The sequence below is a fragment of the Macrobrachium nipponense genome, chromosome 16 (assembly GCF_015104395.2).
Source record: "Macrobrachium nipponense isolate FS-2020 chromosome 16, ASM1510439v2, whole genome shotgun sequence".
Lineage (NCBI taxonomy): Eukaryota > Metazoa > Arthropoda > Malacostraca > Decapoda > Palaemonidae > Macrobrachium > Macrobrachium nipponense.
This window is the reverse complement of record NC_087209.1, coordinates 37,490,743-37,613,242: the sequence shown is the minus strand read 5'-3', so window position 1 is coordinate 37,613,242 and position 122,500 is coordinate 37,490,743. Positions and strand designations below refer to the sequence as shown.

Here is a 122,500-nt window from a genome sequence, read left to right as displayed (position 1 = left end):
TATAATATCGGTTTCATAATAATTTTTGGATGCTATTTTCAATGAAAGCGTTTTCAAAGGGATTTAAACCCATATTCATTAGCTAGACTAAATCATAATTAGCCGTCAGAGGTCCCAGACATTCTGTTAAACATATTCACTTTTAATAAAATCATCTTAGAATTTAGGAAAAGGTAGAAGTGACAGTAATGCGCATAAAAACATTATCCTAGTTCAACCAGCATTTAACTTGCTCACAGAATTTAAATACAGTCTTGGCTCGACTTTGCAAAGTACATTCCGTTAGATCCCAATGTGCCTGCTGACCTAAGCAGTGAATTGAGAACCTATCACTTAGGCTGCCGCACGCGGGAAACTTTTATTGGAAGGTGGCTAGCCACTAAATAGTCAGCCACTTAATGGCCAGCTAATAGTACTGTGTTGCGGCCAAGGAATAGACCATGGTAGCCACTCCGTATCCAGTCTTTTAGCGTCGCCAACATTTAGTGGCAAGTCTGCAGTCTTCCATAAAAGCACGTGTGTTCCATTTGTTATTTTAGAGGCCGGGTACTACCAATGCAACCCACTAAAAGTGTCCCGTATGCTGGCAACCTTAGGCGACAGTCGCGAGTTGCTACCAAGGTGGAGAAGGTTAGGGTGCTAGCAATACTATCCCAAAACACTGTGAATACAGGATGGGTATCACTGAACCGGGTTATTTTTCTTAAAAGGAATCCAAATAAAAACTGATTAAGGATGAGAACTTATGTGCGATTGTTGGGGCAACCCATCAACTTATCTTGCACGAATTCGAACCCTACCTCCATCACGAGGGTTTCTTCATTAGATTTTCCATCTGGGTTCAAGGCTGTGGGTGATAGGCATATCAAAAAAGTTAAGAAGTAATTTTGTATATACACGCATATGTATATACATATATTCATAATATATATACATATACATGTGTGCGAGCATACTCAATTCATATATAATATACGATTTTATTCATACACTTTACTTCAAGCTGCTTATCATAGCTATGTTCGCAATAAACGTTGTCTTGCGTCCGGTCATTTCGTTACTCCTAATGTTTACAAGTTTTTCGTTCTATAAATTAGCCTTTTTGTCCATACTAAAAACGTCTCCATGTTACTAGGTTCTTACTTTCTGCTCGTATTCCGCGTTACTCTCTCTCTCTCTCTCTCTCTCTCTCTCTCTCTCTCTCTCTCTCTCTCTCTCTCTCTCTCTCTCGTACTGTATTCTACTCCAGAGTTCTTCCTCCTTTTACTTTATTGCTACGAATATGTCGTCTTTCTATATTACTCCATTCTGACTCCGTGATGCCTTCCTTTATTCCGTTTACTCTTCTATGCTATTTCATTCCCGCTGTGCCTTGAACCATATGGGTAACAGCTTTAGCCATATATTTCAATTAAGATGTCATGATGCTGTTTATTCTTATATTAGTCTTTCCGGTCAATTTTTTTTGCATGTCATACAAATTCTGAAAACAAGATGAGAGTTTCTTCTTCACGTACAACAACAGTAGTAGTAATAATATCGTAAAATATACATTGTGATGAAGTTATTTGATTTTTTTCCTTGGTATTGTAACTACGTTTCGGAGCTTGTGATCTATGAGAGATGCATTAACGTATGTATAAATTAATTCTTCTATTTACATATATACATACGTACATGCATACAAAAGTTTTCTGTATGTTCATATATGATAATGCTATTATATTCGTACGCACACGCATACAAAGGTTTTCTGTGTTCATATATGATAATGGTATATTGTTTAGCAACTTGAAAATCCTCTTTAGAATGTTCCATTTGAGTGAGAAGAGTTTTGCATAATAAAGACTATGATTAAACGAAAATATAAATCTCTCCAAATTTACGTAACTACTTCACTCGCGGATTGGCTAAAAAGAAAGTTGTTGCTAGATTCTATGATGAAATGCAAATTAGATCCCATGGAGAGAGAGAGAGAGAGAGACAGAGACAGAGACGACGCCCTTCCAATCAGATTTCTTAGGATAGATAAGCCATTTTGCGTTATAAGACTACTCCCATCCCCCTGATTAATATATTGGACAGCCTTGGATTATTACTAATTGTAGCCCGGAACCTCTCATTTAAAAAAGAGAAATTTATTGCATATCAATTTCTGTCACTTAATATTTTCTGTTTTTCTTCTTTACTCTTTGCCATCGAAAGCAGGTCATTGAGAAAAGCGAGTTAGGAGGTTTTTGATAAATTTCGAATATTGTTGTATGTTTCATAGTTTGAAAATTTAGCTCCTTAATAAGGGAAAATCATGTTTATTATAAGCTCTCTCTCTCTCTCTCTCTCTCTCTCTCTCTCTCTCTCTCTCTCTCTCTCTCTCTCTCTCTCTCTCTCTCTCTCGAGCAACATCCCTCTATCTCTTATAATGATGCCTCTTGACAAGAAATGAACTTGCTTTAAAATCCCATAAACAACAATTAGGATAACCAGGTAATTACCAATTGGTGTCTCACCAGAGCCGAGGCGATTGAGACCTTGAGCTCTTGTTCGTTGTTTGTTTACATTGAATACAAACAATGCTCGCTGCTACTTCATGCCGAACATCACTTTACCGACCCCCCCAATCCACAACCCCACCTGCCGTGGGTCCCGACTCCCAGATCCTTGAGAAGTGTATTTCCGGCTTTAATGTGGACAGATGAATGTATATTCTTAGCTTCCTTTCCAATCTTCCCTTCAACCGGGATCAATTCTCATCCGCCTCTCATCCTCCTCCTCTCCCTCTCCCTCCTTTAGTTCCTCTACCCTGCCTCATCCTCCTTTTCCTCCTACCCCACTTCTTCTTCATCCTCCTAATCCTCCAACGCACTTTCTCTTCCTCCCTTCTTTCCTATTCCTCCAACGCTTCTCCATCCTCTCTCCCTCCTATTCCTTCGACATTTCATCCTCTTACTCCTGCAACACCTCCTCTTCTTTCTTCTTTCCATCGTCTACCCTTCTAACACCCTCTATATCTTTCCCTCCAACATCTCTCCTTCTTCCTCCAACGCCTCCTCCCCAATCTCTTCCTGTTCCTAACACCTCCTCCCCTTTTCCCTACAACTCATCTTTCCCCAACCTCCCACTATTCCCACGCCATTTCCTCCTCCAGCTTTCAGGGTCACGAAGAACCTCCATCCTGCGCATCTGGTATTTCATCTGTCAACTATTGTCATCTTCCTGTCTCTCCCACACAAAGGGTTCGGTGTTGTAGCGTGAATTATGGCACCTCCAGTGTTCGAGTACGTATTTACAAGAAACGCAACACTCGCTCACTTCGCTAGTTATTGGGGTTGCTAGCGGGTCCTTGGGGGTGGGGGGGGGGGTCGTCAACTGGGTACGTGGACCCCCATGGAAAATAATGACTAAATAATAATATTCAATATTTAAATAACAACATAAATGAGAAATATAAAGATGGGGAAAAGATATCTATTATAGAACTGATAATAAAAATTTTAGGAAAAAATAATAATCGTTATGATATATATATATATATATATATATATATATATATATATATATATATATATATATATATATATATGCATGTGTATGTATGTATGTATGATTTAATATGAAAATTGGTGGCGCCCCCGCCCCCAAGAAATGTTTCTGGATTCGCTAGTGCTTGGGGTCAAACTGAACACTACCACCGCGCCCCTCTGATTCGTAACTACCAGTTTGCTTGCAAAGAGGACGCCATATCTACTACCAGTCTCATGGGGATGAATGTAAAAATATCAACAAAATACGATAAATATCCTAAACATAAACAAAAGACATAAACATAAAATAAAAGGCAGTAAATATTCCGGTAGGTGACTGGCGGGACCCAGGCCGCCCTAGTAGTCTCCAGTTTGACCGTCCTTGGATTCCCTTAGAGAGCCTTAAAGGCTGTCTAAGGGCTGTCATTGAGTGCCTCGCAGCCTGCAGCAGTCTCCGGAGGCCGGTTGACCCTCCAAGTTGTTGACCAACCCCTCCCCCCCATCCCAACAACCATTTTTTTATCCAGTCTTTGGGCCGGTTTAAAGCGATGTGGAGAGGTTCCCTAGGAAGAGGCCTCTCCTGTTTACAAACATTTTCATAACAAAGAATAAGGTTTGTAGTTGTTACCCACCCCTTTGGTCCTTTTTTTTCTCCCTAAAGAAGTCTCAGGATGATTGCGACATTTCATGAATAAATAACTGATTACCATAATATTTTATGAAGAGATTATATTTCAACTCATCATACGTATATTTCATGGACGAGCGGATCCAAGTGGCCCCCATGAAAAATAATGACAAAGTAGTAATATTGAAGATTTACATAATAATAACATAAATGAGAAATATAAAAATGAAAAAAATCTATTTTAGAAATAATAAAATTTTGAGAAAAAATAATAATTATAATAACAATAATAATAGCAATAATCGTAATGATAATAATAAAGAATTCGGCATTTCAAGATAGAGCAGGTGATTGCTGTTCATTTCATTTACGACGGAAATACTTCATATAAAGCTAGCATTTTCTAGCAGCTTTTACAAAAGTCATCTAACCTCTATCTCCTTTATTGTCCATATATATATATATATATATATGTATGTATGTATAATATATATTATATATATATATATATATATATATATATATAGTATATATATATTTATATATATGAATAATTATCACATCACCGTGATTCATATAAATTATTCGAGCAACAAATGTCCTTTAATATTTAATTCGCTCTACCTCGGAACTGATATAAATCCTATATGTAAACCGAAGGGGAATTTTTTGTTGATTAATTATCAGCAACTAAAAAATTCCCCTTCGCTTTACGTATATGAAAATATTGAATGAGTTCCGATGTAGAGGCGAATTAAGATATTAAAGGACATTTGTACCTCGAATAATATAATATATATATATATATATATATATATATATATATGTATATATATATATATATATACATATATATATATATATATAATATATATATAATATATATATAGTATATATATATATATAATGTGTGATAAAGTGAACACTTGTGAACCAGCCTGGGAATTTTTGCGGATCAGCTATTATAGCGTTCATGAAGGACGAGCTTATGAAGTATGACGACTATTAGGGCGGATTCGGATAGGGTTGTGCGGTCCTAGGCTGGTGACCTTAGGGGGCCCTCTCATTTATGGGCAAGCAAAGAAGGCCCTTACAGAGGTGGGGTGGGGGTGTTGGTTTCCGGGATTTGTTTTCTAATGAAGCATCTATATTACTATATTATTATTATTATTATTATTATTTTTTTTTTTTTTTTTTTTTTTTTTTTTTTTTTTTTTTTACCCTATCACAGTCCTCTAATTCGACTGGGTGGTATTTTATAGTGTGGGGTTCCGGGTTGCATCCTGCCTCCTTAGGAGTCCATCACTTTTCTTACTATGTGTGCCGTTTCTAGGATCACACTCTTCTGCATGAGTCCTGGAGCTACTTCAGCCTCTAGTTTTTTCTAGATTCCTTTTCAGGGATCTTGGATCGTGCCTAGTGCTCCTATGATTATGGGTACGATTTCCACTGGCATATCCCATATCCTTCTTATTTCTATTTTCAGATCTTGATACTTATCCATTTTTTCCCTCTCTTTCTCTTCAACTCTGGTGTCCCATGGTATTGCGACATCAATGAGTGATACTTTCTTCTTGACTTTGTCAATCAACGTCACGTCTGGTCTGTTTGCACGTATCACCCTATCCGTTCTGATACCATAGTCCCAGAGGATCTTTGCCTGATCGTTTTCTATCACTCCTTCAGGTTGGTGCTCGTACCACTTTATACTTGCAAGGTAGCTGATGTTTCTTGCACAGGCTCCAGTGGAGGGCTTTTGCCACTGAATCATGCCTCTTTTTGTACTGGTTCTGTGCAAGTGCCGGGCATTCACTTGCTATGTGGTTTATGGTTTCATTTTTCGTATTGCACTTCCTACATATGGAGAGATGTTATTTCCGTCTATCGTTCTTTGAATATATCTGGTTCTTAGGGCCTGATCTTGTGCCGCTGTTATCATTCCTTCAGTTTCCTTCTTTAGCTCTCCCCTCTGTAGCCATTGCCAATTGTCATCGCTGCTAGTTCTTTAGTCTGTCTCATGTATTGTCCGTGCATTGGTTTGTTGTGCCAGTCCTCTGTTCTGTCTGTCTTTCTCCTGTCTCTGTATATTTCTGGGTCTTCGTCTACTTTTATTAGTCCTTCTTCCCATGCACTCTTTAGCCACTCGTCTTCACTGGTTTTCAGATATTGCCCCAGTGCTCTGTTTTCGATGTTAACGCAGTCCTCTATACTTAGTAGTCCTCTCCCTCCTTCCTTTCGTGTTATGTATAGTCTGTCCGTATTTGCTCTTGGGTGTAGTGCTTTGTGTATTGTCATATGTTTCCTAGTTTTCTGATCTATGCTGCGGAGTTCTGCCTTCGTCCATTCCACTATTCCTGCGCTGTATCTGATTACTGGCACTGCCCATGTGTTTATGGCTTTTATCATATTTCCTGCATTGAGTTTTGACTTGAGTATCGCCTTGAGTCTCTGCATATATTCTTTCCTGATCGTGTCCTTCATCTCTTGGTGTTTTATATCCCCTCCTTCCATTATTCCCAGGTATTTGTATCCTGTCTCATCTATGTGTTTGATGTTGCTCCCATCTGGTAGCTTTATCCCTTCAGTTCTCGTTACTTTGCCATTTGTATGTTGACTAAGGCGCATTTTTCTATTCCAAACTCCATCCTGATGTCCCCAGATACAATCCTTACAGTCTGGATTAGGGTATCTATTTCCTTGATGCTCTTACCATACAGCTTGATGTCGTCCATGAACATCAGATGGTTGATTCTGTTGCCTCTTTTCTTGAGTTGGTACCCGGCATCCATCTTCTGTAGTATTATTATTATTATTATTATTATTATTATTATTATTATTATTATTATTATTATTATTATTATTATTATTATTATTATTATCATTATTATTATTATTATTATTATTATTATTATTATTATTATTATTATTTAATCAATGTTATATATTTTTATTATTACTATTATTATTATTTTTTTTTTTAAATTTTGAGAGATGCGTGCCGTCACAGGCGCGGGGCACAAGGCCGTGGCCTGTTCGTGCTCGACCCATCCCTAGTCTAGATTCGCCACTGACTGACGACTATATTTTACTAACGAACATGTCAACTGTTATTACAAGGACATCTCAATTAGCAAAATGCGAATGATCACTTCTTTGTTGCATAGATAAAAAATATGATATTGTGAATTCGCATTTAATCAAGAACAAATTATGTGCCATTACGACAGCCGGTTTTTTTTTATTCGAAAACTTAATTTGAAAGTATTGCAGGTAATATTAAGAATAGCTATAACTATACTTCACTTCTGATCGTTGTATGAATTGTGACAATGTATTGTTTCCATAAAGATGGTAATTCCCATAGGGGCTAGTGCCGTCGGTGTACCTCATGCGGAGCACTGTAGAAATGTTGACGTACGTTTTTTTTTTTTTGCAGTGTCCATTCGACTGCTAGCTGTAACCCTTTTAATTTCTTTTACTATATCTTTATTTCATCTTACTTTCTACTCTCTCCTAACAATTGATTCCTTGGACAACTGCCAGATTTTCCTCCTATTACACCTTTCACACCTTTTTTACTGAATAGCCTCATATGCCCCAGCGCTTGGCGTTTGGCTTAAATTCTATATTATTTCCTACATTCTATTAAATTTTTGTAATGTCACGACAACTGTAGCTATGAGATGTATAGTGTTTATGTATGATTACAGCTGCATTTTGTGGATCAGAATTACTGTAGCAATATCGTTTGTGAATCATCTCACAAGCGAAGATTGCAGTCGGAATTATTATGGCTACATTCCATAAAGAAGCTCCTAATTTGAAATGGGACCACATTACGCAATCATGCGTACAGCAATTGGCATAAGTATTGACTTTTTAATATGAAAAACTTTACATAAGAACCAAGGCAAACAAGTTAACAAATAAAGTAAAAGACAATGTTTATTCATACAAGGAAGTCCAGTTTCATATTTGCCGAAACAAACGTGACTGAATAACATGATTCCGAGTGCTGAAGTGGAGCGAAGGCAGTGAGCAGCCACACAAGAGGAACAGTTTCCAAAAGCTACTTTCTTAGATTGATTGGAAACTGACCTGTTTCTTAAGAGTCTGAACGGATAAATTTCCTGCCTTGAAACCGTCTGAACACGAACGGAAAAATGAAGAAACCACTCTCGAGGATATATTGAGCGAAAAGGCGCTTCTGAGAGCAGAAGCAAACAAGCTACACCAAGAGGTTCCAGCCCAGAAGGAGATCTTAACACAAACAGCAAACAAAAAGAGCCCTTTTGGCGGGGGTAGTACCACCAGTGCGCCCAGCGCGATGCCCTTTAGGCATTACCTAAGAAGGTTCTTTGTAGCGTCCCTTCGACCCTTTGCTGCAACTCCTTTCATTCCTTTTACTGTACCTCCCTGTATATTCTCATTCATCTTACTTCCAACCCTATTCTGACAATTGTTTCATAGTACAACTGCAACGCCTCGGTGGCGTGGTCGGTATGGTGTTGGCGTTCCACCTCGGTGGCCGCGAGTTCGATTTTCGGGTATTCCATTGAGGAGTGAGAGATGTGTATTTCTGGTGATAGAAATTCACTCTCGACGTGGTTCGGAAGTCACGCCAAGCCGTTGGTCCCGTTGCTGAATAACCACTGGTTCCATGCAATGTAAAAACACCATACAAACAAACATAGTGCAACTGCTAGGTTTTCCTCCAATTACACCTTTCAGACCTTTAATTGTCATTTCCATTTCAGCGCTGAATGACCTCATAGGTCCCAGTGCTTGGCCTTTTGGCCTAAATTCTATACTCCAAATATTCCAAGCGAATATAGCAAATATGAACAAGGAAAGTATTGCCAGTGAGCATTGAACCGACAGAACTCACAGTACAGACTCTCCGCTCTGGATGACGCTCTGAAACAAACAAAGCAAACCCGAGGCACATCTTGCATTAAGTTCTGCGCAAACATGGTAGCAAAAAGTGCCCTATATTTTTTAATGACAAAATCTGATAAGGGTAACCCAAGATAATACCATTTATTTATTTTTTTAATCTGCAGCAGTCAAGGAAACAGTTCATTATAATGCTTGTTTCGTAATTGGACCCTCTCTCTCTCTCTCTCTCTCTCTCTCTCTCTCTCTCTCTCTCTCTCTCTCTCTCAAGAGAAAAAAACGTGATTAATTGTTTTCATCCCCGAACAAGTGGCGGCTACATGTGTAGCGCAGGTAGTGTTTAGAGAGAGAGAGAGAGAGAGAAAGAGAGAGAGAGAGAATGTTACGACCTTTAATGGCTACCAAAAAAAAGAGGCATTTAATTAACACTGATAAAAAGTTAAATGAATGTTAAAAATGACTTTAATGACCAACAAAACAATGAAATCTGGTACATTTCAGAAAGTATCTTTGATAGACAATAAGAAAGGCATATCATGGAAACCAAAGCCAAAGACTTTAGCTGCTACAGAGCAAAAAATAATCAACGACCGTCACAAAAGCATGGGGGCTTACTCTGTTCACTTCTCCGCTACTGTATGGTATTTTGTCTCCTCTCACTATTCCGAGGGCAAGTATAGCTTTAATCTACCCCTCTTGTTTATAGTCTTTGCAGCATCCCTTTAGCCCCTATCTGCAACCTCCTTCATTCCTTTTACTATACCCCCTTTCATATTCTCCTTCTTCCATCTGACTTTCGTTCGACACTCTGTAATAGTTCTTCCTAGGTGATACTGCGAGGTTTTCCTCCTGTTACATCATTCAAACATTCTTACTGCCAATTTCCCTTTCAGCGCTGAATGTCCTTATAGGTCCCAGCACTTGTCCTCTGGCCTAAATTCTGTCCTATTCTTATGTTGATGGAAAAGTCGTCTCTAAAGCCATCGAGCTCTTCCTGAAGAGGCTCCGTTGCGAAACCGATTAGCAATGAATTAAAAAGAATGAATAAACACTTGGGACTTGTTGACATGTTGACTTCTCAGTTCCTACTGCGACCATTGACTTGTACACGTGACTCCTAAAGCCTACTGCAACATTGTAAGCGTTGATTTTCGGAGTGACGTGGCGAGCCCGTGTTGGGCCAAAGAAATAAAAGCGAAGTGGGAGCTTTCCAATAAGTGACCCCCAAGATTTTAAGCCGGTATGTATCCATCTTTGCGACGTTTTCAGTAAAAGCCCGTTGAGGATGATCGTAATAACATAAACATAACACTGTAAATATCATAAAGATAATGAATGACCTCCAAGAAATATTAGTCCCAGATAATGACCACCGTACTTTGCTGGGGCCCGCTATGTAGGAAAGATCTGTGAAGTGAAATAAAAACAGAAATTTGTTTACCGAATTTCTCTGCAAGAAGAGATGGCAAACCAATGAAGTAAATGAATGAAGATGATAAAGAACGGTCAAACAGATAATCAAACAAACAGCTAAGAAGAAAAAGGATCGCTACCCAAAGCGTGATATGATCCCTTCTCCGGGAACATAATCAAATGTATCAAGTGCAAACTGATTGCCAAGAATTGGGCCTTGGGCAACCTCAGGTACCCGCATAGAAGAGTCCTGATAACAGTACTGAGGCAGAGAAAGAAAAGAGTACGTGTGCTTATTACGTTTTATGGGTGAGCTAGGACAAAGCCCACGAAGCTGCAGTCATATTTAGGACTAGCCTCATTCATCTTTTGTTAGTGCTTTATTTTAAACAAGTGTAAGGTGAAATTGAAATGTTAAACCGTTTTCGAATGTTAGATTGTTTGTTGTGTTTTTTTTTAATCACCTTCAATGTTTTAATGAATCTAAATATAAACTAATGTAGCACACACCTAACCTTGACTTTACGTAACTGACAAACTGAAGAGCCTAATAATAACCCATCCTTGTCATTGTTCTGGAGACTGAAAACAAAAGGCATGAATTGGTCACAGAATACCAGGGAGATATATCAGGAGTTACAAGGATTGGGATGCCTCAAAGACTTATAGTCCATCCGAGGAGACATCGTGTGCTCACTTATCTCTAGGAGCAGGTTTTACTGTTCATTCACAGTGTCCTTATGATTTTGTCTAACTTTCTTTTAAAATCTTCTACTCTGTTTACAACTTCTGGTGGCACTTTATTCCATGTGTCACATATCTTGTATGTAAAGAAGTTCCCACAATGGGATGTGTTGTATCTCTTCAGTTCTAGTTTCCATCCATTATTTCTTGTCAGGTATGGCCCACTCTTGGAAGCCTCTGTTGCCATTAAATATCATCCCATTCATTCGTCGTAAGAACTGTCCTCATAAGAGAACTAAATGTCTTTCTTTCGGAGAATTTCCTGTCAAGTTTCAAGGCGGCATCATACAAGCATCTGAGAGCGCAAAGAGGCGAATACTGTAGTCAGACATGTTTGTGGTCGAGTGACATCGACTCAACGAACAGTCATGACTTCAATTTCGACATCAATGCCGACCCCTTTGTGCAACCCTTAGTGGCAAGATGGAAGAGAAAGTGTTTGCGTTTCACCGTCCTAAATGGTTTTTTGTGGCGATACCAAAGTTACACGGAAACATTTTTTTTTCTTATTTGGTACAATGTTTCAATACTTTCAAAATTTGTAAGAATATCAGTGACAGATGGGAATATCTTATTGACCATGAGTCGTACATGATAAAAAAAAGTTCTTGTACTCTATTACAGCAAAGTTTCACATTACATTGCAGTTGCTTACTTGTCTACTTTACGAATGAAAAAGTAAACTAACATAAAAACAAACACTTGTTTTAAGAACTGTAGAACCATAGAAGTGTAAAAATATACTCTGGTCATGTGGAACTGCCAGTCAGTATCAGTAGCCAATGGCATGGAAGCTTCTATTTTTCTTCTAACTGGCCGATATCTTTCAGCAACAGAATAAAATACATCTCTATAAGTATCAAATGTTGTATTATCATGATGAACATCAAAATGTCGTCCTGGCATCACATCACTATCTTACATAATATTGCCACTTAACGAGATAAAATCAACGATTGCAAATGCCAAGAATGGCAACATGTGAATGAACAACATGTCTCCATCACACCCATCACGATTAGCTTCAATGATGAATATTGCGCGTTCTTACAGTCCAGGGGAGTAAGGCCGACCCCCCCCCCCCCTACTCAGATGCTAGGCACCCCCACTGGCTCCACCTGTTGAAATTCCCTTTGTAGCTAAACTTTAACCCTTTGGTGGTCAGAAGCGGATATTCTCGCCCCAGCGATCCTGTCCTACGACGGTCGAAAGCGACTTTTAGCCGCAACGTTTTAAAAGCGCCACACTTCACTGGTATTGTAGAATGATTAGTTATTGAAAATTGAGCTCTATAATTTTAAATACAGTTTTAATAAATTTTGTACCATACCTTCGTCATAGCAATGCCCCTTATCACTATTTCGACAAACCTCAGTTTGAGATCGGATGAACCAGTGATTAGAGTTCAGTATTCGTGTTGAAAGATTACTTTGCTATTACTAGTCTTGTTCTAATTTAGGAACAAATCTAATATTGAAAAGTACAATTCACCGTCATTGAAGTGCATATCCTGTCCCTCTTTCTCGTCTATTTCATCATTTTAATTTTTCTATTTGGTTTACCTACGTTTTGAAATTTCTGATTGTGTAAGAACTAATACAAGTGGAACGTATGCAGATCATTAGTCGATATTTTAAGTTCTACAATGATATATCTGATCGTAGCAGTAGTAAAACGTTATAAAACTATACAAAAGCTTTCGAACCCTTCCCTGAAGATGAACCCAGGGAAGGGTTAGATAGCTTTTGTATAGTTTTATAAAGTTTTATTACTGCTACATCAGATATATTATTATGGACCTTGAAGAACATTAGTCAATTTGTTAACGCTCCTCGCGTAACATTCTGCTTTTGGTAAAAATAAATGGACTCAAAGCTACCTTTTCCCCCTCATTCCTAATCCAGTACGCTCAAGTCGCTCATTCCCAGCTGGCTGTTATAATATTCAGCTTCTGATTCAAGACCAAATCAAAGGAGTTCTTTTAACTTAATTGACAAATTTCTTATTTCTTCCCAACAGATCTTTTTCTGAGTCACTGGCAGTTTAGAGAGACCGCAAATCGGCAGGAACAGCAAAGCCCCTACGCGTCGTCATGTAGCTGGAAGTGAGAGCCTACATACTCAGAGTGGGTTGGTAAGGGTATTAGGCTTCTCCTGGGGTTTACATCCGTAGAGTTTCTCAATCCTCCTCAAACATGGCTATTGCTGCAGGGTTGGACGGCGTCCTGACCTACCTAGGAACACCCCATCCACGGGTCACCATTCATCTCCTCCTGACAATAGGTATGTTGGGGCGGGAGTGAAGCTCCTACTGGTATGTGAGTCTGAACTTCATCTAGTTGTGTTGATAGCCAAGGGAGGCAACGTTCTTCAACTGGCTATTTTTATTGGTATGTGAAAGTATGAAACTGAATGAAGCTCTTGCTGTCATTCTGAAATTGTTGAAGTTCCTGATCTTATATAGGTAAGAGTCTGAAACTCGAAATTCATGTTGGTGGAGATAATATCTGTCACTGTGAGCAGTTCTCGTTAGTAGGTGAATCTTAAACTGAGTGAGGCTCTTATTTTATATGAGTCTAGAACTGGATGAAGTTCTTATTGGTATGTGAGTCTGAAAAATTATAAAATTCTTATTGGTAAGAGCCATAAACTGAATCAATTTCTTATTGATAGGTGACAATCTGAAATTAGATGAAGTGTCTACTGAGTGGTATGTGAGAGTCCAGAATTGGCTCAAATTTTCATTGGTATGTAACAATCTGAAACTGAATGAAGTTCTTGTTGGTGTGTGAATCTTATACCAGATGGAGTTCTTTCATTTTGTTTGCCAAATGTTTTTGCCTCAAAGTTTCATTTCATTCCTGAAATTCCTGTTAATCGGAACTGACGTATCCACAGAAAAATCATGATTTGTACATTCTAGGTATGGCAGTGTTAGGACTGGGGTCCATTGAAGTGTCAACACTCCTGCCGCTCCCACTATACAGCTGTTGGGGAGGTTTGATGCCAAAAGACTTGAACAAAAGGTAAGTTAGACAAATTTTGTAAAGAAAAATATCAGGAAAGTGTAGAAAGTACTTATGCTGTATGTTATCCAGAAATAAAACAATGAAGTTTGCTCTCTTGAACCTGTCAATTCACGTTTTTTCGTTTTTATGTTCCAGAGTATGTAGTGGAGTATCTCTTCTGCCAGAAGTACGACATGATGACCATCGTCTGGTTAGTATGATCAGTATTGGATGAATTCGTTTTAGAATCTTAGAAATATGTAATAAAGAAGAAAAACTCACATGGCAGGTTAGAGAGAATTTTCTGAGAGAAAACGCGGACAATCGTTTGAAGAATGATCATTTACATCACCCACGATCTTACAGGTTTTTGTTTGTGGTGACAAAGCGTGGCAGCCCAACACCTTCCCAGGAGCCATACTCATAGGGGTACGAGTGTTTGTGGCAATGCTAGCTGGCATCTGCATGGATATGTTTGGCCGCAGAAGGTCTGTTGTTGCGTGGATGGGCCTGTACTTCGTCGTGGCATTTGCTCGAGCATTCTCACCAAACGCTGAGGCTGTAGTGTTCTGTGTCACGATTGAAGGGGCGGCTGCTCAGGCGTCCACACTCGCACTTCTTTTGCTTGGTAAGTCTTGATGCTTTCGTGTAAATGTTTTTCCTCGGTGGAGTTAGAACTGCGTCGTTTGGTTAATCTATCCTGAGAACAATTAGGTCATTCCTACAGAAATGCAGATTCCCCAGAAATAAACTTTCACATAAACACCCTATCAATTGTGATTACAATACCTATAACCCATCTCGTGCACCTTTTCTATTCCTTTTCTTCAAGTCCTTTTCCCCCTTTAGCTTTTGTCCTTGATTTACTTGTCTCTGTCTCTTCACGAAGTTTTAAAACTGGGATCATGGAAGACAGGAAAATTTTGATTACTTAATGTTCCCAGAGTTTTTTTTTTGAGGTACTTCAGTTTTACATAATTATTTTTTATGAAACCGATCTTTTTTTATTTCTTTGAGAGGGAGCAGTTTCTCAGGCTTATGGGAGTTCTCTTATATTCTTTGCCAAGTTGGCAGGATTGTCATAGGCCATATCTTTCTCATCTGTATTTGAAGAATTTGAGGTACACAAGATACTTTTTTTTTTAGTGTATTGATAATGCCGTCCCCGAGACTGGGACCTCCTGAAGAAGAGTTAGTAAACTTATTTATATGCAATGTACTGATAAAATCTTTCAGATGTTATTCAAAGCTATTTTGTCTACCTATTCAATCAACAGATGTGATACAGAATTATGATGGTTAATGCCTAATGCAGCCACAGTTATTTGTTACTAACAGGTCTGCATTATGTATTTGATCTGCCATTGCATCTTAAAGCAGAAGAAAAGTCATTTTTCCTTTTTCCGTGACCCCTTTTGGTGAGAATGCCCGAGCACATCTCTGGATTCCTCTGTTAGGTAAAAGTGCTTGCCTAAAAATAGTGATTTCTGTATTAAATTCATTCTTAAAAAGTGATTTCTGTATTAAATTCATTCTTAAAAAATACGACAAACGTCACAGAATGATGACGTTGTGTGCGTTAAGGTGTCTAACAAAAATATGACTGGTGATGAAGTCGCGTAGGCTGAAGTATCTGTTATTTCCTATGGTATGAGATCACTCCAGCTCCATCACAACATCCATCTCTTCTTTACAGCTACGGAAGGGAGCACCCAAAAAGAATGTGTCCGATCTGCCTGTTTGGTGCTTCTGGGCCACGCAGTAGGGGTGGCAGCTGGAGCACCGCTCATCACCACCTATGTTCCAAGATCAGTTTATAAGCAGATGGCTCGAAGCTTACCTGCTCTTGTGTTCGTCTTATTTTTGATGTAAGTTAGAGTATGCTGCCTTGTCTTTGGTGGATGTCGGAGTTTGTTGTTCCACTTTTTATGATTATTAGAATATATGCTGCCTTTTCTTTTATGGAAGAGTATTTGGCCTTTTTTATAACATAGAATTAAAATATGCTACCTTTTTTATTTGGGAAATTATAGAATGCTGAATTTCCCGCGATGAAAGATAGAGTATCCTGTTGTTTTCAAAGGCAAGTTGGATTATGTTCCTTATTCTTTTGTGTGAGTTTGTGTGCTGCCTTTCTCTTATGGCCATATTGACTTAGCTTTTAGTAAGTTTAAGGAATATGTCTTACTCTATTTACTTTCACTGAAGCTGTATTATTCCTAAAAAAGTTAAAGCACTTTGTAACTTTGATGAGGTTACAGTTAATTGTATAGATTTTATGCTTTCTCATTTTTATGAAAACTTGTGTTTTCTTATTTGTTACTGAAATGAGAAAACGTTGTCATTTACTTTTTTAAAGTTAGAGTATATTATCTTATTTCTTATGAAAGTTAGAATGTGCCGTCTTATTACTGATGGAAGTGAGAGCATCATGTTTCATTTTTATTTAAACAATTTTGTGTGCATTCTGTCCTAAGTTTTTGCTCCAAATGTAGGAGTGGTCTCTTCGTCTTGATGAACGTTTCAGTATATCATAACTTGATGGAAGTTAGTATATTACCTCATTTTTATGAAACAGTGTTTTTACCAGTTCAGCATTCAGATTTTAGTAGTAAAAAGCTACTATATGACACATACTTCTAAGATGTTTTAAATCTACATATACTAGCTACCATGCATAAAATCAAATAAACTTCAGGAAATGACAAAAAGAGAGTCTGAAGTCAAATCATATGTTATCTTTTCTGAAAGTTTCAGTATGCTGGCGTTTTTAATGAAATATTTTTGTAATACTGTGCATATTCTTAAGTTGGTGTTTTCCGTTCTGGTTGTTCAGTAAAAATAAAATGAAACTCGTAGCACATTGTAAGACAGTGTTTTCTTGATACTCATTTTCAAGATAGTGTGAATTCATAATTATTATCGAATAGTTTCAAGACAACGTGAATTCATACTTATTATTATCGAATAGTTTCAAAATAGTATGAATTCATAATTATTATCGAATAGTCAGAAGATAGTGTGAATTCATACATATTATCGAATAGTTTTAAGTTAGTATGAATTCATGCTTATCGAATAGTTGCAAGATAGTATGACTTCATAATTATTATCGAATAGTTTCAAAATAGTATTAATTCATAATTATTAGCGAATAATTTCAAGATAGTGAGAATTCATAATTATTAACGAATAGCTTCAAGATGGTTGAATTCATACGTATTATAGAATACGAAATCAGGAATGAACGAAAGTTGTCGCATAAGAAGTTTGTTTAGGAATGAGGGGATTAAGGAGGATTGTAATTTAGACGCGAAGGTCACCGCTGTCCCCAATCAACCCCACAGAGCTCTGCCTGAAAGCGCGCGTTGGGCCGTGTGTCGGGGAAGGATCCACGAAGCTATCAAAATACTCAAGAGATCTCACCACATGGCCTTTGACCCCACAGTTCAGGCGAAGCTGTCGTCCCTGTACCAGGAGGTATTTGTTTTGCATACTCAGTTCATTATCATTTTCTTATATTTATATATTATAGTTTTTCTCTTTTTCCGTCATTTATTTTATGGGCAGTTGAGGCGAATTTTTACTTTTCGCTTTCATGTGAGTAACTGAATTTGCTATCACCTTCTACTTGTCTTGTGCTGCCATTTTGATTTTTAAAAATTTCTTTCGCTGCCTGATGTTTTTGATAAATTACAGACGCTCCTCTGCTGGTTTGTGTCGTTAAATTTGGGCTTAGAATGGAGTTTTTCATGTGTGTAACCACACACTCGGTCACCTTCTGTCTGTATAATTGCTGAAAGCCATGTTAGATGGTGTGCTGTTGCTTTATACTCATATTTTTTTATTTGATCATTTAGAGTCATGTCTCTTTTCACGTTAATCTTTTGTAGAAGTAATGCTGTGCGTATTGGTACCTTTATAAATATTCATATATTTTTTATTTCCAGCACAAAATGTCAGTGGGGCAGTACAAATGTTCTGGACAAGCTTTGCGGGAGTCTCTGCAGCCCATTTTTAGGACGCGCAGGATTTTTGTGGTTTTCCTGCTGTTCGCCCTCTGTGGCCTGGCTGCTGGATGTGCTGTCAGCGCTGTCTTCTTATATGACCCAGCAACATTCAACAGGTGTGCAATAGTGGTTGATGCTTCGCTATTCCAATGAAACTCTAGTTATGTATCTGTGTTCAGTGTGGAGGGTAATGAATGGGACAGTCTACTGAATGCCCAAATCTAGACCAGGGCTGATGAAAACAAGGAGAATGGCAAACCTAGCGTCTTCACTGAGCCAGTGCCTCTTGGAAATCGGTAGTAGGAGTTAGATTAGGCAACCTAATGTCCGTTTTCACCCAAAGGGCTGGCGGTTACAAAGAGATTGTATGTTGTAAGCATTCAAAATACACACATCACATTTTTTTTTTACTCAAAATGAGAGATAAACCGCTTAGGATCAGTAGATGGCAGCCTTTTGGTATTTAACTTTTATGTCAACCAACACTAATCGCTCTTTCACCGTGAACTTCGTCTTACATGACCTCAAATGTGCTGAAGTTCCTGAACATGAACAGGAATAGCGTAGCACAATAGTTGCAATCAGTCACAGTATAAATGTTAAGCAGATAATGTTGAATTACCAGAAAAAAATAAAACGATAAACATTTCACCCTAATTTCTAACAGTTTAGCCCACACATTGCAGTGTAGGTACTCGCAGACATTGTTCATCTTCACATGTATATCTGAGACGCCCTTTTTGTTTTTTGGCAGCTTTGAGGACCGGCAAGTTGCTCTTGGAGTCATAGAATTCTTTGCCCTGTTGATGATGGGTCTGACTGTGTCGCGCCTCTCAGTCAAGTTCGTCCTTGTGGCCTTAATGTGCTGTGTCTCTGTCGCCCTGCTGCTTGTCCCACTGTTGGAGGAAGGTGATGAGTTGTCCCCAGTATTGCCATCAATTCTCAGATTATGTGTTTTCTGATGAGTTTGTTATGGTGTGTTGTGTATCTTGCAGGCCGCTGCGGGTCTGATCATGAAATGTCCTCTCAAGGGCAGCAAATCAATCATAATTAGTATTTTATTTAAACTACATGAATATTCATTTTATACTTTTTAAAAGGAATAGAAATGATACATGATAACACTAAACGCCGTTATTTTAGCCGCATTTCAAATCAAAATCATTCATCAAACTAAGATATTTCAAGCCACATAATTCCTCTGTATTTGTTCTCTCAACTAGTTTTGGAATCTGTGGTGGCCAGTTCTTACATAATTCATCTATATTTTTCTACTTAAACATATATGGGAAATTATTGTGGCTGCTCTTAATGAATCTGTAGATGTTATTTATCTGTCATTAAGCAAGTGTTGCAAGATGTAGTGACCAGTTCTACTTCATTCATTTATAATTGTTCTTTAGCCATTGTTAAAAGTTGTAGCGGCTAGCTTGGACTTAATTCATGTATATTTCTTCTTTAGTAAGTGTAGCGGCCAACTTTACGTAATTTATCTAGAGTTGTTCTTCTTTATGTGTAAGAAAGTTGTAGTTGTCACCTCAGAATTTAATTTCCTTGTGCATTTGGTCTTCAGCAAGTGTTGGCAGCTGCGGAGGCCAGCTATTCTTCACCTGCCTCGGCCACATGTGTGTGGTCATGACTACAGTATGGCTGGGCGTGGGTGCCATCAGAATGACTCCCACCCACTCTAGGGGCGCAGTGCTGGGATTCACCTTCGCTATGGCCACGCTTGGACATGCGCTTGCTTATCTAAATGTCGCTGATGGTTTGGTAAGTACGACCTCGTCGTGAGGTTCTTTCCTCCCCCAGTCAGACATCGTGTGATGGGCACTCGGGCATGGTGTGACCCTGGTTATTGTAGATTTAGTGTGGCATTACATTTATTTATACATAGCACCACGTTTCGTGATAAAGATATTCACGCACACACACACATATATACATATATATATATATTATATATATATATTATATATATATATATATATATATATATATATATATATTAATTTTAAATCACGAAGAAATAAAAAAACGTGAGGATTCGAAAATTGAAAGACTGGAGATGCTAAGTACTTTTTCTTATTACCAAGACATGTTCCCAGCAACTAAAGATACCCAGAATCAAGGGCCTATATAAAAGGTGGGTACAAGTCATAAGGGAATACAAAAAGATTGGGAGGTCACGGAACGGTCGACAGATTTTTGGCTTTGCGTCCAATGTATTCTGTGGGACTTTTCACTTAAATGTGAAAATATAGCATTCTTTGTCTGACCTGTTCTTACTGAATATTTGTGTTGTTTTTACCTGGTGTTCAATTCCTTACTGGTCTGACGTTAGTAAAATAAATCACAATCCATACATGGAATTGTGTATACAATATTGCTGTCTTTTCGGGGGCTATTTTTTATAAACATGTTTTTTACATTATTATATGTGAAAGATACATTTGTATAAACAATTTTATAAAAGGATTTTACAGACTCAAATCCAATAGAATGCGGCAAACAAATACATTGGACGCAAAGCCAAATATTGTCACGTTGTAACGAAACTATTTCAAGGAACTTGTCAGAATCTCTTTTGTTAACCTGGATGAATCATTTTAATGTAAGTCAAGGATTATTTTCTTTTGACCCGGTCATAAAACATGTTCCAGAAGGAACTGAAGGATAGAATAAAGATGATTACTAATAAATAGATTTAGATTTCAATCTGTTGACGTTCTGTGACCTCCCGACCTTTTTATATTCTCTCATAACTTGTTCCCACCTTTTATATAGGACCTTGTTTCTGTATATCTTTAGTTGCTGTGACCATGTCTTGGTAATAAGACGAAAGTACTTAGCATCTCAAGTGTTTCAGGTTTCCTTTTTTCCTTCATGGCTCTAACTATGTTTATATATATATATATATATATATATATATGTATATATATATATATATATATATATATATATATATATATATCTTTCTACCTTGAATTTAAGGTTAACCTCAAGTACATGTTCTTTCGTGTTACATTGGATATATATATGTATATATATAATATATATATATATATATATATATATATATATATATATATATATATATATATATATATATGTGTGTGTGTGTGCGTGAGTGTGTTGGTGTGTGCGTGTGTGTGTGTGTGTGTATGTGCGTGTGTATATACTTACTGAATCTGTTCTAGGTTTTAGATAGTTTGGAATGCAAGTAGCGCTGTTGAACTAGACGACACCAAAAGAACCTACTGGATTGAAAGAGCCTTATGCTATATTACTTCATATTTGTAGCATTCAGTCCCCAGGTCCAAAACTCTCACCTAAGCTCACACTTTCCACCTTCACGATTAATTCAATCCTCGTGCTGTCTGCAACAATAAAGATATTTAAACCGTGTTTTCTGACCTTGTAGACAAGTTTCTTTAGTGAAAGGAAATAATTTTAGTCTCATTTTATTGCACTGCTAATCTGGCTCCTCAGATCATTTGACTGTCTGGTATGATGAATTACATTACTGTGAGGCTTACTCTTTTTTACATTTGCAATTTGACTTTTTTCTATATTGTTTAGACTAATTTCCACGTGATTTCACTATTGGATTTTACAACAGTTACGTTTCTCTTTTCCCAGTCATTCATAACTCACTGGGGCATCTATGGTGAAGTTGTGGTATGGGCACTGGTGAGCTTCATTGGAGGGCTGTTGACGTTTATGCTTCCCAAAATGCCCAAATGCCTCCCGGACACAATTACTCACATGATTTTCTACAAAGTAGAGTAAGTACTTTGCAAATTCATTGTAAACTGCAGTGTTATGTAACGCAACAAGTACAATTTATGGAAATAAGGAAGTGTAGGAGTACCTCAATAGTTTATTGTACACAACCCTTTCCGGGGATGGTCTAGAATGGAAAGAGTTGCCCTGCTCAAGGTACTGAAGACTAGAATTCATTTCAGGAAGAAGAGGAAGGAATATGTGGTACAGCCGTGTACCGTAACCCTGTGAATGATTAGTCTGATCTTTCCTAGATAGTGACTCCCACGGGTTTTAACCTGGTATGTATTCACCTTTAAGCCGTGTTTAGCACAGGCCCGTTGGGGATTGCCGTAAAAACATCAAAGAAACACTGTAAATATCATGAAGAGAATGACCCCCAAGAAATATTAGTTCTAGATAACGAATCCCGAAAACCCTTGGGTGTCACTATCTAGGAAGATCCGATTACAGTGCGTTTACTTTTCTAAGATCGCTGTGGTGTGGCTTGTACAGATATCATACGTTGCCAATTTTCACGTTATGGTAATCATATTATTATCATGGAGTCTACTGAAATAGTTTTCATCTCTTGAAATGTGGTTCTTTGTTTCCATCAGATATTTTGGATATATCTTATTTCGTATATTCTTCGTTAAAACCTCAGTTTCATTAACGAAAATGAAGATATTTTTTCCCCGGCGATGCCAGATCTGAGGTTAGGGGACCTATGATTTTTAAGAGGATTTAAAAGGTCATGGTCAATATCATTAAAGGATACTCGCTCTCGATCACCCACACTGTGATAAGTATGAATGGACAGCCCAAGTGACTCGCAAACGCCTTCACCCACCACCTGAGACCTAGGAAATATTCTATAATTTCCTGAAATACTTCATTTTATAAAAAATCATGAATGTCCTGTAACTTATGTTTCGAAGGCTATCCAGAGAACATCTGAAGCAACAAAAGCGTCAGAATTGACTATTCGTAGACTTAACAAGGAAGCAAGAGAGACGGGAAATATAGTGGAATCTCCAGTATTTCAAAAAAGAAAAGAGAAAGTGAGTCCTGTGACCGACTTGGATGATTTTGATAAAAATGTTATGCAAAGCAGGAATGAGTGGTTGTCCTTTCTAAGGGCATAATAGATCTATTGACTTATGAAATTATGTCTCAAGTCTAAACATCGGAGCCAACAGGCCATTCAGCGCATCTATAATTATAGAAGGAGAAAGAGGAATAGCTAAATAGAATTTGGAATGAAAATAAAAAAAAATAAAAAAGTTAACAGGGAAGAAGCAAACCCTTTCCCACGACTCCCAAGGTCAAAAGCGAATCCTCCTAGGAAGGATTATATCTGCGGGAAGCATTTAATGGGACTGACATACTCGTAGGTATGACAACTCTGCCTTTTCTACCTGGCCCCACCAGAGCGATCTTAGAAAAGTAAACGCACCATAGTCTTGCCCACAAAATTTTCGGTTTTTCACATGTAGTATATAATAATATTTTACAGAGAGATTGCATTTCCCAGTGTTACGTCGTCTTGGTTGGCTTAACCGAGTCTACAGATCCACTACAGTCCTCTCATTCCCTTCAAAGTGTTCCTTAGTTTAACCAGACCACTGAGGAGATTAACAGCTCTTTTAGGGCTGGCCCGAAGGACTAGATTTTTTTACGAGGCTAGTTACTCAGCAACGGGACCTACAGCTTATTGTGGGAACCGAACCACATTATATTAAGAAATTAATTTCTAATCACTAGAAATAAATTCCTCTGGTTCGGCATTAGCAGCAGTGGGGAACGAACTTGGGCTACCAATTCCCTTCAATACTGACCTCATTTACAGGCTGCCTTTGGGTAGAGGCCCGTGCTGGCATAAGGAGAACTAAATGTAATTATCCTGTGATGGACAAACATTGCTTAAATATGCATTAATCCTAAATTTGTTATGTGCAAGCAGCAATTGGTTCCAAAGAGTATGATAAGATTAAACAAACAAACTTACCTTACAAACCAACCTTACCCAGAGACGTAACCAGTCTTCCCAGTTTAACTAAGGGTTAATCGCTTTCTCTCTTAATTGTTAATTCAAAGTAAAGTCTCCTAGAAAATCTTCGAGTATTGATTTATTAAGAGATAAATTATTTTTATTCATAGTAAAACCAAATAATATCTAACACAACCTTTCTGAGCTACAGACGGGGAGGGACTCTAGGTAGTGTTATGTCTTCAGTAAGACAAGCTATAGATGAGTTATAGCTTTCTGTTTTTGCCTTAGCAACAATACTTAAGAGGCGAAGACCCTAATTACATGCGTTCCAATAAATCCACTTAAATTTGTAATCTTTTATTGGTTAAAATACTATTTAATGTCTATATGCATGGCTTCTTCACTGACACCATTCATTCCTTTCTTTCTCCAGGGAGGAGAAGCCGGAGGAGTATGAAGAGAGCCAAAACACACAGCTATAGAAGCTTGCACGCTATTGCACAATTACATAATCACCGGATGAGATGTAATTTTAGTTCGCCAATTCAAGCATGTACAAAGTTGAGACATAATTATATCGTTTAATGATAATAAACTAACTTCTTGTAATTTTGTTTTCAATGATCCCTGCTGTTGAGGAAGGAAAAGTTGAAGACGTGGACGAGGCGACTACAGTTTTTTTCAGGATCGTTAAGAGAAAATGCAGAAGAGGAGAAACTGATGCAAATGCATTGTGGGACAAGGATATCAGTATCAGCATGCGAACTTAAAAACAGCATATATACGTATAAAGATAGTACTGGATATGAAATTAATAAAAGCATTAAAAAAAGAATACAAGAGGTGATCAAAAGAACAATAATTATCAGTGAAAGCTCTCATCAGGGTAGTCATCATCCGCACATACGAGCAGAATCGCACCGATTTTAGTCAGGAAGTATGTTCCTTTTCGATACTGACGTCATGCGTTTCATGTGCAAAGGGAAAAGTAGATTTTGGTTACTCGCGTGAATAAATGTGAACGGGAAGGACATACAGGAATAAGAAATAAGAAAATTGGTCATATCTGTTATGACACAAACGTAAGAAAGAAACTGCTGGTAGCTTCCTGTGAAAACCGTCGGAGAAGTGTGGAAGTCACAGAACGGAAAGCTGTAGTACGTTTCTGAAATATTAAAAGAATAACTGGAACTAATATTATCATTCTATGTCAAAGAACGTGGATATTTTAAATACACGAACATAGCGAAAATACGAAGATACCAAGAGCCAAAATACTACCAGCGCCTTTAAGGCCGGCCACTCCCGTCAGATGGGATTTGTCATGCCCGATCGAAATGGGCGGGGTTTAAGCAAGTTCGTATGTGAGTGGGGTGTTTTTTTAGTCAAATCGTATCTGATCAATCCCGGCAGTCAAGCCGGATCGACAAACCTGACAGTTGAGGTTTATGAGCAACTGACGGTCCGACACGACAGTCAAATAGGGGTTTTTCACATTAAGTCGTTCAGAACTGATAAGTCGTAGCAATGTCTGTGGAATATGAAAAGTAAAGAATATTCTGACAAACACAAAAGAAATGCAGCTTATCAATCGATATTTGAGAAACTAAAGAAAAAGTGTCCTGATGCAACGACAGAAATGGTGAAGAAGATAAATAATAAATATAAGACCTTCATATCGGAAAAAATTAAGGAGAGTGAGACATCAAAGAAATCAGGAAGTGGTGCATATATATATATATATATATATATCTATATATATATATATATATATATATATATATATATATATATATATATATATATATATATATATATATATATATATATATATATCTATCTTATACATACTGAATTTTGTAAAATTTTATATAATTGCAAGTTACCTTATGAGTGTAAACAAAATTAAATTACGTAAAACTTTCATTCATCACAGTGATGTTGGTTGGATATTGAAGGCCGTAGCGTTTCTAGATCCTGGAGTAACGATAAGGTTTCTTAGTACCAAATTACGTAATATATAGATATATATATATATATATATATATCCTATATATATAATATATATATATATATACTATATGTATTATATATGTAATATATATATACATAATAATATATATATATTATATATATATATATATCTATATATTATATATATTATGATATATATATATACATACTATAAAATCACAAAAGTAAGCACGTGATTTTGTTTAACAGCAAAAGCCACAGGGAAAATTTTTAAAAATGAAAAGACAGAGTGCCAAGTACTTTCGTGTATTTACCACATCTTCGGGGCACAAAGTAATACAAAACGTAAAAACTATTGAGCAAGAAAGCTCTCACAAAAGCAAAGTGGAAAAAGAATTATATATGTATGTACAATAAGGCCATTACAAACAGAAACAGCATTCGTCCAGATTACCCAACCGCTTAACACCCCAACAAGTCAAAAGAAAAAAATGTAATTGCCCAATGACCCAATTACTTACAGAAGAGAAAAACTGGTTGGCATAGTCAGTGTTTTTCTCTTCTGTAAGTAATTGGGTCCCATTGGGCAATTACATTTTTTTCTTTTGACTTGTTGGGGTGTTAAGCGGTTGGGTAATCTGGACGAATGCTGTTTCTGTTTGTAATGGCCTTATTGTACATACATATATAATTCTTTTTCCACTTTGCTTTTGTGAGAGCTTTCTTGCTCAATAGTTATTACGTTTTGTATTACTTTGTGCCCCGAAGATGTGGTAAATACACGAAAGTACTTGGCACTCTGTCTTTTCATTTTAAAAATTTTCCTGTGGCTTTTGCTGATATATATACATATATAATATATAGATATATTATTTATAATATATTAATTATTATATATATATATCATATAAATGATATATATATATATTATATATATGTGTGTGTGTGTGTGTGTGTGTGTGTGTGTGTGTGTGTGTGTTTAATAGTAATGTACATTATACAATACGTAAATTAATCTCTCAAAACAAAACAAAAAATTGGTGCCTTGCTCAGGACGTTTAATCAGTTATATTCCAAAGTAAAAGAAAAATAAACTAAATAAGAATATATGCTAAAAAGCTACTAAATGATATATGATTTAAAGGAGAACTGGAGACAATGTAATAGTAAAATCATAATGGGAGGTAATGAAACCTCCCTCACACCCTTATAATTTTCCTGTAGGTACTTGGTGTTGATTGCGAAATAGTGTAGTGTAATGACTGGTTACACAAAGATTTATTACCTTTTCACTTTTGTAATTTCCTACACTAATTTTATACACTACAAACGGTTTGGTATATTTGTAGAAGAGTTAATTATTTTGAGTTTCTAAAAGCTAGTTTATCTTTTATCAAAGATGCAAATATGTATACACATGAGTTTAATTATCTTTATTATGTAGTCTTTGCAGAGTGTTGTCCAAATAGCTTAACATGTCTCCAGCATGACTCTTCCAAGATTTTGGGCGATATGGCCACACTCAATTTTATATCTTGATAAGAACAGTCAGTCGCTAAGTAGCGTAGTGTGGCACTTGGCCTTTCATAGGGCATTGTGGATTTCGTCATGCATGTGTCCTTTTGCACGACCGTTATTATCTTCCTACAAAATTGAATGTTTCTCGTCCACCCTTACGTTTATCATAGCAATCCCTGGGAGCTACCTGTATTTCCTTTAAAAGTAATAAATGTGAGATTTTTTCTTTCTTCAACAACTAATCATTGGCTGCCAACTTAAGACTGACTACTTTGTTCATTCAGACCGGGCAGTAATGTGAGTTTGCAGTCATTTTTTTGGAGTCTCCTCCCCCCAAGTTCTCATCGTACAACCAGATCGACTGTGAGTGGTCCGCCTAACTATGTCGTTTGCTGTTTTGGATGAGCGACCTCTTCTGGTTTTTCTTCCGTGGAGGTGCGCTGTGAGAAGGAGGATGGTTTTCCCCAGTTACATTTTGATCTTGAAAGGAAGGTGCGTGAATTTAGAGTCGTGTATGTGTGTGTGATTACATAGTTTGTAGTTAGTTGCGATAGTTTAATGAGCAGCAGTCCAACCATAATGACTCTTCCACAGTTAGGCCTAGCTGGAAAATTCCCTTGCACAGCCATCGCCTGTAAATAGACATTTTTAATAACTTGTTGTAGCTCTCGGTGTTTGATTTTAACGCAGACAAGTGGAACGAGCTCCCTAATGTCCCTGTACAGCCCAGGTTCATTGATATCTGTGGAAAAGAAGTGGATGGGAAATGAATCTGAGCTAAACCTTAATGAAAAGGTCAGACCCACTCCTTCAACAAACGTAGTGCAATTTGGTGGAAAATGTTGGACTTTTTTATCCTTGATTATAAAAATTAGCATATCTGTATACACTACAACATATGTAATCAGTCCATAGTGCTAATATTTGGCAAATTTTATGATCATGTGTACACAAAAGAATTTTAATAACATTTAAGTACTACAATTATGTGGGACTAGGTACTTGACAAGTTTTAACTGGTAACCGGAAGGAGACATCTCATAAATCGGGTAAGTGAATCTGACCATGAAGATAAATTCGTGCTTACTAAGGTATTTCCGTGTTTCTCATAACCGATATTGCAACCAAAATTTGAACCTAGTGGTAATTACTAGGGAAAGAGAAGTGAATGATTTTTAGTCTCTTAAATGTTTAGTATTTTATTTCCAGGCCGACCTTTTTTTTTAACTATTAGGGAAGAAATTAATAGGTTAGATTAAAGTATACTTAGGTAATCAATTAAATGTTTGTTTTGAGCACTGAATTTGGTGTTCCGCCGTAGTTTATGAATACTGACTTTATCGGTGGAACATAATGGTTTTGGTCAAACATAGCATAGTTTCAAACATTTATTTCACTGGTGCAGGGCTGTAGCTACATAAAACCAAACAAATGAAACCACATCAGTTTTCATGTATGATTATATGGTTAGTGATTGGACATAATTGCGTAGCAACATTTTCTAGTATTTTTAAAATCCGAGCTTAGACTCACTGATCAGATGTTCTGCAAATGTCAGTCGTAAGTAATCAAATAGGCGGATTTTTATTTTTTTTTAAATCTTGACCTCATATGAGTGCCGTCTTTAGTACTAACCCCATATGAATGCCAAATTGTAAACAAAAGACAGTGAATGTCTTGGTAACAGTAATTTATGACAGATTTTAGTATGATATTCGTACAAAGTATATTAAGGAGTCTCCAATATCGAGTATTGGAATTAAAGTTAAATATCACGAAAGTAAATTCAAATATTGGTTATTGGTTGAAAGGACTGATAGTATCAAATTTAATCTTTGAACGTAGGTGTATCAAGTATTGAATTTAAAAGTCCAAAGTAACTATGTAATTTATAGGCCAAACGTAACAAAACTTCAACTTACACTGTATTCTAGAGCTTGCTTGTTTTCAAGATGGCCGAACGAACAACACAGATTGCAATAACTTTACTGCTACCTATGGTAGGAACGACTGTAATTTAGATCGATGTCACTTTCACTTGATCGACGAAAATTTTCTGCTCTTAACGGCTGTGGACGAACTGACAGTAAGCGTGAATCTTTGTGGATTCTTGCCAGGATTCTTTTCTTCACTTCGGGGCCCGTCTGGACGATTGGTGACCCAGCTCATTGGCTGCATTATCCCCCTGATTTATTTTCGTGGGGGGCGGACGGTAGGGGGGCGACTTTTATCGGACCACATTCTGTCCCACAGACAGACCCCCCCTTTCTTTGTCTATTTATAGATGACAATTGTTTGCATTCAAGGGAGGCGTGTTTGATAATGGTTTCCGATACACTCGAGACCGATACATTTGTATAAAATTTCCGTAACTGCTACTTAATAACGATAAGAAAAAGAAAATAGTGTTCCGTGCGAATAGCGAATGTCTACTTGTATACATTTAAGTTCGCGCTGTATCTATTCGTGTAGTTTCAAACGTTCACGATATCTAGAACACTGGAAACCCAAATGATACATCATCGCTTGCAAGATAAAAAGGAAATACTCAGAATTACTACTTAAATAAATAAAAAAAAATTATCTCATGATACTGTGGTCAGCATAATTCGAAACCCGAGGGAACAAGAGATAAGTTAGGGCACTAACATATTAAGTGACGAGTGATAAGGAGACAGAACAATCGAATAGCTCGGGCTGAATGCCTCTTGTTTAACAAAACCCTTGATAAGATTTGAACCGAAAAGACTCGTCATCAAACTGCTGTGTTGGCAGACTTTGCACTTCAGCTTGGTAGATGTTTTGGCTTCTTGTTGTCATTGAAGTTAATGAAGGTTGTCCGGTTGAGTGATAGGATGAACCAGGAGATGAAAGGGTGAAAGTTATAATGAAGTAAATGGGTAAAATATACAATAATTGAATAATTGAATAAATTGTGCAATTCTGAATATGCTTGTCAAATGGGGAAATGGAATATGAAATTTTAGCCTAGGTCACCTGTGAAGTCATTCATGCTGAAATGAAAATTTAAAGAAAAAAGGTTTGAAAGGTGCAACAGGAGGAAAACATTGCAGTTGCACCCTGAAACAATTGTTAAGAGAGGGTGGAAAGTGAGATGGAAGAAAGAGAATATAAAAGGAAGATAGAAAAGGGAATGAAAGCGGTAGCAGCAGGGGGACGAAGGGACTCCTCAAAGCACTTAAATAATGCCTACAGTGCACCGAGTGAGATACACTGGCGGCACTAACACCTACGGGGTAAAATAGGGAAATGGCAGAAAGAAAATGTTATTGAAGACTAATAGTAAAACTGACAGTTACTAAGAAAATGAGAAAATGATCGAAATTCAATTAAAAACTGCGACATCGGAAAGGTTCGCGTATCCGGTAGAATCATGGTCTAAGATACACTTACACCATCGTTAGAATTACACTTTGGGAATTTCCTGCCTCTCCCGTGTTCCCTGTAACAATTTTTCTTCGTTTGAAGAAAAGTCTCTCTTCTCAAATAAGCCAGTCACATCACGTTACGAGAACATTTTCTATGTTATAAAAACATTATCTATATATCATATGTATAACCAGTGCTGTCAACTAATACAGAATTTCATTTAGTAAATTTTGTTATCGTATGTGTACATACGAAAACGTTAATGGTATTTAAGAATGATAATGATATTCAAAATATCCCACAAACCAATGTTAACGCCAGGTACGCACGAAGAAATAACGATAGCAATCACACACAAAAAAAGCTCCCTCACCGTAACTGTCTCCGTTATTGCCAAACACAATATATACATTAATGAAACCAATTCCAGTCAAGGATGCAGAGATTCACATTGTTTTTAAATTTACAGTTAGGTGATGCCTTTAAACAATATGGCAGGGATAAATGCATAACAAATTTGTTAATATTTCAAAATTATTGAAAATTATCCTTCACCATAAATGTAAATATTTGTAAACAACCAATGTAAATTTGATTTATTTGTTCATTTTTTGGAAATTAAAATAACAAAAAGTTCAAATCAAAGGAAAAAAATTCTATCTTCTAGAGTCTAGCGTCCGCAATTTCCAGGGGAGGCGTGAGCCCTAGAGAAAAATGTAACATTCTCTAATTATATTCGTTATTCTCTTAGTAAGAATGAGGAACTAATAACTTTAGTTTCCTATAGCCTACTACTTTGGTTAGACTCGTTGGACTTACCATGTTTCGTGCTTATTTACCTTCCTCCCTATCCCTCGAATCTCTCTCTCTCTCTCTCTCTCTCTCTCTCTCTCTCTCTCTCTTTAAATCTGGGGTGTGGTGGGAATGACCAACTCGTATAGCGGGGCGCGGTAATACAAGGGTTGAGAACCATTGCTCTAAACCAACCACAAGATTACACTTTTACCCTGTACAGTAGACACAGGCCAAAAGGAAGACTCCATCAACAATATGAAGATCTTTATACGCCAAACGTTTTGATTGCGACCTTCTTTACTTCAACCAGAACTTTATTCCAAGGCTCAGTTAATCAATAATAAAACTGTAAAATGTAAAATTCACTGTAATGTTTATTACATTAGAAAGCGTATGGAACATATTTTCGTAAAAAAAAATACTCTCATACCTTGTTTTTATTAAACATTTTCCATAGTTCCACTTCCCTTTAATATAGACAGTTGTCTTATTCTGATTTAAATATTTGTATCTAGCCATCTGGATCACGTGCGAGCGCGCACACATACACATATACATATATATCCTGTAACTATATAACAACTGCATTTCTGTCCTCCTTAGACTTAAACTGGATTTCAAATAGTAGGATATTCAGAACTCTATCCTTATTTACGTCTGCAATATTAAATAGCATAGTTTCTATATAGTAATTAGCTGCCATTTGTACTTGGCGATAGAAAGAGAAGACATCAGGTATCGTTCTTGTTATTTGACCATATGAACACAACCATTCTACTCCAGTCTGAGAAATCTAACTCTTCATTGTTGACTTTGTTGCATACATCTGAATATCAGGTTATGTTCGTTATGGTTACTAATTTTCCCAAATTATTTTTCAATTTAGCAGTGGAAAGGAATTTTCAACTTTTGGTCAACAATCTGGAAGTAGAGTTTTAGACAGCAGTTTATTTGTTGGTCTTATTACATAATTATGGTTTCCAGTTGTTTAGAAAGAAGGAAATATCTCGTCCTCATGAGGCTCCAACAGGAGCGAAGTCCAAATCCCTTCAGCAAATCTTCAGTACCGGAGTAAGCCAAATTTGCCAAAGCCTTGTAGTAGACATTCATTATACCTAACTATCCTCTTGCTAATTGCTAATTTACGAAAAATGACCTGACACGCCATCTCGTAGGATGGATAACATAAAAATTCCAAAGGAATCAATCCTCTTGATAGTTCCCTTCATTGTGGAACTGAAACTAAGCAGAGCAGGAGGTGAACACCCCCGGGCTCTGTGAGAGCTCAGCTCGAAGTCCAAATGGAAAATAAGCAGGGGAAATTTTTGTGATTGTAGAAATAAAATTGAAAACAGCCACAGCCACAAGGAAATTAGGACGAGCTGAGAATTTCTGCAAACTCTAAAAATACCTCGACAGTATCCTTGCGTCAACTACTACTGGGCCGAATCTTACTCTACGTCCGAAGGGCTTCTCTTTAGACCACTGTTTCGGCGTGATGAAAAGATGATGAACCTTCCTTTTCAGTGAAAGAGAGCGCCTCGCTCGCCCAAGCGAAACTTCGCACACTCAGTAAAGAAATTATTTAACCCTCTCTTGATTTCATTGCACACTTGTCTGATGTGCAATTAATTCATGATGCAAAGAAAGGTAAAAATGGTAGTTTGAAAGACAAGTATATAATATTTCCCACAGAGGTTAGTTAAAATTGTCAGTTACTAAATTGCCTACATCGGTATATCTTGACAATTCCTGTAACAGTGGCATCGTGCAATTAGCTGATTGGAGAGAGTAACGAGTTACTGTATATTACCAAGTTTTGACCAAGCTATTTTACATGGAATACTTTAAACATTGGCCAACTTCGTCTGAAGTTGTAGTTTTGCCTTTTGATACAGCTGATGGTGTGGTTTGCGTTAGGCCAACACGGCTTCTTTCTTAATTGTGCGTCAATTGACCATTCTCACTGCAAATAGGAAATGGAAGTTCTTAGCTATACTTTCTTAACATTTTGATAACCAAGAAGAGTCGCACTTGACCAAAGGCAGACAATATAGGGCTCGGGTCAGTGTCATAATTACAAGGAACAATAAAGGGACGTAATTTTAGTCTTCATTTTATTTGAACAAAGGTACTCAACATGGCTTCCCCCCTATTGCGTTTTACTTGACGGTTTTACTGCTATAATTTATAACTACCATATTATGTACGTGACTGGTCACTCATGTTTCGTAACAACCAACCAACATTCTCTGATCTTGGATACTGAATGCCACATTCTCTGCACTTCGCCTGTTCTTATTTGGATTTTTTTCTCTTTAAATTGATTTAAAAATAACTAAAATGCAATATTTACATTATCCAATATTTACATTATTTCAACAATTAAAAAGTTGAACACAAGCATTTGTTCGTAACAATTTTCTTAAAATTTTCTCCCTACAAAATTAACACAAATCATCTCACATAATTTAATCTCCGCCTAAGAAAACAAAGTTTCATTTTCAGTCAGCTTCTGCATACGGCTTATCCATATGCAATACACAAATTATAAATAAGGAGAACTGCAGTGTTCCTGTCTTTTTTTAGATTTAGCTTTAATGTCTAACATTAATAATTTGATCCTTTCCTTACCTTCTACAGAACATAAAACCTCAAATTTACCCCTGAACTATTTAGGTTAAATTTCCTGTGGGAGGACTGAAAGATTTCACCTGTATCCATTTATCTAGTTATATCTAAGTCTCCATATATCATTTTTATGCACTTCTGTTTTCGTATGCCCACGTATATGCATTTCAATCAGTGGGAACTATGATATTGTACGCACATTGTATATGATAAAAATAATCAACAAATCTAATCGAGAGCCGCCACGTTTGGACCCAAGAACAATAGGGCGACATTTCCCGTATCTCTGTAATTGCAGAAAAGATATTTACTGTCTGCTGTTTATCCTTATTGGGAAAGTAAACAGTCAGTCAATGGGCCCCACCTCCAGTATTATAAATACCGTGGTGACTGACATTCATGTCACTTGTCATCTGACATTTCTCAGAAGCTGAACAAAGGGACTGGAGTTGGAACGCGTTTGGAAGAGGTCTGTTGGTTTCAGTGTTTTTATGGGTGGTTGTGTAAAATTAGCGAAAGCGATTTTATTTTGTCATATAAAGAAAGAGTTCTGCAGGCTGGCGTTAGCGTTAGCGAAAGGTTCTCTTTTAACTACTGTAGCCTGCAACTTGCAGGAATTAATGGTCCAGCTGATTATTGCAGGAGTGCAAATAGTGGTTTTGCCTCATGTATGATACCCGGATACTGTCTCAGCGCTTATTGTCAGCTGAGCTATAGAAGTTTTCATCACCATCATCCTCGATTATTTTTGGTGGTTACTCGTTTCGACCCTCATTTTTTTTTATTTAAAATTCCCAATGTGCAACGTACATTATTTTGTAATTACAATATTGCATTTAGGAAATATCACATGACAATACTTTTCAAATTGTTTTCATATACATCACTTCATAATCGCCTCAAGAGGTTTTTCAATTGTACAAATGTGCAGCGTGCAATAATGTCATTATTACCCACCATACATGATAACAGACTAACCGACCCTAAGTGGTAGAGGGAATCTACAAGACAAATTTTTTCTTGAAACCTTATAAAGCTTCCTTTTACATGTAAAGTACTTCGCAAAACCCATGTATCATAATTGAGTTTCCTCTATAGGTATGTACTACATCATCAAATCAAACAACGACAACTTTTTCATTTAACCCACCTACATTACATACAAGTAACCTGTCAATAAAACTAGTGCACTATTTTAATCTAGTTAAGAATTACAATATAAAGTAAACTTTAAAATCTTCATAGAATTATCGGGATTCACGCAACAAATGTCATGCAATACGATTCGAAAATACAATGAAATACACCCAATTTAATTACAGAAATAAGATGTGCAATTTAAATAGCTCCACTGCAGTTATAACAAAAATCAGAACCTTCAGTTTGTGACTTGACGCCAAAATCCTAGGCATATATTTGTATATAAATTCCCCCTCCAAAGGTCTTATAGAAGGAACATTGATGCATTTTCAAATCAGTGCCCATTCTCGTGGAGGGTCATCACTCTCAGTGCTTGGTTTTGAAGACAGTTTGCGGTAGTAATAAGTTTCCTTCCATGTAACATAAGGAAATTCTTTTGCCTGTACATTTTCCTTAATACTTCAGTAACAATCGGATAAAAACCGGTGCCACATAAAGGTGCGTCCACACGGTCGAACAATGTCCGGCGGACAAACATTGTTACCAATTCCGCCGGTCATTGCAGTGGTATACAACCTCTTCTGGTACCTCATTTTGTTGTCAGATCTACTTCCATCGTTTCAGCACTTATGACATCATCCTGCTTCGCCTACGATATGGTAACTATGTTTGTCTGTCGGACATTGTTCGACAGTGTGGACGCACCTTAAGACGCATCGTCTATAGCCCGTAACAGTAACAGACAATTAAATCTAAGTTTAAAATAATAATTACACACTCAAACCGATTCCATTCAAAACATCCTTTACAACAATGCAGCTAAAGGAGGCTAGAATTTTAAAGCACACATCAAATATACACAATCCTCATTCACGTTTACGTAAACACAAAGTAGCCCTTTTTATTGGATTGTGCTGCTCGGGACAGTTCCACCGGATCCAGTTTTCCGAGTAAGAAGGGTTTGTAGCAGGATTTGTGTTGGTAGCCCTAACGAGAAGGTTAGATAGGGCCTTGATCATGCTTCTGAAATAAAGAACCTTATATATTAACAATATAAGGTCAGCAAGTTAATTCCTTGAACCTTGACCGGTCACGATAATAAAAGCAAAGAATTAAAATTTACCTCAGTCAATAAATTAAGAGCAAGTACATTTCCACTTAATTATGAGGATTATAAACATACCCGAACCTTTCGAAGATTTATCTATAAGGCGATTTAGAGACAAATTTTCCCAATATCTTCCTATAAGATGTCGACTGTTAGATTTTATGTACAGCCATCTATAGGGATGATTCCATCTCTGGCGGGCCCTTGTGCGTTTTCTAAATAAATTACTTCTTACATTTTTATACAATTGTCTTTTAGTGTTTTCTCGTCAGTACTGTAGCTCCTGCAGAACAGGAGAGTCTTTAGTTCTTTTTTGACATTTACATTCTTCTTGTATGATCTTCAATTCAGGGGGTATTTTGTTGTATAGTCTTGGTGGCCAATGTATGTTGGTTCAGCGTATTTTAGTGCTTTAAACACTGTAAGAAGTATTTTGCATTCTACTCTTGCTTTTACTGGACCGCGTATAGTGACACACAAGGGGAATCAAGGACACTTCATTTCAAGTAACAGACACAACTGCTCGTAGGGATGACTGCATGATCGCTTGGCAGACTTTTAATTGCATTGTAGAAACAGACACTGTGCATAGAGAAAATATGTATTTTGTTTAAATACATCATTTTATCACATCGATTAAAGAATCCTTTTATTCAGGACCGTCTTAGCATGTCAATGCAACATTAATAAGTAAGTTGATGTTATGAGAGGATAAGCAAGAATGAAGAAATTCCCGGACCTAAACTTCACAAAGTACAGAAGAAAGAGAAGCATATAAAATAATTAGTTGTAAAACAGGCGTCGTCCGTATAGGACGACGATCTTCATTTCAGAAAGAAGACCAAGGCCCCGCCGGTTGACCATTCTCGTCAGGGCTACCAACACAAATCCTGCCACAAACCCTTCTTGCTCGGGAAGATTGACTCTGTAAAACCGTCCTGAACTGTATACATAACCCCTACAATGTCCCGAAGATACATCTATCAATCTTACAAATTTATTGTTGGGGATAACGTATGTGCAATGTATCATACTTTTGCTAAAATTAAAAAAAAATCCACTTCACTCTTTTTGGAAAATTGACAATCTCCTCATCCTCAGCGCACTTATGGTAGTTCCTGGCACACCAAATCAAAGCTGTTACAAAAGCTAATGCCAAAAAAAGTAATTATACTATGAAAACCCAACATCCATTCCAAAGGCCAGTCCTGAATATTAATCCAGGTACCATACCTATAATTGTAGCTTTGTCTTTGAGTCTCGCACCTGTTGCTGAGTTACTTTGGAACAAACTGGCTGTTACCGAACTGATTGTTGACACAATTGCATAAGAACCGTCTATAAATCATTGTACGTTCATGTCTGTGTGATTGGGAAAACTAATGCCTATTATATTGTTACTTTCTTCAATTGCCCCTTTAAAAAGTTTCTTGAAAAATACAGAAGAGCAACAAAGACTTATGATAGCCTTGCCCTCACCAACCTTATGACTGGAAAAGGACTGCTTAGACAGCCATTAATAATTACACAATGAACACATTGCCAATATAATGATTTATTAAGTTCAATTCTGCCGGAATACCAAGGTTAGTTAATACCTCATAGTAGACAAAACCAATATGCTCCATATCAACTGCTTTCGACCAATCGAGACTCAAAATGGCAACATATACTTTATTTTCATCAAAATAAAACATGGCATCTCGTATAGTATACTTTTACATTGAATAATCGAGCTCCCTTTAGCTGCACAATATTGCTCAGGGAAAATTATATCGTCTGATATACTCGCAAACGCGATTCTTAAAACTTTTGCAAAAATGTTGTGATCCATATTTAACAACGTTATCGGTCCCCATTTTTCTTTTTTTTTATATTCATGACACAATATGCAATAGTTTGCAATTACAATATAACTTGAGAATTCTCTTCGAGCGGCGTTTCCCAAATTTTCACATACATTACTTGAAGCCCGTCTTAAATGTTTTTCTTTTATTTCACTAATGTTCTCCAGGCAACATTTGCATTATACTAATTGGCATGTTGTCTGTAATTTGGAATGACACGCAATACTTAATCATCAACATTTAGAATGCTTTTGTAATATACACCTTAGGAGAGAGATTCATTTTTAACTCTTATTTCTCAATTAGCAGCTTTTTCCGAAGAGTCCATTTATGTTTTAGGATCTTGAATAAAAGGTGGCTACTTATTCTGCCGTCTCCCATTCCATACTGTTAATAGAAAATCAACAATAAGAATTACAGCACAATTATAATCGTTATTTGTATTACAAATAAAATGAAAAAAAAGAATGACATGAAGAAAACTATTACTTCTCAAGTTACATAATGTAATCAAGGCTGTTTTTAAAAAGTTAAACACTCGATAAATCTGATCATGAGACCAGAAAATAAACTCATTACCTCTCTACATCCACGAAGTGCACATGCGTCTGTCTCTTTGATATTTAGGGCTTTTGATTTAGAGTTAGAAGGTAGAACGTCATGTAAATAACGTTTATCCTTGGAGACAAACGAGTGACTTACGAATTTACAGACAGATTCTTTCCCAGTTATGTCATGGGGAAGCCTCCTCGACTGGAGGCTTCATATTAGGAGCTAATTCGTTATATAGTAATTTAGTAGATATCACTGGAAGATGTAACTGCTTATGTACAAGCCTTAAAAATTCTATGAACGTTAGAGTAAAAACACGGTGTGGTTATTGCAGTGTTATTTACAACACCACAATTAATAAAGAAGGATAACCTTTTACAGCAAAAATATCGAGTTAACCACTCTAGTCAGCGCTATACTGCATATTGAAAGCAGTTTTACAAAATATTGAATATGCTTTAATATAAACTCATTTAGACCAATACCACCATTTCATTTACGCAGGCAAATTGTATATTTTTTCAGATATTTACCATCCCACATAAACTAGTAGATGGCATTAATGTGACCAAAATATGCCTTAGGAGGAAGAATGCGAACTATAAACTACACCTTGATAAAACTAAACTTTCTGAAATGTTACAAATCTAGGCTTTGGGATATTAACTGCCTTTTGCACTTGTTCATTTATATATATCCAATTTTCTTCAAATACTTTTCCAAAGTTATGCTGATGGAATATCCTAAGATCCTTACTTGTTTCATTGACAGTATCCATGAAATTGGCCAGCCACTTCGGTCAGACCATAAACCACGAACAGATTTCGTTTTGCTTAGCAATGCTTCGTTGAATTTTCGAATTTACAATTTCCAGACACTTTGTTAAAGCGTTTTCTGATGTAATGAATATAACGTCGTTTGCAAAAACTGTTATTTTAATTTTCGCCTTATTGGTAAGATCAAGAGCTTGCGCCTCACTTTCTTAATGAATGGCTCTGTTATAAAAATTCAGAACAGAACCCATGGCCAAAGGGCTTCCTGTCGTTATGACAGATCTTTGAACTTCAGGTTTCGGGGTAAAATATTTAAAACTAACAACTGCTCTGTAATGTTTAAAGAGTCTCTCCGTTATTTTGACACGACCCTCGATAAAGAAACCCCCTTAGGGGGTTATTGCCGTAGGTGCATCACGCGGTGTACTGTATAGGCATTACTTAAAGTTCTTCGCAGCGTCCCTTCGGCCCTTAGCTGTAACCCCAGTTGTTCCTTTTACGGTACCTCCTTCCATATTCTCTTTCTCCCATGTGACTTTCCACCCTCTCCTTATACTAGATGCATAGTGTAACTGTGAGGTTTTCCTCCTGTTCCACCTTTCAAAACTTTTACTGTCAATTTCCGTTTCAGCGCTGAATGACCTCATAGGTCCCAGTGCTTGGCTTATGGTCTAATTTCTATATTCAGTTCAATAGTAAATCCGTATTTACTTTTATCAAAGGCCTAAGACTAGTCTAGACTGAGCAAGGCTGCCTTTGATTTCTAATGATTGACATAATGAATCAAATCCCTAATAAAGTTATTACAATAAACAACTGGCTTATGATAACCAAGAAAGAATTGAAGTTTGGAGATCACCCTCTCAATCATCAAGTAAAGCCTGTTCTCTAAGTAATGTCCTCGTGAAGATTTTGTGATCAGTATTTAATAAAGTAATAGGTCACCATTGGTTCCTCTAATTTTGACAGGTCTTCTGTCTTGGGAATTAATCTGATCGCGCAAATTCTGGGGTATTGATAGCTCATAATGTGTTTTTTTTTTCAATACTTCTGTATAGTCTTTATGGTATCCCAGAAGATAAGATGAAATTCAATGGAAAGACCATCTCCACCCGGAGTTTTGTTTTCGTTCAATGATGAGATGGCTTCCTTCACTTCATCACGATTCACTTCTTGGGCGAGAATTTTCATATCCTGCCATTTAATACATTGTGAATCTTCCCCAGAAAGTAATTCATGTCCCTCTGTCTACATTCCGGCTTCTTAAAGAGACTGCTTGAGTAATTAACAATAGAGGAACACAAATCATTTTGAGTCTCAAGTGTCTTTCCGTTCTCTAATGTTAGTTTGTTCAAAGATGAGATTGGTTTTATTTTCCCTTCCTGATAAATAAGACGACACTTTCTCTCCTTTATTCTTTATTCATTTGATACCCCTTATCTCGAATTTTTACTCCTTCCATTATCTCATTCCTTATACTTTCAATTTTACCTTTTTAAGGATTGAATGCTTAGGTATTCGTCCCTATATAGTGGATACAATCATGTTTTAGATAAAGTCCTCTCCAAGGAGGTTAGGTTTTCTCAGCCGCACCAGTAATAGATTTATAAGACCGTTTTCTACATTTCTGAGCCTTTTGGATAATGCTATCAACCACTTTTGACATCCCAAGTTAACAAATTTCAAACTGACTTGTATTGCATTTCAAATATTGTCAAAAAGTACTGAAAAGACCCTTGATTCCATCATATTTAATACAACTGTGATTTAGTTTCCAATAACCAGAACCCTTGTGATATTTATGCCCCACAGTTATTTTCCATAACTACTATAAAGTGGTCTGAAAATGAGAGAGGTGTCCAAAAGAGTTCGTAAGTAGATCCTGTCAATGCGAGATCCAATGTTTTCCCTTACAAAAGTGTATTTAGGTAATCCTTTTCGAAAGTAATAAGTATCCTTCAAACGTAAATGTCTGATTAAAGATAATATCGTTTTTGCTAGTATACGATAACTGTGATGACTACTACAGTCTGTTTGTAACAACGCAGTTGGAGCCTCCGCCAGAAGTAACGATGTCTATCCCATGCACCTTCATACAAAAGGGTAAAGTCTGCGAAAAGAAATCCTCCCCAACCTTAACATTATTCCCACCAGAGTGAGAGTCAATATTCACAATGATGAATTCAGAGTTGTTGTAACGTAGCTGTATACCAATACGTCCTTCCACATCTGTTTTATGGTTAATCTCACTATTTTTCCGTGTAGTTTATAGTATTAATAATATAATATACCACCTTTTGATAACTGTGGGATTGAATATTACTTCAAACCTATTAAGAATATTCAGCAAGGAAATACACAATTTCAAATTGTGTTCCTGCAAAAGAAGTTCGTCGGTTTTTTGGTAGCTTAACATTGCTCGTAATTTCGCTACAGTTAAGGACATTATGGCTCTTATATGAGATTATCACGCAGTTTCTTCCCCAGTGGTTGCTGATTTCCTCCCTTAACCAGCTTCAATTTACCGTCTTCTTCAGGTTTCAAATTCCATTTCCCTTAATCTGAATTTTATTCAATTCTATCAGTATCTTTGTGCTAATCAACATATTCCTTAATATTTCACTATTCATGTAAACAGTGTTAGGGTCATGGGCCGAAGCGCAAGTTGCTATTATATTTTTCTTAGTAACTTTTGATTGCAGTAGAGAGATCGGATTCCTACAACAGTGTCTTTGAATATAATCTCTCAGAAAGTAGTGTGTATGAGAGAGAGAGAGAGAGAGAGAGAGAGAGAGAGAGAGAGAGAGAGAGAGAGAGAGAGAGAGAGAGAGAGAGATTTAGTTTTAAAAAGTTCATCATCTCCCACAGGAAAACGCACCAAGCATTTCACGAGCGTTCAGGGTCCCGATTCAACCGACCAAGCCGCCATGTCTGACCCAGGCGTGCAGGCCAGCATCCACAAGAACCTGAAGACGACTCTCCCGCGACTCTACAACTACTTCCAGGCCTCTCGTTTCCAGGAGGTCAACCTCATCGGGCGTCTCTATTCGGACACCGCTCCAGTCAGTGAGTAGTGGCATGAAGACTTTGAAAACACGTGTTTTGAGGGTTTGCTGTCCTCCTCTTCCTGCGAGTAGTGCTTGTAGTATCACTAAGGGGATAGTGCCGTCAGTGCACTCCACACGGTGCATTGTAGGCATTACTTTAGGTTAGTGATTATCAATCAGGGTGGGCGCGAGCCATAGTGAAAATTTTTTAATTCTCTTGTTATTTTCTTTATTCTCTTTATAAGTGAGGAACTGACATTCAGAAGTTTATGAAAAAATGCAAAAAATATCGTCTTGTAACGTTAGTTTCCAATACTTTACGTACTGCTCTAGTTGGACTCGTTCGGATACTAAGTATGTTCAGATCCATGTAGTATCTTTGGGAGGCTGCATTTTCCACGTTCGTTGCTCTCAAGACCAAATACAGAAACAGGTTGAATGTTGAAGGGGACTTACGCTGTGCATTCTCTCTCTGGCATTCAACCGTGCATTCAAGATCTAGTGGCCAAGAAGCAGTGTCAAGTCTCTCTCTCTCTCTCTCTCTCTCTCTCTCTCTCTTATCTTTTGTTCTCTAACTCTGGGAGGGAATTTTACTTACAGATACAAGGCGGGGGGAGAGGGGGCGTGGAGGGAAGGACCACCGCTTCGAGGGGGCGTGATAATGAAAAGGTTGAGAACCACTGCTTTAGTTCTTAGCAGGGTCCCTTCATTACTTTTGCTTTACCTCCTTTCATATTCTCTTTCTTCCATCTTACTTTCCCGGCCTCTCCTAACACTGGATTCACAGTGCAACTGCGAAATTTTGATCCTGTTAACCTTTCAAACCTTTCCACTGTCAATGACCGTTTCAGCGCTGAATGTATATTTGATTCTATTCTCACATCACCACTGCTATCAGTCATGCTGCCCCTACCCCCCTACTTGCAACTCCTCCTCTTCGTACCACAAATACGTTATTTTATTACTAATTCTACAAATATACAATTATCATTATTTTAATCAGAATAGAGAGAGATTTGTCCACTATTATTATTATTATTATTATTATTATTATTATTATTATTATTATTATTATTATTATTATTATTATTATTATTATTATTATTATTATTATATGTGGCTACAATTTTCAGCCATAACCTTGTAAGGTCTTTGATATAATTAGGTCAATAAAAAGAGTTCTCAAAACGTTCTAACTCAAGAAAGATTTCAATGGAAGAGTGTTCCATATCATAAACATATGTAATCTATTATTATTATTATAAATAAATAAGTAGTAGACCCTTTTCTGTATATGTGGTGTTGAAGGTGATAGCTGCTGCATCAGTGGCATTCAGTTTGTATAAAGTTTTCTCTATTTTTCTAATAATTAAAATTTCGATGTTACTGCATTATGCCAGTAACACGCCGATATTTATCATACCTGGAGTGGAAAGCAGGTTGCAAAATTGGAAAGTTTATTTCCTATGAACACAGTATAGTAATAACCGGATAGTGAAATCGGGAGTTCACTCCCCATTGAGTTGTCCTTCAGGAGACAGTCGTCTCCAGACCACGTTCCACTCGGGCTCCGCTGAAGCTAAACATGGTCACGCCATGAGACTGGCATTTGTTAATTAAGTTATTGGGGATAGGAAAGATTGATCTTATATTTTTTGCGGGGACAGGGGAGGAAGATGGGGTTAGAGGGAACAGGTTAGAGATAAAGGGGTGAAATTGAAGGAAATTAGAAGTAAAATAGAGGGGCAGACCCCTTGCTATGTCATTTAATGTAAAGGATGTAAGAGTGCGAGGACGCACGGTCATGATATATATGGCTATGAGTGATTTTTATTTTATATTTTGTTTACTTTCATTTGTTTTTCTTTTTATTACTTTATTTATTTTATTTTTATTTTATTTTTTTTATGATCGTGGGAGGTGATTGTGAGGTGATCCCAGTGGTTATGATTGCCTATTTCATCGGTTGGTGTCGTACATCGATTATCGCTGTTAGCTTAAGCTGAAGAACGTTATTGAACACTTAGTTCTCTGTAGTCTAACTCCTGTAGATTGGTTCTGGGTGAACTCCTTTTATCTTAGGAGCCATTCTTGGCCAATTCCTGAGGTCCCAACTTTCCTCATTAGTGAGTTCCCTGCTCCTGTCCATGGTATTGCCATCTATTGCTGCCAGTCTTGTCACACGCCCTATTTGCCAGCCTGCAGATTCTACAATTGAAGCTCTCTATGCTTGCCCTTTCATGCAGTTCCTTCATCGTGTTGTTGTATGGGGCTTCCTTGTATGCTCCTCTGATATTCTTATTTTGCAGGGCTTGCATCTTAAGCATGGTCCTGCATGCTGGGGCTTGGATGGGATACTCAAGCTGTGGCCTAGTCAACCTATTGTACAGCATCATATAGTTTTTGTAGAGACAGCACTGAACCTTTTGATCCTTTTGGATGTGTTCTCTGCTCTTCTTAAGCAGTTCATTATGTGCTGTTTCAGGCCAGTCCTGCTGAATGTGACTCCCAGTATCTTGTTGCTGTTTCTGAATGGGATCACTCTGTCGTCCATTGCTACATCTGCTGGTTCGACTGCCGATTTCTCGCTGGTAGATCTTCTGACACTCGTTGACCTTTATATCTCAGGCTGTTCTCAAGGCCAGCATATTTTTACTCCTTTTGTTAGGATATGTTATTGTTTGAGCATGGTCATCTACGAAAATAATCTGGTGGCAGCAGCTGAGGGGCCAGGGACATCTATTGTGTAGAAATTGTACAGAATTGGGGCCAGCACACTTCCTTGTGGTACTCCACTGAGGAGTGGAAACTCTGGCCCGGTCAATTCCATTCTAATTTGCAGCTTTCCTGTTATCCAGGAAGCTGCACAGGAGTCTCAGTATAATGTTGGCTAAGGTTGTTCCCACTAATTTGTTTAAGATCCTTGTGCCAGACCTAGTCAAAGGTTTTTGCAATGTCTCTAGAGACCATGTTGCATCCATGGCCTCAGTTTGTGACGCAGCTTTGCTCTCGTATAGCACTGATGGAGCCAGTTTGGTTTCCCTTCCCCTGGTGAACCCATATTGGTTGTTCTTGGTGAGGCCATTGTCCTGAAGGAATCATACAAGCCATTTTTAATCACTGCTTCTACAATTTTCCCAGGAAGTTCCAGGAGGGTTATTGGTCTGTAGTTTCTCACCTGCCTGGAGTCCTTCCCTGGTTTGCTTATGAGTCTTATCACACCTGCCTTGTACAGGTCAGGATAGTATATCCCATGCTTAACGTCTCATTCGTTATTTCCATGAGAATATCCAGCATGACATCTGGGAGGTGATGCATTATTTCTTTACTAGTATTTGACTTTTCTTTTTCGGGGCTTTCCTTTTCTTCCATTTCGGAGGATGGTTTTGATTTAACTTAGTTCCACCGTAAATGTCATGGGATTGTTAGGGTCTACCCTGCTTGTCTACTCTGGGATAGGGTATGATGTCCTTTCTTCTCTGCTGTAGTGCCTCTTCTGCTACACTCTCCTGCTCTCTGTCATAGTTCCTTTTTTCTTCTTCCGTTATTCGCAAAGTGTTACTTCAGTGTTCCCTGAAGGCTACTTTTTTTCGCTTCGTCTCCATAGTTTTCTGTTGTTTTCTAATAAGTACGGAGCACGCACTCCTCCCTTCCCTAGTAAGCAATTGATGCTGTGCCAGAATTTAGCTGGCTTACCAGAAAGCTCGTTGGCTGTTTTGACAATCTCTTCCCAGCGTCTGTCACGCGGGTGTTTTATTTTTCATTTGTTATTTATTTATTTATGTTGGAAATTCCAAGCCTTAGTGGAAGGAGCTAAAATTAAAGACTGAAAGAAAAATGGATACACAATTTCTGCCTCCCGCGAAAAATCCTACAGTTACGTCCCGTGTGTATTTGAGGGGGGGGGGGGTGGTATTATTGTCGGCGCACGTCACGCAGTGCACAGTAGGAATTACGAAAGGTTCTTTGCAGTGCCCCCTAGCTACAACCTCTTTTATTCCTTTTATTGTACCTCCATTCATATCTTTCTTCTAACATTTATTTCAAAGTGCAACTGCCTTTTTCCCCTGTTACACCTTTCAAACCTACCCACTCTCGATTTCCTTTCCAGCGGTCAGTGACCTCACAGGTCGCAGTGTTTGGCCTTTGGCCTAAACTCTATATTTTAATTTCATTCCTACAACTACATTAACTTTAATCAAGCACAGGAATAAGGAGATTAACGTAAGCGTTGATGTATTCATAACCGTAGATTGTGTGCGTTGTATATGTTCTCGGAATTAAGACAAAAACATATTTAGTTTTTATATTCAGAAATGAGCTTCCATTTCGCACCAAATGAAACGGACTCTTCTGTCCCGTGACATCATTTTCCTTCAATTCTGAAAGCATTCAGTTACGAACGAATCCATTTGCGAAAAGGAGATAAAGGATGTGACAGCGTTAGTAGAAGGAAATGCCACCGAGAAAAATTTTGCTCAAAGTAATTACATTACCAAGTTCATTTTTATTTTCTTCATATTGAATGATTATTGACTTACTAAAAACAAATATTTCGGATCGCATACCTCCTGTGGGGGGTAGAAAATCCACCACAACCGAAAGTTCTGTTCTCACCAAGGTCTACTTTCTTATCTCTCCCAAAATCCAACACTGGCTTCCAGTCACGAGACCCACTTTTTACGGAATCATTATAAAAAAAGTCATGCCAAAAAATAACAAAAAAAAAAAAAACAAGTAACGATCCTAGGAGGTAACTGCTTGGCATTTCTCCTCAAACAACACAGATTTCCGTTTCATGAATTAGATATCTAATGCAGTTTTCGCGTTCTACAGTTAAATTTTCCATTGGTGTTTATAGAAAAGCAACTGTTCCCAAAGCAGGGTAAATAAAGGCGATCAGCTTATCGCTCTTTCAGACAAGTGCAATATTATCCTAGGTCCAAAAACTTAAATAATTTTTTTTTTCAATGACTGTTGGTTCACAGAACTAATTTATTGCACACAAAAAAACTGACAAGTGTAAGATGCCTGCCTGATGAACCGAAAAGAATAATCGTATAATTTATAATTCAATGCTGCTTCTCTTTCAAAACCCTAGCCCTCTCCCACTGGGCACTTCCTGGCGGTGTGGGGGCGTGGCAGGAGTGGACCTTTGACGAGATTATAAAACAGGAATTCACACCGACATCTATTGGAGAGCAGTTTGGGCCTACATGGACCACTCACTGGTTCAAGGTAATAAAGATCATATTTGTTTTATTTCACTATGAAAAAGTAAGATTGCACATACAGATACTGCACCTTACAAATACTTTTTTCAAAGCAAACTTCTTGAAATTTCAACATCAGTAGTTTTAGATGTGGGGCATGTTTGATCTTATATTAAATATATAAGGTTTTTAGTTCAACTGATCCTTATAAATATAGCCATAAGAACAATTTAGTGAGTAAAACGAATGAGACTATGGGTTTCGTAAGAAAGGATAAAAAAGCTTCACTGTCGTGACAATTCAGATTGACCTTCCACGCAAACTTCCCTAACCAGAGCCTCCTGTTATTCAGGTCGAATACGAGATTCCCGATTCCTGGGCTGGCCAGGAGGTGAGGTTCAGATGGGCATCTGGAAGCGAAGCGTCTGTCTGGACTCCAGATGGAAAATTACTTCAGGTAGGGTAATGTTTTTTAATGTCGTAGAGACATTGTCATGGTCGCTCTAACGAGTTCGTTCCTGTAGGAAAATTCATGACGGACTACTTTTACCAAATAGGCACTTTAAGAAATTCCAAAGCATCCTGGAAGGTAAAATTGATCAAACCCTATACAGTTTTTAAAGTATTGATGCTATTGCATAAATCTATTTATTTACACAAATAGCTCTTGACTGGCATTTTGTTCCACTAGCAAAAATTCAGTGTTTAAATATTTATCACAAGCTTAAGGGTTTTTTCTTGACGGATGGCAGAACCTTGGGATTTATATCTCGATTTTTATTCTGTAACACTACTCCGGGAAATTTTACTGCTTTACATTTTTCCTTGACTTGGCTGACTATAGATTGAGGTATTTGGTCTTACACTTGGAACTTTTTATTAACTAAGATAATGTATTTGATGAATGACAGTTCTGACCATTTGCTTTATTTCCATTCCTCTATTTCGATTCCTCTAGGGATTATCGACAGGCACAGGCCACCAGATGCGTCCTGACTACACCCTAACCAAGAGCTACGAAGGAGGGGCAGGCCCCGCTGTCCTTTACATAGAGATGGCAGCAAACAGACTCTTCGGTGCCGGAGAGGAAGACGACATCGGTAGGTGTCGCGAGTGTGATGTTGCGTTTGTTCATGAACCCAGTCAGTCAGTCGATCAAACAATAAAGCTGTACGAAAAACCCTTTGCTGCTGCTGCTGTTTTGACTGAGCTTGTTTTGCACAGGCAATTCATTGTTTACTTTCTTGGTGACAATTTTTCATCTGCATTCGTGTCTCACAGTATTAAACATTTTATGATTTTTTTGAAGTGAGTGTAACGATGCCCATATACCAAAGTTATAGAAATTTAGAGCTTAACAGACGAACGTAGATTTAATGTTGTCGACAATTCGCACAGTAACAAAATTGAGTTATATATTTAAAAAACAGAAATAACAGCATAGATAGTTATATTTTCATTGGGTCTGATAAACCTAAAGAGAAATTTACAATAATGCTAAAACACTGTTCATACATTTTTCATCATCGTGAAATCAAAGACAAGGTCGCCAGCTACAAAAAACATTGAACACTATTCTTTATCTTTGTAACAGCACCTCCAAATCCAAACAAATACTACACATTAACGAGGGCCGAGATTGCTTCTGTTGACACGCAGGTAAGAAAAGCGTAGTTCCTGTACCAGAAATACCAGAAAAAAATAAACAAAATATGGACGCTAGTTTATTAGCTAATTTTGTACAGAAATATCAAAACAGTTTGATAGAATACTGTGACGCAAACGTAGTAAACCGGCAATGTCTTCTAGTATATAAATGAAAAGGTTGACATTTTTGATGTGCACAAAATTGCGAGAACGCACGCACACGTAAATACATTTATCAATATATATTCTGAATATGTCGATAGGTCTACAAACTAACCAGGGACTTGGAAGTGTTGCATCAAATTGCCGAAACACTCATTGACCTCAATGACCAGCGAGGTTACCAGGCTATGTACACCGCCAATCAGATGGTCAACAACATCATAGCTGGCAAAGACAGGTGAGAACTTAGGCTAGATAAAGACCTTTGATCCATGAGGTTGCAGTCCATTTCTTGTGACGGGATTGTTTACATGAATTCTTCTTCCTCCTCTTCCATTATGAGTAGAATGTAAAGGGAAAGGAAGCAGCAGCAAAAGAAGAAGAAGAAGAAGGGCTAGGAAAAGGAAAACTTTAAGAAAATATAATGGTGAATAATAGGTATCGAAATTCACTTCATAATGGTAGTCTTATGGTTCATGAAATTCTTGTCCATGTTTATTTATGACCGACATTCCTCTTTAATTACTAATCTAGCTTTGAAGGAGAATTCTTAAAAGGTGGTATATCTTTCACTTGATACACTAACATATATGTTACTGATATTCTGCTGTTACCAAAGAATACTGTGAAACTAAACTAAACACATTTTGAATCTAGTCTCTGATTATATTGAAATGAGAATATTGTTAAACTTTAGTCTTAATACATTATGATAAATTCATTCGGCAATAAAAGAATTGCATACATACAAAGAAGTCGTGGAACTTGTAAAGGGAGCCGATTCCCTTTAATGAAACCCATTGATAGTTTTTCATAACTGAGACTTGGTAGTCTATCCAAAATACTATAAAAATTTATCAAATCCTAGGTAATTACCGTTCTTGTCTTTGCTTGCTAGGATCAATTATTTTATCGAGTGAAATCCGCCTTCACAGAAAAAAAGTTCTTGGGATTCTATTTCCAAGCTTTTGTTACATGTTTTATTCTTCAGAACACTTTTATTTTTCAACTAAACACATATCAGAATCAAAGTTTAAGTATTGTATAATCTTCCTTCTTCGTTATCTTCCTCTGTTAACGGCAAAATTTTCTTCTCAGCGATGCAAGTGCCCTGGCCGATGCCTATTTCAAGAAGGTCAATGGGGAAAGGGTTCATAAATTAGCAGCCATCGGCAACTGTCACATTGACTCAGCCTGGCTGTGGCCATATTCGGAGACCAAGAGGAAAGTCGGAAGGAGCTTTTCATCCCAGATCAAGCTCATGGAGGATTACCCTGATTATATTTTCGTGCCTCACAGGTATGGGTCGGACGGCCGATTGCTGGTACACAGCCTGATTCTGCTGTCATTGGTTTTCAGTGTCATAAAGTTAATGAGACGATAAACAAGATGCACAATGTGGTGTTACTTACTTGTTGAATATATAGTTCACTATAGAGTAATTAAAACTTGAAAGTATATAGCGTTAGTTATTTCTGTATAAATACACTAAGATTGCATTTATAATCACTGTCATTAGTTTCAAGGAGCTGGAAAAAACCTGAAGTAACCCATTTTGTATATATATATATATATATATATATATATATATATATATAATATATATATATAATAATAAACTATAATGGTGTATCTTTACAGATATTAATTCGCTCACTGCAGATTTTTCGTTTCACAGCTCTTTAAGGTTTGACATAGTGTTGCTGGAATCACCCATTTCTCCTTGACAATCATTTCTAGGCCCAGCAGTGGCAGTGGTGTAAGGAATACTACCCAGAGCTGTATGAACGCATCAAGGCGAAGGTTGTTGAGGGGAAGTTCCTCCCAGTAGGGTCGGCATGGGTCGAGATGGATGGAAATATCCCCAGTGGAGAGTCCTTCATCAGACAGTTCCTACATGGGCAAAGGTTCTACCAAAAGGAGCTTGGTTTTACGTGCAAGGAGTTCTGGTTGCCAGATACTTTTGGATACTCTGCTCAGATTCCAGCTTTGATGAAGGTCAGTTAATTCATCTAACTCTGTAATCACGCCGTATATGAAAACTTACGAATAGGGAATTAGGTGATAATATTAAACACATGCAGGCCAATAAAAGTGGTCAAGGTATTATTTTATAGAAAATTAAGCACTTATTATTGTATTTTTTGCTGGGATTCTTGCTTGAAATTTTGACTTCATGTAATAAACACCTGAACCTCTTGAGTTTCAGAAAAGCAGCATGAATGAAAATAATAACGGATACTTTTCTCCCTCCCCTGACACACCACATGAAACAGCACATGGACCTCTCAAGATTCCTCACTCAGAAAATGAGTTGGAATCTCGTCAACAAATTCCCTCACCATAACTTCACTTGGGAAGGAATTGATGGAAGTACAGTCCTGGCCCACTTCCCTCCTGGTGACTCTTACACAATGAACCTCAAGTAAGCTTTCTCGTACACACTCTCTCTCCCGTCTTCCACTTTGTTTCACTCAAAAGTCATTTTCAAGAGTATGCCTCATTAACACCAAAGTGCAATAGAGTCGTTTTCCCTTTTGCCATTTTGGAGGTAGTAACTACCCAAAATAGCCCAAAATTACTGCAAATAATATTACACGTAACCTTCCACTCTTCAAGTGTCGACGAAGTGGTCAAGACCGAGACAAACCTTCAAGACAAAGGAAGAGTTGGAACTTCAGCCTTCTTGTTTGGCTACGGGGATGGAGGAGGAGGTCCCACTCAGGACATGCTGGAACGTGCTGCCAGGATCAAGGATTCGGATGGATGTCCAAAGTAACGTCATGTGATTTTTTAAAATTATTTATTCTCCAACGCACTGGCTGGAGACGCGATTTCCTGTAAGAGATCACTGGCATTTATAAGTAACTTAACTTTCTCACAGAAGTGCATTGAAAGTTAATAATATTAACTTGATCGTTCATATGAAATTAAAATAATTATTGTTTGGGGCCGGAAATTTTTATTCCTTCAACTAGGACGATAGGAATAAACAAGATATTCAGAATAATTTAATCTGGCTTATAAAATTTTTTCTGAATCACTTCTGTCTGAATTAGCTCTTTCCTTCATTTATCTCTTACCTTTTAGCCATCACGTTTGGATCAGCTGATGATATTAAGGTGTCCATTCTATTGGCATACGTAAAATAATCATAAATTCCTCGTTTGCAATTGGCTGGTAAATGAATATACGCATTTTACTTTTAAGAAATAGCAGCTGTTCATTCATACAGATAAAATCGAAAGGATAATCCATTAGATAACACAGCATGAGCCGGTCTTTTTGAGACAGCTGGTCATGCTGTTTTAATTAAGCATTATAGCTACTTTTACTAGCAAGTCACCTACACTAATGCCTACTTGAATAGTAGTAATAGTAAGAATGTATCTTTGCAGCGGCTCGTAAAACAGGCGAAGGCCTTGCTGACAATTTGCTTCCGTTCTCCAGGTTTGACATAACAACCCCCGACGTCCTCTTCACAGAGCTGGAGAAAGATCAACACAACATGTGCCGTTGGGTGGGAGAGCTCTTCCTGGAGTTGCATAATGGAACTTACACCTCACAGGTGAAAACTAAATCATTCTTTGTTATTCTGAATGGTATGTGTGTGTGTGTGGAGAGATGAGAGAGGAGAGAGAGAGAGACGAGAGAGAGAGAGAGAGGAGGTAGGTGGAGAGGGGTTAGTTTCTATTTTAAACTTTTTTACACAAGGTTCTTAGTAGTTTGTGGCAATCTTTCATTTTTAGAACGAAGATTCAATATCAGAATGTGGACTCGGCTGTCGCTCAATAAAATCTATCAAAGGTGCGCCTGACATTTCTTCTTTTTCTTCAGATTATTAATTGATAGAACATAAGACCAGCTGTTGTATATCAGACATTTAATTTAGCTTATTATTATTATTATTATTATTATTATTATTATTATTATTATTATTATTATTATTATTATTATTATTATTATTCACGGTGTGTTTCATCTTGTTAAAGGCAGCGATGAAGAGGTTATGCCGAAAAGCTGAATTCCAGTTCAGAGATGCAGAATTTCTGCTTTCGGCTGCCATTGGGACCAAGGGCCCAGAGGCGGCTTCCTTGCTCAAGGAGTAAGTCCTGTTATTAGTCTGTTGAAATAAATATTTTTAGTGGAAGGAAAACTTAGTCACTTGCACACTAATAAGAGGACGTCATTTAAATAGGGTAGTATCTAATGGAGATTTTCATTATTTAAAAGATTACAGGCTTTCAGGGACTGTCTGCTTTCATCATCTGGTAGCTACCAGGCCATGACGACAGACAGTCCTTGAAAGCTGAAAGCTTACAACTTTTTAAAATAAAAATCTCCGTTAGATATCCTCTTGTTTAAATGACATCCTGTTATTGATGTAATACACACACACACACATATATATCTATATCTATATCTATATCTATATCTAGATATAGATATAGATATAGATATTACTTATATTATATTTATATAATATAAACTATTTATAAATGTTAAAATATAGATTAAAACTCATAGCATTCCTTACTTGCAGTTCCCTTGCACTGCTGGATCCATCCTGGAAGAAAGTATTATTGAACCAATTCCATGACGTGCTTCCGGGTTCGGGCATTGGTCTTATATACCCAGAGGCTGAGAGATACTACAACGAAGCCATTTCTGCAGCAGACACGGTTTGGGAGGCCTCAGCCCAAACGCTTTTTGGTAGGGTCTATCTATTTTATTTCGTTCTCTCAGAATCTCCCATCGCAGCTACGGTCATTTCTGCAGTTTTCTTGGTCCTTATTTCTTGTTAATTGGGTACAATCTACACTTCAAAATTTAGTAGCTGAAAGGGTTATTAATGCCAATGTTGCCTGTTATAATCTCTAATAAATTCACAGAATTTTTAAACGCACCAGTTCATAATTTTTCCCATACATAATGTATTTCCAAGCCATATTAAATTTACGGGTACCTACTTCTTTAATGCGATCAGCATTGGTCACAAATTGAAAACTTAAGCACTTTTTCTGTTAACTTAAAGAATGAACAACAGATCGAGCGGACTTTTTTTTTTAACTATTTACACAACGGGAATAAAAAACATGAAAAAATATAATGCGGTATGGATCATAACCAATTGTCCACACCAAGAGCCTTTCTCTTTTATAGTGATGTATTTTCAGTCAATTGCCGCAGAGAAACTGAAATTTCAGTTGTATTTATAATATAAATATTGAACATTTTGCGTTTTCCTGGTTTCTGTATACGCAGTTACAAATTTCAGTGATGGTACAGTATTACAAATTGGTAATGGTTCTGTGACTCTAACTTCAGGAAGCGAGGAAATCACCACACCAGTGGCATTCAACACCCTTCAGTGGCCACGACAGGAAGTAGTCACCGTGGAGGTCCTGAAGGACAAGCCCAATGCTCCCCAGCACATGCTCGTTGAAGTACCACCTCTCGGATATTCCCTCTTGCAAGACACTCCTCCGGCACAGCCCGTGACTGTCAGTAAGTAGCTTCTCCAGGCATAAATAGTTCTTGTTCTACAGATATTAGTCTCAATCCTGAAAAATAATGAATGATGGTGCGTAAGTTAACACTAGAAATGAATATCGTGGAGCATCAAATGTTGTCTGGAGCCCTTGGATATCTGAATCTGATGATATACTTTGTATGTATGTATAAGAGCCATTTCCAAAATCTTTCTGCGCATAAAAATTATTTTCAATCAACCCTCTTCTCCCTGCAGCTCAAGAGGGTGGCCTTTATGTCTTGGAAAACAGTTTTCTGAAGGCTAAAGTTGATTCTAAGGGACAAGTCGTGAGCTTGTTAGCAGCCGGAGATGATCGGGACTTCTTTGTGGAGTCTGTAACTGCTTCTTCCGACCAAGGAACACGACACGGTAATCAGCTGGTGATTATGGACGATGAACCGGTCTACTGGGATGCTTGGGACGTTATGGATTACCATCTTGAGACGCCCAAAGTTATGAATGGTTTAGATGTAAGAACGCACTACTGCATTTATTGTACATTAGTTGTAAGATCGCGTTATTTTTGAGTTATATTAGTTTTAGGCATGCGGTTCATAAGAGTTCTATTAGTTGTAGTATTATGCACTTATCAGTTGTAAGAATACGTCGCCGGTTGCGTTTGTTGGTGATGGATATACGTCGCGAATTTTAGTCAATGTAACAATATGTCGCTTATTGTTTATCGGGTGTAAGAAAACTCTCCCAGTGCATTTAATCGGATTTCATATTAGTACAACTCCGTGAGGGGTTACGGCCGTCGTCAATGTACCTAACGCGGTGCATTATAGGCATTACTTATGGTTCTTTGCAGCATGCCTTTGGGCCCTAGCTGCAACCACTTTCGTTCCCTTTACTGTACCTCCTTTCATATTCTCTTTCTTCATTTTACTTTCCACCTTCTCCTAACACTTAATTCATAGCGCAAATGCGAGGTTTTCCTCTTGTTACACCTGTCAAACCTTTTATACTGTCAATTTCCATTACAACGCTGAATGACCTCATAGGTCCCAGTGCCTAAATTTTATATTCAACTCGATCATTAAGCCTACTAATAAAATAATTTAGCTTTCGTGAACTCGTTTAGAGCTTAGAAATTATCGGTCATTCCAGCTGGGAATTAACTGACTAGTTCGTTTGATGGTTATTTAAAAAAATCCGGTCAATTGTTGTTTCCTATCCATTTGACGATATTAAATGATGGTGCCTCACGAGGTCCTTCAGCAACACGATAGATGCCTGGTTGCTTTATGCAATTAATCTCGTGTGACCGCAAGATTCAGCTTGTGGTCAAGACGAGAAAACTATTCACAGAAGGGGAATTACTCAATCTTTTTCCCCATAATATCTACAACACCCTCAAGTCGGTCAACACAATCTGTGTTTAGGTTTGGAGCATTCATATCGGCTTCAATTGCTTTGCTGGGAGGGTCCAATTCAATTGCAAATTTTAATTTACAATCACTTTGACTAACTACTACTCTGGTGCCATAATCATTTTGAGGATTTTCTTCGATTTCTCCTTTAATATAAAAATCGTTGTCACTTAACTTTCGCACGGTGTTGAAAAGTCTACCATTCAATGATTATTAATTATATAGAAGCATTGTCCCATTTAAAAGTTTTAATAAGTGGTAAATTGTTTCTCAAAAGTTAAAGGAAATAAAATTTAATCCTACACCATGTGTTCTTTAATCCAGCATAGCATCTTAGGCACGTCTGTTCTTATTTCAGTCAGCATTCGAGGTCACAGATGTAGAAGTAATCGAATCTGGCCCTCTGGTGGCCAGGTTGAGATTCAGTTTGAAAATCAGCGAAAAATCGAAGCTTTCTCAAGACATTGTGCTGACGGCTGCTTCTCCTTACCTGACATTTGAGACGTCCGTCGACTGGTACGAGAATAGGAAGTTCCTGAAGGTATGTCCGATTTAGGAGGGCTTCCAAAATTCAAAGGATAATGTTCCTGGCTTGATATTGGTCTTAATTTAAATTGACGATTTGCCACGATTTTATGGTTTTGGTTTAAGGTTTATATATATACCCAATGTTTATTTTATTAATTTTTGTGATATGTAAGAATTCATATGTTCATGTTTCCTGGTTTAAATTGCATTAACTACATAATTACTAGTGTAGTGCAGATGATATGTAGCTAATAAAACTTTAAAGTAAGTGTTGTCTGTTCGCTTTGGTAACTCGGACAGATTCGCCTTTAGGTCCCCTGGCTTCATTGCATTTATTTTCTGGACCTCTCTTAACTTGCTGCTCAACCTCGCTCTCTCACCTCTCTCTCTCTTTCTCTTCTCTCTCTCTCTCTATCTCGCTCTCTCTCATCCTCTCGCTCTCTCTCTCTCTCTCTTCCTCTCTCTCTCTCTCTCTCTCTCCTTCTCTCTCTCTCCTCTATTATATATATATATATATAATATATATATATATAATATATATAGATATACTCTATATATATTATTTCCTTTAATAATATAATATAGATATATATACACTGTAAGTTTTACTGCTTATGGCCAAAAGTGTCCCACTGCTTGTCTTTATAGCCCAATTTCATTAATCTATCAATCCATGAACGCGCTTCTGTTCATCTTGCGCTGAAAAGCCTTCTAGTTTCTGGCCAACATTGTTCGACCAGAATTCTCATTTCCTTTGCTGCTTCTAAAATATTTTTTTTCCATTTATCATTATTTCCTTTAATAATATAGGTGTTGTTTGACCACAACGTCTTCACAAGAAACGCATCCTTCGACATTCAGTTTGGTCACTTGGAGAGGGCAACGCACATGAACACTTCCTGGGATTCTGCAAGATACGAAGTCTGCGGACACAAGTGAGCATCGTTTTTATCTTTGATTTTACTTGTTTATATCTCCGCATTTTTTTTTACACACACTTGAACTTGTGAATCTGATGCAGAAGAGGTCAGACTTGGAAATATTGCGCGCACACGTACGCACACAGACATAGTGACACTGCCCTTGCTTACAAGTCTTGGAGAGTGATTGGTCATGAGCACATCTCTTGATCCACATACCTCTTTCTGGGGTATCTGAAAGAGTGGGGACTACTACCTCCACATATCTATGGCCTTTAGCTCCTTCCTCATAATTTGGAGCACAAAATGGGCAATAACATGGAAGTGAGCAGCATTATGTCCAAAGCTCCCAGCATCTGTTTAGCTTCTGGAAAATGAACAATCATGTACCTTATTAATTGGGAAATCAGAAATCAACCGTTATCATGGGCATCGTCAGTCCTAAAGGAAATGACTGCGCCATTTTATGCGCTTTAATTACCCTTAATAGAAAATTCTTTCTCCTAAATACAACGATAATTACTACAAATTTCGACCGATTAAACGAAGAGTAGTCGTGCACAGTTTGCAAACCAAAATATGGAAGAAGGAAGGAAAAGAAGGTTGTGATTTCATTTGCGAAAATGTGTTGTGAAATAAAGAATTTTACCTTAAGTTACTTACTGTAATACAACTGAATTATTGTTAGATTGAACAGCCTGCAGAATAAAAGATCACCCTTTTTCTCTCGTGAAAAGGTGGTGTGACGTCAGCGAACCAGACTGGGGAATGGCAGTCCTGAATGACAGCAAATACGGCTGGATGGCCAGAGGGCGCCTTCTCACCCTCTCTCTCCTGAAGTCACCAAAAGCTCCCGACGACAACTGCGATATGAAAACCCACATCTTCAAGTATGGACTCATGCCCCATTTAGGTGAGTTAAAAGGCGAATTTTGACTCAAAAGTCTCAAATATAAATAAATTATTATAGGGCACTAGTGTTTACTGGATGCTAAATGAATAGTAAATACCTGTCAATGTAAAGATGATTGCCATCGACGTATGATAAGTAAATTTTTGATGAGCTGACTAAAACGAAATAGTTTTCAGATAAATCCAATTTTTCAGAACAACGTGTCAGCTTCGAAGCTGAGAGTAAAGATACACTAACCACATCCCAAGCGTTACAATAATCTCCATTTTTCGTTTGACCTTAAACAACTAAAGGAATGTCATCTGGGCGTTCATTGCGTAAATTCTGTTGGTCTAAATCCGTGTCTGCCAAATTTGAATTTTTCTGACCTGCAGTTCAGATACCTGATAATAGCTTTTAGTCGGTAATGAATTCCGAACTTTCTCGAATGTTTGTTTTCATTCAGAGAACTATTTTTTAACAGGAAAACATCTTCTCTGATCACAATATTTCAGATTATGATAAAGTTTGTCACCTTGAAAAGTGAACTCTGGTCTGGAAGGGTTAATCAATTATAAAAATTTTCGTTCAGTGGCTCAGTCTGCCCATGTTGAAAGTTTCCTCCAGAATTGTATTTTTCAAAATTAATTGATTATTTTCATGCGAATCTAAATGTATTTTTTTAGGTCGATTTGGTTCGCCCGTCCGTTTTTTCTATTTATTAAGATTTTATAGATCATCATTTACTTTTTTAGCCAAATAAATGTTCCTAATCAGCGAAAACAATTTTAATTGACAGAAGAAAACGTTGCCACGAAAGAAGAAAATTTTCCCTAGGAACTCTTTCCCTACCGGGAATCAGGCTTTCCATCTTTACCTTGTCATTTCTTCCCTTAGGTATCCTCCCACAGAAATGTCTAATTTTGCCTTGATACGATAAATTCTCTGGATAGTCTAACGACTCATTGGTCTAGCTAAAACTGCGTAATATATATATATATATATATATTATATATATATATATATATATATATATATATAGATATATATATATATATCTATATATATATATATATATATATATATATATTATGTATATATATATATATCACAATGGGAACTCCAACAAATTAATAGCACGTTTTTTCCAATTGCAGGCACCCTTGTCGAAGCAAACGTCGTGCAGCGAGCTTACGAGTTCAACAACAGCCTTCGGAATCTTAATCTCCCAAAGACCACAACAGATACTATGTAAGATAAGCTGTTATCTTATGTTTAATGTTACTTTCGTATTTTATTTGTTATTACGGTAACATGCAAAACTCATTCTAAGAAGAAAAATCAACGTTACAGGAGGGGCAATGCATACGTAAAATCTCATTGAGAAAAGAAAGTTTCAAAATAATAGTGTAAAGCAGCAACAGTTCATTTGATCCACTGATTAATATTTAGCTACATATGCTGGCTTCCATTTTTTATAACTGCTGTGCTATATTTTGATGGTAGCCCTTTCTCTAACGTAAGTTCTGTGATGTGTTAATGAATACTGCAGTATGTATTATGTACTGAAGGGTCTTTGCAGCGTCCCTTCAGCAAGTTGCACCCACTTATTAGCCTTGTACCTTGCCTCTATTCCCTCCTCTTTAACAGCATTAGCTATATAACCTTAATTCCATGATTCATTGATTCCTACTCCCATCATCCAGGCCTCAATGGTCCCTGGGAAGTTTCGACGGGGAGGGCATTGTTCTCCATACTATCAAGCCAGCCGAAGACGGATCTGGCGACGTCATCCTAAGGTTCTTTGAGTGCCGAGGAGCGAGAAGCAAGGCCACGTATGTAAAATTCAAACTAGAAATTAACTCCTTAAGCCCTTATACTTGGTCAAATTTCTCCTAAACCAGATTTTGGAGGGGTCATGTTAAGAAAAAAAAATGTATTATGCATTCCTTTTTACTTCGACTGTGAAGTGGATTATTAATTTCCTAGTGAGAAATAACTGCAAACATTTATGATTTATCATAATAAGCTTCCATCATAGCTAATAATCTATGCCACCAAATTGCCTCGGAAAGTAATGCACCATTATGACATTCATACTCCAAATAAACCACATATTTCAGTTACAGGTACTGTATTATAGTAATTCAATAGTGTATGGTATTAGACTAGCAGTGTATATTTGAATGAAAAATGCAATACTTTAGTTTAAATTACAATGACATACTAAGAAAAAAAGGCTCAAATTCAGAATTTGGTTATTTAATATCATAGTACTATAATTACAGCTGCCATAACTATGATCTGAATTCAATTTCTTTTGTCTGCTGTTACCATCAGTATAATCATAATTATTTTTTTCCTTTACAAAACAATTTTTCGTTCCAGGTTAAACCTTAATCTACCCATCACAGACGTCCTGGACTGTGGAGGAATGGAGGAGGCCTCGGGAAAGGCTCCTTTCACCCAAGACGGTGGGGTGACTTCCATCCCAATAAACCTTACGCCCTTTGCAATAAAGGCTTTCCGGCTGAAATTCTAAAGTGTATTTTTATCTGCACATATACTAATTTGATGTACAGTATTTATCTTGTAACAAAGGACAATTAATTTTGCACCAATAGAGGACCTTCTATTATAATTTGTAATTTTTGTATGTAGAACTCTGATTACTTTAGAAAAAACTTAGGAACAAAGGAGCAACAAAAAATTCTTTTGTGGTATGAACAGACAGGTCTGCCCAGTTCTAGTCTTTTAACTGTCCCTGTTGTTTCTAATGTCCTCATACTCAGGAAGGGAGACTGGCTATTGGTTTGCCTTGCTCCATCTACCACTGTAAATTCTATTACATTCTTCACTTAAAAGCATAGACGATGCATACGTACAATAAGTCCTATCTCCTTTGAAATCATGTTTACAACAAACACTTTGGCTGCATCATAATCATAACAGGGTAACCTAGATACCAGTCACTTGAGTATCTAACTTGAAAGTTTCCTGGTATGAGATGCATCAAAGTTTAATCCTGTTCCATATTACTTACTCCCTCCATATTACAGAAAATGGAAATGAAACAAGAAGTAAAAAGAAATACAGTACCTAATGAAAAATGCTTACTCATGTTTTTTACATAAAAAAATACATTTTAGTGGGCAAAGGTAATTGTGAATATTCAATATGCTATTATGTACGCTTTCAAGTCGTTTGATTTCTTAATGCCTACTTATCATTACAACAAAATACTCTACTTTTTTGTCATGAGATTGAGCAGGCAGGAATTATTGCGAGTTTAACTAGGTCACTAAGCAAAATCAACCTGGTCAAGTGTTTTCTTTAATAGCTTTGTATTAACTTTTAATCATTTATCTAGCCTAAATACTGACAAAAATTTCTTTGGAATCATCAAAATCTCATCATTTCACTGATGATTGAAATAAGTCACTCATACAAGGTTTTTTTATGGTTACAGTGAATTCTCTACAGACAAATAAGTAGGTTCTTAATGGCATGTGATCAACTGTTTTAAACTAGTGTACCTTAATATTCAGAAGGAATTAGACATTATTTTTTACACTACAATAACCATAGTGGGTTATGTGCTGTTCCACCATCATTACAGTACTGTAATTCTTACTGAAGTGATGCCAATCAATTATGGAATTTTGACATTTTTTCTTGTAGACTGAGGTGATGTCAATCAATTATATGTTATTTCAACAATGTGGGAATGGCTCTTAATTTCTTGAATCCTTTCATGATCAGGGACACTTTAGTTCAACATTTATGAGTTTCACATGCATAAAGCATTCGAGTACTCAAATGGACTATGGTATATTATGTACAATGATTATGTCCTTTTGTGGCACACAAAATGATTGTTTTAAATTACAATTTTAAAGTTATTTGGTATAAAAAAAACTGCATTTAAAATATGTAATAGATGATGAAGCAGTGGAAACAATGTTACTTTGCCATTTGTCATTAGGGGTCATTACTTCTATGGTGCCTGGCGAGTCTTCTGTGAACCTAAGTAAATAACATGTAATTTATCAAAACTCGCAAGGCTACAGAAATTACATGGAATTGTATGAATCTTTAATGAAAAAGGAAAATTCTTACAATACATCACACAGCATGTTGATTTGGAAATGTTATTTCCATGTATCTATTACCAAAAAGGGTGCAATTTTCTACATTTTAGAAGAAAAAATACAATTTAGTCAGAACGTCAGGTTTAACTGAAATAATTTATACACTCTCGATCATGGTCTAAATGCATAATTTAAGACAGAATGGAAATCCAGTCCCTGAGCTGATGAATGAAAAAGTTTCAATTCTGACATTTAACATTTATCTACAACCAACACCATACAAAGAACCTTACGGTACTCCCTCTTAAAACTAACCCCGTAGCCCAAGGTGGATGCCTTGCTTACAACCTTAAATGCTGAAGAGATTGACAGGGACAACTATTTAAACCACAAAATCTATGGTTACGAATTAAAGAGATGCACTGCTTTACTTAGGATGCGTCTCCACAAAACCTAAAACCTACTATCACAATGTGTAAGTTTTCATCAATAGAATTTTTTTTTTTTTTTTTTTACCAAAGTTCAACATTGCAGTACAGTCAAATAAAATCATTTTGATATGAACTATTTCAAAATATTCCTGCCACACACGAAGACTGGCAAAGTTAAACACCGTAATTAAGAAAAAAAAATTTTTTTTAGCTTGCAATGTACCTCTGACAGTCCTTTGTGTTAAAAGCAACTTACCCTGCCTGTCCTTGACTCACCAACCAAGCTCTACAGTGCTACAAAATCCAAGGTAAAACTATTACTTTATCTATGAAAAATAAACCTAATGTCAAATTTACATACTATGCATAATAAACTGAACCTAAGAACAAAATGAACAATTTAAAAGTACAATGACAAACTGCAAAAGGAGTCTGCAGAAACTCAAGATTCCTACTTAACAGAACAGAGGCCAAAATGTTATAAAGCACATCGGAATGTTACCAAATAAGCTTAAAATATAAATATAAAATATAAATATAAAAAAATTAGAAGTAGTTACTTAATAAAATTTATTTTTTGCAGGCTTACAGAACAAAACTAGTTAAGTGAAATTCCAATTCACTTACGAAACAAACCAGCTCCATCAAAATTTCTTAACTTGCTTATATTGCAAAGCTTTTGCATCCTGACTGGAATAAGATTCATTCCAGAGATGGATTTTATCCTGTCTGCCAACCATCATACCCTTGATAAGTGATGCCACTCTTTTTAAATAAGACTGTAACCAATGACGACTTTGTCTGTGTCAGAATGAAATAGAGAAGAATTTCTGGAGGTTGATAATGCACCAGTTACTTAAATGCCAACAAGGTCTAATTTCAGGAATTTATTTTACTGTATCAAACTTAATTGTTGATACTCCACGGAAAATCAATCAAGACATTTCAGAACATCTAGATTTCACATCCACGCTGAGGTAGTCTCAAAAACTGTCAAAACATGATGCCTATTTGAAAATTTCTCCACCCCAAAATCTACCGTACCCTGATTCGTGTTCAGCATTATTGATACACTAAACATTACAAAAAAATTTAAAATTAGCATACTTTAAGAAAAATTGAATGAAGTATAGCACTTTAAGTGTGTATTCAATAAGTTAGGAAAAGCTGTTCACAATGTAGGTTAGCAAATGACCCAGGGAATAAATTCTTAACTGTACACTGGAACTTTCTTCAAATGAACTTTGCCTGGCCATATGGCCATATGGCCTATATAAAAACTTTCATCTTCAGTTCAAAAACTTCTACAAACATCTTGGACAGGGAAAATTATGAAAAACCCAATTTTCCTTTCATTATGCACAGATGCACTGACACATGAACAGATACATTTACTACTTTAGTACTACCAGGTCACTAATAGTTGAGTAAAAAGATCAGAATTATAACAAAAATTGTTTATTTTGCTTATTAACCTTTTGACCCATATACTTGATCATTATTTAAGACATACCAATTGCTACACATGCATAAATTATGACAAACCCAGTCTATGCAACACTTTTCCCCTAAAATCAAATCATCAATGCTAATGTTTTTTTTGAATCGACAGGATTCTTAAATAAAAATTCACAATTCAGAAGCCTGAAAAAGTCTTGTCATACTATTACTTGTGAATGTATGCACTTATTCATTCATAAAAACTGTACTTTTGTGCTTTTAACACACACACACATACACACACAGTAGATATTCATGCACTCACACAAACCAAAAGAAACACACTTGACCACACTTACAATGCACGCATGGACTAAAATTAGTAAAATTTAGCCTAGAGTGAACTGTTCGGTAACTTGACCACCTGGGCCGTAGGTGCAGACTATTTCCGACTGGTTGACATGATCCGATGTGAAACTCGTCATATTGTTTGTAAAATCTACTTGATAAGTTCCATCTAATGAACCATCCATAGGCTTATCACCTTTGGTTGACTGAAAAGAGAAGAGAAGACATAACTGACTAAGTATTTAGAACTTATTTGTACGGTCACCCACAAACTAATTCTTATTCCATCTACAAAAATATATAATTTTCATGCTTTACTACCACATCAGCAGTATAACAAATAAATACTAAAGAGCATTTAAATAGTATCCACTTTTAATTCCTGAAATACGTATGCAAAGGACGACCTATCCCCTCAACTGGTAACTTTCCCATGAACTTCTTATGGATACACACTGAATTATAAATTATGGATACAGATTGAATTACGAATTCATAAACCACATCAAAGCTTCACTTTATTATATTTCCGGGGAATCAAGATATACTCCTGCATATTTGGAATCCTATCAAAAAAGTTCTAGTGACATCTGGCATTTACCAAACTACTAATTAATTCGGCATGCTGCATTCAACCTCTGAAAATAACTCATGGGAAAAAAATAAAACTTTATATACCGGCAATATGGCTGGGATAATTCCTTTTGTAAAAATCCAGGCAAGGATTACTCTTCATATGTAGTCACAACATGCAGCAAGTTGGTAACAAAGCTACTACCAATCCATATATCTGTGTTTTACCATTACAAACAGCCCTGTATGGTTAGATGCCAGTAAGGAACATAGTCCCAAGGGTATAAGAGACCCTGACAACATAATAAAACTATGACATTTGAGCCATCAATCTCAAAATAGCGAAATTGAAACTGTGCAGTACCAACAATTGGATAATGGATCATGTTCAGCTATCATCTCCTGGACAAAGATGAACAAGTACAGGCGGCCCACGGTTAATGGCACAATCACTTAACGGCAAATCAGTTTTACGGCTGTCCTAAAAAATATTCATTAGAAAAATGGGGTATTTTAAGGTATTGTTACGGCACAATTTTCGGTTAACAGCCCCGCTAGCGCCATTATGTCTAACGAGCACATACATTTGTAGAAATACTGTTCAGACCATAAAGGTTATGCAAATGATATTAAAAATTTTTATTGAGAGATATTACATAAGTATTAGGGTAAAATATATGCCTCTGACGCTGTTCTATGGCGAAAATATAGTTGAATAAGTGCGAATTTAGGTATGGAAGTGTTGATTTATAAATGTTCATGATTTTATGATTAAAATGAGTTTGAAAATGTATTACGTATAGGGTATTTTTATTTCGGCACAGAAACATGATACAAAGGCAGCTTTTGAAATTGCCCTTCATTATCAAAGAGGATGCTTCTTCATGTTCGTTCTTGTGAGCCGCTGCCTGCCGCTCTTCCGAAAATATAGTTGAAAAAAAGTGCAAATTCAGTGATCGATGTGTCGATTTAATAAATGTTCAAGCGTTTGTTTAAAATGTGTATGAAATTGTATTACGTATAGGGTATTTTTAATTCTGCACAGAAATATGATACAAAGGCAGCTTTTGAAACTGCCCTTTACATTATCAAATGGGAAGTTTTTTCTCATGTTCGTTCTTGTGAGCCGCCGCCTGCCGCTCTTCGGAAAATATAGCTAAAAAAAGTGCAAATTTAGTGATCAATGTGGTGATTTTATAAATGTTTATGATTTTATGTTTAAAACGTGTATGAAAATATATTACGTATAGGGTATTTTTATTTTTGTGCATAAATATGATACAAATTAAGGCAGCTTTCGTTATTGCCCTCCACATTATCCGGATGTTATATCATGTCTGTTCTTGTCTGCCACTGTTCCGAAAAATGCATTTACAAAGACTTACATATTTATATTTTATTAATTTGGGAGCTAATTATAACTCATTTTGTTAATGAAACTTCAGCTTTTTGTTATAAGTTTTCATGCATTTATGTTTAAAATGTGTATGAAAAATGTATTACAGGATATTTTTTTTTTTTGCACATAAATATGATACCGTGGCAGTTAGCATGTCCATTTGAAGTCTTTGTAACAGCCTTTCACATGATGTAGACAATAGGTTGTTCAGTCGCGCCCAAATAATAAAATTTTAATTTATATAATTGAATCTCGTTTTTATAACAGATTAGATTAACAATTGATGCATAAATTGATTTTAAGATAAAACTCGCATATACATTTGATTTTGCAACATTGCAATTTGTTTCTTTTTCCATGGGATAGAAGTACAAAATATAACTGCAACTCGGTCGATTTTTTGCTTTGTTACTCGAGCAAAAAATTAAGGTACGACCGTACGAGCTCGAGATGCCACTGCTACGTAGATGGCATGTGACAAAAATTAAGATAAGCACAGAAGAAAAAGTAAATATGCATCTTTTCCATAAATCTTTTAAAAAGTTATACATTACTTCAATGTATCTAATAATACTGTATGGATTCTCATATTATTGTTTTATAAAATGCTACGGTAAATCTAGGCCAGTATTCTGCGGAGCAGCCAATGTTTTGGTTTGGAAATCAGCTGATGGCAAATACGAGTTTGGTTCGCAATATTTAACCCAATTCTGAGCAAATTTTCTTGCTTCTAGTTAGCATAAACGAATATCTAGATACTTGACTTATGTGAGGAAAGGTAATTTATCCTTTTACGACATGTTTTTAGGTGGAAATATGACATGAATATGTCTCGTTGTGATTGTGAACTAATTTATTTTTATTAACAGATTACGGTGGTGGCATGTTAATTGAGTAAACAATTACGTGATTCCGTTCGCAATTTTCCTTTATATCATCATAATACCAACTTTACGTTATTTATCTTATATCGGCGTGAAAGCAACAGTAAAATGTGTTCTTTCAAGCACAGTAGTTTTAAAATGATTTATCTACGGTTGTGTTTGATGCCATACGTATGCTATAGTGCGTTTACTTTTCTAGTCCCATTAACCCTTTAACGCCGAAGGGGTATAATAAAAATCGTCTCCCGTATGCCGACAGGGTTTGGGAGTGAGCGCCGAAGCGGAAAAAATGTTTTTTTCAAAAAATCACAGAACGCTTAGTTTTCAAGATTAAGAGTTCATTTTTGGCTCCTTTTTTTGTCATTGCCTGTTTAGTATGCAACCATCAGAAATGAAAAAAATATTATCATATATAAATAATGAGATATATGATAAGAGCGAAAAAAAAATTTCATATATAATTGTATTCAAATCGCGCTGTGAGCTAAACTGTTAAAGCTAACAAGTTAATTTTTTTCTGTTGTATTGTACACTGAATTGTGATCATTTTGGTATATAACACACTGTAAAACAATCAAAGCAACACAGAAAATATTATCACAAAATGATGTATGAATTTGTAACGCGCGGCACCCAACAGACAATTTATATAGACGTTTAATACGTCCAATCGGCGTTAAAGGGTTAAATGCTTCCCGCAGATATAATCCTTCTAAGGAGGATTCGCTTTAGACCTTGGGAGTCAAGGGAAAGGGTTTGTTTCTTCCCTGTTAACTTTTTTAAAATTTTATTTTTATTCCCAATTCTATTTAGCCATTCCTACTTTCTTTCTATAACTATAGATGCGGTGAATGGCCTGATGGCTCCGGTGTTTGGGCTTGAGACATAATTTCATAAATCAATAGATCTATTATGCCTTTAGAAAAGGCAACCACTTTTTCCTTCTTTGCATAACATTTTTATCAAAATCATCCAAGTCAGTCACATGACTCACTTTCTCTTTTCTTTTTTGAAATACAGTGGTACCTCGAGATACGAAATTAATCCGTTCCGAGGCAGCCTTCGTATCATGAGTTTTTCGTATCTTGAACTGCATTTTACATGTAATATGCCTAATCCATTCCAAGCCCTACAAAAACACCCCAGTAAATTATATTTCCAGGCCTAAAACACATGTTCTAGGGTTACGACGCCGATCCGACGGAAGAAATATGACTCCAAAAAGGCAAAATACTGTACATACATAAGTAATATTCAACTGCATGTAATGTTCAGCCCCATTTTTACTGCATATATTAGGACTTTAGCATATGTCCCTTAGCAATAAGCCTAGCCTATGTTAGCGGTTACTACTGTAGCCTAGTCTGATTCTGACATCTAAACCTAAGAAGCTAAAAGCTAAGAATATGCCAGTAAAATGTATAAATAATCAGCATGTACTCATTTCAAATAATTATTAATTAATCATTAACTATAATACAAAAAAAAAAAAAAAAAAAACCTTCCAATCGTTTGTTTACATTCAGCTCTTACAACGAGTACCAAACGAACATCAAGCAATCACTTTTCTCAGGACACAGTAAGCCATAAATTTTCATTAGTATCTCCCTTCAACTAATGAAACTACCAAACAGTATAATAACCATTAATTTCTATTCTTTATTCTATCTTTACCTAATGGAGATACCGAGTTACTGACAGCTATAATGAAACATATACGTAACGTAATATTAAAACAGAAGAATTCTAAAAAATACGTATCTGTTGGCTTTGATGATAGCAGTCTGATTTATTTTATATTTTATGATATCTAATTCACAATTTTTTTTATTAAATGTATTGCATGTACTCATTTCAAATAATTATTAAGTAACCATTAACTATAATAATAATAATAAAAAAAAAAAAACTTCCAAATTTCTGTTTACATCCAGCACTTACGAGTATCGAATGATCGCCAAGCAATCACTTTTCCTAGTACACAGTAAGCCATAAATTTTCAATATCTCTCTTCAACTACTGAAACTACCAAACAGTATAATAACCATTCATTTCTATTCTTTATTCTATCTTTACCTAATGTTTTTTTTTTATCAAATGTATTGCATGAATAAGTTTTTCAATTTACAGCATCCTTTTACCAATAGAATACTTAAAGCACAAGGGGTAGATGCTGACCAATAGGAGAGCAGGATCTTATGGGGTGACTAGCATCAGGAACCAATGGGAGAGTGGGAGGATGGTGGCGAGATTACTCAGTTGGCGGTGCGGGAGTTTTAAAATTGTTCTTGGTGGTCCGGGCGAATCTTGGGACTTTACAGCAACAACCTTTCGTAACTTGAGCAATTTTCGTATGTAGAGCTGTAAAATTTTTCGTATTTGCTTTCGTATCTCGAGTTTTTCGTAAGTTGAGCCTTTCGTATGTCGAGGTACCACTGTACTGGAGATTCCACTGTATTTCCCATCTCTCTTGCTTCTTGTTAAGTCTACGAATAGTCAATTCTGACACTTTTGTTGCTTCAGATGTTCTCTGGATAGCCTTCGAAACGTCAGTTACAGGACCTTCATGATGTTCTTATAAAATGAAGTATTTCAGGAAATTAGAGTATTTCCTAGGTCTCAGGTGGTGGGTGAAGGCATTTGTGAGAGTCACTTGGGCTGTCCATTCATACTTATCACAGTGGGTGATCAAGAGCGAGTATCCTTTAATGATATTGACCATGACCTTTTAAATCCTCTTAAAAATCATAAGTCCCCTAAACTCATATCAGGCATCGCCGGGGAAAAAATATGCCATATCTTCATTTTCATTAATGAAACTGAGGTTTTAACGAAGAATATACGAAATACGATACATTCAAACTATCTGATGCAAACAAAGAACCACATTTCAAGAAATGAAAACTATTTCAATAGACTCCATGATAAAACGATTACCATAACGTTGAAAATTGGCAACGTATGATATCTGTACAAGTCACACCACAGCGATCTTAGAAAAGTAAAAGCACTGTAGTTTTATCCTTGTTGCCGATGCACGATAATGGTCATTAGCAGCTTGAACAATTTTCTCAGTTTAAGCTATAACTAGGTTTAAATTTAACAGTATATTTCACGATTAATCTTTGATCTTTAGGGAATAGTTATTACATTAAGATATCTCAGTCCTATTCTACATAACGTCATTTATAACAACTACGGTAATAGTGTACTATAGTACGATGATTGAAATACAAGCCAAACGGATGTTGTTGTCCAATTCGGTTGTACTTACAAAAAAAAAAGTTGTTTCTCGTTTGCTTGCTCATGGCTGTACACGTTTACGCTACGAGTATAACGTTAAAACCATACTTTCATCATTCTCTTTTGCTGTTTTTGAACTTATGTAACTAGAAGATACGATAAAGTTAGGCTATTGCAATTTGGTCTCTCATAAAATCAGATTATTGTAAGACGAATTATCGTAATTTGAACACTACAGCTCCCTATACACTGTATAAAACCTTATTATATAAATCTTTACATACTCTAGACACCCAAACGATTAAAGCTAGGTTTTTTTTCACTTTACAGCATTTATAATACTATAATGTACTGTACAGTACTACGGTACAGTAAATTCTATAGTACTATACTGCATAAATATAATTTTACTTATTGCGCCAATGTAGGATTATGGCGCCATTTGACTCATCAAGGGCGCTGTTAACTGCTCTAGTATTCTGAAAGAAGGTGTGAGGCGGTGTAGTCTTTAAAATCGCTTAGTGTCGGCGGCCAGGAATGGAACCCCGCCCACTAACCGAGGGCCGTCTGTACAGAAAAGTTTTAAACAGTCACTGGCTTTCATAAACTGAATAAGCTGACATTCTGGAAAACAGGCCTTTCCAATTAAAAAGATTCTGGGCTAAATGGCTGGGTGACACAGGTGCATCTACATAAAATCTGATACATCATTCAAGTAAGATCCTTCCATAATGACAAGACCACAACTAACTGCAACCTAGCTATTTATGCTGAATGCCTATATCACAGAGTCACGCATAAAACCTACCAACTGAGATCACTTTTAAAATTATACGTACATGTACATGTACTACATGTATACACACACACATATATATATATATATATTTATATATATATATATATATATATATATATATAATATATAGATATATATATATAGTATATTACATATATATATATAGAATATAAGATATATAGATATAAAGATATATATATAGATATATATATATATTATATATATATATATATATATTATATAGATATATATACTTATATAATATAATATATATATTATAATATTAATAAATATTATATATATATATATATATATATATAATATATATATCTATATATATATATATATAATATATACTATAATATATATATATATATATATATATATATATATATATATATAGATATTATATATATATATATATATCTATATATATATATATAAAGATACTATATATATATATATATATATATATATATATATATATATCGAATAATATATAATATATACTAAAATATATATAATATATATATAATATATATATTATATATATATATAATAAATATATATATAAATATAAATATATTATATATATACTATAAATATATATATATATTAATAATAATAATAATATATATATTATTTATATATATTATATATTATTAAATAATTATATATATTATATATATATATAAATATACAATATAATATTTAATATTAATTAATATTATTAATAATAATATATATATATATATATATATATATATCCTATAATAATTTATATTATTAATATTATACATATATATATATATATATATATATATATACTATATATATATAAATATTAATTTATATTAAAATATTATTATTATTATATATATTAATATATATATAATATATATATATATATATATATATATATATATATATATATATTTTATATATATATTATATATATAATATATAATATACATAATTTAAATTTTAATAATATAATATATATATATATATATATATATATATATATATATATAATATATAATATATATATATACACAGGCAGTCCCCGAGTTTACGACGTGTGCGACTTACGACGTTCCAAGGTTACGACGCTTGTCAATAAACGTTATTTCCAGGGTTACGAAGCATGTTCCCGGGTTACGACGACTACAACGCTCATCTGGGAGATGAAATATGACACCAAAAATGCAAAATAATCAATATTTGAAGGTTTTTTTGATGAAAAATGCCATAAGAATGCAGTTTACATAGTTTTCAATGCACCCAAAGCATTAAAAGTAAGGTTTTCTTAGGATTTTTGACGATGTTCCGGCTTACGACGCGTCTCAAGAACGGAACCCCCGTCGTAACCCGGGGACCGCCTGTATATATATATATATATTATATATATGTATATATATATATATATATATATATATATATATATATATATATCTATATATATATATATATAGTATATATCTATATCTATATATATATATATATATATATAGATATTATATATATATAGATATATATATATTATATATTATATATATATTTATTATATATTTTATTATATATTTGTTATATATATTTTATATATATATATCTATATATATATATATATATATATTTATATATATATATATATATATAATATATATATATATAGTATATATATATATATATCAATTACTTCAAATACACACTCTTACCTCACGGAACTTCTGCAGGTATATCTTCAGTGGTTCAACATAATTCTCAAATCCTAATGCATTCATTGCCCAAAGGATATCTTCTCCATTTATGGTCTTTCTCTTTTCCTGCAATACAAATTTATTTGTTTAGATGTTCCCAGCTGAAATAAGACTCAATTGCACTATCATCAGTATTCAAAATGTGCGAACATGCAACTACATCAAGCTCAAATGGTGATTAAGCTGTAATACAATTTCTATGTACAGTATGTGATAGGAGAAAACTATATATTTCAAGTACTTGAATATGCATATCATCCACTTAAAACATTTTCACAATGACAGACTTCCTAAGACACATGTAGCCAAATATTAATTGTGAATGAATACTGCAAGAAATACATTAGAGTACAGTGATAATGGACCATCTTATATCATACTTATGCTTATATTAGTGCAAAATGGAAATATCGATTTGAAAGTTTTCGCCTCCAGATTGAGTGCCAAAATGTTTTTTTTAAAGTAGGTGCTCTTAGTGGGTACACCACTCACTTATCAGCATCCCCTGCATTATTGTTACTATTTCTTCATTAATTTACATTGCTTTCACCTCTAAAAACTATGCTAAAGCCTTTACTATTTCTTACAATTGACAACCACTTGTTAAAGCAAGCAAAACACTGGAATAAACATCAGCAAGTACTGACAAGAAAAACAGAATCGACAAACCACTGTAAAATTTTGGGCTAAGTGACTTTGATGTCAAGAACTAACAAAATCACATATACTTGCTCATTTTCAATGTAATTCCATAAATAAAAATAAAAATTTTTGTTATCAGTTTGTCACGCAATGGAGAGGATATTAGAAAGATGCCACTAACTTCAAGCAGCAGGTATTATAGATGTGGCAAAAGAAACTAATAATGAACAGACTCCAAAACGATTTGGAGGCAAAAACAAAGCCTGAAACTGACAAATTCACACAAGAATTACCGTGTTTTTAAATAAAGTTCAATGCTCCCCCCCACCTTAAACATGGGGATAGGTTCCAATGGTGGCTTCAATAAGTCAAAATGGTATAAATGTTTATTCATCTTTCATAAATTAAGGGGGCCGGCCGGCTAATGCCCTTTTTTAAGGACAGGACTTTGATATTCATACCACTTAATAAGGTGACTTGGGACATCTCCAAACCGCATATGATTTTCGCCTCTGACCTTCGGTTTTGTGACGCCAGGGCGATTTATCCCGAAAATAACCATTTTTCAAATTCTATCTCCTCCCTTGATATTCAATATTAAGACCTGGGATTACTACCATATATAGACCTGATGTAGACCTCCAATCGAATGGAGAGTTTTATTTCTAAGTCATTTTTTTGCTAGATATGAATTTTTCAATATGGTAAAAAAATAAACCCTATAAATCAGGAGAAAAAAATTTATAAAAAAAAAAGAAGAAACAAAAATTGGAAAAAAGGGCTCTATTTGATTGTTCTATAATGTCTTTCTGAGTTATATACCAAATTCCAATGTTATAGCTTTAAAACTAAGTGAGAAGATAGATTTTGAAAGTCAATAAGTATAGTTTTGAGATACGGGCGTTCAAAGTTTTCCTTCGTATTTCTATAAAGACAATATTAATAAATAATGATTATTATGAATGTATATTTGTTTTTTGTGTATTAATAAACCAAAACTATTTTATTTATCATAATTTAATCATAAATGATGATCCCCTTGCTCATATATCGCAGCCTGGGGCACTGCTTGAGGCAAGATGGGGCACTCCTTCCTACGCAATTCTCTCTCTCCCCTTCACTAACTCGGCTTACTACAGCGAATTTTCTTCTTATGTATGTTAGCGAGATGCTTTCCTTGTATTTTCCTCTTTGGCATGATGAAATTCTTGCCCGAAACAAAGATAAACAAACGTAATTGCAAGAGAATGTCAAGAGGTGAAACTCGAAGGCGTACACTTTTTTTACAAAGACAATTTAATAAATCATGATTATTATGAATTTCCTATTCCATTTTGAGTTTTAAAAAAACCAAAACTTTGTTATTTATCATAAATGAAGATCTCTTTGCTCAAAGAGTGTGTGACGTGTGCTGTCAAGCAAGACGGGGGCATTACTAAGCAACCCTCCCCTCTCTCTCTTCACTAACTACGCATATATTATGATATTCTGTAATAATACTTGAGCGATTTTTCTTGCCGAAACATACATAAACATATGTGAAAGCAGGCGAATGTCAGACGTGAAATGGAACGTGTAGACTACTTGACGTCTCTGATCGCACTAAATCAGGACTGGACTTGGTAGCTTGAGCCTGAAGTCTCCTTCTCGACTCGGGGAATGTCTACAGATGCCATTTCTTCCAATTTCTTTGACAATAATTATCAAAATTTACGATAATAGAAGAAATATTGCATTTTCTTGTAAGGATCAATGTTTTAGGCTTATTGAGTTACGTTAACTAATTACCCTGTAACTACGAAAGTAAGAGGAATTTTGACGAAATATTCTAAATACGTATTCTCAATTGCCATATGAAGCTCCATGAATTTTTTCATGACTGCATTTTTCGCCCTATACCTCCATATATAGAGGTTCCGACCGGCCCCTTTAAAGCTGCAGGTTATAAAACAAATACAGTGCAGGCTGTAAAATTTTGGGATAAGTGACTTTGATGTCAAGAACTAACTAAATCACATTTACTGCTTTTACAATAAAATAATATGCATGTTTCACACCAATTTTGTTAATTTACAAGAAAAAGTATTTCCGAATTATGTGTCATCTAGCAACTGATGGCAATGAAGCTGTCAATAGTACCAAGATTTTGAGAATGTAAACATTATCAAAGGGCAATGTTTACATTCTGTAATTCAGTAACAATATGATATGAGCAAAATACTATAATTGGATGCAGCAAGCAAAAAACACATTTATTTATATCTTCATTATCATACACACAGTTGTATTGTTTAACCCTTGCAAATTATGGATAAGAGATTGTAAACCTGTCTAGATATTTTGCTGTTTACATGAACTTAATATCTTAAAATTACTATGAGATTCAGAGCGTTTGTCCCAGTGTTTTTCCGGAATAACTTTTTTCTGTGCATCTGACAAAGATATTACTTAGCCATAGTATACAGTGGTACATTGTTTGTCGAACATTTCTTATGCTGAACTTTCCATTATTTGAACGAAATTTTTGAGAAAATTTTGTAGTTTGTCAAACAAATGCTCATACTACTACTTTGAACTGACTGATTATTATACTTGTATTCAACAGCCTACTGGGTCTTACAAGTTAAACTGTATTAAGTTTTTTTTCATTTACAATACATATATAGTTTAATGATAACCATATTTGACAATGTTAATGAAAGCATAATGCATTTAATATTAAATTTAGCTTTCAATGTAAAATTTAGCATAAAATATATAAAATCGTACGTAACCGTGGTGACCTCACACCCAGCTGACTTGAGACTGAATGAGGGAGCATTGATGTGTTGAGGAGAGAAGGAGAAGAGTTAAAATATTACTGTAATGTATGTAAAAGCAATAACAATTCGCATAAAAAAAAGGGAATTTCCCAATAAATTTAATGTAATGATAGAATATGAAAACAATCAAATGCAATACAGAAAAAAAAACTTAATTGAGCCGATCTAGTTGAACAATATTAAAATAGTAAATAAAAGAACAAAGCTTTACACAATAAAATTTAGCATAAATGATTAACAAAATCATTCATCATTGCAGTGATACACAGCTAACTTGAGGTAGAGGGAGGGGGCATTTATGGGTTTTAGGAATAATGAATGAATGATTGTAAGTTATCATCCGTCGTGGTATTGTTGGAATGGAATATGAGATTTTGGCAAAAAGCCAAGCTCTGGGAAGCGCTATAGTCACAATGAATAAAAATGGAAATATAAATAATGAGTTCAATGAAATTAAATAAATAATGAGTTTAAAATAGATACCCTGATGATCAATGTTTAAAACAGCAAAATCAAGAGATTTGATTTCTAATGGAATTAAAAGTTACCATTTATAAAACAATATAAAATAAATAAAATAAAATAAAATAATTATATCTACATAAAATTACTAGACATTTTTATAAAATCCACAAGCCTTTAAAAAACTCATAACAGGGCCAACATTGATGTTGTCTCCTAAAATTTCAGATATAGTTTTACCATCTAGATGGTACATCCGCCTCTCATTTACACAACTGGTGCAGTGAACCAGAATGTGCTCAATTGTAAAGGCCTATCACAGTGAACACACACTGGAGCACTACCACCATCAAGAAGAAAACTGTGTGCCATTCGGCGGTGACCAATCCTCAACCTTGTTAAGATAACTTCTGTCATCCTGTCGCTTTGATAGGACGATTGCCAAATTCCTACATGAGTCCTACTAGTTTTTAATTTATTATTAGCTAGAAAGGGAGATAACCATTACTCCTGCCACTTTCTTAGTATATAATTACGAGTAGAGATTTTCATATCAAAGTGGGGGACTCTATTTGTATCAATTTCTCCTTGGGAACAAGCATTCTTTGCTTCTCTGTCTGCTTCTTCATTACCTGGGATCCCAATATGACCTGGAATCCAACAAAAACATACTGTTTTACGCCTACACGAAATGCGAAACAGCCACGCCGGAGCCTTTTGTACTAAGGGATAGGAAGAATTTAAACTGTTCAGGCTTTCCAGAGCACTTTTACAGTCTGAGTATATGACACAAGACTCCTTACTTGAATGATATGCTATATCTAGGGCTTTTACAATAGCAGATAGTTTAGCTCTATATACTGAAGCAGCAGTAGGCAGCTTTGCAACATTACAAAAATTATCAGTGACCACAGCTATACCTACTCCCTCACTTGACTGAGTCATCTGTATAAATTTTATAGTCGTAATTAAGAACTTCATCATGTTCTAAAAACAGTGACTTTATTACTTCATTAGGGGTATTCTTTTTTACTAAGTTTTTCTACCACAGTTCAGCTTTTGGTATGAACTAAGGTGGAATTTTGGAAGGGGCCAATTCATGAACATTCTGAGTCAGTATAGAATTTTCATTTACAGATGCATTTAGCTGGATCTGGAATGGAACAGATGATCTTCGCTTGATTTTGCTAGCATAAAGTTGATGAACAACCTTATTTGATGGATTGCTAGCATTACTTTTAATCCTCATCAAGTATTGGAGGCCTAATTCTTCATCGTAAATCAAGTGGAAGTTGGTTATAAATCAAGTGGAAGTTGGTGTGTATCCACATAAAGACTCGACGGGGGATGTTGGAAAAGCCCTGGAGCAAATATGTACACCCATATTTTGGACTACATCAAGTTCGTGGAGTTTACTTTTGCATGCTGATGAATAAATCTGGCATCCGTAATCCAACTTTGATCTACATAGTGCATCATATAGTTGTAGCAAAGATTTCTTATCTACGCCCCAGTTCAAGCCAAAGACCACTTTCAGAAGATTGAAAGATTTCTTTACTTTGCACTTTAATTTTTCAATATGCTTAGAACTTGCATCCTCCACATATGGTAGAACAGACCCATCAAGTTTCAAATTTGGAAGCGCTTCTTGACGTCTACTCCTAGTAAAGCGAACAGCTACTCTTACTTGTAGAGAACCTAAAACCATTTTGTTTTGGCCATCGAGAGATTAGATTGATTTTTGTAAATACCTACAAACCGATTCAGCATCATGCAGTGCAATAAATAGCTAGATCATCATCAAAAAGTGAGGCCCTAAGGATTTGAAATTTCATTGATGACACTATCAATGGCAAGTACGTAAAAGCAGCACCAATTCACATAAAAAATAAAATGTTATTTCACAACAGATTTAACATATTGATAAAACATGAAAACAATTATATGCAATACAGAAAAATGAAAAATGATATTGTTAAGATACAATAAAGTTTTATACATACTTACCTGGCAGACATATACTTAGCTATGGACGACGGAGTCTATAGCTAAGTATATATCTGCCAGGTAAGTTGCATGTATAAAAAAAAGCTTGCTACAGAATCAGTGTTCAGTGTGGTGAGTGAGACAATAGAGAGAGGAGAGGAGAGGGAAGAAGGGCTCTGCTCCCCACTTACTTACCAGCTGGGCTGGGATGATTATTTGCCCATTTCTTTCACTTACACTATCTGCCCAGACCACTTTTATTTTTGTTACAGTAAAATACCTATCTAGTGACTATTGCTTTCTACGATTTTTTACTACCGTAAAAGTAACTCAGCTCTGTAATAAACATACTGGCGACACTTTCAGCTTCTGCATGCCTTCGGTTGTTTGTTTAAACGGCTGGCTTGTGAAAAGTTATACTCTCTCTCTTTCCTTTTCTTGCATTCTTGACTTATTACTTATTTGTTTGCAAAATCCTCATGTTTATTTTAAAGTCTACCGTTTGCCAACAGTAAGTTGATATATTGTGACATACCTAATTAATCTCTTTCGTGCACTTTAGATTTAAGTGTAAACACTCTCTCTCTCTCTCTCTCTCTCTCTCTCTCTCTCTCTCTCTCTCTCTCTCTCGTCTCTCTCTATCTCTCTCTCTCCTCTCCTCTCCTCTCCTCTCTCTCTCTCTCTCTCTCTCTCTCTCTCTCTCTGACACACAATTGGACACACACACTATCTATTCCTTTGATTATCCTTGTACCTAATACGTGAATAAAATTGATTTTGTTATCAACCTTTGCTTAATGCAACCATTCAATTTCCTCAAAGGGTTCCTATCTCCCCTCCCTCCATCCCCCAGCCAGCTGGGTACCATTATCATCAAACAGTTCATAAATCGTACACACAAAAAATAATATTTTGAAAATTTTACTTCATATAATATACAGTTTCATTAATTTACACACTTTTAACTTTTGAACACATTAATAATATAAAAAATGTGAAAATGGGGACTTGGCTAAAGCAAATTATGCCGATTCTCTTTATTTCTAATGGGGATATTTGTTTCATATTTTGAACAAAACATACTTCAAACAGCCTTCTGGAACAGATTAAGTTCAAAGTACGGGACACTACTGTACTTTACATCCCTACCTAATTTTCGTCACATTCTTCTTTAGTTATATATTAGAAAAAAGGATATTAAAAAGAGTAAAATAAAGCAGCCAAAACCAGTGGTGGAACACACTAATGTATGGGTGCAAAGTTATATGTAACAAACATATGATGCCCCGATTCCTCCCACAAGGTGATGACAAAAAACAGCTGTCTCTGAAATTCTGAATGAATATTCGTACCTTGTCAAAACTTCATGAATGGCAGCTATGAGTCACTGTCCTCAGGGTTGCAGGACAGCTTTTTTCACTGTTAATTGATTTTTAATTATATAATTTTTCAATGGAGAAACAGCGAGAAAGTAATTTCTCAGATTACTTATGGAAACCCTTTTCTTCAAGAATTCTAGTACTCTATCTTGTGGCATAAATCCTACATTCTACTTCTACTACTACTACAGCTGCCACTGCTACAAAGTGTAAACAAGGAGTATTGGTTGCATTTCATTGTTGCCAGAGGTTGAGACTTTTTCACAAATAGCCAATTATCTATTGAAAAGGAGGCACGTTAATGAAGTCATAAGTTATGTCATTATATATTTGAAAGACATTCCTCCAAGTTTGCTGGTGATGTCTACAAGAAGTTGGTGTTACTCTTACCAATACCAGAATTATTCAACTTTTGTAATACAGAATACAGTAAGAAATTAGGTAGGGATGTAAGATACCGTGACAAAGTGTCATCGTGGTCAGGTACGTTGATAAAATTTTATTCCAGAAAAACACAGGAACACCGGCTGTGAATCTCACAGTAGCAAATCATTAATATAAGCATTTTATGGTGTATATAATTAAGAGTAGCAGTAAGGAGATTAATTAGGAGGTTAATGTAAGATGACTGGGTATTTTGGGATGATGGTTTGGGGTGTATTTTTGTTTGAAATTATATTAAATTGTTTTAGTATGATAATTTAAGGTATAGTATTTTTGTTGGAACTATTAAATTAGGCAATGATCAGTTAAAACCACAAATTCTTGGTCATTTGTATTTTTCCTAGCGACACTTACCTCGAACCATTCCAGTGGAGATTCCCGGATGTCGATCCGGGCCCGAACGGAAAAAAAACTGGTTATACGCTGCACCCGGCCAGGCCTATGCCCTTAGGGGTCGAAGACCACGTGACCTTACTGACCTGTAGCCAGTCCTTCCAACCAAGTTCGGAGGTTGCCTCCCCTAAGCTTAAGCGGGGCTGGACAGGAGGGAATATACCTCCATGGTTTGAGGTAAGTATCGCTAGGAAAAATACAAATTACCAAGAATTTGTGATTTGTTCCAATGCGGGATATACTTACCTCGAACCATTCCAGTGAAGACTTACTCCTTAGGAGGAGGGCAAAGGTTAGGGGAGGACGGTCCAAGTGCTACGTCGGGGGGGGGGACTGCTCCCCATTGCACACAGCCTTGCTCAGTGAGACTTGGGGTTGGCCTGGGGAGGGTCTAAATCAAACCTAGTGCGGGAATAACCAAGACATGACATGTAAAACTGTGGGTCGTACTGAAAACCATTCGCACTCTTACGTATTTTACCTGATTATCCTGGAGTTTTGCCTACACTCCGGAAGTCCAGGGAGGATAAGGACAAGGACATGAGGGGTATGGGGAAGAGTCACACACACACACACCTACTCGCTCACCCCGGGGAAGGGGTAGAGAGGGGTCCTAGACCAATTGCTGGCCTGCCACCATGGGGCCGATCTCAAAGGAGTTGAGCGACCTCCTCGTGCAGTCCTTCAGGTAGTGGGCGGTGAACGTCGACTGCCTATTCCAGACTCCTGCCCTAAGGACCTGATCCACCGCCATGTTCTTTGAGAACGAAAGGGAAGCCCTGATCCCCCTGATGTCAAAGAGAGGGGGAAGGCCTCTCTTCTCGTAGGTCTTCCTGATAGTTTCTCTTAGCCAGAAGGAGAAGTTCTTGGATGCTGCCATCTTCTCCCGACCCGTGGTTACAAAAAGGTTCCCGACATCTGGCCTGAAACGCGTCGTCCTCTCCAGATATTTCCGTACTGCTAATACGAGACAAAGGAGGTCCTTCAGCTGATCCGACCTCAGGAGGGTGGGGATGGAAAACTCCGTGAATCCGAGGTCCGAGACCGAGGGATCTGATTCTTAGCTATGAAGGAAGGGATGAACCTGAAGGAGTTCTTTCCATCCCCTCGTGTGGGCAACCTTGTATGACAGACCGCGAAGTTCTCCCACTCTCTTAGTGGAGGCAAGAGCCAGTAGGAAGACCGTCTTGAGGGTCAGCTCCCTATCTAAGATAACCTTGAGTGGCTCGAAGGGTGGTTACCTCAGGGAATCCAAAACTCTCGCGATGTCCCAGCAAGGAACCAAGTTAGCACTGGGGGGGGGGGGGCACTTCCGTTCAAAGTTCTTTATGGGTATTGACAGGGGCTTAGTTCCCCAGATCCACCCCTTTCAGAAAGAAGACCTGGCCTAGCGCAGCCCTGGCTCCTTTGACCGCTGGTATTGAAAGGCCTATATCTAACCTCAAGTGGGCCAAAAACTCCACATGTCCGGAATTTTTGCTCGAAGGGGCTCCAGGCCCCTCTCCTTACACCAGGCTCCAAAAACCTTCCACTTCACCTGGAAGATGCTTGGAAGTGGTAGATGTTCGATAACGACTTTCCAAGGTAACCGGACATATGAGAGACCACTCTATTTGAGAACCCTCTCCTGCTCAACAGCTGCTCGATAGTCTCCAGCCGTGAGGGGAGAGAGCCGGAAGGTTCCCGTGGAATCTCTCAAAGTGCTTCAACAGGTCTAGCCTTTGGCCTGAGAGGCAGTTCCAAAGGAGGTTGCAAGGTCAGATCTAGAAGGTCCAGGAACCACTCCTTGTCGGGCCACCTCAGTGCCATCAATGTCAGAGAAGCGCCTTTTGTCTTTCTCAGATGGTTGAGGAGTTGCCTGAGGACTCCAAAGGGAGGGAACGCATACATGTCCAGGCCGTCCCACGGTTGTTGGAATGCATCCTCCCAGAACGTGGCTGGATCCGGAACCGGAGAGCAGTAGATTGGTAGTTTCTTGTTCAGCCTTGTCGCAAACAGGTCCAGGGATGAGGACCCCCACTTCCCGATCAGCTCCCTGGCTACTTTGGGGTGTAGGGACCATTAGGATCCCACCACCTGTCCCAGTCTGCTGAGGACGTTGGCGGTTATGTTTCTCTTCACGGAAATGAACTTTGCCAACAAGGAGGTTCTGAGGGCTTCGGCCCAGCTCAAGATCTCTTCCATCAGTCTGCAGAGATCCCGGGATCTCAGACCCCCTGCTTCTTGATGTAGGTGACCACCGTGGCGTTGTCGCACATCAGGGATATGGAGTGTCGCCCTACTACCTCCTTGAATGCTTCCAGGGCTCGCTGCACTGCCAAGAGTTCCAGCCTGTTGATGTAGAACGCTCTGGAACACCCCGCCCGCCAGGGCAGAAACCCCCCACGGCAAGAGAGGGAAGAGCCTGGAGCGCCGGTGGTTCCACGACTGGGAACATCGGCTCGACTGCCAGGAAAGCTGCAACGGGGAGGGTCGAACCCGCCGCCTGGACCGACGTTATCAGAGAGGCCCAGGACGGGGTGCCCTGCAACTGCAACAGCGTCCAGCACTCCCTCAGCGCTGCGGAGGACTCAGACAAGATCTGTGGGGAGAAAGACTCATCAGGCCCCCCCTGGGGGGGACCCGGCAACGGACTCACCTAGGCCCTCTTGTTGGGAGAGGGCAGGGGAAAGAACCTGGGGAAGAGCAGGAGACTTCCTCTCTGACGTTACCGAAGGGGAAGGGCGCCCTCATTCCAGCTGCAGCTGCTACTCCTCAAACCACCAAAAGTCTTCGTAGACGAGGACTTAAGCTGCTTCTTCCTTTTGGTGGAAGCCAAATCCCACTGGTGTGAGGGCCAAGAGCCGCATTCTACACAAGTGTTGTCCCTCGAGCATGTGGGGTCCCTACACGAATTACATGGGAGTGAGGATCAATCAGAAGGGGCGAAAGAAAAGCCCCACGAGCCCAGCCTTCAGGACTGGGGCACCGACGTTGAGGCTCAGAGGCCGACAACACACACTTGACAAGACACATGGGTACACAAACACACAAGGAACAAAGGAATCAGGCCGGACACCAGACGACAAGCAGGAGCGTGTGAACGCGCCTGCAACCAAGGCAGGACTGGGTACAGGTCAGTAAGGTCACATGGTCTTCAACCCCTAAGAGTTTTTTCTGGTCGGGCCAGGATCGACATCTGGGAGTCTCCACTGGAATGGTTCAAGGTAAGTATCCCGCATCAGAACAAATAGGCAGTTTTATGCATTTTAGTTTAAGGGGTGCAGGGTATAAATATACTTTATATCAAAACATGGATTCATGTATATGTATATAGAACAATGATATATCAGTTTCTTTTATATCGGTACGTATAGGCTCTGACGCTTTATCTGTTATCTCGGTGTGCTACTGTATGTACATAACTAACCCTACCTTCTTTCATAATCTTACTTCCATACAGTCTTGATTTACTACTGTGTACTTACTAGAACACTTTTGGTGAATTCGTTTATCAACATATAAATTTTTTATAATAAAATTTATTATTTTGATACTTTCCTACTGTTAGTTAGCTATATCTCCACGCCGATTATAGAGAGTTGGCATTCAAACAAAAAATCTAATGGCTGCCTGGATGACTGTACATTTTACCTGTTCTCCACCAGGTGTTTCAAATGTTTTAGCTCATCAGAATTCTCCTTGACAGTCCACTAAGTTGTTGGGAGGCTGGATGGGGTCTACCTTAACAATAGGTAAGTAATATGAATTTTACCTACTGTTAAAGTTAGCCGATTCCCACGGTGGGTAGTACAGCTAAACAAAAATCCGCTCAGCCAGTGAAGCTAAAAGTTTCTTGCATGTAACCCAAAACATTCTTACCTGATCTGGAATTCTTTCTGGATTTTACTATCACCAGAAGCTGGATTCCATCCAAGGTGCAAAGCTCTCATACATGTACAGTAAAGAGCAGCCTTGCAGAGAAAACCACTTTGATTCAGCCAGATTGAAACAGAAGCCGCGTAAGGGGACCCCTGTGCCTGGGTCCAAAAGCCCTACAAAACGAGTCACTAAAAATAATACTTTCATAAATATAAGGTACGGTCCTATACAAAATTTGTACCTTCACCCTCCCCAAAATATTAAAACTTGGGATTTATACAAAAGAGCCTAAAGGATTGCTCTTTCTTCAGCTCAGGAAAAAACTACCCACTAATAGTAGTGGATTAAGAGCTTTACTGTTTTTAAACAAGATTCTGCACACTTAAGGTAGTGAGCAAGTAAAATCCAAATTGCACTTGTACTGCACCACATCAATCCTATATTGAAGCAACAAATTGACATAACACTAAATGAAGTTACAACTGCTGTGCACATTATGAATGTTTACCTTCAATAACGGTAGAAGATATGGAGCTAGTCCTCATACACTAGCCTAATCAAATACATCAGAGGACCTTGTGTTCTTTAAGAAAGATGTTCTAGGTTTCTAAAAACACAAAGGAAAAGTTTAAATTTGCCTCTTCCAGGCTTAGCCTTCATCAAATACATTCTGTTTTCTAAAACCACTAAACAAAAAGTTTACTTTGTCTCTTCCAGGTTTAACCATTGCCAAAGACAGGTAGGTTTTCTAAATCCACAAAGCAAAAGGTTAATTTTGCTTCCTCCTAGCTTAACCTTAGACAACGACATCTAGGTTTCCTAAACAACAAAACAAAAGGTTAACTTTGCCTCTTCCAGGATTAACCTTTGGCAAAGATGTTCTAAGTTTCTAAAAGGATGTAGATGTTCTAGGTTTCTAAAAGGATAACAACCACCTCCAGACTTAACTTATCTAAGTTTTAATTGCCCCAACAGGACAGAGAATTGTTTCCTCTTCTTCCCAACTAAGGACGTTACATTGGAATTCTAAAAACGTAGCTATAACATTAACCTCACCCCTAATGCAGAAAGATAAAATAGCATTCCCTTTACAAAAGCTTAAAGAAGGGGGCTGGCAATAAATTTACTCATTAACGGCTGAAAGTGCTAAATAAAAAGTTTCATAGTAATAATTCAGATTTTAGACCTACATCTAAACTCCAGAACTTGACTGATATAGTGATGAAAAGGCTTCAATCTCAACACCTTACAGTGCTGATCTTCAGTGTGATCTAAAAGCACAGGATGCAATACTGAGGAAAGTATAGAACAATAACTTTCAAAGTAGACAGCAAAAATGTCTTACTACCTCTAAGAAAGTAGAAAAACATTGATGTCTAAAGGGTTCCCGGTGCTGGAAATTACTGTAGAATGGCATTCTCGGCCATACACAGACCTTTGCTTCTGACACAAGGCCACGGTTGTTTTCCACTTAATTAAGATGCTATGATAACTTGAAAATCTCCTTATTAGGAGGGGACACTCTAACATCTCCAAGCAATTAAGGAAATGCACAACTTAGTGGAAGTGCATGGAATTGTGTAGTAAAGTTGATTTCCCTTTCAACGGAATAACACACACATCTACAGAGAGCGCTAGAAATTCTGAAAATCATTTGTTCTGAGGCTCTACAGGAGAGAGACTATGCAATTCTTGCACTTCAAATCGCTCAATAGTATTTATAGTAGCCACAAGGGGCAGGCCTATGAGTCTGAAGGACAAATTCAAGGAAACATCCACTGTTCAAGCCTGAGGGCCATCAAAGGAAGAATAATCTGGGTATTCCTATCCACCTACAGGCTAGTAAGTCTAAATGAGTGTTCCTTCAATCCCACAACAACTACCAAACTTACAGATGAAAAGGCCACTTGTAGGTAGTTTGTTCTTTCTGAATCCCCAATCTCCTTACACTCCTTCCATAGAATGAATGATCAAACCAGTAATATGATGTTTATTTAACTCAAAGCAGCAACCTTCCCACAAAGACAGTTTCCAACCGGGGATAAACCTGCTAGGCATCTCTGACAGTCTCTCCACTGCCCTGACATCCAGAAAGTTTTACCAGGTGTAGTTGTGAACATTCTATGCTGTATGAAAATGTAATGACACTAGTTAAAACTCTTTGATTTGTGTTACATGATAGAGGGAAAACCAAACCTGGACTTAGGCTTAAGAACAAAATAGACAACTCTTGGTTACAGAGTCCCTCCTACAGAACCTGGAGACAAAGATGGTTCTGGATTACTTACAAATTTAATGAAAGTTAGGTAAAGTCGTAATTTCTTACACTGAGTCTGTACATTAATTGAGCCTGATTATCTGATAAAATCCCCAGTGAGGTCATGTTTCCTAATACAGAAAGCCCTTACCATATAGGACATAATCCTGCAGAATCAGAAATGAGTTAACTCTCTTCCTCGCTAAACTCCTGCTGGCTCCAAAATCTTCAGCTGGCTTCACAAACTCACTAGGTTGGTGCCTCCACCTCTCTAAACTGACACAGAGAAGAGACAATGTATTGAGTAAAAGGTAACAACTCAACAAGCCAGACTGACTCCAAAAGCATATCTAAAGCATTTGTCAACCTCGAGTCTTGTCTCCCCACTGGAAAGAAAAAGAAACCAAACCTCCTACTAATGATGGTTAAAGCACCAATAAATGCTTGTTTCGCAAGAGGCGGTCTTCGGCTCTCTGCAACCTCATAAGAAACAAGAAAACAAGCCACGGCAGACAGAAAGAGAGCCTGTGAGTCCGAGAACGAGAAATGTTATGGAACGTGTTCTAAAATGATCCCTTGCCATATAGCGGTTCACCTATTGCGCCCTCGGTACGTCGCGGATTTATAAATATATCATATTTAAATCTATATCACGGACTCCTCTTTATATCGCGAGGTTTCTAAGGGCAGCTACGTCTTATGTTTTTTCCAATTTTAATTATTTTATTTATTAAAAATAGTAATTTTTGGTCATAAATTAATATTGTGAAGTAAATTAATAAATAAAAATACAGAAATTTGGTTCAGTAGCTAAAAAGCAATTTCTAAAATTTTTGTTTGTCGTTAAGATGCGGTACATAGAATCGTGCCTCTTTATAGAAAACGAAACTCGGGAAGCGAAGCATATCTTGCCCAGATGATTTCGTACAAGGAACGTTATTGGCCGGTAGAGGAGACAGTACCAATCAGAGCACACTGATCAGTATCCTGGCCACTAATTGGTTGTCCGACCGCATGATCTCTTTCAAGCAGCATTCAGTGTCCCATCATCACATGTTGTCCAGTTCGCTTCTACACATCTGTATGTGACATAGATCTGCATCCTCATCTGTGTTGTTAGTGAGTTTTCCGGATTTTTTTGGGGTACATTGTGAATTTGTTTAAGCACCTTCTAAGACTTCTAGCAGTGAACCAAAGCGTCGCAGGAAGATTGCTTACTATAGCCGAGAAGATTAAACTCCTCAACATGCTGAAGGAAAGGAGAAGCTATGCGGATGTAGGCTGCCATTACAACATCAACGAATCTTCCGTTCGCTACATCAAGAAGGACGACGGCAAATGTTACTGTTAATATGACAGCGAAAAGGATGGTAACTTCCCGCAATAAGGCCATTGTAAGGATGGAGTCTGCATTAGCCGTTTGGATTAGTGACAGCAGAAAGAACAGAGCACTGGATACCAACACCATACGCGAGAAGGCCAAGCAGCTCTACGACAGGTTCACGGATGGTGGTGACGACGACCCAGAACCAGCAAGGGCTAGTTTGATAAATTTCAGAAGAGGTTCAACCTTAAAAGTGTGTCCCTGCATGGAGAAGCGGCCTCTGCTGACAAACCGGCCATTGATGAATACGTAAATGAGACGTTCCAGGCACTTATTGGTGAAGGGGGTTATTCACGTGAACAAGTATTCAACATGGATGAGACTGGTCTCTTCTGGAAATGTATGCCATTGCGAACTTTCACTATAAAGGAAGAGGCCAGAGCCCCTAGATTCAAGGCTTACAAAGATCGCCTCGCACTTATGATGTGTGGTAATGCTGCTGGTTTTATGATAAAGCTAACGCTGATTTACAAGTCCAAAAACCCAAGGGCCCTCGAAAACAAAATTAAGAACTTCCTGCCAGTACATTAGATGCATAATCAAATGGCCTGGATAACAAAAGCACTGACATCCAACTGGTTTCACCAGTGCTTCATCCCTGAAGTCAAGGTTTATCTTGCTGAAAAAGGCCTTGATTTGAAAGTGCTTCTTCTGATGGACAATGCTGAGGCCACACAATCGACCTGTCATATGAGGGCATACAGGTTGAATTCCTAGGCTAAGGCCCCACCGAATCCGTTGCGGCGCGTCGCGTGCGTCCAACAGGGCTAAGTGTTTTGTGCGTTTCGATCAACTGTCATAATTCAAATACGAGTGGCCCCACACGGCACATGAGCGTGATTGGCGTCAGGTGTGTTACCGGACTGGACGCGCAAGGAACAAAACGTTTTGTTTTTAGCCGCAGTTGGACGCGCGTCTCTGAGCTGGGCTCCGCATGAAGGCAGAATTTGTGGTAGACCTACAACAACCTGCATTTGAACCCCCTGCCCAACTTTGAGTTTTAATCAAATGTGATGATTTGTGGTTATGATAAAGGAATCAAGTAATTTTTTTTATTATATTCTAATGGATACATTTATGTAAATACCTTTGTTTCAGAAGTTACTGTATCAAAGTGTTCAGTTCAAACACAATCTATGTATCTTAATTGTTGTATTAAATAAAATAAAGTGCAACTTTACAAATTTCAAAATCAGTAATCCTTCCCTCAGAGTTACTACTAGTTTCTACGTTGATATTGATCTTCTGTAATTGGTATCAAATTTTTATATTCGAGATATAGTAATGCCCTCGTGAAATAAGTCAAAGGTTTTCGGCGACATCCGACAATATTAAAAAAACTTGTCTGGATGCTGTCATAACTTATGAAAGTGTTGCATATTCTCCACTCTTTCCTCGTTCTAAAGTTATGTCATAAGTCCAGATTTTCTGTTCAACGCCTCTAATTTGGTTGACAGCAAATAGTCAAAGAGCAAAACCTCGCGCGCTCCCTTCATGACGGGAAGTGCTGCTGAAGTTTGAATTGTCCGTCTTGTAACCGTCATTCGTCTGTCTGGTTGGGCCACACACGCAAAAGACGGACACAATTATAGACGGACGAGGCTGCTTTGGCAGTGTTGGACGCGCGCGACGGATTCGGTGGGGCCTTAGCCTTACCGCCTAACACAACATCGCTGATTCAGCCCATGGATCAAGGCGTTATTTGAGCCTATAAGGCGCTGTACACGCGAAATTTCCTGCAACACCTGGTCGAATCTACGGCTGCGGAAGACAACTTCTCGCTGAAGGAGTACTGGCATGGGTACACTATTGCAACGTGTCTCCATAATATCCAGAAGGCTATTAAGGAGATGAAATAGACACTTAATGCTTGCTGGGAGAAATTGTGGCCCTAAGTGGTCAATGATTACAAAGGATTCTCTCCTGATGAAATCCACAACACGGCAGTTGGTAAAGCAGTGAGGCTGGCGAAAATGCTCAGAGGAAAGGGCTTCACTGATAGGACTGGTGATGACGTGAATGACCTGATCGAGGCCCACTCTGATCCGTTAACAGATGAAGATCTGATGGAGATGACGAAGTCAGCAATTGAGGACGAAGAAGATGAACATGAGGATCCAAGGGAAGAGGAGGAAGTTGGCCTAACACTAGAATGCCTCTCAACTCTAGCAAGAACGGCAAAAAAAGTCCAGTCAATGGCTGAAGACTGGGACCCACAGATGATTCATTGCAGTTCTGAAATGCAATCGATGGTGCCATGCAGGTGCATAAGAACATCCTTACATAAAAGAAAAAACAGAGTCAGCAACTGCCAATGACTGTTTCTCACCTACACCAAAAAAAAGTACTACAGAAGAAATGGAAGTTACAACGCTGCACGACGATATTGCACCACCTTACGAAGCGCCTGACGAAGCGGTGCTTCAGAAGAGCTGGAGAAATGCTCTTCTTTCCTGTGCAGTATACATCTACCTCATCATTGTCATCATCTACATACATCATCATCATCACCTTTAATCAAGTTTACGTATCTTCACTGGTGAGTGTTCTAATTTTAATTTTTCTATTTTATGTAAAGCATGTTTCTACAGTAAAAGTAATACAAGTTCAACTTGTATTAGAACTTAACATCAAGTATAATGTCATGTCCTAACTTCAAATTCCAACATCTTGCTTACACTAAAATCATGCCTACATAGCCTGATTTCACTGGTTTTCTTCTGGTGGAAGATATCCTAGGAAAATGAAATTGCACTACAGGTGTTAAACAGCAAAACTTCATAGAATACCAACAATTGCCTAAACGCAATGGCGGCAAGGAGAATTCTGTCAAGAGCTAAAACATTCAAAACACACCTGGTGAGAACAGGTAAACTAGACAATCATCTGGGCAGCCATTCAATTTTTTGTTGGACTGTCGGCTCACCTAATCGGCTAACTTTAACAGTAGTTAAGGTTAATTTCAGGTAATTTATATTTACTGCTCCTACTTTTCATTTACAACTTTATTATACATAAAATGAGAGCCTCTGACCTACAAAGAGTATAAAAGATCTGATTTAATCCAAAGGTCTGCTTGCTTCACCAAATTAACACCTAACCAGTATCCTTTATTTTTTCTCAGCTTTTGGTCCTATTTTTCATGTTTTTACATTTTTATTATTACTGTGAAAATAAAAACTAGCATAGTTTAAATCTTCCTACAGTGTCTTTCACACCATACTGCATTTAAGCAAAACAAAAGCCCAATATTACAATGAATCCAATCTCAAAGCTTACTCACCTGATGACAGCGGTCTGAGGCTTCACTTGTCACAAAACTTATGAATTCGCTTACACATTCTTGCACACACTCTCGGGCATCTTTGGCAATCTGTTTAATTAAAATCAATCATTAGAGATCCTTACCACAGTACAGTATCTATTGTTGAATTGAATTTAATATAGAATTGAGGCTAAAGGCTAAGTGCTGGGACCCAAGAGGTCATTCAGTGCTTTAACGGGAATTGACGGTAAAAGGGGTTGAAAGGTGTAACAGAAGCAAAACCTCGCAGTTTTACTATGAATTAATTGTTAGAGGAGAATGGAAAGTAAGATGGAAGAAAACATGAAAGGAGGTACAGTAAACGAAACAAAAAGGGGTTGCATCTAGGGGCAGAAGGCATGCTGCAAAGAACTTTAAGCAATGCCTACAGTGCACTGCACAGGGCGCACTGATGGCAATAACCCCATACAAGGCATATCTGTTGCTGTTTATACTAATTTCACAATACCATATATTTTTCAAGTAACTATCGATATGCAGCTAAAAAATATCTGTAAAATCACACATATTTGTCAGCATAAAACTTAATATAAATCTAACTATACTTGCTCTGATCATGGAGGTCTAACTAAATACAAAAAATAATAATAATTTCCCTAAGTTAATGAATTAAGAATACTGTAATGAAATAACACTGGCCACACTTAAAAGCTGGACTAAAAAAAAAAAACAGCAGCACAATTAGTGCAAATTAAGTACAGGCAGTTCCCAATTTACGACGGGGAGTTCCGTTCATGAGATGTTTCGCAAGTTGAAAATCGCTGTAAGCCAGAAAATTGTCAAAAATCTTCAAAAATCCTAAAAAACCTTACTTTGAATGCTTTGGGCGTCTACTGAAAACTATGTAAACTACATTTTTTTTGTGTTTTTCATAAAAACAAACTTCAAATATTGTTTCCTGTATATACTCTTGTAAGATTTGATATTTAAAGACCAATTTTATGGCCTAAAATTTTGGGATTGAAAATTGCATGTGGTATAGGCTAGTTTTGGAAACGTGCAAGAGTTTGGCACTAGGATAAGCCTAAGCTTTGGATTTCCAACAATAGACAATAAATACAAATGTTATTTTACTTATTTAAGAATCTTTTATTATTGTTGTTGTTCCTATATTGGAAAAGCGCAAACTTTAGGGACTAGACTTAGCCTACCATTCTTTGGATTTCCTGGCAACGAAGTCAATAAAGTAGCATTTATTTTTCTATAATAACGACAATATAAATGCTGTTTTACTTATCTGAGAATCTTTTATTGTTTTGTTGTTTCTACGTTTATAGCTGTTCTAGGCTAATAAGTGTAAACTACACTTCCTGAACATAAAGTATTAGCCACCATTTGTATTTCATCAGCTAATAACTCTTCATTTATGATTCACAAAGAATCATGTACTATTTTTTATTCTTTTGGTAAAATGCTGCTTTCAGTTGAAAACCTTTTCGTGCACATTTAATGGAAAAAACATTGTAATTAAGTATCATAAATTAAATTACTTAAATGACATCAAAGACTGCTCTCATCAAAGCTAGCAAATATTTTCTAGAATTCTTGTTACAATGTCATTAATGTTTCATCAGAGCTGCCCGTATCTTCATTAGGTAAAGATAGATTAAAAATAGAAATGAATGGTCATTATACTGTTTTGTAGCTTCAGCGGTTGAAGAGATAATAAAAATGTATGAATATGATTACTATACTGTGCACTAGTTGAAAGTGTTGCTTGGCAAGTTTTTGGTACTCAGTAGTGTTCACAAAATGATATAAACAAAAGGTTAGAAGCTTTTTTTTACTTTTTTTTATTATAGTTAGTTAATAATTACTTGAAATAAGTATATACTGAATATTCATACATGTTATAGGCATATTCTAAGCTTTTAGCTTCTTAGTTTTGGATGTCAGAATCTTAGACTAGGCTACAGTAGCAACTGCTAACATATCCTAGGCTTATTCCAAGAATCAAGAGTCAAAATTAAAAGGGATACTATGTGTTAAAATCCTAATATATGCAGTAAAAATGGGGTTGAACATTACATGCAGTAGAATATTACTCCAGTATATACAGTATTTTGCTTTTTTGGAGTCATATTTCTTCTGTCAGATCAGAGTCATAACCCTGGAATGTTGTAAACCTGGAAATAATTTATGATAAATATAATTAAAAAGCGTCGTAAACCGGGGACTGCTTGTGCCTCCATTACCATGCATTCATCAAAAGCTAACTTTTAAATTATATTTCAAATGAAACCTAATAACCCTAAAATACAGTATAGTAAAAAAAAAATACAAACATACCTTATAGCCACTTACCTTGCCTGTCCTCGGGATGCCCTTCTTCATTATCCTTGCAATGTTTGCAATGGGTAAAAATCTGTCCTGCTCACGCAAAACATGAGGCACATCATCTTTCTCATCATCTTCATGCTGGTGCCCGTGACCAACATGGCTGTCGACTATGTAAGATTCTGATGCCAAGAAAGAGGCTCCAATTTCATCTTCAGGATTATCCATCTTTATATGTTAGAGCTGGAAAAAAATATTTTGATTTATATCCTCTGTAAATCTCTGGGAACAACTGTATGTGCAGTACTACTCATTCCTTGACAATGCATTTCAAATCCACCAATAATTACACCATCACCTGAGATGGCTATAGAATTCATTCAAATTTGAGCCTACATGTGCAATTTTCCAAAATCATGCAAGTTCAGTTTTTTAAATGGGATATTTTCAGTAAAAGCTAGTGATCACTGAAGCTCAGTAAGCTGAAAAGCAGCAGAGACCAATCTGGAGTTGAATAAAGGTAAGATTATAAGAGTTCAGCTTTGAATATCAATAAAATTCAAATTATCTTGAGCTTGCAATTTGTTCCTTAAGAAAGAGGTGGCGCCCAGAAACCATGACTGGTACTGTATTGTACTTCCACTTTGAAATGTCAGCTTCCTGGCCATATATGTGGGCAGGACGATCCTTTAACCCATGAACATCGCGTGTATGTTGCCAAAATGCGATGCCTATTTCATGAATTTTTTTAATTATCTGGAAATTTCTTCATAAGATTATTTTCATAAGAATAGTAATGTTTTATATACCACTGAAATTGCTAGAAAATGGCAATTATTACACCTGTAAAACAAAAGAAATCTGCCAGGTTTGCCGCAACAGCTGGGAAAGGGTAGCAGGATGGATTTAGAAATTAAACAGTAAATGAATAAGAGAATAAATGCTTGATTGTACCCTCCAGCAGTGGAACTCAAACCCAAGACCACAGAGGGCCATGGTACAATGGCTAAGGGACAATCCAAGGTTGGTATTCAGAAACCTTCTCTTGGAAGGGTCGCCTACCAAGGCTAAAGAGTCCCTTCTACCCACTGGTTTGATTTCGGATTGTCCTTCCAGAAGAGTGCCGATTGAGGCTAGTCTCTTCTACCCAAATTCGTGTAGGCAAGGATGTCACACCCTGAAGTGAATGTTGCTAAGGAAAGCCATATCAACCCACTCCTACAATGTATACCTGGGACTACTGATCTCTAGAATTATCTTACAACTGACTAATTACATAAGACCAAGCCTTGTACTATACCCTATCGGCTCCTTCATGGCGATTTAGGCGTTGTCACCTACGTTGCCAAATGTACTTCTCTCGAGTTTTTAAAGGCTTACCCTTTAATCCGGGCATCTGTCAAGGAGGTTTAACCTCCTTGGCATTTGTTAATGTCTCCTGGGTGCAGTATACTTCTGGGTGTTCCCTATTGCCTTGACACTCCTTCGAAATTATTTCCATCCTTCCAGGTCTCTCTTTTTCATATAGGCCTAATTAAACCTCTTTTTGGACCTTTCTTATGATTATCACAAGCTACTGAATCTCCGCAATTTTAATCTACTTGTTTTTGTGTTAATTTACTGCATAGCATATTATATGTATATATATTATATATAGATATGAGATATATATATACTATATATATTGTAAGTATACATTATATAAACATATAATTATATATATAATTGTATAAACATTTAATATACTATTTTATTATAGTATATAAGTAATATATATATATAAAAAGAGAGAGAGAGGAGAGAGAGAGAGAGAGAGAGAGAGAGAGAGAGAGAGAGAGGAGGAGAGACGAGAGAGAGAGATGAGAGATAGAGGAGAGAGCAGAGAGAGAGAGAGAGAGAGAGAGAGAGAGAGAGAGAGAGAGAGAGAGAGAGAGCGCTATTGACATTTGAAAACGATTGTGTATGTAGTAGAGTAGACAGATAAGAGAGCGCAACATAAATGTACATAGGTTACACAAATAAGATTATCGGCAGCTCTTTAATTTATTCTTTTCATAATATGGTCCTCTGTTTCATTCCAGTAAGAATATTCATAACATTTTTCTATTCTTATATCTTCTTTTCTTTACAGACTTAGTTCCAGCTTTGCCAATTACTCAGAATTTTTCATTGTTTTTGCATTAGTTTTTATCGTTAATGTGCAGGATACCTTTGCATGAATGCCATACCCAATGGAAAATATCTATTTATGTTTTATAGTCTTCATAAGGGTTTGTCAAAACAAATACTATATGATTATTTGGGTCATGAATGTCATATTGATAATACGAAATATGTACACAAGAATGCCAGGACTATATATAGATCTATTACTGCTCATGTTATTTATATAAAACTTTAACATAACAATTCATTTATATAAGTAAATTAATTCTGGGAGCTGAAGAAGCATTTACATTTTGAATGAATGAAAAGAATTAATATTTACATTATGAATGAAGGAAAAGAACTGATGATTTCATTGAAATACACAAATTACATATCATGCATTTTAGCCTAATTCTTCATCAGATGATCCTAGATTTATAACAAAGGAATCAACAAAATTATCAATGGCTAAATCCCTTGAAGTATCTTCCTATTGAAGTGTGTCTGCATGATTAACTGCATTTTTCCAGTTTTCTGCTGTGACTTGATGTAACTCTTCACTTTCAAGTGGTTTGAGGTCCGACATTTTAAAATTCTTCTTCTTCTTCTTTGCAACATACTTTTTGACCTGGCTCCATATTAATTCTATTTGGTTATACTGACAATGATATGGAGGAAGTCTTACCACTTTGTGACCGTGTTCACTCGCAATATTGTCAATTTCGTACTTGCGTGGCCATCTTGATGTATGTTGCTTTACCATTGCAAGCAGATCAGCCTCCAAGAGATCGTCTCCGGGGGGTTACTCCTTTCGCGATAAGCCAGTCTTTGATAACTGCCTTTCTATCGGATGCAGTAGGCGGCTTGTCAATTTGAAAAGTGATAGGAGGCATTGTCCATTACTATGATCGAGGATGCCGGTATATTTGGAATTAACTGCGAAATGAACCACTCCTTGAATGCTGTAAGATTCATTTGTTTGTGGTAATCGCCATCATTTTTAGCTTGGAAAACAAGTTCACAATTTGGAACAAACCCATTTTTGGTTCCAGCATGAAGGACGATTAATCGACTACCTTTCCCAGCAGGGGGCTTAATCCCTGTGGCTTTCTCCGAATTGGTGTCAATCCAACATTTCCCTACTGTGTGGTTTTGGTTGATCTAAGTCTCATCCAGGTATACAAAGGAATCATAACTTCTCTTTAATGCCTTCATTTCTCTTAAAAACTCAGTTTTGGCCGATGCTACTTCATTTCTCTCAAGCAGAAATTTTCTCCCATTCACATTACTATATTGGAAGCCAATTTCATGAAGAACTTTGTGCACAGAGTCCCTGGAACCTTAAAAGCCAATATCTTCTTTTAACACGTCTTTGATTAAATCAAGCGTTGGTGCTTCCTTCCTTGCATAAAAGTCTAATACCCTTCTACGCAAAATGCTCTTGTCAAAATCATTGAAATCTGTCACAGTCCTCGGTTGATGCTTCTCCCGTTCCAGGAAAATTGCTGTGCCGCATCTCTCTTCCGTATCTTTGCAAATCCTGCTGATTGTTCTCTCCGGTATCATTGTTGCTTCTGAGGTGCGTTGCAGTGTTTTTCTGACATCCACCATGGGTCCATGGTTTGCCTTTTCTTTAGAATAGTACTCAACGACCCTATGAACGATTTCTCAAGCCTGTGGATTAATGCGAGATCAAGGACTTCCTTCATGTTGTTTGTAAGGCGACAGACTCCTTAATGAATGAGTCCGTGAGTGATTTGACTGAGCTTCCCTTGTGGAGGCGCCGGCTGTTTGACATCTTAATGTCTGAGGTCAGCTTAACACCTGAGAGCGGAACTGGCAGTGCTGGAAATTATTTTTTGCCACGTTTAAGAATAATCTTGTTTTATTGTTGTAAAATGCTGAAAATTACGAGGGCTTTTAATAATTGCCAAAACTGATCAGCAACCAATTATATTTGTGTTGTATAAATTATGCTGCCATCACATACCATAAAACATTGAGTTGGAATATTTGACGTGGCAGCGCCGGTCACCGTCCATGCCCTGCCCTTTTCCCCATGATGGAGCCGACGGAGTATAACAGAAGGCAACAACCCATACCATTTCATACATTTGGCATTATAATTGGCAAAACTATACAAGAACTATTCCAGCTAAGACACAGATTGGGTAGTAATATTATTCAATTGGGCTTAGTATGCACAGGTAATTCATTTCAGACCCCTTACCACACTGAAACCATGCATGATCACAAACTCCTTATGTAACCTAGCACTATAGACATGCTGATCATACAAACAACCTGTTAATGTCTGCATAAACCCCAATATACCTTGCATCATGACCATTAATGATTATGCACATACAATAAAAAAAAGTTATGGAAAGTATTTCATATAAAATATAGGTAGTATAGATTATAAAAATGTTCCAACTCTGTGTAAATAAATTTAAAACCTAACTCTCTGTACCCTAACATACAGTGTGTTGTGCCAAGTGCAAATGAGCCTGGACTGGGAACGATGCATCATCTTTTTATATAGTTTCATTGTCTATGCAGTGAAAATTTATATAAAAAAAGATTGGGAGAAAAAAGAAGATTGTATTAATTTTGTGTCAGGTACAGGTCTGCTGGAGAGTTTCCTAGTGTAGTACATATCAGAACGCTTCTCTCCCTCTCTCGCTTATCAACAGCCTAGTACTTTAGTGAAATGAAAGGCTGTAGCACCTGCATTACACGGTTTTGATTGCGCATTTGTTTTTGAACCATTAATGATTACATGTCTGCCATTCTGTACAATGGTTCCTGGTTCCAAAGCGCTCACGCCACAAACACAGTTGCAGGCACACTACACTGTTTATGAGGTGCAAAGCTTTATTTACTTTTACCCCAACTCCCTTTTATTTCTTCTTTTTTATAAGTGAGGCAGAGCCGTGTTACTTAGCTTTGACATCCATTGCTTTCCAAGTTAAGAACATTCTTAATTTTGAGGGCTATCCTTATATAAGTATTCTCCCAGTTTTCTGTTAGGGGATATCAGTGTCCCTAACTTTATCCTGATCTGATTTTTGCAGTAATTTACATGTGAATAATGTTCAGTGGTGTCCTTCTCCACTGCATATTTCACAGGCCTTGTCCTTAAAATTGCCCCGGAAGTTGGTCTTAAGCTCAACATATTCAGTCTGGCTTTCATTAGGATACTTGCATCCTTTTGTTTCCTGTTCCCTTATGTACTTGTTTTCCTTGAAGTCATCTATGAAGCTCAGCTTCTTCATTTATTTTCTCTTTTCTCTCAAAGTCTCTTGGATATCTTGATTCATTTTTATCTTTATTTCCTTTTTCAGTGCTGCTTTGGGATATTCTCTAAGTCCATTAACTTCTATATCATATTTGGTGCATGTGTTCACCACGCTTTTTGTCCAACATTGCCCCTATGGGGCTCTTAACTGATCTTCAACTATTTCTTTTACTAATCTTTTCTCCTCCGAATTTATCATGTTATGGAAAAGCATTATCTTCATATAATCAATTCTGTAGGTTACTGGCCATATGCAAGACTGCTATAATTCCTCAATATGGCATGACCTTAGGTTGTTCATGCATTCCTTGGAGGATCCTGTATTGCATTTTCTCTAGCGCATTTAACTTATTTTCCGTTACTTTATTCCATGTCTCTATGTTGGCAAATAAGGTTGGTACAACTAATGTTTCATAGATCTTTTTCCTTATTTCTAATGCCATGTTTCCTACTTTTTTAATGTCCCCATATCTTCTGATTTCTCTTTGTAGGTACTCTACCTTTTCATTTCTCGTTTTAATACTTGCTTCCTTTGAGCCAATGCATTACATTATATCCATATTAGCTTGGACTGGGAGTAATGAGGTACCACTCAAATAATTAGTTTTATGCAGTAAAAACTATGAAACAAAGAAGAATAAAAAATAAAAAACAAGGAATGATATGGGAGAGGGAAGGTGTTTGCGTGTGTGTGTACATTAGAGGGACCTAGGTATGTAGGGGAGTTTATTAATGCAGTATTGGACTGCTTCTCTCAGTAAAACTGAAGATTACTATTGTGCCCCCGTAGGTTTGATAACCCCTACCAGTCTACACACTACTAGGGTAAAAAACCGCATGGTACAGGGGTGGAGCATGTACGATCAGTGTGTACAACCCCGAAAAAAGTACATTATAACGCGTCCTGACATCGGAGATGGGCATCAGACGCAACTTCTTGTTGGTGAGAAACGGAGCTAAAGACCTCTACTCCAGTGTCAGGATGCGTTATAATGTACTTTTCTTGGGGTTGTACACATTGATCGTACATGGTCCACCCCTGCACCATGCGGTTTTTTACCCTAGATACCTGGGCACCACCTTCAGTACTAGCCCCTTGGGGACGAGCTGGAAAACACAAAAAGACGATACCTAAATACCCATCATGAAAACATAACACTAACATAATCAAAATCCTAAATACCTAGCTGATAAATGCAGTAGCCTAAATATCTGGATTGGCGACTGATGGGAACCAGGCCGCAGTAGTAGTCTACAGTTTTACACTTCTTTCTTCCGTTTCTCACAGTAGCAACATTGAAATATTACTGTAGCATCACCCAACACACTGAACTGAATTTATAAAACTGTTTGTATGCAGTTACCAATCTGAATTTTCCACAAATTCATTTGGCCTAGCTGCTAAAATTTCTCTTTCTGCCATAACCAGTGAAGAGTAGGTATTAGGAGAGGCTAAAACAGTGAACCCATATAGCCTAGGGGACTACAATCAAACTGGCTAATTCGACAGAAAACCCCTTCGCGAATCTTAAGGCAAATTAGCTAGTAGCTGGCTCGATTGTTTATTCAGGCCACAATTTCCAAAGGGGTCTCCTTGCTCTGCCATCTTCCTAGACCTGGTGGTCGCGACCACAGCCAGCCGCTACTACTTCCTTACGTTACGTAGTGATAACAAAGAAACTTACTGGCAGGTTAATCAAAACAAAAAAATTCACTTGCTAATAAACCCTAAAATCTACAGACCTGGGCCCCTGGGAATCCATTGTCTATTGCTTGCCAAAAATTTGACCCTGGGAATACTACAGGAGTTGGAACCATGACACCGTTCTCGGGTCCTCGAACTAATTTTAGGTCGGAGGCAGGAAATTCTTAGGACAGCCATTTCTGTTTTTCCAGCTTCTTCCACCCTATCTTAGGTTCCCTGGCCGCCCGATTCCCGCCCACGAGACACCAATCAGCGCCCATCCTCCCCTAATAGCTGCTGAGTGAAGATTGGCAGATAATTATTGGCGCCAAACATGAAAAGTTACCTGAGATTGGACGAAATAACGGCGAGTACAGATTGGTCAGAAGCGGCCACTCACAGAGCGCCGGGCCGTAAACAAACCATCATTGGCTGTTACCTGGGCCTCTCTTACTCAAACCAATTCTCCATTGGTTATTTTGGAATCACCCACACGATTGTTTACATCATGCTTAACAGGCATTAACCACTTACTTTTAGGATTAAAATACACTGGTTAAATCAATGAAAAAATATATTTCTTTGGAATGTGATAAGTGACGTCACGAGAATAGCTGCACCGTAGGGTGTACGATGATTACCATTAACAGAGAACAATTTTTCTTTTCGTTCGCCAATAACTTCGTTCATCCTTTATCATGATTTATCACTATCTGCGCGGCGTTTCATGTCGTAAACGTTTTTTTATTATCATTCTTTTATATCTGAAAGAGTTTAGTGAGGTAACGAGAAATTTAGCTTAGCTGAAGTCAGCAAGATGTTGCAACAAGTGCTGTTCATTACAAATTATGATGACTTTAACGCTAACGCACTAATATTAATGCAACCTTTCCTGTTAGAAATCACTTATTATGGGGCTGGACATATCAAGTATGGTATAATTATTTCAATTTCCTTTTCAATTTCCATCAACGATGTTCCTGAAAAAGGAAGCAAGCTAATTCCATACCGAACAACGCGTTTGCAACACTGTAAGTTAGACAACGATCTCCCAGTGCCTGAATACCCTGTATTTCATTGGAAAATGCAACTTCCATATATGTCAAGGGAGGCTCGAAACTAGAATGACGAGATAGCTGGCAGAAAGACCATAAATCTGACTTGCATCACCCGAGGTGTGATCTAATGCAATGTGAACAAAGGCCTTGATGCAATTTTCGCAGATACTAACTGCTAGAAGAGGTCTGTGACGGGTTTGAGGTATTTTCCCTTGTGATAAGGTGAACACTGGTGAACAGGGAATGAAGTTATGCGATACCTCGGCAGAAGAAGATTACAGAATACAGATCATTAATGGACAGCGTTACACTATCAGAAAAAAGCTCTGCGAGTATAATATCTAGTAATAAGCAACTACCAAGAAAGGCTGAAAATAGACCTAAAGCAGACCCCATTCGTGCCTTCAGTGAGCAACGTAGGATTGTTGTTGCCGTCCTTTTCAACAGCTGAACATCTCGCAATCTTCAAGATGAAAATATAAGTACGAAAACACAGGTACGAGAAAGCGAATGTAAGCCGAGACAAAGAGCGGCTTGGAGAGAGTAATTGCTCTCGTTTGGACCCAACGACCCCAGCGCTTATACGATGGGCTGGCCAAGGAGTGAGTAAGCAGAGGGAGAAGTAGAGAATAACAATAAATGAATGATAAATGTAGTTGCAGTTGACATAAATGTGCGCGCGCGCACACACACACACACACACACGGGCGCGCACGCACACCACACACACACACACACACACACACACACACACACATATATATATATATATATATATATATTATATATATATATATATATATATAATGTATATATCTTATCTGGTAGTAAGTCGGTTGTGGAATGTCGCAACCAGGATGGAGAATGAACGGGGCTAGCAACCTCATACCAACTACCAAAATATTAGCAGAGAACGTGACAGCTAATATTTCCTGGTGGCAGACGTTATCGAGAAAAAAGGTGTAAGGTTAAAAACTGTACATTTTAATTTACATGATTTCTAAAATGTCATCATCAATGATTCTTATAGCAGAATATGCTTTTGTTGATTATGCTTGTAAATTCATTCCAGATCTAATCCGTTTTCTGGCGTTGATTGTTACCAATTTGTGCATTTTTGGAGTGAGCTGCGTTGTCTTTTTACATTTTTTTCTTTAAATATGTTTCTTAAGCAAGCTTACTCAGTTTTGAATAATAATGAGTTCTATAAAGCAAAAACGCAATGACCATCGAAATATTTATTCTTCATCCCTCAATCTCACAACATTTTAAGGTTAATGAATTCCTAACGTTTTGGCGTGTCGTCGTCCAACCCGGGTCAGCCTCTATCACTAGTAGTCTCTAATAAGTTGAAGGAATAAAGATATTTTGCAGCTTGCTTGGTCATGGTTTCTGGCAGATATATATATATTTAGCATAAGTGAAACAAAAGACGACTAATTCTCACTGAGCGCCAGCACGACTGATTTATCGTCGTTGTCGGCCTGTAGTACTATACGTGCGCCCAAAGAAGGAAGATCGATTTGCCGTCATCGCCTCGATGAAACTTCAAGAGAAATCGATGCAAACTTTTAGAAAAGGTCTCTTCCGGTCGGCGTCGGAGAGACAATTGCTGTGATTTACGCGCTCCTTGTCAAGGCACCTTGAAAGCAGTCTTTGATATTATTGCTATCTCTCTCCTTGGAGCATTTACGCTCCCAAGTCGGTCTCAGGCCCGGAAATTCCTCTGATTCCACGTTGGCAGAGCCGAGAATCGAACTTCGGACCACCGGCTTGGTACCTGAGAGCGAAAACTACTCGTCCAACGAAGAACTCCCAAAGGGTTTAACAAACCGGTCGACGTACATAGATGGTAGCAAATTCCTAATGCATATTTGATTATTAAAGCACATTCTTAATGAAAACAGTATATTTCTACGCAAAGGTCCGTGGCAAAGAGAACCAGGTAACCTTTTCGAGCTCAGACCCGAAAAGGACATGAGACCAATATGAAAAATGTTCAAAGAATAATTGGTTAATAAAACTAAATGTTCAAGAAAAACCAACATGAGGTCAGTGTTGGAATATTAGATCAATATAAGAATAAGATTATTCAGAGTAAACAGGCAAAGACTATGAAACCAGTTAATCGATATTTTATAAGGATCATAGAAGTATAATATAATAAAACAATCATAGACTAAGAGATTAATATCGATAACCCACAGACCCGGGACAGTGTAGCACATGTTGAATCTTAGGGACCCTATAGGGACAGGTGAAAGGGTATAAAAGTGTCAATTTGGGGGTTGTTTGGCCAAGGTTCACTGTGTCAGCGAGTATGTATGGGCAGGACTGGGAAGAAAAGCGTGTTTTTGGGCGAAGTCTGAATCTATGTCTTCCTGGGTTTAGAGAGCATGAAAGGGCGGCTGTGCTAGGTGATTTAAATGCCAAGGCAAGTGAAAGACAAAGGGTATACATAGTCCACGTATGCCACACAGCTTTTCCCCTTTACTCCCTTCCTTAGCAACACAGCTTTTCCCCTTTACTCCCTTCCTTAGCAACACAGCTTTCCGTTACCCCTAGAGACAATCACTCTCTTTCTTTTCTATTCCAGCACAGAATCGCCTCTTTCACTTCTACCTACGTATGCACCAAAACCTCCAAGGTTCATAATACATGGTCCATGTAGTACTATGCCGCGCGCAAATTTTTTTCCTGTTAGCCCCTTCCTTAGTTCTACATCTTCCAGCCGCTCCAGACACAATTACTCTTTGTCTTTTTCATTCGTGCAAACATGCCCCTTTTAGCTTTGTCTCGCAAAGTACCAAAACATCCACATTTCTTTCCCTTAAACAAATCAGATGTCGCATTTTTTTCTCTTTTACACTACAGCCATGCAGATTTGAAACCTCGAAACTTTGCATTCAATTTTCTCTAGTGTACAACAACACTGATATGGACATGGACAATGTGCACATTTCAAGAAATACACACGCGCACGCGCACACACACACACACACACATATATATATAGCAGGAATAAAATAGCCAACAGCCATCGTAGCAGGACACTCACTTTATTTTTAACAAGAGAATTTACAAACAAATATCTATGAGATCCTCTTTAGGTCCAATTACGGCCAATGCCTTCATGTGCTCTCTCGAAGAACAAATGCTCGAAAAATGTCCCTCAACATGTCGTCCTCTCTTTTACAGAAGATATATAAATGACACAAACCATTAATATATTCCAAGAAATTTTCTGCATCCGCCCTAGATCTAAATAAAGCAATTGTGTCATTTATATACAGTTCACAATTGACCACGAAGACGATAATAAACCTCAATTTTAGATGTTTTAATCACTCGAACTCCTCAAGGTTTTAATACCAGTGTTTTTAGAAAAAAGACATTTACAGGTCAAGGTACGAACTTTTACAGCAGTTGCTCTTTCACTTTTAAATCAAATAGTATTTTCACACTGTTACACCGTGCCTATATGGCATCCTCTACCTGGCACAACTTTCACGAGGAAATTCTGTTTTTACTTCAATTTTTCAAAAATAATTCGCATCCTTCCTTCTTATTCAACAAGTATGTAAATAGCTTTTTGAATAACAGATTTCAACCCCGTCTGTCCATACCTAATATCCCTAAATTGCTCATGTAGGCTTCCATTCCTTTTGTACATTCGAAGAAGTTCAAACAAACACTGCAAAACTCAATTCGCAGTACATTTCCAGCTCTAGATATCAGATTATGTTCCAAAAATCCTAAGACAATTGGGTCATTATTTCACTATAAGGTCTCTAGTGGTTTATTGTTTCACTTGCCCAAAATGTAAAGTTGGGAAATATATCGGAGCCACTAAGAGATTGCTCAAAGTCAGAGCTGATTCTCATCTTGGAGTTAGTCAACGAACTGGATGTCAATTAAAGACTAAAGAATATTCTAATATAAGAAACCACTGTAAGAAATGGAAGACATCATTCTCTTATGAAGATTTTAATGTCATCGCCCAAGCACCCAATGACCACTCTCTCTCCATCCTGGAATCTTTAACTATCAAGCAGCTTGTTCCATTCTTTCCCTAAACAGCCAGATCTCTTTCACCATTTTATATATAGCCTAAGTTGACGTCGTCCTCCTGAAAACTGAGATGTCACTCAGTTATTAGCTCAGATAGAGTTAGGTACCAATACGTTCTAACATCATCATTTTATATATATATATATATATATATATATATATATATATATATATATATATATATAGTTTTTTCAGTATTAGGTTCTCAATATTTTACAAATCTTCTTTAGCTTGTTTTGGTCGTTTTAAATTTAAGTTCATGTTTTTAGACTTAGTGAGTTTTTTTTAACTGAGTCCATTTTTAACTTTTATTCTTTGTAATCGTACAGCCCTGAAGATGAGACGTGTGGTCTCGAAAATTTGGTCAATAAATTACAAAGATGCTATGAGGATGTTTGCTATTTTATTCCTGCTGAATCTGCGACGTTTTAGATGCCCCAATCTTCCAATATATCTTATATATAGTATATATAGTATATATATATATATATATTACATTATATATAATATAATTTTAATATATAAATTATATATATATAATATTATTATATATAGATGTAATATATATAGATAATTTAATATATATATATATAAAATATATATATATAGTATTATATATATATATATATATATATATATATATATATATAAATTTCTGTGAAATTTGTTAATAATAGTAAAAAGGTTAGCGTATGTAGATGAAGAGTCAGTGATTTAAAAAAAGTTCGTTGCTGTGGAGAGAAAAATAAATAAATAAGAATGAGACTTTGATGAAAGTGTATAGTAATCCGGAAGGGTGAGGAGAGAGGAAGTGAATAAGTTCAAGAAGCGCTAGACAAACGAAATGAAAGAAGAACTGGAAAAGAAGTGCGGGAGTGCGTGCAAAGGCAGAAGAGAATAGTAATCATCTGAGGCTTTGCTGGAGAACGTAGCGTGTAGGTACGTGCAGTAGTAGTTAATAGTGTGTATTTATTTGTCTTTTTTTTTTCCAAGGGGGTTTCATTCACTATTTAGCGGTTTTCCCTAGGGAGTAACCCGGTTTGCAGAACCAGAAGCTTGATGTTGAAAACAAACACACACACACACACACACACACACACACACACACACACACACACACACACACACATATATATAATATATATATATATATATATATATATATATAGTATATATATATTTATTTATATACAGAGAGAGAACGGGAATGTTAGTAAGGGCTTCAGTGTTAACTACATGCATCTTCCAGCTACTAAAAGTGTTATAACCAAACTTGATTGGCATAAAATAAAAAAAGACAGTACATATATATACACCTATATACACACACACACACCACACACACACATCACACACACACACACACACACATATATATATATATATATATATATATATATATAGATAGATAGATAGATATAGATAGATGAGATAGATAGATAGATAATAAAAAAATACAGCCACGATTGTTGAAGTCAAGAAACCTACTAAACATTCTAAAACGTATGGACGACCTCAACAGATGATTATTCTGCTTAAAACATTTTAACAAGAAAGGAGTAAAATTTGAACAAAGATCAACTTACATTAATTAAGACACTGATACATTATTTATCAAAGCAGATGCGATGAGCTAGTCTTCACTTTTGAAATATTTTTTTTTTTTGTCTTACGCCAAACCAAGTTTGTTTTAGAACACTTTTAGTATTCGCTCATTCATTACTATAGCTGGAAGATGCACATAGGTAACACAAGTATTTGCTACCGATCCCATTCTCTCTCTCTCTTCTCTCTCTATCTCCTCTCTCTCTTCGTCTCTCTCTCTCTCTCTATCATATATATATATATATATATATATATATATATATATATATATATATATATATATCGAGCTACAATGTCCTTTAATATCTAATTCGCTCTACTACCTCGGAATTAATATATTTTCATATATGCTTAACCGAAGGGGAATTTTTTTTCTCGATAATAGACTTGGCAAGTCTATTATCGAGAAAAAATTCCCCTTCGGTTAAGCATATATGAAAATATATTAATTCCGAGGTAGAGCGAATTAGATATTAAAGGACATTGTAGCTCGATATATGTATATGAATCACGGAAAAGTGATATGACTTATATATATATATATATATATATATATATATATATATATATATATATATATATATATATATATATGCGTTGTGTGTGTGGTTGTGACAGACTATCTACTCTATTGCATTTATTCTCAATATGCACTGTGCAATACTCTACGAGTGTCATTACTTTCTTTTAAAAGCTATTTGAGACCGCCCCCCCTCTACCTTTACTTAATGCTAGCATACGAGTATTCAAGATTAAGAGATAACGATTGGACTTCGATACAATTGCCAGCGCGTGCAGTGGTGAATACGCTAGCGTAAGAAATTATACGAATGACACCAGTTACCTTATTCCCTGCTCCAGTGTTTACGTCTAGAACAACTGTAAAACACGTGTTTCAAAAAGTTTGTATACAAATGCAGTTTAACTCGAGGATGATACATACAAGCACAATATTCTTACACAAATGGTACGATACCCGCGTTAACTATCACTTCAGCTGGCGGACGTTCGCAGAATGGAACTGCCACTACGTCAACACTCAACATTGCTCGAGCTCTTCCTCATAAAGTAGCAACCGTACGACGGTATTCATTTCACCCCAATAGATGGCGTTGGTTCAAAACTTTTTCTTTATTCTTTCTTATCGTCTTCTTTTAGTATTGATATTCGAAAAGTTTGTATCATAAATTAAGAGGGGAAAATTTTACCAAAAAGGTTGAAGTGGGATGAAAATATCTGACTAAACTTTATATTTGCTTAGTAAAGAGATTTCCGGGAAGACGGTGTGAGCTCTCACGAACACTGACAAAGATGCATTACGCAGTGACCAGCGATAATGTGAATAATGAATAACTTTAACCGACTCATGGCCATGGCATTTAATGCTTGTAAAATCCGTCGACGCGTTGAAGAAGTAACCAGCAAGGAAACTGATATTAGCAAACATTACTCCTCTCTCTCTCTCTCTCTCTCTCTCTCTCTCTCTCTCTCTCTCTCTGTATATATATATATATATATATAATATATATATATATATATATATATATATATGAATAACTTGATCACGAAGTATATAAAACGTGATGCTATATATAAATAAAGGTTTTTACCACGAAGGAAAAAATGAAAAAGCGAGATAGCCGAGTACTTTCGGTCTTGTTCCGAACTTCCGACCATTTACTAAGGCAAATTACTACTACCTAGTACCTATATATATATATATATATATATATATATATATATATATATATATATATATATAGTATGTGTGTTTGCTGAAAATCACATATCTCGGGATGTTAAGATATAATGTAGCAACTTGAATTGAATTCAAGACGGCGTTGGTCATGTGCGCAAACAACGAGAATAGCAAAGAAACAAAATTTAAACCAGTTATATATATATATAAATAAAACAAACTTTTATAAGAATATCTGTCTCTTAAGGTACAAACTTGAGTCCTTTTTCTTAAGAACCTTGTAAATTTGCACACTTTAAGACTTAAGACGTGGGTTTTCTGATTTAACAGTAAAGGCGCGTGCCCGCTTGCATAAAAAAAAACAAGATTTTGACTGTAACCTTCGCAACAGTGCATTAGTCCTCTTGGGGAAGTCTTAAATAATGCAAAACTAGTCAGGATTTATTATCTTCTGCTTCAGTTTTCCCTGTGGTAATTGATATACTTTGTATAGCTTCTATACACACACACACACACATATATGTATATATATATATATATATTATATAATATATATATATATGTATGTATACATATGTATACATGTTTGTGCGCCTGTATATATTATAATAAAAAAGGTCAAAAGGGAAGTGAATTTTGATTAATGAGTTTCCTTTGTTTGCACACACACACTCGTTGTGTTATATATATATATATATATATATATATATATATATATATATATATATATATGTGTGTGGTGTGTGTGTGTGTGTGTATGTATATATGTATATTTATATATTTATATAGTATGTATATGAGTGTGTGTAAATGTATATATATATATATATATATATATATATATAATATATATATATCTGTGTGTGTGTATACAACATACCCTTGCATATGGCGTTGGTCTGATTCTCAGCAAGTCTTCCGCAATGAGGCTGCCAGCCTTTGCCCTTCTTCCCCTTGGGTGCAACTTTCAGCACTAAACAAGCAACCAGACACTTAATTCCCTGTCTAGGTCAACTTACGTCTGATAATTTTCCGTTTTCTGTCTATACTTTTCCTGTCCGCCCTCAGATCTTAAAAACTCCTGAGGCTAGAGGGCTGCAAATTGGTATGGTCATCATCCACCCTCCAGTCATCAAACATACCAAATTACAGCCCTCTAACCTCATTAGTTTTTATTTGATTTAAGATTAAAGTTAGCAATGACCGTGTGTCTGGCACCGCGGCCAGCTGAGAGTTTCATGAGCCATGCCTGAGAGTTTCATGCTGCATTATATGCTATACAGAAAACTCGACTGCGCCGAAGAAACTTCAGCAGATTTTTTTCTTGTTTTTTTAATGTCTAAATCGTTTCTCCAAGTGGATTGATTTCGATTTGCTCGTTGACGAGGCGACGCTGATAACCACTGGACCACTAGAATGGTTCAAGGTGTTCTGAGATAGGACCTAGGAGGTCATTCAGCGCTGAAAATGAAACTATGAGTAAAATGGTCTTAATGGTGTTACTGGAGGAAAATCTTAAAGTTGCACTATGAATCAGTTGTTAGGAAAAGTGGGAAAGTAAGATAGAAGAAGAGAATATGAAAGCTTGGTGCCGATGGGCACTGCAAAGAACCGTTAGTATTGCCTAGTTATTACAATAATAACGCACAACGTGAGGTGACCTGACGGCACTATACCCTCCTACGGGAATTCTCTGGTTAGGCATAGAAGTCTCAGTTCGTCTATTTTCCAGTTAGGAATATTGAAAAGACGGCAAAATATTGGTTTTGACTAAATACCTCGAGATAGCTACATTCCGCTTTAGTTTTAAAGTTCAAACAAAGCGCTACAAAAGAGTAATCAGACTTAGGTATTCAAACCGCCTAGGATCAAGTGACGTCATGTTCCTTCAGCGTGCTACCAACTCCTCATAATTGTCAAGCTTTTAATAGTACCTAACCTTCTTTTTGTCATACAATTCGGAGCATCTCTCATCTTTTCATCTATATGGTTCTATTGATGTTTAGACATTCAAAGATAATTCGTTCCGCGTTCACTTCTGCACCACATGAAATGAATGAGCAACTTCATGTGCGTTCTGTTTGTAACGTATATCGAATGTTAACAAAGTTCAAGATATGTGCCTGACATAAGGAGTTGTTTTGTTAAGTATCGTAAACCTTAATGAAGACTGTGCGGATTATGCAATCCATCATAGCATTCAATAAAGAAATTCAGGTGCAAGTTTCTCGAGCAAAAGCAGTTCGAAAATGTATCAGAATCTAATATTCACAGTGAGTAACGGCCTGACAACAGCTCTTGCGTAATGCTCATCTCTGAATGCAAAGTGAGTCATACATACATAGATCGGTCTCCCCCAGAAATTCTTCACGTAACCGAACGCTCCCATAGATAAATGAGAGAAGAAGAGGAGAAGAGCGAGGATGAACGTCAGTGACAGCTGCGGAGGAAGAACTTAATCACAGTCGCCGAGTTTTTACCTTTATTTGGTGTCGAAGAGCCGAAGGATTCGCGACGCCTACAAGGGAGCGATCACTCGAGCTCCCAGTCAGCTTCATAGAGCAACCCCGCAGTTCACGAAGTGGACGGGGAGAACTGTCAGTGGCTCTTCCGGACTTGTGCAAAGTTAGGTGATAAAGAACAGTTTCCTTAATTGTGCTCTTCGCGAACTTATAAAACCGTTGGTGTGACTGCAAGGTAAAAGTTCTTCGTAATCAGCGTAGGATGTTCTTCAGCCGACTTAAGTTCTTACGTGAAGCCTGTCATATATATATATATATATATATATATATATATATATATATAGTATATATATTATATATAGTATATATATATATATATATATATATATATTATATATATATATATATATATATATATATATATATATATATTACAGCATTTTACAAGTGAACTGTCACTCGGAAGCCATGTTGTTGATAGAAAATGGAATCACTTTTAATGCAAACTTATTTTGTTATTAATGTACAGGGAGGAAAATATGGATTGTAATGGAAACTATCAGACAAAACGCAGTCCTCTCCGATAAGGTGCAAAAAAAATAAAAAAAAAAAAAAAAAATGGAAAAACGCCGTCAAAAACTGGTAATTCGTTTTGGTGAGAAATAGACAAATCCTAACTTTAAGGTAGGATTCTGTTAAACAGATCTGCAATTGTTAATAACCACGACAGAGGTATTTTCTTATAATAGTCATTATGGTAATAATTAACACTTACTATTTCATCCACTGTAGTACATTCCGACAGATTAATTTAATACCATAAACTGCCATCTGAGTAATAATGGTCATCAACATCGCTAAATTGATAAGTTTTAAAAATACTGCTGTTGCAAGAATTCTATCGATAATCTTTCCTAAACAGAAAATTAAATTCCTTAGACCAAATTTCAAGCAACGTATTTCATAAGAACTACTAATTGACATTTATATCCACACACACCACACACACACACACACACACACACACACACACACACACATATATATAGATATATATATTAGATATATATATATATTATATTATATATATTAATATAGATACACAAAAGATTATATATATATATATATATAATATATATATATATATTTTATAGTATATATTATATATATACACATATATATTATATATATAATATGATATATATATATATATTATATATATATATATATATATATATATAATATACACCATATATATTATATATATATAATTATATTATATATATATATATATATACATAATGAGTGTGGTATTTACTTTACTCGGGCATGCATAATTTAAAATTCATATTCATTTAGTGTTGATCACAAACCGCAAATAAATAAAATAACAGAAAACGAAGTTAGACGAGTCCGGCAATACTCAAGTCATGAATGAGAAGCCGAACGGTTGCGAAAGCATCCTTTAATCTAGAACAATCACTACAGTTTCGAGCCACATTCGACTCCTCTTCGGTTGAAAGCAAATGCAGGAATAAAGCCAAGAAAGTCAATGAGTAGAACGAAATGTTCAAATGAGCAACAACGACATAAAGATTGTCTAATTCATACCAAACTGGCCATTTGATTTCATCTGCAAGGTTGGCTGCTCCCAAGACGTAAGTAATGAGACTGCTGTCAAGTTTAAAGCAACCATCATTCAAATTTATAGGAAGGGTCGCTTTCATTACAGGACATTGCGTCTCTGAAGAGATGTCTGGTTGAACAACATTTCAAACTGATTCCAGTTTATAGTATGGGCATTTTCGTGAGCGTGGGTATATAAGTCATTCATTGTATCGCCATTTCTAATTGACCTCTTATGGTCAATGTGACGGTGATATACTGAACGACCTGATTCCCGTATTCAAACGTGAGAACAATCTTGTGAACAGCACAATAAACACATCGAATGCAGTCAACTCTTGAAGAATTCATAACTGAAAACTTGACCAACTCTGCTAGAATAATTACAAACTGCTTTGACTCACAGCTGTCCCAGTTTTTTCCAAGTTGTTTGTTATCCTTAATATATGAAATCACTATAGGTGTTTGCAATTTGATGGTGAACATTGAACCAAGAGGGATAATCCAGTTTCATAAAACAACCAGAAAAGCGATTTCTCCATCAATAAAAACAGGACCGCGAATTTTGTAGGCCGGCAGAAATAGAGCGAAACGAAAAGTTAAATTTTCCCGGTACGGTAAGGGAAAAATTACCAATATATATTACTATGACAAATTAATCAAATATTGTGAATCATGTATGATTATTGGGCCCCAAAAAGACATTATATTATCAGATTCCTTTTCACACAGGAATTCAACTGAAAGGCACAGCTGGTCAACTGGCTGAAAGCTATATTTCAAAACTTCGTTCGTTTAAATCATAAATAGACCAGATGTCAACAAGTTATCGAAACCAAGATGTATCAGGTGGAAGAATGATTATAATTCACGTTCGAAGTATACCAAAATCAATGTCTATATTTAAAATCGGAGAAAGACGAGAGGCCATGACACAACCGAAAGTCTGTTGATAAAGGATGTCTGAAGAACTGGTTTTTTTCATTAGCAATTTCTTGCATGTTCGGAGCGTTATTCATCCATACCAAATTATGACCTTGAATAATACAGAGTGAACTGGTTGATTCTGGCATCTTAACCTCCGAGACACAAATTGTCGGTTATATCGTTCCGTTTCTTTTGCAGGTGGCCAGTATATTTTTATATCGCTTTGCCCAATTTTTTTTTCTGTAGTTAAGTGTAGATTTCATAGTTTCTCTACGAAATGAAATTTTTGACTCGCTGTTTTGAGGAACCTTAATTCAAGTGATAACACAATACTAAGTTTTACGAAGTGTCTTGTAATAAGAAAATAACAGCAGTAATCCTAAAAATATGCCAACCTGGAGCCGTCCTTCCAAACCACCGACCTATAAATTTCTGTTATTTTTAACGATATGAATACACTGGTGATATCAGTATTCATTTCCACGCGACCTGTCGTAACGTGAGAAACAGTCAGGTGATTTCAAGACTCTCTCTCTCTCTCTCTCTCTCTCTTCGTGAAATGTGATAACCTTTCCGTTAATATTTGAAATGGACATTTTCTTATGAGATTTTTTTTTATGACAGAGATACCTCAAATAATGTCATCACGTTACGTTAGGTTGTAAAACATTATCTAACACATCAAACACCAAAAACATAATAAAGAAACGATTGGAAATGAGGGTAAAATCCAAGAGAGATGAAACAGAACTAGCAGAAGTATCCAAAACAATAAAAAAACTAAAAGCCAAAGACATTCGTAAATACAATCAGACCAAAATTGAAGAAACACTAAAGAAGGGAAGAAGCCTCAAGTTGATGAAAAGAAGACTTGGAACGGAGCGCAAACATATTTGCTTTAAAGGATGAAAATGGAAATATTATCAACAAAAGAGATGGAGTGATAAAAATTGCTGAGGATTTCTATACAATGCTGTACAATAGTGATATAAGAAATAACTTTGTCAATAGAAATAATGAAACACCTGAACCGGCATCAAAAGTAACAGTAGGAGAAGTAAAGGAAGCATTAAAATGCATGAAAAGAAACAGCTGCAGGAGAAGATGGCATAACAACTGATTTAATAATAGATGGAGGAGATTTCACAATAGTAAAACTCGCTGAACTTTACACAAAATGCTTGCAAGAATGTTCTATACCTACAGCTTGGAAAAACGTTAGCATAATATTAATTCATAAATAGGGAGACACAAAAGGCCTGAAAAATTACCGCCCATTAAGTTTACTCTCAGTAATATGTAAAATATTTACAAAGATCATATTAGGCCGAATAGAGAGACAGCTAGACTTTAATCAACCAAGAGAGCAGACAGGTTTTAGAAGCGGGTATTCAACAACTGACCATGTCCATGTAATTAACCAGCTAAAGGAAAAATCAACAGAGTATGACAAACCACTATGTATAGCATTTGTAGACTATGAGAAAGCTTTTGATTCTGTCAAAACTTCAGCAGAAATGAAAGCCCTTCAAAAGCTGGGAATAGATGAATCTTATGTTAGAACACTTGAAGATATCTATACGGGTAGTACAGCAATCCTGAAACTACATAAAGACAGTGACAATAATTTCCGATTGAGAAAGGAGTTAGACAAGGAGACCCCATCTCCTAAATTATTCACAGCGTCCCTAGAAGAAGTTTTTAAGAGTTTAGATTGGGAAAATGTAGGAATTAACATTAATGGGGAATACCTTAACAACTTAAGATTTGCAGATGACTTTGTTCTACTCAGTGAATCAGAGGAGGAATTACAAAGGATGATAGAAGATTTGAATAGAGAAAACAAATGTAGGACTGAAAATGAATATGAGTAAAACTAAGGTAATGTTCAATGAAAATGCAGAGAGACAACAAATAAGGGTTGAGGACGAAAGTTTAGAGATTGTTAATGAATATACGTATTTAGGACAGACAGTAAGCGTTTCCCAAAGGGAATGAGACCGAAATTAAATGAAGGATAAGCATGGGATGGAGAGCTTTTGGTAAACAACATGAGACTATGAAAAGTAAAATGCCTCTTTCTCTAAAAAGAAAAGTATTTAATCAGATGTTCCTACCAGTATTAACTTATGCATCAGAAACTTGGAGCCTTACTAAAGTCTTAGAACATAAGCTAGTTACATCTCAAAGTGCTATGGAAAGAATAATGATGGGAATAACACTAAAAGACAGAAAAAGAGCAACACGGATATGAGAGCAAACTAAAGTAGGGATATTCTAACAACAAGTAAGAAAAAGAAATGGGCGTGGGCAGGACGTAAAATGAGAATGTCAGATAATAGATGGATGAAAAGAATAACAGAGATTGCAAACGAAGCAGGGGAAGGAAGAGAAGACGATGGATTGACGAGCTAAGAAAATTTGCAGGTATAGAATGGCATAGGAAGACCATAAACAGAAGGGAGTGGAAGAACATGTCTGAGGCGTTTGCTTGCAGTGGACTAGCAACAGCTAATGATGATGATGATGATATTTTAATAGATTTTCCTCATATATATATATATATATATATATATATATATATATATATATATATATATATATAATATATAGGATATATATATATATTATAATATAGCTATGCAAGCTTCATCAATTAGAGAGAGACGGGGGTGGGAGCGCTAGGTACTTCGAACAAAGTATTGAGTCTTGGGTTTATTGAAGAAAACTTGAATGTCGCAATGAAACTGCAACAAAGAGAGAGAGAAGAGAGAGAGAGAGGTGGGGTGGGTGTTGGTGTTGAGGGGCGTGTAGGTACTTCGAACCGAGCATTGGGTCTAGGGATTATTGAAAATAACTGAAGTGTTTGGATTCCTGCAAAAAAACCATAAGCATTTGTTTCCCGTTGTGCGTCCTTCAGCAAACGACCCCAAACAAACGGTCGGACGAGAATAATAAGCAACACTGACAGAGCAGAAGCCAAGCAGCAGAGCTTGAATAATGTGAAAAGGACATTTTACTTTGAATATTGTCGGTGATGATTAGAGTCGGTGATCGCGGTTAACGAGCGATTTCCTTGAATCTGTTAACTCTCAGGATCCATAGTTCTGTAGTCAGTCTGTTCGACTGGGAACTCAGAGCAGAGCTGTGTTGATGCTGCTTCTATAAAACAATAATAGTCAGTCTCTTATTTGGATTTCTAGCAATCTACACACACACACACACACACACACACTTTCCAGAATCGAAATCATCTCTTCCCTTGGTGTTGTACCCGTGTAGCTCTCGCCTCGCTTTTTTTTTTTTTTTTTTTTTGTACATTGCTATCAACCTTGGATTGGCAATGCGCATTTATGCTGCTAATTCTGTCGACCTCTGCATATTTGAAATGGTGGAAAATAATTGTTTTGTCTCCCTCGCTTCAACTCTCGACCCCTGGCGGATGACCTTGGTGGAAAAGCAAGAGGCAGCGACAATTGTCATTGGCCTTACGTTATCTACGAACCTTGCGCGACGAGGAAGTGGCTATCCTTCAGTTTATTTAGCCTACGAATCCTCCAAGGATTCAGCCTCATATCCCTGAATACGGGGCTACCAAGAGTCTTCTGGTTTACAAAATATATACACGATATAAATTTGATTCAAATTCTAATTCCCTATGAATCTGAATAAAACTAAAAAAAAAAAAAAAAAAACAGATAGAAATGAGATCAAAAGATATGAAGTGGACATCTTAACTGATCGCGAATCTTCGTGAGAATGAATAGGAAAAGAGACTGAGTCAGGGTACATAATGTTCCTGTTTATGCGGGAAGAAGCAGAGAGCAGCCGATTACCATGGTCTAAAGAAGCTCAGACCATGGTTGATTTCTGCTTGCGAGATTTAAATGCCGAGACAGCAATATGAAAATAATTATAGTGTGCCATGTACTATAACAATGGACAAACTCCCCGAAGAAATACGAGATGAGTTTTTTTTAGCAGAGGTCGTAGATATGGACTAAGAAATTGAGATATTTAGCGCTTTCGTTTTATTTTAATACATTTTCGAGGCGCAACGGTGAGAGCAGTAAAAACGGGTTAACAAGTAAACGCAGAATGACATACAAATAAGCAATGCACAACAACGACTGTTTTAAAGTCAAGGAAACGAAATAAAAAAACATTATTTTGATGGGACTATGTGCCGACGGTGTTTGACGACACTCTCCTAAGAGCCAGCGAACCAAGGTGGTTTAACTTCGCTTATCAAAGGAGGAGAGGCATAGGTACCGAAAGTAGTAGTGCTATCGGGAAACGGCAAAATTATAGGGAATACAGGACAAATAAAGACCAACCACATAATTATGGGCATACTATAAAAATAAAATTTTAAAACTCATATAATCATCAAACGGCAATCAAGAACAATGTAATTGTAGGATATATAAGGAGTAGGTACAGTCTAGCATGCTTCTGGAAATATATTGAAAGTAAAATCTAGCAATATGATTAATGGAAACATCACAGCAAACAACATGATTGTGAGAAACATTTTACCATATGCCACAGGATTAAAGGAAAGATATAATAAAAAAAATGGTGAACATTTTCTATGAAGGTCTGTGGTACGGGTTTATGGGCTATTTTTTGTCAGGCATGTACCCGGAGTTTTGTAAGGGGGGGATCGTTTTTCCCAAAACTGGATCTTTTCTTCCATAAATGTCACCGCAATAAAGGTATATACAAGATGAAATCCATTAAGATGTTATTTTAGTCATATTAAGAAGAAAATTTTGGTATGCAGTCTATGGCTTTCTACCTGATTAGGTGTTATTCTAAGTATTGACTTTGGTTAACAGAAATTTACTTATAATGTAGAAAGTTTGCACTGAAACTCAAGAATATTTCTTCAATTTTATTGATTGATTCATTTATTGTGTTAACAATAACATGCATATTACTTTATTTGATGATATGTTATATACTTTGTCTTAACAAAAAAATTATTTATTACTTTGCAAGTAGCTACAGTTCAATGAAAAGGATAGTCACAGAAAATATAGACTTCCAAAAATTGGGGGGGCGGTCGTTCGAACCCCCCCCCCCCCCCCACCGCCACCAAACCAAACCTCACCCCCTTCTCGGTAGCCTTGGAGGAAATATACCTGGAGAGGGTAGTAGGTTACGACACTCGGTCAGCGCTGTAGTACCATTCTGTGAAGTGGAGCCACACCTCCCTGCAAGAGCAAAAGCGTGGTTTTGCCGCACTTGACCATACTTTCCCGGATCCCAATTCTTTTATTTTTCTTGTTAATTTGGGGAATAAAACAATTATCTAAATAGTGCAGAGCGTATATTGTAAAGTCCTGATAGCTCCTCGTTGGACGACTGGTGTCCGTGCTCGTCTACCGATTCCGCAGTCCGAGCTCGATTCCCCGCTCTGCCAACGTGGACTCAGAGGAATTTATTTCTTGTGATTAAAGATTCATTTCTCAGAATAATGTGGCACGGATTCCACAATAAGCTGTAGGTCCCATTGTTAGGTAACCAATTGGTTCCTAGTCGCGTAAAAATAACTAATCCTTCGGGCCAGCCCTAGGAGAACTGTTAATCAGCTCAGTGGTCTGGTTAAACTAAAATATACTTCACTTCAAGTCACGATGATTATATATATATATATATATATATATATATATGATATATATATATATATAGTTTAACCAGACCACTGAGCTGATTAACAGTTCTCCTAGGGCTGGCCCGAAGGATTAGATATTTTTACGAGACTAGGAACCAATTGTTACCTAACAATGGGACCTATACAGCTTATTGTGGGATCCCGAGCCACATTATACCGAGAAATGAATCTTTAATCACAAGAAATATATATATATATATATATATATATATATATATATGTACATATATATGTGTGTGTGTATGTATAATATATATTATATATATATATATTATATATATATATAGATATAATATATTATATACACACACACACACATATATATATATATATATATATATATATATATATATATATATATATATATATATATATATATTATATATATATATATATATCTATATATGTATAATATATATATATATTATATATATATATACATATATATATATATATATATAATATATATATATATATATATATATATATATATATACATATATATATATATATATATATATATATATATATATATATATATATATATATATATATATGTATATATATATATATATATATATATATATATATATCAGGTACACAAACAGTGGTTACAGAAATACAAAATAATATGAATGCAAGTATATGCATGAAAAATCATTTCATGCTAAAACTCCGAATTTCCTCTCATCAAGGATTAGCTATAGAACGGGTTGTCGACTATCAAATCCAGAACAATCTAACATAAGAAATCACAGTAAAAGTTGCAAAACACACATAGATGCCAGTCATTTTAATATTGTAGAAGAACCCGACATATAGACGAAGTAACCACCCTTGAATCAATAATGATTAAGTTAACTGTACCTTCTCTTAACCACCATTCGTCTTCCACCCAATTGTTTATTGCCTAATAACCTGTTGTTTTGTTTACACTCCCTTCCATAACAAATTTTCGTGTCAGTTCTCCTTACGCACCGCTGTGGGTAGGTGTCTTGTTCGTTCTATTATTATTATTA

General features: G+C 36.6%; 2 protein-coding genes and 1 pseudogene across 10 annotated transcripts in view; 2 read left to right on the top strand and 1 right to left on the bottom strand.

Annotated features, from left to right (window-relative positions):
- The window catches only part of LOC135195672 (beta-alanine transporter-like), a 68,630-nt gene extending 44,044 nt beyond the window's left edge, over positions 1-24,586 (top strand). For 2 of the 3 annotated variants that reach the window (XM_064222057.1, XM_064222058.1), the window contains 11 exons: positions 13,222-13,484; positions 14,125-14,227; positions 14,366-14,420; positions 14,576-14,837; positions 15,906-16,077; positions 17,557-17,689; positions 18,160-18,335; positions 18,974-19,128; positions 19,793-19,989; positions 21,859-22,004; positions 24,411-24,586. In XM_064222057.1, coding sequence (XP_064078127.1) covers positions 13,397-13,484; positions 14,125-14,227; positions 14,366-14,420; positions 14,576-14,837; positions 15,906-16,077; positions 17,557-17,689; positions 18,160-18,335; positions 18,974-19,128; positions 19,793-19,989; positions 21,859-22,004; positions 24,411-24,459 — 1,536 coding nt within the window. In that variant the 5' untranslated portion in view covers positions 13,222-13,396 and the 3' untranslated portion in view covers positions 24,460-24,586. Of the gene's footprint in view, positions 1-13,221; positions 13,485-14,124; positions 14,228-14,365; positions 14,421-14,575; positions 14,838-15,905; positions 16,078-17,556; positions 17,690-18,159; positions 18,336-18,973; positions 19,129-19,792; positions 19,990-21,858; positions 22,005-22,184; positions 23,040-24,410 lie in introns of those variants that run through there. The other variant, XM_064222059.1, reaches the window with a different exon arrangement.
- A 10,026-nt stretch (positions 24,587-34,612) lies between these two features.
- LOC135195671 (alpha-mannosidase 2C1-like) lies at positions 34,613-62,744 on the top strand (annotated as a pseudogene).
- Positions 62,745-63,100: 356 nt separating this feature from the next.
- LOC135195669 (uncharacterized) lies at positions 63,101-110,194 on the bottom strand. 7 transcript variants are annotated; one of them, XM_064222052.1, is made up of 5 exons: positions 110,048-110,194; positions 95,233-95,463; positions 92,902-92,991; positions 73,947-74,054; positions 63,101-65,536 (listed from the first exon to the last, which is right to left on the bottom strand). In XM_064222052.1, the coding sequence occupies exons 2-5, from the start codon at positions 95,446-95,448 to the stop codon at positions 65,372-65,374; spliced, it is 579 nt and encodes a 192-aa protein (XP_064078122.1). In that variant the 5' UTR covers positions 95,449-95,463; positions 110,048-110,194; the 3' UTR covers positions 63,101-65,371. The 7 variants fall into 7 exon arrangements, with proteins under 7 accessions (XP_064078122.1, XP_064078124.1, XP_064078125.1 ...); XM_064222054.1 differs by having other exon boundaries at positions 110,031-110,104; XM_064222055.1 differs by having other exon boundaries at positions 110,064-110,085.
- Between the last annotated feature and the right edge of the window lie 12,306 nt (positions 110,195-122,500).

What these genes read in the sequence shown, in the direction of transcription:
- LOC135195669 (XM_064222052.1), bottom strand. Translation starts at nt 95,448, where the DNA reads ATGGATAATCCTGAAGATGAAATTGGAGCCTCTTTCTTGGCATCAGAA. An exon ending in GCAAGGTAAGTGGCTATAAG is followed by an intron (nt 92,992 to 95,232) that starts GTATGTTTGTAT and finishes TTAATTAAACAG; the next exon opens with ATTGCCAAAGATGCCCGAGA. An exon ending in ACCTGCAGAAGTTCCGTGAG is followed by an intron (nt 65,537 to 73,946) that starts GTAAGAGTGTGT and finishes TTCTCTTTTCAG; the next exon opens with TCAACCAAAGGTGATAAGCC.